The 144,179-nt window shown below is 39.9% G+C and overlaps 1 long non-coding RNA gene and 3 pseudogenes across 3 annotated transcripts; 2 read left to right on the forward strand and 2 right to left on the reverse strand.

The window, feature by feature from the left end:
• The first annotated feature begins 17,224 nt into the window (after positions 1–17,224).
• On the forward strand, positions 17,225–17,330 carry LOC115863156 (U2 spliceosomal RNA; annotated as a pseudogene).
• Positions 17,331–32,871: 15,541 nt separating this feature from the next.
• Positions 32,872–65,964, reverse strand: LOC115850467 (UDP-N-acetylglucosamine--peptide N-acetylglucosaminyltransferase 110 kDa subunit-like; annotated as a pseudogene).
• Positions 65,965–85,214: 19,250 nt separating this feature from the next.
• On the forward strand, positions 85,215–85,791 carry LOC132593718 (centrosomal protein of 78 kDa pseudogene; annotated as a pseudogene).
• A 6,350-nt stretch (positions 85,792–92,141) lies between these two features.
• Positions 92,142–131,583, reverse strand: LOC138842394 (uncharacterized). Of its 3 annotated transcripts, XR_011376860.1 has the most exons (6): positions 131,278–131,583; positions 124,611–124,701; positions 122,647–122,695; positions 122,120–122,175; positions 117,470–117,512; positions 92,142–92,507 (listed from the first exon to the last, which is right to left on the reverse strand). It is a non-coding gene; the product is annotated as an uncharacterized lncRNA (long non-coding RNA). The 3 variants fall into 3 exon arrangements; XR_011376861.1 differs by lacking the exon at positions 117,470–117,512 and having other exon boundaries at positions 122,120–122,181; positions 131,278–131,582; XR_011376862.1 differs by lacking the exon at positions 117,470–117,512 and having other exon boundaries at positions 131,278–131,580.
• Positions 131,584–144,179: the final 12,596 nt, after the last annotated feature.

The raw sequence follows: 144,179 nt of genomic DNA on the forward strand, positions 1-144,179 counted from the left end.
TCTGTTTGGGCTGCCATAATAGAATACTAGAGACTGGAGGCTTAAACAACAGAAATTTCCTTTCTCGCAGTTCTGGAATTTTGCAGTCTAAAATCAAGATGCCAGCAGAGTTGCTTTCTTCTGAGGCCTCTCTTCCTGGCTTGCAGACAGCTGCCTTCTCACTGAGTCCTCACATGGTCTTACCTGTGTGTGTGCATGGACAGAGAGAGGCCGCTGATGTCTCTATCTTCTTATAAGGACACGAGTCCAGTCTGATTAGGGCTTCACCATTATGACTTTATTTAACCTTAATTACCTCCTTAAAGACCCTATTTCCTAATACAGTCACATTAGAGGTGAGGGCTTTAACTCAGGAATTGGCAGGGGCGGGGTGTTTCTGCCCTACGTGAGAGGGGTGGGAATGGCACAGAGCACATCCCGCTGAAGGCTGTGCCTGTGCTGCCCTTCCCACTTTTTCCAGTGGTAAGATATAGGCAGAGAGGGAAGAGCGTTCTAGAACAGGCTTCATGACTTGCTTCAGTTCAAACCTATTCAAACCCAAGGACAAGCATTCACTCTTGTGGACCAGCACAGCTTACCAGATTTTCAGGGGTTGGGGGAGAGTTTAAAGCCCAAATAAAGTGTTCATTTCTTGTTGGCCGGGGACACAAGCCGCCCACACAGTGTGGGCAGGTAGCTCCCTCAGCATCCAAACTCCCTCTGTGGGGAAATGAAACCCCCGGGGTCATTTGGAGGAAAGGTGCCGTTTCAATACACCCATACAAAGGGAGTAGAGTCAAAAGATTTATTACTTTCAAAAATAGATAACTAATGAGAACCTACTGTATAGCACAGGGAACTCTACTCAATGCTCTGTGGTGACCTAAGTGAGAAAGAAATCTAAAAAGGAGGGGTATATGTATACGTGTAACTGATTCACTTTGCTGTACAGCAGAGACTAACACAACATTGTAAAGCAGCTATGCTCCAACAAAAATTAATTTAAAAAATAAAAAAATGATTTATTACTTATATATCCCAGAAGCAAAGGGACACAGTGAGCCAGGGGAAGGGCAGTCTTCCACCCCAGGTCACAAGCCAGCAGGAGATAGAGCGGGGTAGCAAGCACCTAGTCCTTACAAGGTGATTGGGGCAGAGGCTACTAACTTTTCACAGGCTTAACTCTAAGTGGTTATTTTTTTTTTAACATCTTTATTGGAGTATAATTGCTTTACAATGGTGTGTTAGTTTCTGCTTAATAACAAAGTGAATCAGTTACACATATACATATGTTCCCATATCTCTTCTCTCTTGCGTCTCCCTCCCACCCTCCCTATCCCACCCCTCTAGATGGTCACAAAGCCCCGAGCTGATCTCCCTGTGCTATGCGGCTGCTTCCCACTAGCTATTTTACGTTTGGTAGTGTATATACGTCCATGCCACTCTCTCACTTTGTCACAGCTTACCCTTCCCCCTCCCCATATCCTCAAGTCCATTCTCTAGTAGGTTTGTGTCTTTATTCCTGTCTTACCCCTACGTTCTTCATGACCTTCTTTTTTTTTTCCCTTAGATTCCATATATATGTGTTAGCATACGGTATTTGTTTTTCTCTTTCTGACTGACTTCACTCTGTATGACAGACTCTAGGTCCATCCACCTCACTACAAATAACTCAATTTCGTTTCTTTTTATGGCTGAGTAATATTCCATTGTATATATGTGCCACATCTTCTTTATCCATTCATCTGTTGATGGACACTTAGGTTGCTTCCATGTCTTGGCTATTGTAAATAGAGCTGCAATGAACATTTTGGTACATGACTCTTTTTGAATTATGGTTTTCTCAGGGTATATGCCCAGTAGTGGGATTGCTGGGTCGTATGGTAGTTCTATCTGTAGTTTTTTAAGGAACCTCCATACTGTTCTCCATAGTGGCCGTATCAATTTATATTAAAAAATTTTATTTAAAACCCGCTTAGCTCTAAATTTTTAAAAAAATTTTATTTATTTATGTTTTTTGGCCACACAGTGTGGCATGCAGAACTTCCCTGACCAGGGGTTGAACCCATGCCCGCTGCAGTGGAAGCTCAGAGTCTTAACCACTGGACCACCAGGGAAGCCCACTCAGTGGTTATATTAAAAGGTTCCACCGGGGAAGGCAAAGCAGGAACCTGTGGGGATACCCTAAACCTATCTAAAAGTCCAGACTCTGAACTTTTGGTGTTAGTAGGGTCACCATACTGTAAAATGCCTAGGCAGCCACTCAGAAAAACAAAATTTTTTCCTCAAGGTTGTTTTTCTCATCACACCTTTCTAGTTTTGACCCTCTTGCATTATTATCCTAGCTAGGACAGGAGGTGACATGATGCAGCTGCAGGAAGGGCTTGGGGGAAAAAAGCTCAGTGAGGGCAGCCTGGAGTGGAGTAAGATAGATCCTGGGTGAAATCCCAGCTTCACCACTAGCTGTGTGACCTTGGGCAAGTGACCTCACCTCTCTGAGCTTCCATTAAAAAAAAATTTCCATTATCAAAAATTTTAAACAGAAAAATAGAAAGAGAATACAATGAACACTTATACATCCGCCCAGATTCAACAAGTCTAAACTCTGCCATATTTGCTTCAACTAAGCCACTTTAAAGTAAATTACAAACGCTAAGGACCATCGTCCCTAAATACTTTAGCATTTGTGTCCAACAAAAGAGAACATTTTCCCCCATAACCACAAAACTATTACGCCTCAAAAAAACAGTTCCCTGGGACTTCCCTGGTGGTCCGGTGGTAAAGAATCCACCTTCCAATGCAGGGGACTCGGGTTCGATCCCTGGTCAGGGAACGAAGATCCCACATACTGCAGGACAACTAAGCCCACGTGCCACAACTACTGAGCTCCCACGCCTCAACTAGAGAGCCCGTGTGCCGCAAACTACAAAGCCCACACAACCTGGAACCCACGCGCCACAACTAGGGAGAGAAAACCCGCACGCCACAACTAGGGAGAGAAAACCCGCACGCCACAACTAGAGAGAAGCCCGAGCCCGCACGCTGCAACAAAAGATCCGGCATTGCCACAACTAAGACCTGACACAGCCAAGAAAATAAATAAATAAAATAAATAAATATTAAAAAAAACAATTCCCTTATATATATATATTATTTAATATTCTGGCCATATTGAAATTTCCCCAATTGGTCCCAAATTATATTTTAAAGATGGTCCATTCACACCAAGATCCAATCAGAGACCTTGCATTGCGTTTGGTCATTATGGATCTTAAATCACTGAGTTTCCATTCTGCTCATCTGTAAAATGGGAAAAGAATAATACATACCTCACAGGGTACACAAATTAGACATAATACATGTTAAGGGGTTAGGCTAGTGCATCCAAAAAAGTACACTATTATTATTAGCTTCCTTACTGGACTTGCTCTGCTCAAGGCAGCAGTGCATTGGGATGGAGTGTCTTGAGATGTCAGTAGCATGGGCTAGAGATAATGAGGCAACAGGTCCCAGCATCCTCAGGGATGTAGACCCACAAGCTGCATTTTGCCCAGCCCTGGCCTGGGGATGGAGGGAACCAGTCTCACCTTGACCACCTTCAGCACCCCCGATTCCTGGTCCAGCCCATGCTCCCCCTGGAAGCTCTGCTCCCTCAGGAACTGCTCCACAGTCTGCACAGTCTCCAACACCTCTTTTTTCCACTTCTGGCTGGGATGAAGGCAGTGAGCCATGAAGGAGTTCAGCCTGGAAGCTGGGGTGACAAAGAGCTCCGGGGGCACTGCCATCTCTGTCTTGAGAGTACCACTGGTGGCTAGATATATACCCACACACCTACCCAGCTCCTGGCACACACACTCTTCTTTAAGGGGACTCCTCCTCAGCTGACCTCCAGCACCCTGTGGAATAAAGGACCAGAGTGGAGAGGAAACAAGGGGTGTCTGGCTGACCAGGGGATCCTCTTCCTGGAGGCCATTCACTGCCGCTGGGGTACCGAGGGACACTGGGTGAAACCACCTTAACAGACGGGGCTTTTAGTCACCCTTTCTGCTGTAGGTTTCGTTTCTCACCTCTTAGTTTCCCTTTACAACTTGGAAACTGAAACTGGCTTGAGGACGGCCCTGGGAAAGGCAACTCCCCCAGGAGATGGGAGTTGGATGGTATCCACCAATCCCATCCCCACAACCTTGTCACCCAAAACAGGCTCAGTAAGAGCAGGCACTCACTGGAGGTTGGGCTGAACAGTGGGAATTCTAGGGTTCCACAGAACAAACTGAAATTCCAGTCTGCCCTTTGCCAGACTCTTAACCTCTCTGACCCTCACAGAAATAATCCTTAAAATGGGTTTAAGAATAATACCTACCCCATAGGTTGTGTGGATTAAGCAAGAGAACATTTAGCAGAGAAAACATTAAGTAAATGCAAGTATTGTTATTCGTTCACTGTACATCTATTGAGTGCTGGCTGGGTGCCAGACATTGTGCGAAGAAGACAACGTAAGACGTGGTTCCTGCCCCAGGGGCTCCCAGAGCAGTGGGGGAGACAGAGGAGACACAGAGAGTCCAGTGTCCTGTGTACTAGGAGAAAAGAGGGCACAGAAACTTGGTGGAAATTCAGGCAGAAGAGTTTCTTTGGGGTCACCTGTGGTGTCAGTGAACACCTGCTTGAGATGAGTCTTAAAAGACTGGGAATGCGGCCACAAGACAGAGGGCACAAGACAGGATAAGGCTGAGAAGTGTGAATCATCCTGCTATGTGCCAGGACTCGGCTGTCAGATCCACGTTGGCATGGAGGGCAGGGAGGGGAGAGGGGAGAGCTGTGCCTGGACAGGTGGGCAGGGATTGAAACTCGGAATGCCATTCATTCATTCATTCAACAAACATTTGTTGAGTGCCTGCTATGTGCCAGGCAGGTGTCCTGGGGATACAGCAGTGAATAGGCAAAATTCTCGGACTGCAGAGAGCTAACACTCTAATGGTGGAGACAGATAATAAACAGGATAAATAAGTAACATTATAATAATTAAGACGGTGATAAGTGCTAATCAGGAAAATAAAGCAGGGAAAGAGGTTAAAAGGTACTGAGTACGTGTGTCGGGGGGGTGAGAAGTGGCAATGTTCAGGGGTTCAGTCTCAAGAAAGGTGGCTAGGGAAGGTCTGAAAAGGAGATATTTGAACAAAGGCATGAAGGAGGTGAAGAGTGAGCGGTATGTATGTCAGAGGGAAGAATGAGAGAAAGTGGGACTTCCCTGGTGGTCCAGTGGGTAAGACTCCACTCTCCCAATGCAGGGGGCCCAGGTTCGATCCCCGATCGGGGAACTAAATTCCACATGCATGCCGCAGCTAAGAGTCTGTATGCGGCAACTAAGAAGTCCACACGCCCCAACAAAAGATCCCGTGTGCCGCGACTGAGACCCGGCTCAGCCAAAAATTTTAAAAAAATAAAATAAATAAAAACAATTAAAGAAGAATGGGAGAAGGAACAGCAAGTGCAAAGGCCCTGTGGCGGCAGTATGCCTGGTGGGATTGAGGAATAGCAGTGTGACTGAAATGGAATGATCAAAGGGGGAGAGTGGGAGGGGATGAGGTTTGAGTACAAGGGTAGGGGGCAAATTGTGTAGGATCTTGAAGACTACTAAGACTTTGGCTTTTACTCTGATTGAAATGGGGAGCCACTGGGGAGTTCCAAGCAGAAGAGGGACATGGATGGACTTTCATTTTAACGGTATCACACTGGCTGTTCGTGGGAAGATTGGATTAAAAGCAGAGGGTGGGGAGTGGAGGTGAGAGCAGAAGCAGGAATTCAGTTAAGAAGCTACTACAACAGTCCAGGCAAGAGATATGGCGCCTTGGATCAGAATGGTAGCAGTGAAAGGTAGGGAGAAGTGGTATGATTCAATTTTCTTATTATGGAAAATTTCAAACATGAACAAAAGTAGAATAATACAATGAACCTCCACGTACCATCCCCCATCTTCAACAATTATCAACCTGTAGACAGTTTTTTAAATGTTTATTCAGGTCTTCTGCCCATTTTAACTTTTATTGGCCACCCGGCATGCGGGATCTTAGTTCCCCAACCAGGGATTGAACCCATGCCCCCTGCAGTAGAAGCACAGAGTCCTAACCACTGGACTACCAGGGAAGTCCCAACCTACAGACAATCTTGTTTCAATGATATCTCCATCCACATCTCCCCTCCTGTATTATTTGGAAGTGAATCCCAGACCTCATATCATTTCACTGGCTATATTTTGAGTATAAACAGGTCTTGCTAAAGGATAGAGTGTGATGTGAGAGAAAAATTAGAGTCAAGGACCACTCTAAGGCTTTTGGCCTTAGCACTGGAAGGATAGAATTGTCCTTAACTGAGAAGGGAAAGACTGGGCCAGGGCACAGTGTAGGCATGAAGGTCGGGAGCTCGGCTTTGGAAGCAAACTTGAGTGTCTAGTGAGATCCGAGTTGGCTAGGGAGTTGCATATTTGAGTCTGGATTTCAGGGACGAAGTCTGGGGTTGAGATACAAATGACCAGCATAGATATGTTTAAAGCCATGAGGCTGGGTGGGTTCACCAAGGGAGTGAGTATAGAGCAAGGCAAGAAAAGGACCAGTGACTGGGCCCTGAAACACTTAATAGTATTAAGTGATTGGGGAGAGGCAAGCATCTGGCAAACAAGAATGCGAAGGAGTAGCCAGGGAGGTGGAAGAAAAATCAGGAGTGTGTTTTGATAGCCAAGTGGGCAACATTGTTCTAGGAAAGAGAAAGTGATCCACTGGGTCACATATCAGGTGAATCTGCGCTGACTTTGTCCTGAGGGCAGTGGCAAATCAGAGGAGCGACCAGAGGTGAAATGACCATTCTGGAAAGATTGGTCTGGCTGCTTCTGTGGGGAGGATGGATTGCAGGGGGCAGGGGTAGATATGTAGGGAGAGGTGTCAGGACACTGTACAGTGATCCAGGTGAGAGGGAAGGTGACCCAGACTTGGCTGGAGAAAGGATGGGATTCTAGGTCTACCTTGGGGGAAGGGTGAACAGGACTTTGTGACTACAGGTAGGAGGTGAGGGAAAAGACAGGATGGCTATCAGCTCTCTGGCTTGGGTACCTGGGTAATGGATGGAGGGTACTATTAACAAAGGGAGGAAGATACAAGGAGGAGTGGGAAGTGGGGAGGTCTACAAGGGTAGCTGTTTAATTAAGCCAGAGAGCTTAAAATAGTTGTCCACATTGCCTAATGCTTCCGATAAGTTTAGGAATATAGGTCTGAGAAGCACCCAAGAGGCTACTGGTGATCATTGTGGGTGAAATGTAAGGGAGAGCTGGGAGCAGAAGCCAGATCTTAGGTGCGGGGTTGAAGAGTAAGTTGGGTGAGGAGGATGGAGACCAGGAGTGTAGATAACACTTTCAAGAACTTTGTCATGAAAGGGAGGAGAAAGACCAGGTGTAAGCTGGAGGAAGTGGTGGGGTGGAGGGTGTTTGTTGTCTTAAATACCATTTGGGGGAAAAAAAAAAAACCCTCAATCATGACACGTTTCAATTTAAACTCTCCAACTGGCTAACCCCAAACGGAAAGAATCACATTTTTAATTACATAAATTCTAAAAGTCTCCATATTTTCAAAGTTTGGTAGTGCCTGGTCCTTAAACAGTCCTATATTATAACTATTTAAAGAGCAGTGGCAATTTCGCAAACCAAAGTCAACAATAAAGTGAGATTCCAAATATTTGTCCTATGTTTATAATGACAGATAATGAGCTTCAAGGCAATATAAAAGTTATTCAAACAAAAGTTATTCAAACATTGAGACCTTACATCTTAGTTTAAAACATTTTTTTGAAGTATAATTGATTTACAACACTATATCGGTTTCAGGTGTACAACATAGTTATTCAATATTTTTACAGGTTATACTCCATTTAAAGTTATTATAGGCACTTCCCTGGTGATCCAGTGGTAAAGAATCTGCCTTCCAATTCAGGGGACACAGGTCTGATCCCTGGTCGGGGAACTAAGATCCTACAGGCGGCAGGGCAACTAAGCCCGCACGCCACAACTACTGAGCCCATGTGCCCTGGAGCATGCAGGCCACAACTAGAGAGAAACCTCCACACCACAACGAAGAGCCCACGTGCTGCAATGAAAGATCCCGCACGCCTCAATGAAGATCCTGCGTCTCACAACTAAGACCCAATGCAGCCAAAAATAAATTAAATAAATAATAAACCTTTGAAAAACTAAAGTTATTATAATATATTGGCTCTATTCCCTGTGCTGTACAATATGTCCTTGTAGCTTACCTATTTTATACACAGTAGTTTGTACCTCTTAATCCCGTCCTCCTATTTTGCCTCTCCCCACTTCCTTCTCCCCACTGGTAGCCACCACTTTGCTCAATAGACCTTACATATTAGTTTTGATTCATTTCATTATTCATTTTCATGAGATATCTGGGAGTTCAGCAGCTTTCAAGATTTCAAAAGGGGGAATTCCCTGGCAGTCCAGCGGTTGGGACTCTGGGCTTTCACTGCCAGGGACCAGGGTTCAATCCCTGGTCTGGTATTTAGGAAACTGCAGGCCTCGCAGTGTGGCCAAAAAAGAAAAAAAAAAAAAAAAGATTTAAAAAGGGAACATGGGGCTTCCCTGGTGGCGCAGTGGTTGGGAGTCCACCTGCCGATGCAGGGGACATGGGTTCGTGCCCCAGTCCGGGAAGATCCCACACACCGCGGAGCGGCTAGGCCCATGAACCATGGCTGCTGAGACTGCGCGTCCGGAGCCTGTGCTCTGCAACAGGAGAGCCCACAACAGTGAGAGGCCCGCGTACCGCAAAAAAAAAAAAAAAGGGGGGGAACATGCAGTCGATTGTGTATTGGTTTTATGGTTTGTAGAAATGCCACGCAGTTGGGCACATTTCTATGGCGGTGGGGGAAGAGCTAGTAGTTAGGAAGGGTGTGGGCTGGGTTTTAGGAAGGAGGAAGATGCATAAAGATGGGTTTTCTCTTAGCTTGTGTTCCTCCAAATGCAGAGCCTGAGACAAGGATTTGCATGAGACTTGTTTTGGGAAATGATCCCAAGGGACAGGTGTGGGGGATTGAGAAGGAGGAAAAAACAGTCCAAGAAATATCATGAAATTGATCACTACTGTGGGCAGCTGAGCTTTGATCCCACTGGGGACCCTCTAAGGAGCAATGCAGAACGTGCCTCAAAATTATCCACCTGAGAGGTGGAGGAGGGGAGTATGCACTCACTGCACTCGCTGGTTCCTGTCTTTCAATGGGCCAAGGCTTACCCCCTGGGGTGTTAACTCCCTGGAACTTCCATATTTGCTCAGAATTACTTGGAAGGCTTGTTAAGACACAGATTGCTGAGTCCCACTTCCAGAGAACCTAACTCAGGTAATTCTGGGCTAGCTGCTGAGAATTTTTATTTCAAAGAGGTTCCCAGATGATGTTGATTCTGCTGGTCTGGGGTCCGTACTTTTGAGAATCAATAACTTAGAGGTTTGAACTTTGAATGGTGACAACATGGGGGAGAAGGAAAGTTGACTCAAAGTCATGGAGTTGTGAGCCAGCATTCAGTGTTCTGGAATTGCAAGTGTTTGGCCACGTCTGGTATGTTTTGAGAGTGACGAGGAGAGACTGAGAGGTCAGCAAGAGCTAAATGGTCAAGAACCCTGAATGCCAAGCAAAGGAACTTGAACTTGATTCTGTAGGTAATAGGAGCCATTGGAGAATTTTAAGCAGGGGAGGATTCTGTTTCTATTTATGCTTCAGAAAGAGCACAGTGGTCTGGGTAGAAAGGGGTGAGCTGGGGGACATGACCATAGAAGTCTACAAAATGAACAGCCTGATCTTGGCACTCGTGGGGCTGTGGGGCCTCTCTTAACGAGCATGATGGTGTCACAATCCTTGATGTGCAGTCTGAGAAGCTATTGATTCCACAGTTTCTGGCCCCGGGACCCGCCATGTAAGGTCCTCCAGCCTCTTCAATCTTCTCCTTCAAGTCGTGGGTGGAGTCATCAGGGTCAATGGCGTAAGGCTTGCCCTGGCCACTGGAGTCCTTCATGAAGACCTGGATCTCAGGAGGGAAGGTCTCCAGCACCTGGAGGCTCCTGAAAGGAGAGACAGTGGTGTCCACTGGGGCCACGTGTCCTCTTGTTTTCATAGTTTTGCCTTTCCCAGAATGTCATATGGTTGGAATCATCCAGTGTGTAGTCTTTTCAGACCGGTTTCTTTCAACTAGCAATATGCATTTAAGCTTCTTCCATGGCTTTTCATACATCACCACTCACAGTAACAAATTATTTTTTTCTTGTGATGAGAGCTTTTAAGATCTACTCTCTTAGCAACTTTCAAATACACAACAATATTGTTAGCTATAGTCACTACACTCACTATACATGACATCCCCAGGACTTATTTATCTTATAACTTGAAGTTTGTACCTTTGGACCACTTTCAGCTATTTCACCCACCTCCCACCTCTGGCAACCAGTCTATTCTATGTATCTGTGAGTTGTTTCTTCTTTTTTTTTTAAAGATTCCACATATAAGTGATCTCATACAGTATTTATGTTTCGCCCTCTGACTTAATGCACTTAGCATAATGCCCTCAAGGTCTATCTGTGTTGTCACAAATGGCAGATTTCCTTCTTTTCATGTGGCTGAATAAAATTCCATTATCTATCTATCTATCTATCTATCTATCTATCTATCTATATCTATCTATCTATCTATATCTATCTATCTATCTATATCTATATGTCACATTTTCTTTATCCATTCACCTGTTGGACACTTAGTTGTTTCCTAGTCTTGCTTTGCCTATTTTATTTTATTTTTTTACACACACTGCATGACATGCGGGCCTTAATTCCCTGACCAGGGATCAAACCCATGCCCCCTGCAGTGGAAGTGTGGAGTCTTAACCACTGGACCACCAGGGAAGTCCCCTGCTTTGCCTATTTTAGAATCAGATTATTTGTTTTTGTTTGTTTGTTTGTTTGTTTTTTGCTATGGAGTTGTTTGAATTCCTTATAGATTTTGGATATTAACCTCTTATCGTACATGTGGTTTGCAAATATTTTTTCCCATTCCTAGGTTACCTTTTCATTTTGTTGATTGTTTCTTTTGCTCTCCAGGAGCTTTTTAGTTTGATGTAGTCCCATTGGTTGCTTTTTGTTTTTGTTGCTTGTGGTTTTGTTGTCATACCCAAAAAATCATCACCAAGACCAATGTTAAGGAGCTTTCTCTTTATGTTCTCTTCTAGGAGTTTTACAGTTTCAGGTCTTACATTTAAGTCTTTAATCCATTTCAAGTTAATTTTTACAAATGGTGTAAGATAGGGGTCCACTTTCTTTGTTTTGCATGTGGTATCCAGTTTTCCCAACACTATTTACTGAAGAGACTATCTTTTCCCTGTTGAGTATTCTTGGATCCCTGTCAATTAGTTGCCTGTATGTGTGTGGATTTATTTCTCGGCTCTTGATTCTGTTGCATTGGTGTATGTGTCTGTTTTCATGCCAGTACCATACTATTTTGATTACTCTAGCTTTGTAGTATAATTTGAAATCAGGAAAAGTGTTGCCTCCAGCTTTGTTCTTCTTTCTCAGGATTGCTGTGGCTTTTGAAGTCTATTGCAGTTCCATACGAATTTTAGGATTGTTTTTCCTATTTATGTAAAAAATGTCATGGGAATTTTGATAGGGATTGCACTGGATCTGTAGATTGCTTTAGGTTGTATGGACATATACTCTCCGAGTGAGATGTGCATGTAAATGATTTGCCTAAGACCTATTAAAGCAAAACAAAAAAGTCAAAGAAACTGCTACATTAGAAAATACTAAACGTGTAGAGTATGGGCGGCTGGTGTGTGCTCGGGATGACCCAGCCCCCTCCAGGCCAGAGAGGTGGGTGGGAAGTAGCAATTACAACAGACAAGGATGACCCTCCCTGTTTACCCCTCCCTCTGGGCCCATTTTTTTCCGGGCTGCATCGTTTAAACTCAAAACACACTTTTAATATAGGGCCCTTGTAGCCATCTTGTTGTGTTACTCTTCACAACCCATGAGCAGGGTCACAGGAAACTGTAAACAGGTCTGGCTTTCCATGTTACCACTCATACAAGCCAGTGCTTTTCCACACTTGATCTACAGATCACAGACACGTGAGGATTATGCAAAAGAACAAGAACAAAGCTTTATTATAAGTTTCACATCGAAACAGGGTCCACACGAGGCCCAGCCTGGGAGGAGGTGGACACTGATGGCCTCGCCCCAAAGTTATTGGCTCAGGCCAACTTCCTCCTCTTAAACCCCAAGGTAATGAATCGAGACCTGGAGGAGAATGACTTGGTCGATGGCCCAGTGGTTTTTTGTCCAGCCAAGCCCTGGGCAGGTGATGAGGGGGCCCTAAGAGCAAGGCTGCACCTTGCTGTGCCCACTGCGGAGCTGAGGCTGATAGGAGTAGAGGCCAGAACCGACACACCCCTAAAGTCAGCCTTGGCTGGGCATGGGCTGCGCCCTCCGCTGGAAGTAGGGGGGCCCTGCCTGGGTGTGCCCCCAGGGATGTGAGTTAAGATGGGGGCAGTAGTGCCTCCAAACCCAGGCTTCTTCTTAGGTCTGGGTCCCGTGGTCACCATGGAGTGGCTCTGGTGAGGAGGGTCCCAGGAGTTCAGGCCCACGCTGCCCCCATTGCTGTGTGTGGTGCTCGGGGGCCCCCTCTTTCTTGATATAACGCTGAGCGCTGCAAACATGCAGCTCAGATCATCTAGGGCAGCCGCTCTGCTCCCAAAACCCAGCTGTGTGCTGGCATGGGTGCCCACGGTGGAATTTCTGGATGATGAACACCCAGAAGATGCTTGTGCGGGGCCGCCCGAAGCTGGGGGGCCTGGAGCAGAGGCAAAGGCTGGAGCTTTCCGTTTCCTATGTTGGGGAGAGCTGCCACAGGCGGTGGTTCCTCGCTGCTGCCAATCAGGGCCCCCAGGGATGTGCATTAAGATGGGGGCAGTAGTGCCTCCAAACCCAGGTTTCTTCTTAGGTCTGGGTCCCGTGGTCACCATGGGGTGGCTCTGGTGAGGAGGGCCCCAGGAGTTCAGGCCCACGCTGCCCCCATTGCTGTGTGTGGTGCTCGGGGGCCCCCTCTTTCTTGATATAACGCTGAGCGCTGCAAACATGCAGCTCAGATCTAGGGCAGCCGCTCTGCTCCCAAAACCCAGCTGTGTGCTGGCATGGGTGCCCACGGTGGAATTTCTGGGTGATGAACACCCAGAAGATGCTTGTGCGGGGCCGCCCGAAGCTGGGGGGCCTGGAGCAGAGGCAAAGGCTGGAGCTTTCCGTTTCCTATGCTGGGGAGAGCTGCCAAGGTCCGCGATGGCATAGGTCTCACCCCGCAGCGCTCTGTTGATGCGCCGGAACGCTGCTTCCTTCTCCGAGTCTAGGTCTTTGGCGGTGACCCGGAAACCCGGCTCAGGGGCTGGAGGCAGCCTCAGAGGCTCCCCTCGCCTGTGCGGCAGCAGAGGAATCCTGCGTTTTCGGGGCCTGGGACTGTCAGATGTGCAGGAGCCCTTCCTCCAGGGCCCTTTCTGCCCTCTTGCTGCCTCTGCATTTTTGTCAGGCTGGCTTTTCCTCTGGTAAACCACCAGAGCTGCAGAGGGCGATGGAGGGCACTCCTCGCCCCCTGTCTTTGCAGACTTCTGGGGCAGCCCTTGCGGTATGGCGGGACCCCTCCTTCTTTCCACTGGCAGGAAACCTCGGGTGGAGCTATATGAGCTCGTGATGGCGTTTCTTTGGGGACAGGAGCTCATACAAGAGGTCTGTTGTTTCCTGGCAGATCTGTCCTCTGCCCACTTGGCGTGGAGGTCTCTCTGCAGAGGTCCAGGCCTGGGCACGAAGAAAGAGCCCCCCAGGGGCCTAAATGCAGATCGTGCGACCCCGGTGTCATTGGGGCTTCTCTGGTCATCGTTCTTCCCTGTGACTGTGGGGACTTCCTCCTTCTTGGCCATCCCTTGCCCGCTCTCTCCCAGGGCCCTCAACACCGTCTTCTCTGTGCTGTAGTTCGGGACACAGCTGGGTGTCGTGGCCGGCACTGGCTGCCCCTGTGCCACACTGACAGTGACTGTGTCCACTGCGGACACTGAGCTGCGGGACGTCGTGGAGGTGCGAGCACCCATCACTGCCTTCTTCCGATGGCCTCGCCTGAAGATGGAGATAAGGATCCCCATAAGGAGTGCAGCGTCTGCGGGATGGTAGAATGGGGTCTCAGAGACTCTGTGGCAAAGCGCAGATGGCAGAGTCACTGGACACTTGTGGGCCGGCCTGCGAGTGGATAGCCGGCCATAGACAGCTGGGTTACCCGGGCCGGCCATGGGAAGTCGGTGGGCGTGGGGAGCGGGCTGGGGGCAGCCGAGCCCTCCTGGCAGGTGCTGGTCCCCCAGTGCCCGGGACGAGGGTGAGGGGCAGGGCCTACCTAAGTAACTGCTCCTAGAGAACTTGGGTGAGATCGGTCCGTGAATACAGAGCTGGGCTCCGAGCACTCTCCTTCAGCTGCCAACTCGGCCAAAAGCGGAGTGCGCGCTCTTTGGCCTGTTGCCTTTTTATACTCTGAAACCTGTGAGCGAACAATGGGCGTGCGTTGGCGGGGCGCAAAAGTTTAGGGAGGGGTGGCGCATGCGCAGAGTACACGTCAGGCCCTGGGGCGCACAGGTGAGGATGCGCGCCCCTGGACCGTCTAGCGCTTCTGAATCTCCCCGGGGGTCTGAGGGCTGGAGGTGTTTGCCTTGAGGGTGATGAGCTTCTTGGCAGGACAGCTGGTCCTTCTCCCCTGGCCGCACCCCAGTGCTGTCGGGGTAACTAACTGTACTGGATGGGATCCCCACCCAGCAAAGTGGAGCAAGGTTGCTGGCTGTGCAGCTCCCACAAGAGGCGGCAGCTTTGGCAGCAGCGCCTCTGCGTCCTCCTGCCCTTTCCCCTGGCGGCACTGGAGGGGAGTCGCTAAGAACAGAAGTGCCCACACCATCCAGATCCTGCTGGGGTGACACCTGAAGTGGTGGCCAGGGCTGGCTGAGAGGGCCATACTTACCATATGACCCAAAAACCCACTCCTAGGCAATTAACCAAGAGAAAAACTTTTCACAAAACACATATGTGAATGTTTTAGCTATCTTGTCCACAATTCCTAAATATAGGACTATTGAGGTTATCTAATTTTCTTGAGTTTGTCATTTTTTAATTGTTCTTGGAATAACACTATGTATACGTATTGTTTCACAGTCTAGAGTTAATATTTTACCAATTAAATAAAATTCAGAAGGCTTACATCCATATAGATTCTTTTACCTTCCACTCTTTGTTATAGCTGTCATATGTGTCACCTTTATATGACGTCAACGCCACCCTCTGAGACTGTGGTATCCTTTTTTCATACATATACAGGGAATTCCCTGGCGGTCCAGTGGTTAGGACTCAGCACTTTCACTGCTGGGGCCCCGGGTTCAGTCCCTGGTAGGGGAACTAAGACTCCTTAAACTTAACCCCACTCTGGGGCAATGTCCCAGCCAGGCAGAAACTGCAGGTGGAGCTGGAGACCTTGAAGAGTTTGGCTATACTTCCAGCTCAGCCCAAAGCCCAAGGATGATTCTGGACTTTCATTCTGACTCGTGCATTTCAGATCTTTCTGGGTTTGGACCTGGTATATATGTCCCTCCCAGCCCGCCCTGCCTGCCCCTTCAGTTGTCACCCCAGCAGGATCTGGTTGGCTTGGGCACTTCTGGGGTTTTTTGTTTTTGTTTTTGTTTTTGCACTTCTGTTCTTAGCGGCTCTCTCCTCCAATGTTACCAGGTGGGAGGGCAGGCGGACGCACAGGCGCTGATGACAAATCTGCCACCTCGGGCGGCTGCTGCTGAGCCAGGTACCCTGCTCTCCAGCTTTCCTGCTCTGGTGGCTGGGGACCCATCCTGTACAGTTAGAGCCGGCCGGGGGAGAAGGGGCAGCTGCCCTGCCAAGAAGCTCATCACCCTCAAGGCAAACACCTCCAGCCCTCAGACCCCCGGGGAGATTCAGAAGCGCTAGACGGTCCAGGGGCGCGCATCCTCACCTGTGCGCCCCAGGGCCTGACGTGTACTCTGCGCATGCGCCACCCCTCCCTAAACTTTTGCGCCCCGCCAACGCACGCCCATTGTTCGCTCACAGGTTTCAGAGTATAAAAAGGCAACAGGCCAAAGAGAGCGCACTCCGCTTTTGGCCGAGTTGACAGCTGAAGGAGAGTGTTCGGAGCTCAGCTCTGTATTCACGGACCGATCTCACCCAAGTTCTCTAGGGGCAGTTACTTAGGTAGGCCCTGCCCCTCACCCCCGCCCCGGGCACTGGGGGACCAGCACCTGCCAGGAGGTTTCGGCTGCCCCCAGCCCGCTCCCCGCGCCCACCGACTTCCCATGGCCGGCCCGGGTAACCCAGCTGTCTATGGCCGGCTATCCACTCGCAGAGCAGCCCACAAGTGTCCAGTGACCGGCAAGAGGAGCCTCTGAGGCTGCCCCCAGGCCCTGAGCTGGGTTTCCCTGTCGCCACTGAAGACCTAGACTCGGAGAAGGAAGCAGCGTTCCGGCGCATCAACAGTGGGCTGCAGGGTGAGACCTAGGCCATTGGGGGCCTGGGCACCATGCAGCCTTCCTGTCCCTTTCTGCTGCCTGCCGCAGGGGCTGCTTCTCCGCAGAAAATGTTTCATAGTTATTTCTATTTTAATATGATCATGGTACATTAAAATGTATTAGTGCTTGCCTGTGAACACTAAGGTCACTTGTAATTTTCTATATTGTTCTATATTTTTGTGACTAAAGGCATTACTTGGGGGAATTAAAAGAATATCTTGAAGCGATTTTGGCTTTTGATCTGCCACTAATTGCTATTTAACCTTAATTCAGGGGTCGGATTCTTTGACCCAAGGAAACAGAATAGTATAAAAAGAAAGAATGTGAGTGTCAGATGGTGGCAGTGATTAAGTATAGCAAGAGACGCCTTTGCAAAAGTTACTGTTGGTCCCAGAAGACTCTCGCTTAGCTGTGTGACCCTGGGCAAGTCACTTCACCTAAATCTCTGAATTATAGGGCTGTGCTGATGATTTAAAAGTGACTGAGCACGGTGGACACTCGGAAATCCTGGGTTCTCAATAAAGCCACTGCCCTGCTCTTTGGTCCTTTGGAATTACTATATTAGTAAAATTTATACTTGACAGTAATTTTAGCTTAAAGTTTATTTTGTCTATTTCATCTCAGCCTTTTGGCTAAGATCAAGTGTAGTATCTGTTCTTGTCAATTTAAATAGCAAGAGAAAAGAAAGGAAAATAACGGGCACGCCCCCACACTCTTCAGACAATAGGAGCCTCTTAACCTGTTCCTTTGTCCAGAGACACAGGCCATTTCTCAGTGAAGGCCTCTGCCATCACTGAGGTTGCAGGGGAGATGTGGTAACTGGGGAGAAAAAGACCAATGGGGATGACCCCCTCACTCCTCAACATCCAAGCCCCCCACTTTCTCACTTGTCTGGCTAGAAATAAAAGGTTGATCCCATGGTTTTAACTTTCAGCTGTTGCTGGACTTTGCGTGCCTTGCGTAAGCTGGGAGACAGAGGCAGGAAAAAAAACCCACCATAATCACCCTGTTACGGGCTGTTATTCAACTTTGGACTTCCAGGCCCCATCTGCCTGTTAGCGTTCACTTCTTAGAGTTTCAAGTGCATGCTGTTTGTCCTCTATCTTGCCCCATGCGGCTCTCAAGCCCTCGTAATATGACCACATTTCTCGTGCCACATGTAAACATTCTAACACTTTGCAGATACTGAATTAAAAATCTATTATTTACATTGACTTCACCATTTTCATTTTCCTGGTGTGTTCATTAGAAAATTCAAAATTACATATGTGCCTGGCATTATGTATTTTTTGGTGAGCAGTGATCCAGAGGATGGAAATGTATGCCTCCTTCGACTCCTTAAACTTAACCCCACTCTGGGGCAATGTCCCAGCCAGGCAGAAACTGCAGTGTGTCTTGGAGAAGGTCTTTTGCATTGAGATAGTAGGATGCTCTTTTAGCTTCAAGAACTTGGATGTTGTTGAGTTTAACCTGGTATAAGTTCAAATTAGAGTGTTTTAATTTTAGGATGTTAAAGGTAATCCCCATGGTAAACACAAAGAAAATAGCTATAGAATAGTCCCAAAAGGAAGTGAGAAAGTAATTTAAATATTTTATTGTAAGAAATCAGCTAAACACACACAACGAAAGATAGGAATGCAGGAAATGAGGGGCAAAAAAGCTTTGGGCAGATGGAAAAGAAACAACACAATAGCAGAAATAAGTCTTTTTTTGTCAGCAATTACTTTAAATGTAAATGGATTAAACTCTCCAATCAAAATACAGAGATTGGCGGAATAGGTAAAAACATATGATCCAACTATATGCTGTCTACAAGAGACTTACTTGAGATCAAAAGACTCAAGCAGGTTGAAAGTTAAAGGATAGAAAAAGGAATTCCAACCTCAGTGAGAAAACTCAAATAGTAACCAAAAGAGAGCAGGAGTGTCTATACCAATATCAGACAAAATAGACTTTGAATTTAAAATGGATCAAAGAGTTACATATAAGAGCTAAACTATACAAAGTTCTGAAGAAAAAAAGAGATAAATCTTCATAGTCTTGGATTTGGCAATGAACCCTTAAATATGATAGCAAAAGCACAGGCAACAAAAGGAAAAAGAAATTGGACTTTATCAAAATTAAAATCCTTTGTGTTTCAAAGAACACCATCAAGAAAGACATAATACAACCTTCAGAATGAAAGAAAATGTTTGCAAGTCATATATCTGATAAAGCCTAGTATTCAGAATATGTAAAGAACACTGGCAACTCAACAATAAAATGTCAAATAACCAAATTTTAAAAATGAGAAAAAGAATCTGCATAGATACTGCTCCAAGGAAGAGACACAAATTGCCAATAAGCACATGAAAACATGTCCAAAATTATTAGTCAAAATTATGCAAACTGAAACCACAGTGAGATACCACTTCATACCCACTATTGTGCCATATAATTTTTTTAAAAACAAGGGTTGGCAATGATGTGGGGAAATTGGCACTTTCAAGCATCGCTGGTGCAAATATGAAAAAGAAAATAGTTTGGTCGTTCCTCAAAAAGTTCAACACAGAGATACAGTATGGCCCAGGAACTCCACTCCCAGGTATATGTCCAGGAGAAATAAAAAACATATGTTCACACAAAAACTTGTACATGAGTGTTACATTGTCGTATCATTATTCATAATAGCCAAAAAGTGGAAACAACCCAACTATTTGCCAACTGAGGAATGGAAAAATTAAATGTGTTATATCCATACAATGAATATTATTCAGCCATTAAAAGGGTGAAGGACAGATACATGCTACAACCTGGATGCACCTTGAATACATTTTGCTTACTGCAAAAGTCAGACACAGAAGTCCGCACATTGTGTGGTTCTATTCATATGAAAGGTCCAGCATAGGAAAATCAATAGAGACAGAAAGACCCAGGGCTGGGGTGAAAGGGGAGGACAGAATGAGAATGACTGATACTAGGCATGAGGTTTCTCTTGGGGATGATGAAAATGTACTGGAATTAGAGATGTTCATTGCAAAACCTGAGTACACTAAAAGCAGCCGAATCACACAGTTAAAAAAAAATGTGGGGCTTCCCTGGTGTCGCAGTGGTTGAGAGTCCGCCTGCCGGTGCAGGGGACGCGGGTTCGTGCCCCGGTCCGGGAAGATCCCACATGTCGCGTAAGCGGCTGGGCCCGTGGGCCATGGCCACTGAGCCTGCGCGTCCGGAGCCTGTGCTCCGCAACGGGAGAGGCCACAGCAGTGAAAGGCCCGCATACCGCCAAAAAAAAAAAAAAAAAAAAATATATATATATATATATGAATTGATGGAATATGAATTATATCTCAATCAAAAGATAATATGACAATATTTTTATAGTCATTACTCTTGATCAGTTTCATTATGGAATTCCCACAGCGACTTCAATGGAGTGGCTTGTATGGGATGATATTTGAGGCTCAACCTTTTGGGACTAGATGTTCATTTTGAGCTGTGAATGATGGTGAGGGCCAGCCAGTATATTTTCTTCACGGAGGATCAATCCCCATATGTATCCTTGGTTTGAATCCTTGTCTTTTTCTCTTCATATTCCTGAAACAAGTTCCTAGGAAATACATTCACTATAGTGAGAGGTGTTGACATCTTCCTGGCAAAAGTCTTAACTTATTCACAGGTCAAACTTCAGATCTCCTTATTACTAGCTGCCCGGGGAGTCCCCTGAATCAAAGTAGGGTTTATGAAGATGGACCTTGCATTTTAGCGTGCACTTAAAATACCCAACAGGCTGATCACATGGGGAAAATAACTTTATTTACATGAGACAAGTACAAAGTCAGCACAACACAATGAGGGAGAGTATGGGTGCTGGTGCCTGATGGCCTGCACTCAAATCCTATTTGAACGCCACCTGTACCTGGGAAGGTTAGTTACCTAGCCCTTCTGTTTCTCAGTTCCCTGGCCAGTGATATGGAAATATTAGTAGGACCTGCTTATTCGTATTATGTCCTGAGGCTAAAAATTAGTAAATACAAAGCCTGAAGAAAAATGATGGGTACTTCATAAGTGCTACCTACATAAATGTTCAAGTATTAAATGCCTGGAAGAATAAGTAGGTTGTCTCCAGAAAGGGCACCTAGGAGGCTACAAACAGGAGGATAGAGCCTACTTTTTCACATTGATGACATGAGTAAGGAGTTTTAGAGCTCATGGAAAGAATATTATTTCTTGTGGTGCACTGTGGGGTGGGCAGAGTAGGGGCTGTGACCCATATTTTATGGTTCAGGGCACTGAAATTTAGACAGATTGAGTAACTTGCCCAGAGTCACAACACTGATGAGTGATGGGTCTGAGGCAGGGGAGGGATAGAGATTCCTGAACACATGGACATGAGATCATGCCCTGGATACACAAACCAAGAGCTCTCCTCACTCCCTTTCCCACATCCTCCTGCCCCAAGGATGCTGCAGGGAGACAGCTGGTACTCGGAGGAGGTGCCTGGCCCAAGAGAATGGCTCAAATCTGGACCCACCTCCTGGCTCTACGTTTCAATCCCTGACCCCAAATGCAATGTCTTTCCCCCAAATGCAGACCCCCTGATGGACCGGGGTATCCAAATATGTGTGCATCTTCCCTCCCTTCCCCCTCAGCACTTGATTCTAGCAGCTGATTTGCAGTGAGACTTCCTGGTGGTCAGGTGACCACCCTGAATGACCAGTAGTCTACTTGACTCCCTAACTGACTCAAAACCCAGGACATTCCAAACCAACTGCCCACATGACAGTTGCACAGAGAATTAGCATCATCTTCAACTGATCAAACCTGGATGATGAGCAGTTAATATTCATTAGCTGGGAACAGGGTCTACTGGGCTGGTGTTTTGGTGGCTTAACAGATGAAGTTTACAGGCCCCCATGGTCTCACTGACTAGAAACTGACCAATCGTCTGAGCAGCTTGGACTAAGGCCTGGCTAAGAGCGGGCAGTGGCTGCACGGGCTCTGAGTGGGCACCTTCCCTGCCCAATCCTCCCTCAGCCAGATCCAGGCTCTGCTGTACAAACTACAGCCATTGCTCCTGAATCTACTTGCTGATATTATTTCCACAGTACCTTCAATGGAGTGGTTAGTGGGGGTGCTATTTGTGTCCCTACCCTGTTGTTTGGCCAGATGCTGAGTCTGATGTGCCTGAACCACCGCTGCGGATGGCCAGCAGATTATCTTGATCGCAGATGATATTCTTGTGCATCCTGTGTTTGACTCCTTTATAATCTTCCTTTTCTTCTTGGTACCCGAGTCATGATCCAGGAAAACACAACAAAAACTGAGAGAACTATTGATATGTTGCTGGGAGAAGACCATGCAGAGGTGTCAATTCATTCCCAGGTCACACGTCTGTTCTCTTTGTTCACCAGCCTCCTAGGGGAGTCTAGGGGAGTCAAGTGAATCGAAGCTGGGCTGAGAAGAGGGTGTTGCAATGTGGTGTGCACTTAAAATAGCCAGCAGGCTGACTGCACGGAGACATGACTTTTTTTAGTGAGATAATACAGAAAGGGAGCACAGCACAGTGACCGACAGAGTGGGGGCTGGTGCCTGATGGTCTGGTTTCAAATCATACCAGAAGCCACATGAACCTGGGAAAGTTATGCAGACCCTCTGTCCCCAGTTCCTTGTTCTGTGATAATGGGAATGTTAATAGGGCCCACTTATTAGTATTACATGATGAAGCTTAATACAGCAAATCAGGTAGACCCTGATGAAAAATGATGGTTACTTCATAAGTGCTACCTAAGTGTTCAAATATTAAATGTCTGGAAGAATAAGCAAAAAATGTGGTAGTGCTGCCTCCAGAGAGGGGACCTGGATGCCACAGGGCAGGGGAGTGGGGAAGGTTATGGGTGTGATGCTTTAGAGCTTGTGAAGAATATCTGTCATCATCTCCTGTGATCCCCATATCAGCCCCATGGGGAACTCATGGCAGGTGCTGTGAACCATATTTTATGGTACATGGCACTAAAATGTTGAGATTTTAAGTGACTATCCCGGAGTCGCAAAGCTGATGACAGATGGATGTGGGACAGGAATGTAGTTGGTTCCCTGGGACAGAAATCCCTGAACCCCTGAATCCTCTAGATGGTGCACTGGACTCCTGAGCCCAGGGCTCCCCTCCCTCCATCCTCCCAATCCTCCTGCCTGCCCCATGGTTGCTCCAAGGACCGGAGGGGTCTGAGCCAACAGGAGGGCCCATGCCTGACCCACTGCCTCCCTTACATGTTGATCCCTGACCCCACAGCTCTTAAATATCCCTGAAAGAAGGTCCCTTGAAGGATCAGGGGGTCCCATCTACGTCCCTCCTCCCTCAGCGTCTTCACACACTGGGTGAGCCTCCTGGTGGTCTGACCAGTGGTCGGCTTGTCTCCACGTGGCTCAGAGCCCTGGTCTCTCCAAGCCAGTTGCCCACATGGCACGTCTCTAACAAATTAGCTTGGTCTTCAACAACCAGCCCTGGATGCACAGGTAGTGCTGATTAATGAGGACAGTGGCCTGCTGGGCTGTGCTTGGTGGTTTAGTGGGTGAAGCTGGCATGCCCCACTGTCGCCTGACTATTGATGTGAGCAACTGTCTGAGTAGCCTGGGCTACGGCCTGGCTGGGGAGGGGCCGTGGCTGCACTGGCTCTAAGGGCGCACCTTCCCTGCTTATCCTTCCTCATCAAAAACCAGCCCCTACAAACATCCCTAGACCCTGCAGTGGCACAGGAGAGAGGCCCATGCCCTTCTAGAGGGACCCCTCCATAGCCACAGCCTAGAGACCCCATCCCAGGACTGTCTCTGAGGATGACCCAGGCCCTCCTAATCTCTGTCACCAAATGTTCATTCCACTAACCCGATGGCATTGTCCCTTCTCTCCACGTTCCCAGGCAGCACCCAAACACTCAGTGATCCTGTTCACATCAACCACTGGAAATACCACCACGAAATCCCAGTTTCCTTCCTTTCTGAAAACCTCTAGATTTAGACTGCTAATATTTGCTTTTGGATTTTGACATCGACATTCAGAAGTGTTTAGCCTGTAATTTCTCCTGTCCTGTAATATCTGCTGCTGGTATGACATCAGTATTCTCCTGGTCCGATGAAAGCAGTGTGGGTGTGTTCCCTCTGTATCTGTTCTCTGGAAGAGTGTGTAGGAGACGGGCATCGTTTCTGTCTTAAATGTTTGGTAGAAATTAGAGGAAGCCACCGGGCCCTGAAGTTTGTTTTGTGGGGAAATTTTTTTGGCATCTCTTTCTAATTGAAGTTTCCTTGGTGTATTGTACAGGTCACAGACCTTAAGCGTAGAGCTTTATGGTTTCTTGTAAATATAAACACATCTGTTACCAACACCCAGTTCAATATACAGGACGTCCCCAGCACCCTGGCTGCCCCCTGTAGAAGGGGAGAAGAATAAGTGCTAACTTATTCGGTTATAAGAATGAAATCAGTTACTCCACGTATATTCCAAGTGCAGTGATTTACACACAACTCAAAATGAGTGTGGCAGCACAATCAGAAAGTAGTGGAGGGTGCTGGAGGGCTGGGAGAATCCAGTCCCTTTGGGATTTCCGCTGTGGAGGTCGGGCCAGAGTAAGGAAGCTGAGAGGAGCTTCTCAGAAGCATCTGGGCTTTTACAGAGGGAAAAACTACTGCTCCCCAGAGTGGAGTGCCCATTGTAATTCACTGAGCCCTCCCTTTGCGGAGGGTGCTTTTCTATACTTGTGTGTTATCTTACATAGAAGTGTTTTAAAAAAAAACTGAGGAGGAGATCAATTTTGCTTGATGTAACAGCCTTTCACTGTTAAAAGTAAGACCTATATCTAAAATTTACGCTAAATCTGTACAGCTCCGACAGGAAGTAACCGGCACTCACTAGCTGACTCAGGAGCGGAGGGGGAGCAGAGAGGCGTTCCTCCTTCCTTGGCCTCGTGTCTCATTTAAGCTGCCAGACGCTGCACAAGCTCCATCCCCTCTGAGTCTCAGGTTGAGGCCTCCAGGTCACAGTCTTCACAGGTGTCAGACCAGAACCTGCCATACAAAGGCAGGGACTGGAGTCAGTGGGGAGGTGGGCTTCCTGGGGTCGGTGTGTGGGACCCAGGGGGCTACTCAGACCCTGCAAGTGACTTTGGGCCCTGACATCCCCAGGGCTCACATCCCCAGGGCACTGGGGCCTGTTTGCTGCTCTTTGCCAAGTGTGTTCTGGTAGCAGAGAGACCTGTCCTACAGGGGCGATTTAACCTGGGCATTTGGCCGGGCGGCGTTCAAGTGATTGGTCCCCTGAACAGTGAAAGTGATGCAGAGGAAAGGGGAGGCTCTGGGGCTCCAGGGTGAAAAGTGTGGGTCCCTCCCACCTGGGCGCCGTGAGGAGTGGGAGGTCTGATGACACACGTGGGAGTAGTGACCCTGTCCCTCCAGCCCACATGCAACACGGCCCATCATGAGACCAGCACAGTGGAAGTGGGCAGAGAACCGCAATGTTCCCTTTTCCCCTAATAATCATTTTTCTTTCTTTAACACCCCAGCCAAACTTGCCTGTGCTTTTTAATTCAAAAATATCCTGATGCTGTGGTCATAGAATCATAAATTCTATAGCTTTGCTGTATCCCAACATGAAAAGTTTGTAGAAGACACTGCTTTTCAGCGTGTAATAAAACCAGATGTATTTGTTATCTAATTTTAAGGTCATAATTAACTTGGAATCCTGGCCCTTTAACTCATCCTAAATTAGCATTGCTTTGAATTGCCTTCATTTTGTGTGTGTGTTGTATTCAATTTTTACACATCTATGAAAAATCTATAGAACCTCAGGTTGAGAAATGGTGCCATGAGGTGACCCAGGCCCTTCAGTGGGGCTCCACAGAGGCTGCGGGGTCCCCAGGGGCTGGGCAAATCCCAGCCAGGTGTGGATCCTGCAGTGTCCCCTACCGGATGCCAGGGCTACCGCGTGCCCACAGGGATGCAGCATCGCTGGGCCAGGTGAGCTGTCTGCTTGCGTGAGAAGAAGCCCCGGTGCCTCTGTCCTCCTCACCCTTTCCCCAGGACGCCTGAACTGGGGGGTACCAGGGCCACTCCAGATATCTCACTACACCTGGTGATTAACTGGGGATGTTGCCTGCTGACCTTGGCGGGTTGGGAGGGCAAGGCTGGGTCCTGCAGAGGGAGATGTTGAACCTCACCAGGGACACTTTTTACAAAGAACACAATGTGAACAACACCTCCAGGAGTGATGTATGTGGTGACCCCACAGACACCTTCGGCCCCCCATCTAAACATAAGAGCCTGGCATCTTCAGGGGTTCTATGGAACGGGGACTGTTCCCTGGCGAGATGCACTCAGGTCATCCTCCAGTTGCCTGCGCAGATTACCACCATTCTCTTCTCTCCACCTTTTTGTTCACATGCAGTGGTGACCACCTCCGTGCTCTTCTCTGGCTTTTGGGTTTTCCTGAAGAGCAAAAAAAAAAAAAAAAAAAAAAGTCAGGGATGGCAAGGGAAGCACATACACTTATTTGCCTTCTGCTCTTCCTCCTACCCTCTCCACGCTCACATTTCCTCTTCTTGTTCTTCCTCATCCTTTTACTTCATCCCTTCTCTTGAATCCAGGACAAGAGAATTTCTTTTTTTTTTTTTAATAGGATGAGTCAGTCTTCTTTTATTTATTTATTTATTTTTAACGTCCTTATTGGAGTATAATTGCTTTACAATGGTGTGTTAGTTTCTGCTATAAAAGTGAATCAGCTATACATATACATACATCCCCATAACCCCTCCCTCTTTTGTCTCCCTCCCACCCTCCCTATCCCACCCATCCAGGTGGTCACAAAGCACCGAGCTGATCTCCCTGTGCTAAGCGGCTGCTTCCCACTAGCTATCTATTTTATGTTTGGTAGTGTATATATGTCCATGCCACTCTCTCACTTTGTCACAGCTTAACCTTCCCCCTCCCCATATCCTCAAACCCATACCGTTTTTATGCTAAGTTATATTCTACATGTACCTGGAAAAATGTTAAAAAGGTTTTTAAAGAACTGCGCATCTATTTTTGAAGCTGATTTGCCTGTTCAAGGCTTGCTAGCACGTTATCCATCTCAGTGCTATTTCACTTAGTAAACAAATGCAGTTGCCATAATTGCTGCATATGTGTCTGTGTTCCCTTCTAGGTTATATGTTTTTGAAGTTAGAAACTATATTTATATCACAGCCCCTATGTATAGCACAATATCCATTGCTAATTCAGATTGTGCTTTAAGATATGAGACAAAATTTAAGACTTTTATTATAGTCATAAACATCTAGCAAACCAACCAGAAAATAAAAACTAATTTTCAACGGGTTGGCCAAGAACAAAAAAGAGAGGAATACCTAGTGCAAAATCATATCTCTAATAACTACTGTTGGATTTAGAGCACACACATGCTAAACTTATTTTAAAATATCTTCTCATCAAAGATTTGAGGTTGGACCTGAAAAAATTATATCAGAAGTGAAAATAATTATGTGGTCTGACCAGCGTGGATCACACAAAGTAAGTGTATACTATGTATAAAGTAGATAAACTACGAGGTCCTGCTGTATAGCACAGGCAACTATATTCAATACCTTGTAATAACCTATAAAGGAAACGGATCTGAAAAAGAAATATATATATCTGAATCTCTTGGCTGTACACCTGAAACACAACATTGTCAATCAACTATACTTCAAGTAAAACAAAACAAAACAAAACAAAGTAAGTGTAAAGGGAAGTATAGTTTTATAAATTCACCTCTGATATCCAATGGACCAACTGAAAGACAACAGAAAGTACAACTTTCTAGGAGACAGGACATGGCCAGCAAACAAGGCCATTACCCTCGGTAACGGTCATACCTGCCAAAAAATATACAGACTAGCCTGCATTCATGAATACATAGGAATTCTTCATTTATCTGGCATTGTTAGGCAATGAGGTATTGTATGTTACGAGAAGTTTTTATAAATGACAAATTGAAGAGGAGTTATTTTAACCTTCACTCGGTAATTTTTTTCTAAAATTAAGAAATGTATCCACTGGTGTATCTAATGTTTCCGTGATAACTCGGGGTCATCAGTTCAATCAACGTTTGCATGAATAATGCAAATGGAAACAAGACAGGCATGCTTACTGAAACTGAAAATGACATGGCACTGGCTGGAATAACTGATGAGAGAGGAAGAAAAAAGCAAAAATGAAAACAAACCGTGATCAAGAAACAATCAGTCAAGTTCTGACTTTCTGTACTTAGTTTCAAAATGAGATACCACAAATCCCAGCGAGAGACTCCAGCATCATTAGCTGTCTTTCTCCTTTGTTTCCACCTTCCTTTCCTTTTCCTTCTATCCTAGATTGTTCCAGGCAGTGCTTATAGCTGCTTGCAAGACAAATTCTAATACTTGCTTTCTCTCACACAAACTTCACAATATGTCCATGTGATAAATAGTGTGGAGGTAAAAGACAATTCATCACAGGCACATCTCCTATGAAAATAAAATTAGAAACTAGCTTCTAAACATGCAGAGAGAAGGGCGTGGTGTCAGGCACTAATTTCCTTGCGAATTCCTCTCCATTTCTAATAGACGTTCTACTTTATCAAGATCCCTTTTTGTTGATGTCCTATTCCAGACTGCTCCACTCCGCCCATCCTTATCCTGTAAAATACATTCACACTCTTTTGTGACCCTACTTATTTGCCCATTAAATAATTAATCATAGAACTGTCGGAATTAAATACAGAGTGAAATTAAAATACTGGAGTCACTCGGAGGGTTTAAGCAGCTCCACCAGAAAATACTGGGCATGGATTTAAAAGAGGCTGCGTGGGACTTGCTCTTGTCCAAGTTCTTTCTCAAGAAGTATCTGAAATAAGCCTAAATTCAGAGTTAATCAGACTGGCCTGCTTTCTCAGGTGGACTGGAACACATTGCTCTTTCCCCTCAACTCCCTGATGTCAGTGGCACTTTCCGGAGATGAGGTGGACTTCTCTGCCTACTGCAGAAGCTCAGTTCCCCCAGGAACCACTCCCCATCTGAATCCCACACTGGAGGCCAGATGCCAGCCTTCCCAGAACATTCGTGGTCTCCTTTCAGTTTTTGACCTGCTCAGATTGAGTTCCTGTAGACTCTTTCTCAGCTTGAAACCTGATCTTCAACCCCTTTCCCTGACCTCGATGGTTACCTGCCTACTTTAGGCCTCAGGAGCTTTAGCTATAAAATGATATATTTGTCCTTAATTCTAAAGTCTTCTTTCTAAGGCTCTACAATGTGATGGCTCCTTGAAAATGTTTCTCTTTGCTGGTTTTAATTTTGTAGAGAATTAAAACCCCAGCCACTCTAAAAGACAGTAAGTTGCATTGGATAAGGAAAGTGTGTTTTTGTAGTTAGATTAACAGGGATGGAAGACGACTTAGTATGTTTTAAGATACTCATGATCCGTTCTCGTGAGAGTCGGGGGAAGAGAGTTAATAAAATACCAAATGATTGTGACAAATTAAGTTCACCAAGATGTAGCTGATTAGTTACTACTTGAATAAGCCACACAAATCCAATTCAAGTTGTCCTTTATTTTTCTAAGAAGGATCCCAGTGAACTGAGTCCCATGTTCAGTAACTCCACGTTCAATGGCTTAGTCTTTAAAAATTGTTATGTTGCTGGAAGCAGAAATATTGCCCATCAGTCCTAACTGATGTCTACCTATCACGCACATTTGAAATAAATTTATTACTTTGCCTGATCTCAGTGTAATACATTCCAAAGGGGCAAAGAGCACACGAAAATTTATGAAGTCTCCATCTTCTACACTGAAGTATGCAATAAATTACATATTATTTGGCCGTGAAATTCACAAGCCATAGAAACCACGCCATTAGCAATGTATACAGTGGTAAAGAGCAGGTAATGAGAATGATATAAAACAAAATAGACTGTGTATGTTGGCACTGCTGCCAATAAAGCAATTATTAAATGCATTCATAGGCATCTACGCTAGGTAAGCTCTTTGAGGGCAATTGCTATGAATTCTACATACCTGTCAGGATACTATATATAGCCCACTTTCTATGGCCTTTATTCAAAGACGCTGAGAAAGGGTTACTCTGGGTAAATCCAGACCTTTTCTCAATATAGAATTTGGTCAACATGCATTCTGAACAGCAAAATTTCACAGTATTTTCCTACACTAATTGCCACCTCAGCAAATGCAGGATTAAGTATAATGGATTATAAGAAGTTAGAAAGGAAAGATGGAAGAAAAGAAGGAAGGTAGAAAAAAGGTGGGTATGGAGTACTTCAACATTTATGTAAAGAGTGGACCTAAAACTACCCTGAGGTTACTGTGAATTATTAGCATATGCTATAGAAACTTAAATGAAAAAATAAAAAAACCCAGCAAGGGAAACTCAAAGATTCTTTGTTTTTTCACTTTACTGCATATACACGTCCATCTTAAACAATCTATATGCTTATATCCAATAAGAGAGCATTGTTTTGCAAGGCTATTTGGGTTCTATCAGCATGTAAAAGTCGGACAACTCAACTTTAGCAGAGTCAGCCTTCAGGTGAATAATTGCTTCTCTCAGGTTGTGAGCATTTGAATTCTCCAGAAATGTTTCCCAAAAAATGAAAACTAAAAGAGTCCTAGGACAGCGTCCTTTAGAAATTTTATAGTATCAAGGTTTTTGGAGGAAGAGTATCCTTGTCGATTATCAACACAATGATTCCAAACAGGTCAATTTATGCTGAGAATATTATATAACAGAACCCACTTCACCTCCATTATACTGACAGTGATCTTCCTTACTTCAACCTTGTGCTTCTTAGTAAAGTTGAAAATACTGAGCCAAGAACAGACAGTGACAATGCCAGAGACTCAGATGTACCTATAGGTGCCTTCAGACAACATCAGCCACCCAGGCTAAAGTCCTGGTTTAAAACATCCCAACATGAATGAATCTCAAAAACCATATGCTGAGCAAGTGAAGCCAGATCAAAAGGGCACCCACTGTATTATTCAACTTACATGAAATTGTAAACTGGGCAAAAGTCATCTCTAAAGATAAAAAACAGATCCGTGGTGGCCTTGGGGTGGGAGATGGGAATACTTTTGCAAAAGCCTAGGAGGAAACTTTCTAGGGTTTTAGGATTGTTATCTATCTTTATGGGGGTGGTAGTTACACAAATGTATACATTAATTAAAAGTCACTGAACCGTTGACTAAAAATGTCTGAATTTTATTGTATGTAAATGATACCTTAATAAGGTTGATTACAAAATGAACCAAAAATAAAACAAAGCAGAAGAGAAACCTCTCAAGACCTCAAAGGATACACTGTTTTCTTCCAGGGTACCAGATTGGAAATGAGGCATTGGTCTGTTCTACCCTCAGATTATCCCTAGGATTATCTAGTCTATTTTAAAGCACTAGAGTCCCCTATCAGGAAAACTCACCCCATGTTTAATTACTTGGATTTCTTCTCTGCCTCTTCTCCCAACACAGTGAAGCCATTCACGGAAGAAAAACCACCTTTTTCTTACTTTGCATCACCACATATTCTTTCCAAAGCTATTATGTATGGAATAAAATTTGGCTACACTTTGTAAAAATCTAGCTTTTTGAGCCTTACAAATCTTAACAGTTAACCTATTGCCTCACTGGAATTTGCAAAAAAAATTATTTTGAAAAGGAATAGCTGAGACTTGACAATTTTGTTTTTTGTGATTTTCTCTTCCCCTAAGAGAGAAGTGAGTAGGAATGAGAAACACATACATAAAGGAAAAAAAATTATCTTGCTGCCTTTGCATGGTTATAATTTATAGGAGGCCCTTTTCAAAAATAATCTATTATCAGAATCAATAAAATATAATCTCCATGAAGGCTAGGCCAGGATATTTGTCTCTTTTTCAGCAGATTGCAATACAAACCACATTCATGGATATGCTTCTTGATGATCTTTGTAATACTGTAACAGTTGACCATTTCCTCATGCCTCTTCACTTTAACTTCAATCTGGTTTTTCACTAATGACCTCACATTTCCTTCTCTAACACTTGGTGTGGGCCTCTTTTCCAACTCCAACTCACATGTCACTCTGGAACCAAAGGAAGACTCACACCTTCCTGCTTTTTAGTGATACCTCAACGTCATTACCATATTGTGATCACCCTGAAGAATAGCCATACAATTGTTATTTCAGAGCCATCTGACAGTTTGTAGCTCTAAAAATTAACTAAGGACCGCATTTGTAAAAAATATCCTAGTTTAAAATTTTGGTAATACAGCAACAGTAATTCCAAAGTCATTATGCTACAGTTCCAGATTAAATAGACTAGAAATCGGAAGGTTGCCAGATGGTGGTTTACATTATCTACAGACTGTCTCGGCTCAAGGTTAACTTCCCTGGGAGAAAACGCATAAACCCAGAAGCATCAAAAATAACCTGCACGTGCAGGGGAGAGACAGCTTTGCTTGTCAAATTTTACATTCTTTCTGATATCTGGGCCCTGGTGATTTATCTCCCATGGAATGGAATAAGGAGGGGAACAAGTAGGGACAGTCCCTTCGAGCAGCGGCCGCATGCCTGGCATGTCCGTAGCCTGCTCTCAAGGCTGAATGCTTCCCACACATATGTTGCCTTGTTTAAGCCTCAAGCCCTCGATCCTTTGCTGAAATACAATAATTTCATTCCTATGGTTTTCAATACCAAAAACTCAACCTCCAGGAGGGCTAAAGTCTAATTTGTACTCCAAACCAAGTAGCAGTGCAGTTCGCTACTACTGAGACTGAATCCATAAAGACTTCAAGACCACGTCCAGAAGACAAGTTATTATATATAATACCCTAGAAGGTCTGAGACATAATTATCATATACATAGCTGGTCCTTCAGAGCTTTTTACCTATAACATGTTTCTTTGATGAAAGTTATTTAATGTACTGGAGATAACTGTGACTTACTGATCAAATATTTGAATACTTATACTTATCTGGGATTTCATTTCTGCTGAAAGAAAAAGGAAGAATAGGACTCACTAAAAAAAAAGACAACATTAGAAATGAAAGTAAAAATCTTATCACACACTATGACTTTTGGAAGCAGCATAGAGGGGCAGTCAACGGTAAAACACTGGTGAAATAGGTCAGCACTCTAGGCCAAAAATCCATTATCGTTATCATCAGTGACAGTACCACAACTGTGCCCTTCAGAATTAATAATCACTCCTAAGAATCTTCATTTGGCACCAGATGATGCGGTTAAGAGAAACATTCTGGGAGGTTTTGAATCAGACTTGGTTTTTTGTTAGTCAAGTTACAGGAGAATTTTTAAAGTGGGGGGAAGGGAAGAAGGAAACGGACCAGGAAAAGAATTTAAGCCATCATCTATAAACCAACAAAGCACTGATAGTTCCAAACATTATGTCAGACACTAAAATGACTGATATAGGCTCAAGTGGTTTACAAAACCTATAAAAAGACTACACCAGCAAAGTCCCCATTTATCTGTAGAGTTCAGAAACTAAAACAAGGAATATTTTAGCTTAAAACCTTATCTAAAGAGAACCATATACACTTCACATGAATAAAAATACCTGAAACCAAACATTTTTAAAAGCTCCAATACCCAAAATATAAAGAAAAATATTAATTCAGAAGACTCAATCAATCCATGATAATCACAAAACGGCTGGGCAATCTCTATCTCCCTTCCACACTAACCATCCATCCCATGGAAGACCAAGGGAGATCAGACCTTCCAGACTTACCTTCCAGACCTTCCAGACACCTGGCTGCTGCAAAATTCTATGGAGACTCCTTGTGGAACAGCAGTTTCCCATCTCTTGTGTCTCTCCCTATCGTGATCATGATCATGCAGGAAGCAAGTCTGGCTGTGCTATTTCTTATTATTGTCTGTCACCCATCTGCAACATGGTATTGTACAGATAAGGAAAAAGTAGTTCCCTTTCCCCCAGAAGGTTGAGGCTCAGGTACAGGGTAATTCTCCTGTGCACACAGTCATTATTTAGGCCGACTCAGTGACTTCAACAGGCTTAATCATGTGATCAGGTTTGTTGCCAGCTGCGTAATGCTCCCACATCTGTAGATAGAGCCGCTCTAGGTCCATTGTGTATTGTTTGGTGTTGAACAGAGGGCTAGATGTTCTCTGCTTCCAGACTTTGCCACGAATTTTCTTCAGGTATTCTAGATCAGTTCCCAGTTTCACAGCTATGTCTTCATATTCTTGTCTATTTTGAGCAATAAGCTCAAGACAGCCTAAACATGTGAGCTGGGAAGCTGCAACTCGGGAAGCAAGAGTCTCTCCTGGCATAGTCACCACGGGTGTCCCTGACCAAAGGACATCCATTCCTGTGGTGTGTCCATTACAGAGTGGAGTGTCCAAGCAGACATCAGCCAGCTGGCCTCTCCAAACATGTTCCTCCTTAGGAGCAACAGGTGAAAAAATGATACGGTTCTGGGGAAGGCCCATATTTTGTGCGTACTGTTGAATATTAGGTTCTCCTACTGCTGGAAAACGCAACAGCCACAGTACACTTTTGGGAACACGCTTCAGAATATTTGCCCACATCTGCAAAGTAGATGGGTCAATTTTATATAACTGATTAAAGTTACAGTACACAATGGCATCTTCCGGTAACCAGTACTGAGAACGTGTGGTTACAATAATGGAACGGGGAACCTCCTCTCCAGTGGCAGCCTTAATGTTGATCTGGGTAATTGCCAGTCCATTGCTATACTCAATCAATTAATTGTTATCTGAATTTGTCCTCTGTTAATCATTTCAATAACTGCCTCTGCAATAGTATTCATAGGAATGACAGGCATATTAAGAGCTGTATTACTGCTGTCTGCGTTGTCTCCTCCATCAGGACATTTCATCTTGACAATTTGCACATCTGGGAGACTATCAAGAAATGCTTTGAGGTCGATGCCATTCAGCACAATCCGATTGTCATAAATGTGTCCATTGGACTTAAAATCGATGACTGCTTTCTTCTTCAGGTGAGGGAACATATTAGCATGATCACCAATAAAGAAAGTATGGGGCATATAAGCCAGTTTCTCAGAATACTGCTCAGCAACTTCAGCAGGTGAAGTTTCCTGATCAGTGATGATATAATCCATGAAAAGCACACCACTGGTCCCAGGGTAGCCCAGCCACATTGCCTGAATAGGAGCTGGCCTGAGAGCAAAGAGTTCATTTCGAGCACCCCTGGTATAACCATTCATATTTACAAGGATGTGTATACCATCTTGATGGATGCAATCAGCTGCTTTCCCATTGCATGGAATCTGAGAAAGATCAATGAAATGATGGGCTTCTGCCATCACCTTCGCTCGGAAGTTTGTGCCATCATCTGGGCCCAGGGCATAACAGAATACCTCAAATTTATCAGGATTGTGCATGCCTGGAATAGACTGCATAAGATGAGAAGTAGGATGATTCCCAAAGTCAGAACTCACGTATCCTACACGCAGTTGACCATCACTGAGCTTCAAGTCTTTTGGATGTTCATACTGTGGTTTATGAAGGACATTTATCTCATCCAAGCAGAGGTTCCCATGACTCTCAGCAATAGCCTTCCTGAAGCCATGAGAAAGAAGACAGAGCATACTATGATAAGGCTGCACAGAAGGCAACCTATTCTTCTCCAACTGGTCAGCCACAATGCTGACCAACTTCTTCATTCGCTCATCATAGTCTGTCCAATCACAGACAATCTGCAGGCAATGAGCCAAATCACAATAAGCGTCAGGAAAATCAGGTTCAAGCTTCAGAGCAGTGCGATAAGAAGCAATTGCTTCTGGAATATTCCCTGAATACTTGTGAATGGAAGCCAGATTGCTGTGGGCATCCGCAAATGCAGGGTTAATCTGAATGGCACGAGTATAACACTGCAAGGCTCCCTGAACATCCTGCATCTCCTTTAGAGTGTTTCCCATATTACAGTAGGCATCAGCAAAGGTAGGACTGATTCGAACAGCCTCCTTATAATGCATCAGAGCTTCCTGCAGTTTTCCCTGCTGCTGCAATACACTTGCTAAATTTGAATGGGCAACAGCAAACTCTGGGAAGACTTCTAATGCTTTACGATACAAGCGAACTGCCTCTTCAATGTTTCCTTGGTTTCCTTTGATATTGGCTAGGTTATTCAGAGAGTCTGCATGGGTGGGACACAGCCGCAGAGCTGTATTATAACAATCTTCTGCTTCAGCAACACTGCCCTTCTCTTCCAGAGCGTTGGCTAGGTTGCAATAAGCATCAGGGAAATGTGGTTGCAATTCAATAGCTCGCCTGTAGGTGTCTACTGCCAGATCCATCAGGCCTTGCTCATAGTATACACAAGCCAGGTTGGCAGGTACCACTGCATGATTTGGACTCAAGCTTAGGGCACAAAGGTAAGCTGCCACAGCTCTGTCAAAAATCCGTGCCTCTTGCAAGACATTTCCTAAATTGATACAAGCATCCAGAAAATTGGGGTCAAGGGTGACAGCCTTTTTAAAGTGATGAATTGCAAGCCAAATCTCCCCTTGTGCATTGAAAACACAGCCAAGATTACTCCAAGCTACTGCAAAGTTCGGTTGCGTCTTCGTTGCTTTCAAATAACATGCCTTGGTTCCTTCCAAGCGACCCAGGGCCTTGAGCAGGTTCCCCAGGTCACTGTGAACACAGTACAAATCAGAATTACACTGAAGAGCAGAGACGTAAGCTTGTACTGCCCCTTCCATGTCACCTGCTGCTACCAAAGCGGCTGCCAGGTTAATATAACCATCGATGAAATCTGGTTTGAGACGCAATGCACGCCGGTAATGCTCAATTGCTTCCTGCAACTGCCCTCTTTCCTTGTACACATTCCCCAAATTCGAATAGGCTTCTGCCAGAAGAGGGTTCTGTTTAATTGCCAGAGTACTAAAGTGGGCAGATCTGTCCAGCCTTCGACACTGGAAGTGTAGAGATGAAAGTAATAAAAGTACTCCAGTATTGTCTGGCTCTTGTCTCCACAGCTGCATGCAGTGTCTCTCAGCTGCCTCAAAATCTCCTGCCTGATATTCTCAATGTGCCAACTCAGCTAACCCTTGGAAGGAAAGCATACGTTTCGTTGGTTCTGTGCTGTCGGCCACGTTGCCCACGGAAGATGCCATCTGGAGCTTCTGCAGAGAGTGATAAAAGGGGGTAATTGAGTCCCGCTGCCGCCACTCCTGGCAAGAATGTTTCTAGAGGTAGCAAATACGAGGGCAGCAGCCGTACCACTGCTTTGACAGGCTTAAGCGGCGGCAACAGTTACATGCACCAAACCTTAGGAACTCTAGTTGGCCATCTACCTCTCACGCTCTTGAAATCTTAATTCTTAACCCTGCCCTCTTCCACCATTTTTCTCCTAATCAGGGAATAAAAATTACCTATACACTTGCCTTAGAAGAAATCAAAAGTCAGTAGTCCAAACACTTTTCAAAATTTTGTTTTCTGCCCAGTTGGAAAGGAAATACATGATTGACTTTACTTCATCATTCATATAGTCAATGTGGAAAACATTAGGGCTGTGAATTTCAATACAGTAAGTTCAGAAAATTTTAAATTGGCCTTCCCAAACCACTAATAAGTAACCGATGTTGTATATAATGCTAAAATCTTAGAGACTGAGTTTGATATTTTAAAAGTTCTGAAAGGATTAGCTAATTTCTCATCATATTTCTCATGCCTCAAACCTGAGTATTACTTTTTAAAAAATAAATTTATTTATTTTTATTTTTTTATTTTTATTTTGGCTGCGTTGGGTCTTCAATGCTGCGTGCAGACTTTCTCTAGTTGCGGCGAGCGGGGGCTACTCTTTGTTGCGGTGCCCGGGCTTCTCATCACAGCAGTTTCTATTGTTGTTCCACAACTCTATGGGTTCCTTTTTAGGTCCTATGAAGAACCCTAGAAATTAATTCACGTAATTATAGGTTTTTGCAAAATTGTCAAAAGTGAGATATTTTAACTTCCATCAGGTAAGACCAGCGTCTCTTTCTTTGCCAATTTTCCTTCTATCATATTCCGCTATGTTGGATCATATTGGAATGGCCACAGGCTTTTTTGAAATCTGGCTAAGGAGATTTTCTTTTGTTCTGTGGTACGCGGACCTCTCACTGTTGTGGCCTCTCCCGTTGTGGAGCACAGGCTCTGGACGCACAGGCTCAGCGGCCATGGCTCACGGGCCTAGCCGCTTCGCGGCATGTGGGATCTTCCCGGACCAGGGCACGAACCCGTGTCCCCTTCATCGGCAGGTGGACTCTCAACCACTGCGCCACCAGGTAAGCCCTAAGGAGATGTTTTAAGTGAGGCTATTATGTGATTTTCAGACACCGCCATATGTAATTGACTATATACCATCCCATTACAGGAATAACTTCCAGTACTCATACTGACTACTCTACTGACTTAACTAGCACAAGACACAGAAGCATAAGGACAAAAACCACCTTACAATATAGCCATGTCTTGCACTTCAGAGCTCTCAAAGCATGTGCGTTTGAAGAAGAAAAAAAGAACTGAAAAGTACAAAACCAGAAGCTATTCTGTGGAAAATTATTTCAATCATCAGGCATGTGAAAGATAAGTCAAAGATTCAGTTTTCATCAATGCTTAGTCAAAACGGAAATTTTCTTCTGTCAAGAATATACTCCAGAGGCTTCCCTGATGGCGCAGTGGTTAAGAAGCCACCTGCCAATGCAGGGGACAAGGGTTCGAGCCCTGGTCCGGGAAGATCCCATATGCCACGGAGCAACTAAGCTGTGGTGCCACAACTACACTGCCTGCGCTTTAGAGCCTGTGAGCCACAACTACTGAGCCTGCGAGCCACAACTACTGAATCCTGCGTGTCTAGCGCCCGTGCTCTGCAACAAGAGAAGCCACCGCAATGAGAAGCCTGCGCACCGCAACAAAAAGTAGCCCTCACTCTCTGCAAGTAGAGAAAGCCTGCGCACAGCAACGAAGACCCAACACAGCCAAAAATACATAAATAAATAAATAAAAGAATATACTCCATCAACAATGTGTGTAATGGAATGGTGTGAATGAGTATTTTATCAGAATCCCTGTAATGCACAAACCTATAGCAGTACTGAAATCAGTAATGCATTTATAATAGTAAATATTTATGAGGAAGTAATCCATAGAGGTTTTCTCAAAGTTAACAATGAAAATTAATGTGACATTATCAATAATAAATTGTGAAGCTGAAATAAACTTTTCTAAACTATTAATAACTAGAAGCAAATTCTAATCAACCATGGTACAAGAAATCTATGTCTATACACTACAAAGTTTATTTCTTAAAATTTTATTTCGAAAATATATAAACTGTCGTATGAGGAGGCAGTTAAAGAATATATAGCTAAAAGAGTGGGGGAAAAGTTTTATAGAGACACATCTGGCAGTAGTTCATTTTTAAATGTCATTTTTCTAGATTTTGTGACACCTATAGTATTGATAATTGAAAGCATTTAAAAAATTGTAATTTGAAGATTTGCTACTTCCAGGTAGAATAAAATATTTTGAAGCAAAACAACGTTTCCACTGAGAAAAACAAAAAAAGCCAAATAAAATAGCCAGCATTCAATCAAAAAGTTCTAGACAAACCAAGAGATAGAATCATATTACTAAACTTCTAAGAAAAGAACAGATAATACAAAAATATTTATATAAGATATTGTGTATCTTTATCACAAAAAGTCTTTATCAAGAAAAGACTTTAAAATCACCAGAATTAATATGATATTTTATTTATTTGTATATTATATTTATATATAGATATTTATATATTTATATAAAGAACTTAAAGATAAAGCCCTAGTTAAGGCAGTGACAATAGCAGTAGCAGTGGGAGTGAAAAGAAATGGTTATATTCAAGCATATTTTGTCAGGAAAAGTCCAAGATCAAATGTCTGACTGCACACATGGGATGGATAGACGGAGTGGGAAAAATCAAAGTTAACTATAGAGGTTCTAGTGAAGATGGGGTTGCCGTCAACCAACCCAGGGGTTGCGATCATCCCCAAGGTCTAAGAGACTCAAAGGGAAGGTCATGGTCAGGGGCAAAGTTAATTGGTGGGAAAATAAGACTCCCAGTCTCTCCATCTCCTTATACCAGTTTTTTTTTTAACATCTTTATTGGAGTATATTTGCTTTACAATGGTGTGTTAGTTTCTGCTTTATAACAAAGTAAATCAGTTATACATATGTCCCCATATCTCTTCCCTCTTGCATCTCCCTCCCTCCCACCCTCCCTATCCCACCCCTCTAGGTGGTCACAAAGCACCGAGCGGATCTCCCTGTGCTATGTGGCTGCTTCCCACTAGTTATCTGTTCCTTATACCAGTTTTGTTTTTCTGCTCATATACGTAGCAGCATTTCATTCAAGGGGAAAGTCATTGATCTGACTGGTCAAATTAAACAACATAGTTCAAGGCACATTTACAGTGGTTAGTTCCTCTACAATTTAGAAAGTCACATTCACAATTTCCCTCTTCCTACGCCGCAGAACACATTGGCCATTCCTCGAAAGTTTCCACTCCACAGAGTGGACCAGAGATGACATTAGCCCAGAACTGAGAGCTTGGCATGAGATGGTGTCAGCCCCACGTAGAGCTCTGGCATAAGTTATAACCCAACCCAGCTCTACAGAGAGCTCTGCATGGAATCCTGGGAGTAAACTCAGCCATAATAATGGGATTCTGTTTTTCATTTGCTTTTCTTCCTTGCTTAACTTTCCCTGGCCACTCTGACAAACAAACTTTCAGGCATTCCTGGGCCACTCACTAACTTTACTCCATTTAATCTCATCCAGATTCCCAAGAAAATTACTAACTATAAGGAGGGAAATTTGGAACATGGTGAGTTTTAGATGCCTGAAATATGCAGGTCATTGAATCCAGTTAAGTAGCAAATTATCTGGATCTCAAATATGCCAGTAGAATAGCAGACTAAGCTCAATTTAATGTACTCTTACTGGAGACACATGTAAATTCTGGGTCAATTTTGAAAAAGTTAAAAGGACATAGCTGAGATTAAAAGAAAGAAAGGAACACCTGCATGTTTCAGAAAGTAACAGAGAAATTAAATCCAGAGAAAGAAGAGCGGACTGATGTCTGTGGGTTCCGTTCCTTAGTATAGGCCTTACGTAAATAGGGGCTGGAGCTAGAAATCTAACATTACCTTGAGGCCAGGAATTTAGACTCAGGATGGAACAATATTGAGAAGTTGGTACAGATATCCTACAGAAATTTCACGAGGAACTGCTTAGTCCATTAAGAGGGCCAAGGGCGGTGGTGAGGAAGATTGATATCTCTTGAAAACCTTCAGGTACAGAAAACATCAACACCTCTGAAAAGTAGGCCTCTCCTTCCCAGCGTTGTGATGGCCAGGTTGTCACTAACCTGTAAGGCCCTGTATGAATCAGAAACTGCAAGGAGAGTAATTCAAAGAAAAACAGATGCAGGATGGGTGTGGCAATAAATCCTAGGACCCTATCAGAAACAAAATTAAAACCACTCTAAAGGGAAATTTTAACAAACCAGAGCAGATAGTATCCTAACCAGAATAGAATAATAATTCTGAGGAAGTTACTTTAGTTATTTAAGTAATATTCAACATCCAGAGCAAAATTCACTTAAGTACTGTACTGGTGGAAATTGGGCAGCACTATGGAGACAATAAAAAGGTGTTTACCATCAAAAAACATCAAGGTAAGAAAGATAATGTCTAATTTTTAATTATCCTGTGGTTTACTGAAATCTTTTGGAAACCCAAAATAGAGAAAACCTAGCAGGCAATGAAGACTTAAATATTTAGAGATTTATCAACTCATCTATAAAAGCTTTATTAATCTCTTCTTTTAATACCACTCCTGAGAGGTATAAATGTGTCCAGTGATAGGGTTGAAGAAGCCTGAGAGAATTTCAATTGTTTACTATTCTTGTTCAGCTATTAAGACCTTTCAGGAGCATCTTGATTTTCATGGCATCATCCAACAAAAAGCAGGATATTTTACAGAAAGTCCTGGTCCACTTTTTGGCTTGCTTTTGTGTTTATGTTTTTGGTTTTCTCACATTGGGCGGTACATTAGGCTACCTATTGCACACTCCCTCATTCATGCATGCATTCATTCAAACAATATTTACTGAGTTGAGATATTTAATTAACACCCAATAAATGATGTTTAGATGAATGAATGCACTTTTTATCAAAGTAAGTGTAAGAACTGAGAAAAATTACAGAATGTATGATCCCAGCCCCACAAAAGCGTATAATTGTGTTGAGGATATAACATATGCTGATGAAATAACTAATATATCATATTGGACAGTCTCTAAGTTCAAAAATGAGTTTTTATAAATAATCAGAGCCTAAGGAGGACAAAGAAGGGACAGTTCATTATGGGTTGAATCTATCAATAAATGTACATTTCAGATGAGATTTGAGATTGACCTTAAAGAAAGAAGAGGACTTAGATATATGAACAGAGAACAAGAAAGGCATGGTGATAGCATGTGCATAGATAGTGTGGCCAATATTTATGTTCTTCATTAAAGACAGTCAGAGATAACCCAAATGTAACTGTTTCCATGGGTCCATTCTCAGTATCCAAACAAAACGGCAAATCCTATCTTAGTAAAACTAATGAAAAACACAGTCTTTAACAAAGACATTGTGAAGGAAAGGGGGAGAGAAAGGCTTGCGTCCCACACCACACAACAAAACTTATTTAATTATTTGTTTCATTTTCTCCCTCTGAAAATTTCCTCTCCCTCTCTCTGTACGTCTCTCTTCTCCCACCACATCTGGCCACACTCTACCAGCCACCTTTCCAGATCTTTCCAGAACTCTCCATCCTAGTTTCATTATGCCACAAGTTAAACATCTCACAGGTCTCCAGGATGCATCCTCATCACTTATTCCACAAAGACAAACAAAGGACACTTCTCAGGATCAAGTTTCTTGGAAGGAAGAGGTCACGAGGAGTGATTATAAATAATATAAGGTGGAGAGCAGTGACTTAAAATACCGTTTTTCCTCTTAGAATGTGAATACAGGGAACTTTGGGAAACTAGAAAATCTAGAAAGGATTCATTGATAATTATTTATTTTCAATGAATAAAATAAAATGTAATAATACGGCTAAACTCTGACAGATTAACTTTTTGAAAAGTTGCTTTCACACACCTTCACTATTGGGATGTTTCATAAACACATCTTTCTTCTTTCTTTGCAGATACTGGCACCAAACTTTCAAACAATAAGAACCTTCCCATAAGTCCCTTGCCAGGCAAGATTAAGGTATAACAATCCAAACAGATTTTTGAAGAAGATAACTGGTTGAAAGCACAGGAAAAGAGCTAGGTTTCTCTTTTTCAACAGTCACATAATGAGCCATGTGGGAATTGGTTTACAAAGTCTCTCTCCATGAGGGGCTAAGGTTAAGATTAGAACTTCTGAGGCCAGAAGAGCAAAATAACTACAACAACACACATATTTTCAAGAGCCGCCCTTTGGATGTGAGGGATTGATTTTTCCCATGCTTTTTTCAGCAACCCAACTGGTGTCTTTAGTAAATGACATAAGAGAATACAGTGTGGCCAAGAAGGCTTAGATTTCCTTAGCCCCAAGTCAGATATTCTCAAGTGACTGTCCACTCAAATTAAAAAGAGAGATTTACAAGAGGAAACTGGATACAACTGAGTGTACTTTTATTTCAACCCTTTACCTGAATGTTTTGTTTTGATTTCAGTTCTCCACTGAAGTTGCCTACATTAATATATTTTTAAGAACATTTCCTTAAGTTGAAGTATTCATTCAGTATATTCATTTACTATAATTGAGAAAAGCCCAATGACTTAGGCAAATTCATTTCTATATTGCCACAGCAGTGTATTGTGAACTAAATGACACCTGGCAGTTCTTTACTCAGATACTAACTCAATTAGAAGGCAGAACAAGGATACCTACCCATTCAGGGAAGGAAAGGTCACTTAGCCTCTGTAGCTGTCTTAGGTCTCTTATCATCACAGTAACAAACTAAAGACTAAAAACCATACGATCATCTCAATAGGTGCAGAAAAAGCTTTTGAAAAAATTCAATATCCATTCATGGTAAAAACTCTCCAGAAAGTGGGCATAGAGGGAACATACCTCAACATAATAAAGGCCATATATGACAAGCCCATAGCTAACATACTCAATGGTGAAAAGCTGAAAGCATTTCCCCTAAGATCAGGAACAAGACAAGGATGCCCACTCTCACCACTTTTATTGAACAGAGTTTTGGAAGTCCTAGCCACAGCAATCAGACAAGAAAAAATAAGTAAATAAAAGGACTCCAAAATGAAAAGAAAAAAGTAAAACTGTCACTGTTTGCAGATGGCATGATACATAGAAAATCTGAAAGACACCATCAAAAACCTATTCGAGCTCAAACATGAACTTGGTAAACTTGCAGGATACAATAGATTTCTATATATAAATTTTGTATTTCTATATACTCACAGTGAACTATCAGAAAGAGAAATTAAGGAAACAATCCCATTTACAATCGCATAAAAAAAGAATAAAATACATAAGAATAAACCTGCCTAAGGAGGTAAAAGACCTGTACCCAGGAAACTATATGACACTCATAAAAGAAATGAAAGATGACACAAACAGCTGGAAAGATATACCATGGTCACGGATTGGAAGAATTAATATTGTTAAAATGAGCACCATACCCATTGAATCCCTACGGATTCAATGCAGTCTGTATCAACATATCAAGGGTATTTTCCACAGACCTAGAACAAATAATTTTAAAGTTTGTATGGAAACACAAAAAGATCCTGAATAGCTAAAACAGTCTTGAGAAAGAAGAACACAACTGGAGGAATCATGCTCCCTGGCTTCAGACTGTGCTACAAACCTACAGTAATCAAAACAGTATGGTACCGGCACAAAAACATCCATCACTGGAACAGAATAGAGAGACCAGAAAGAAACCCATGCACTTATGGTCAATGAATCTATGACAAAGGAGGCAAGAATATGCAATGGAGAAAAGTCAGGGCTTCCTTAGGGATGGTTTCATCAATTTGTTTTCCTAAATGGACCATACTTTTCCATGTCTTCATACACCTTGTGATTTTTTTGGTTGAACATTTGGCTTTCAAATATTATAATGTGGTGTCTATGGAAATCAGATTCTCTCACTTTCCCAGGGTTTTCTGGGCTTTTGATTGTTGAAGGTTGTAGTAGTCTGTTTGTTTAGGGACCTTTCCAAACTATTTTTGCAATGACCGTACTCCTTATCGTATGTAGGCACTGAAGTCTTGTTCCTTTAGTTCATGTTTAGCTAATGTTTTGACAGAGATGTCCTTGAATTCCTGCACCTAAGACAAACAAAAACAAATATACACAAGCACATCCACATGCACACTCAAAACCACACACCTCTCCCCATTGTGCAGATTGCTGGATCATTCCTTCAACATTTAGCTGACCTGCACTGAGCTCAGGGCTCAGCCCATGGTAAAAGCTTAGAGACTCCCCTGACGTTTTCAGAACATGCATCTGATCTTGAGTATGCATGTGGCTTTCTTAATTTCTCTGGACACATGTGTACTTTTTGTATGTTCTAAGTTCCCAAAGAATCTCCCCCAACGTTTGCTCCTGCATCTTATGTGGTCTATTGTATTTCAATGCACAGTCTTCTGCCCCAGCCATCTGTGCTTTGTTAGTTCACCTTGCACTTTTCTTGAGCAATGACCGCTGCTTTTCCAGACTGTGTTCCAAGTTAGCTAAGACAGAGTTAAGCATCTTCTGTCAGTCCTTCAGGTAGCTCCCAGACAGGTTAGAACAGATACACATAATAATCTGAGCGTACGGTCTCTTCTGCTCCCTCCTGAAGCAGGATTGAGGGTCCCATACTAGGAATGATCTGCTGCTACTTTAAGACTATCACTGCATCAAGACTCCACCACTTTAAGACCATCACTACACTAACAGTGGATGGGGCAAGGGCAAGTAAAAATGCCACAAAGCTTTCCTGCCATTTTCAAATTGCCTCTTCCCTGGTTCAGTATGTGTTTGCTTGCTGTAAATCTTTGCCTGATTTCAGGACTAAGAGAAACTCAAGGAACGCCACAACAAGAAACAGTGTAATCAAACTCTCAGATGCCAAAAGACAGATAAAGAATCTTTTCTCCCAAAGGAGAAAGAAAAAACAAATTTGTTACAAAGCAGGGATCCTCAAAAAGATTTATAGCTAATTTCCTATCTGAAACCACGGAAGCAAGAGGCCAGACATATTTAAAGTGCTGAAAGAAAAAACTGTCCACCAAGAATTCTATATTTGGCCAAACTGGTTTCAAAACGTAGGGAGAAATTAACACATTCCCAGATGAACAAAGGCTGAGGGCGTTTGTTTTACAACTTCCTACCACTGCCCTATGACAAATGCTAAACTGAACCTTCAGGTTGAAATGAAAGGACACTAGCCAGCAACTCGAAGCTGTATAAAGAAATAGAAATCTCCAGTAAAGATAAATACATGGGCAAACACTAAAGCCAGTATTGTGCTACTGGCTTGTAACTCTACTTTTTATTTCTTACATGATTGAAAAAAGAAATGCAGAAAATAATAATAAATCCATCTTATTGAGCTCACAAAGTATAAAGGTGTAATTTTTGACAACAATAATGTAAAGAGGAGGAATGGAACTGTAGAGGAACAGAGTTTCTGTGTGCTATTGAAGTTGGTTTCAATTCAAATGATATTGATTGAACTTTTGAAGGGTAAATGTAATCTTCTTGATAACCACAAAGAAAATATCAATAGACTTTATGCAAAAAGAAATGAAAAAGGAATCAAGAGTTCACTACAAGAAAATCGGCTAAGCACAGAAGAAGTCAGTAATGGAGTAAATGAGGGGCAAAAAATGCATAAGACATACAGAAAACAACCAGGAAACAGACAGAATCAAGTTCCTCCTCATAAGTAATTTTTGAAAAAGTAAGTGGATTAAGCTCTCCAATAAAAAGATAAATATTGGCAGAATGGACTTTAAAAACAACCATAATCCAAGTTTATGCTGTCCGCACAAAACTCACTTGATTTCAAGAGACACAAGTTGGTTGAAAGTTAAAGCACAGAATAAAATATCCCATGCAAATAGTAACAAAAAGAAAGAAAGAGAGAGAGAGGAAAAGAAAGGAAGGAAGGAAGCAAGGAAGCAAGGAAGGAAGCAAGGAAGGAAGATAGATCTGGGATGGCTACGTTAATATCACACAAAATAAACTTTAAATCAAAAACTATCACAAGAGGAAAAGGAGGCCACTATATGTTGATAACAAGTTCAATCTATCAAGAAGATATAACAACTATAAACATATATGTACCAAACAACCCCCAAATATGTGAAGCAGTCATTGACAGAATTGAAGGAAGAAATAGATAGTTCTAAAATAATGGTTGGAGATCAATACCTTGCTTTCAATAATGGATAACACATCTAGACAGAGGATCAGTACAGAGGTAGGGGGACTGAATAACTCATTTAACCAACTAAACCTAACAGCCATATATAGATCACTCCACTCAACAACAGCAGAATACACATTTTTCTCAAGTACACATGGAACATTCTCCAGGAAAGACCATATGTTACGCCACAATACAAGTACCAAAACATTTTTAAGAAACTGAAATCATACAAAGTATCTTCTTTAGCCACAGTGAAATGAAGGTAGAAATCAATAACAGAAACATTGGTAGCCATTTCCCATCATGCCTGCCACACATGATATAAAGCAATGAAGGGAAAAACATAATTGACCATTTAGAAAAGTGGGAAAGAGGACATACCATTGACACAGAGTGTGTGCTGTTTCCCGTTGTCAGGGATAGAAATAAATTAGCATCATTTATTAATTAGTGTGTTAATTTCTTGGTCAATCATTGGGCAGCCAGTGTTTCTGCCTGATGGGAAGATTTCCTATACTCAGTGTTGAGTGGAGACAACCTTGAAAGGGACATTTAAAAGGATTATACTGTGATGGCCTTAGCAGTACCCTTCCTCCTATGCCAGTATTTAGGCTGGGGTATTTCCATGGAGTGTGTACAATCGTAGGCCCCAGGTCACCAGAATTTAGTTGGATTCGTTTTGTTAATACATTCCCTCAGTACTTTGTCTTTTATTTGACTGTTGCATTTACTTCACTCTTTATTATCACTGCAAAACAACTTTGTTTCCTGTTCAGATGCCAAAAAGTGGATATCAATACCTCCTGAGTTTTACACATCACAGATCTGTTTTACATATCAGAGAGAGAGACCGCAACTATTTCCAGTGACTTTGAGACATACTTTGAACATGTGATTAACATGTGGAGTGTTGAAATGTGTGTCGAGCTCATTATACTTATTCTAAAAGGTTTCAAATTGCAAAGATTTAAAAATCTTTATCTCTGAATAGTTTTCCTGTGCTGTCCCTTTGTGTCAGACTGTTAATGTGCAGTCTGGCACCTTCAAATAACGTGGCTTTGTAACCAATTATTTACATGTTGTTTTATCCACAGAGAATCTTTTTTTTAAAAAATAAATTTATTTATCATTTATTTTTGGCTGTGTTGGGTCTTTGTTGCTGCACATGGGCTTTCTCTAGTTGGGGCAAGTGGGGGCTACTCTACATTGTGGTGTGTGGGCTCCTCATTGCTGTGGCTTCTCTCGTTGCAGAGCACGGGCTCTAGGCGCTGGGGTTTCAGTAGTTGTGGCACGTGGGCTTAAGTAGTTGTGGCTCATTGGCCCTAGAGCACAGGTTCAGTAGTTGTGGCGCACGGGCTTAGTTGCTCCGCGGTATGTGGGATCTTCCCAGACCAGGGCTCGAACCCATGTCCCCTGCACTGGCAGGCGGATTCCCAACCACTGTGCCACCAGGGAAGTTCCCACACAGAGACCCTTAATGCCAAAACATACAACTCGATTAACTACACTTCCTCCTGTTCAAATTTCCCTCATCTTTTCTTCATCTTCTGTCTACGTTTCCTTGGCCCTGTTTATATTAAGTGCTTTTGCCATTATATTTGATTGTCTGTATTTTGCTGAGTTACCACAATGCTTTATGAGACATGGTAGGATATAAATGCATTTAAGTAATATATATATATAGATAGATAGATAGGTAGATATAGATATATAGATATATATATGTAGTTTGCTTGAGTGCAGTGTTTTTTGTTTTCTGTACTGAATTCATTAGCATGGGTTGGTAAAAAATTTAGCATAGGTCAATATGTAATTTTCTAAACTAATAAAGTCTTAAAAGTGAGGAATTAAGTCTTTTGAATTTTATTATTTATTGTAAAGAGCAGAATAGCATACATAAACAGGTGCCTAAGGAAAACTTGTATTCTAATATGGAACTCTCATGAACACCTATTTTTTTTTCTTTTAATGGTATGACAGTAGGCCATTTGATTATTTCTATTTTTATGGCTTTAACTTTAGAACAATGAAATATTCGTAAATTTTAAAAAGTATTTTTCTGGGGCTTCCCTGGTGGCGCGGTGGTTGAGAGGCCGCCTGCCGATGCAGGGGGCGTGAGTTCATGCCCTGGTCCGGGAGGATCCCGCGTGCCGCGGAGCGGCTGGGCCCGTGAGCCATGGCCGCTGAGCCTGCGCGTCCGCAGCCTGTGCTCCGCAACGGGAGAGGCCACAGCAGTGGGAGGCCCACGTACCACAAAAAAAAAGAAAAAAAAAAAGTATTTTTCTTTATTTGATGCGGGTGGGATACTGGAGAAATGAAAGGTCAAACACCTATTGAGGAATCCATACTTGTCTATATATTGTGTACTTTTATTTCAATAACTGATTTAAAATTCCTAAAAGGATGCTATAATAAGTTATTATGCCATTTTACAGACTGAATTAAGTGAATTTCAGGGAGGTATGAAACTTGCCTAAGGCTATCCACCTGCCAAGCGGTAGGAGTGAGAATTAAATCCAGGTATACCTATCGCCAAAGTTTCTGCTCATCTCTTTACATCATCCACTTTTAATAGCCAATGCTTTCCTGCTTACAAATATGACTGAGGTTTCCAGACAGTCAACATTCCTTTGTAATCAGACAGAAAAATTACTGTTGATTCTCTAAAGACATATTCCTTTTCCATTAAGTGCCTTTAGTTGTTCAAATACTTCCAGACAGTAGTAATCACACAGTTGGAGACTAAGAACAGAACTCAGGGATGTGTCTAGCAGTCAGTAAAGACCAACTGGGCTCACTTATGATATTTACGGTCATTTCCTCTAGACTAACATAATCTTATTAATAAGACCCTAATAATTCACAGTACTGCCCTTGCCTGATTGTTTGTTCTTCTCCCTCTATCACTCTCTCTTTCCCCATATTATTATTATTTTTGGCAATTTTTGGTGAATTAAATTCAGGGATTAGTATTCAGGAGTATTAGTCACAAAAGCAGAGAATCTTAGCTCACCAAAGGAAGAAAATAGAGAAAAAGTATAAATTATATGAATACACACACATACACACATGTACCAACTATATGCTGCACTTCTCCAAAATCTATTCGGTATCTGCACATTTACTGTATATTAGCAGTAAGAGCAGAAATGAGCGTAACGCTCTGTTTACAAGGCACAGAAAACAGACCCAAATATGGAAATTACTAGCAATGAGAATGGGGAAGAAAGACTACAACAAGGAATGTAGATATTTTTGTTTCCTAGCTATGATGCCAAATATTGAACTTTCAACTTGAGACAAGGAGGCCATAAAAAGTTGTATTAGTTTCCTAGAGCTGCCATGACAAAGTACCAGAGACTGAGGAGGTTAAACAACAGAAATTTACTCACTCACAGGTCTAGAGGCTAGAAATCTGAGATAAGGTGTCAGCAGGATTGATTTCTTCTCAAGTATCTCTTCTTGGTTTGTAGATGCCATGTTTTCCTTTTGTCTTCACATCGTCTTCCTCTGTGCATGTCTGTGTCCTAATATTTTCTTTTTATAAGGACGCCAGTCATATTGGATTATAGCCCACCCATTTGACCTCAATTACCTATTTAGGGCCTTATCTCCAAATACAGTCATATTACGAGGTATTGGGGGTTAAGACTTCTACATATTAACGTGAGCAGGACACAATTCAGCTGATAATAGAAGATAAGAGTAATTTAAGCAAGTAACTATTGTTTACAGTGAGTTGCTTAAGGATATGAATTTACTCAAGAAAAACAAGAAGAAATTACATAACACTGTACGTTATACAAAGATATTAAATTAATCACCATAACATCCTGTGAGATGGGCATTAAATTAGACTAAGCAAGATGAAGCAACTTATCCAGAATTGTATAGTTGGTACTTTCCAGAATTTAAACCAGGTATTTTCCCAGTTCCATTCTACGTTATATATTCATTTCATTATTTGAAATGAATTTTGAGTCTTCATTTTGCTTAGTTTCTGAAGTTATATGGGGATAGAATGGAGTTGGATATTTTCAGTGACATTCACACATGGGGAAGGAAATTGAGTGCAGAAGCTTCAGCAATGTTTCCATGGAGAACACTAACAACAGAACCAGAAACACTGTTATCCTTTTGGTTCAGTGATCTTTCCAGAAGCACTACAAGAATCAATTTTAAGAAGCCCAATGTTTTCCAAACTTTCACCAATGGGCTCTGTAGGGTCCTCTAACAGTATCTAAGAGACTAACTAGTTTCACATTCCAAGTCACTTAAGACAAGGAGTTCTGATTGTTCTCTGTGAGGAAATCAAGTGACAATCATAGCAGGTAACTTAGGATAGTTCCTTCAGGGCCCAGGCAAAACCTAATACACAGTAATAATCATTGTTAACTGCATCTTTGACAAGGATTAATCAGGTGTCAAAGAGGTCTATAAATTGGGAGAAATTATGATCAAAGAGAAACATAGACCACAGATATTTAATTAATGCTCAATTATTTATGAGTTTAACTTTGGTTAACCTAATTTTCCTTCTTCTAGACAATTTCCAATTCATCTCCACAAAGAGACCAGAATAATCACCTTCCAATACAAGATTTATCGTGTTCCTTTAATTTAAAGCATACAGTGACTTCTACATTCACTCCACCAAGTTTTGCCAGGAGAGAAAAGGAGACGTGATATTTTATCTTGAATTAGATATGCCACCTTACTTGACTTAGCTCATCCTACTGGAAGCACCTTGAGGGCAGATTCTACAGTCTTGTCTTACATCCTCTACGGAATCAAGCCAAGGGAATCACACACAGTTACAGCTGGAAAAACATTTGTTCTGGGTTAATACTTTTAGCCTTTACCACCAAGACTTTATCACCAAGACCTATCTTTACAGTCTCTAAACAGGAGACCTTCTTGCCTTCCCTTTTCATATTGACTAGGAAGGTAAAGGGAAGAACTGAGAAGTACCCAAAGTCAGCTAGCAGCCAGCACAGATAAATCATCTGTGGAGATAGTGTTTCTTTCAAAAGATATAAACATAAGAGGAAGTCCTAGTGTTTGAAACAACTGTGCATAATAAAATTCCATGAAAACCTAGAAATTCCCATGCAGATCAGTAACATATTGGTTAAATAAGCTGTTATGTTCACGCAATGGACGAGTGTACATACATTAAGAAGAACGAGATACTCTTTTCTATGAGATTCTCTTTTCAGTGAATTCATCAGTGCTGCAAAAACAATGTTACATAATACTTTTTCTTTAACATTACATCAGGCATCCTCATCTTGTCCTGCATTTATTGCCAGTGTTACTAAAGTCTATCACTTACCTCTTTCTCTTTTAGACATATAATTTCTTCTTATTTTGGAAGCATTCATCAATCCCTATTTTACCCTTTCTTTTAAATTACAAATGAATATTGAATTTTATAAAATATCTTTTGGAGGATATTTCAAGTGATTGTATACTTTTGCTCTCCTTTGACCTTGTTATATGGTAAATTATATTTTGTTATTTTATATTATGTTATTTATTATATATTGTATTATGTTTACTAATTATATTTATTATATTATAATTACATTATTTTTTAGGGAGCATTTCGTTTTAGATAGACAAAACAACGGAATAGGAAGCATCTTAAAATTAGATGCGAGAGCATAAGGGAATTGAGATTAAAATAAAATTCATGTTTTGGATCAGTAGCAAAAATTATTCAACAAAAGTGGGAAAACATGGCTATCATTACTAAATTCTAGATACAGCAACTAGTTAAAAGTTAAAAAATAATGAAAGTGTAAAAGTATCAGAAACGTGGGAGACGTGAAATAAATTATTCATGAGGAATACCTTTCTAAGATACAAAGAAAAAAGGATACATTTAATTATATAAGAATTAAAATTTTCCTCATGGCAAAATGCACTACAAAGGTCAGAAAACAAGCAAAAGAAATTGGGAAATATATTTAGAAATGGATATGCCTTCTTTACAACTTTTGAGAGAAGCACATGTTTCTTTTTCCTTTAACCTGCTATGTGGGTATTAATCTATAATGTAAGTGCATGGTTCCTTTCCTTTAACCTGTAATGTGAGATTTAATCTATATGGTAAGTGCATGGTTCCTTTCCTTTCATTTGTAATGTGAGTGTCAACATGGGGCACTGCTTCCAAGCACAGACTTTGGATGTTCCTGTACTGGTCCCGTCACTGACCATCCACAAAAACTTCCAAATGTTGCTTTACTTTCCTGGGGGTTAGAGTCTTAGCTAAGAAATGGAAGCAAAATAGAACTTTCCCCCAGGGATGATAGAAGGTTTAAAGGAGTAAATATGTAAGTGACTTAGCACAGTGCCTAGTACAAGAGAGATCAATATAAGTACATAGCAATTTTTTAAAGAGACACATGAAAGAAATAAAATGTGGTGATTTCAATCTATTGATATATATTCTTGACATTAAACTACCTTTTCATTCATTGGATGACCTAACTTGCTCATGCTTTTTCTTACTCTAGTGAACTTGGGTAGCTAATAGCATAGTTTAAAATTTTTGCTTTTATATTTACAAGTAAATTTGACCTGTAATTTTCTTTTTCCTTACAGTCCTAATCTATTTTCAGTATTAGCATTACATAGACTTCATAAGATGAATAAAGGAGCATTCTTCCTTTGCTACTCTCTAGAAGTTTTTCTTTGTTAATATTGATGTTATCTGTTTAATAGAAGTTGGACAGAATTCACCTCCCAAATGATCTGGCCGGGTCTGGTATTTTCTTGGTGAAAGCTTGTAAACTATTGACTTAATTCCTTTACTGGTGCAAGAACTCCAGCTACAAATTTCCTCTTGTGTCAGTTTTGGTAAACTTTAGGAGCTAGGAAATTGTCCACTTTACAGAAATGTTCAAATTTACTGGCATTTCATATATTCTCTGTTTGTACTCTCTGCTATAACACTGTCCTGATTCTTTCTGTACAGTATTTAGTTACGTTTTTGTTTTGCTTAATCAAATTGTGTTTTTCTAAATCTTTTCAAAGAATATTCTTTTGACTTACTAAATCACCTCAATTTTATACTTTTTTCTGTTTTATTAAGTTCTGCTCATATCTTTATTGTCTATTTTTTCTATGTTCTCAGGGTTTATTGTTTTACTCTTCTGATGTTAATTAAAACACTTGGTTATTAATTTTAATAAATCTTTTTACTTATAAATAGTTGAACTTTTTGAAGGTTCCAGCTTAGGGTCAGCTCTTCCTCATAGTTGCTGGCCTAAGGTTTAGTTCACCCTATAGCAATGTATATATTGACATTTTTTCCCCTCGACTTTCTGTGTTTCGCTACTTCTCACTTTTCTTTGCAGAGAAGCCCTTTGAAATACCCTTAACTTATTTTACAGCCAATAAGTCTTTAAAATACTGTGTACTTTCTTAAGATAAATCAACTTATGTAACTAGGCAGGAAATCTGATCTGCCATATTTTAAAAAACAGCATAATTTCACTCTTCTCCACGATTAATCTGCTGTATTACACGACCTTCGAGTTTTTAGCTTTATCAATGATATGTACTTTAAAAATGTTTTAAAGGTCCTACCCAGTCTTTTAAAACATCCTTGCTCCTTGTTTCAGTTCTAGTTTTATGTATATTTTCTGCCTGGCACCTGATTATTCCAACACCTGATGATTGGCCTTGGGAATCTAATTCTGGTATTGATTGTTTTTGCTGATTCTATCCACTTGTAGCTGATTTCTTCATGATTGTGTAAATTTAGATCATGAGCTCACCTTTAGCTAAACTTTATCTGTGGGAACGCTGTAGGCCTGTGTTGAAGGTCTACCTCTCCAGAAAGGGTTTAGTTTTGTGTTTGGAATACCACCGATTTGGGAGCATTTTAAGTTAATTTCTTAGCTTCTGTTTGCAAGACCGCAAATAAATTTGCAACCCAAACACTGTGAAGACAGATTTGCGGTTCAGAATTCTCAAGATTTCCTACCTGTCTCCTACCCAGAGCAGAGGCCAAGAGAATTTGCTCTTAGTCTCCCTTTGCCAGCAGATACTTTTTTCTCCTGGCCCACCCTTTCATTAAAGGTGAAGCTAGGGATAGGTAGGTTTAGTTCTAACTTCCCATCTAGTAGGGATGGAGTCTTACCTCCTGCCTCCCATGTGGTCATGGCCATTTAAAAACAAGTCTCTATACCAGGTGTGTCATTCAACTACGGCCTGTATTCCAAATCCAGACAGCTGCCTATTTTTTATGGCCTATGAGCTATGAATAATTTTCACGTTTTAACTGGTAACATTTTAAATGGTTACCTAAGTACCTAAATAATATCCTCAATTTTGCCTCTTTGGTCTACAAAGCCTAAAATATTTGCCATTTGGCTCCATAAAAACAGGATTTCCAGCTTCTGTTCTAAGCTATCAAGATCTTCAATCCACTCTTAATAGAGCTATCACTCTCACACATGTACCACCCTTCCTTCATGGGTCCTGGAAATTTTGACGGCACACTTCCAAAATCAACCACGCACTTAAAAATAAGTTGTGTACATTTAACCTAGCATACCTAACCCTTTTCTTTTAGGAGAGTTTTTCAAGTAATCTTGCACACAGTATTCTTCAGAACTTCATTAATAATGGCAAAAAATTGGGCTTACCTGGTGGCGCAGTGGTTGAGAGTCCGCCTGCCGATACAGGGGACACGGGTTTGTGCCCCGGTCCAGGAAGATCCCACATGCCGCGGAGCGGCTGGGCCCGTGAGCCATGGCCGCTGAGCCTGCACGTCTGGAGCCTGTGCTCCGCAATGGGAGAGGCCACAACAGTGAGAGGCCCGCGTACCATAAAAAAAAAAAAGGCAAAATATTAAAACATTCAACAAAAATGGAAATTGTTTATAACAATTGTAGAAGCACATACAGTAGAAAACTATAAACTGTTATTGAAACAGTGAGACATACATTTTTATTCTTAGAGAACTATGTTTATTTAGGTCCCTTTTGTTTAAATAAGTGTATTTCTGTGTATGTATGTATACAGTCATGTATTTATATACACATACATTATTTGTATGATATATTTATATAAACATGAAATACATACCTATACACATATTTTTGATTTATATTTGTATACATACACAGGAATATCATTATACATTTTATATACATTGAACTGAAAAGTGGTAGTATACATATATATCGTGTATAAATGTGTGTCTACGTGCATGTGTAGAAAAGCAGGTTGAGAGATATGGAAGCATGAGTTAGACAGGGTTCAAGATTTTAAAAGTAGTCGTGTGTAGGTAGTGAGGTTAAGGCCCATTTGATTGAAAATATTGCATAGTTTTACATCAATTGTTATGATGACCAGATTCCTATGTAAATAAAATTATAAATAGCTATACATACTCGTATCTGTAATGTATAACTAAAAGATATATAGTTTTATATATGTATTATATTTATATTATATAATACAATTATCTTATACTAATACATTATATATTGTGTTATATAGAATATATTAACTATAGTGTATTATATCAGATAATAATTATATATTTATATATTATGATATAATTGTTTTATAATCAATATTACAGGATATATCATATTAATATTACGAACATATTAACCATATAAATACATTTCATTACTCATGTATGTTGTATATAATATATGCTAGGCAAAAATATATATTAATATACATAATTGTTATACATTAATATAAATATTAGTATATTACATTTATACATCAATATAATATTTAATATTGGTATATTTATATTATTTTTAATATATACATAGCTAATGCTCTTTAAAGCCATCTGCTACAAGTAGAATAAGAGCAGGAGTATGGCCAAAGCAAATTGTAAAAATATTAGATTACTTATATTCATTTATATGTTATTTTCCTGGAATCTGCCTCTGGCTATTAGATAGGACACACAGCAAAATCAACAAAAAGTGCCCAGGACATAGGATCCTTTATTCATTGGAACCTCAAAGGAAACACAGTGCTATTCAGTCCCCCTTCAAAGAGCCAAGAGCAAACCTTGAAGCACCCAGTAAAAGCCAATTCAAACAAAAAAGCTTTTCCACTTAAACTGGAAAAAGTTAAGTTCCCAAGAGACCCCCTACATCAACCACTGAAGCTCATTTGGCAGTAAAAACAATAATGTTCACCGAACAACAAGAAACGCAAAACAATAGGTGTTTTACCAAAAACACAAAAAAGCAGCTAATTAGTGTCTTTCCTGTTTGAGAGAAGGGGGTGGGAAGTGGGCAGGAGACCTGATAGGAAAGATTAAAAGAAAAGGAAAAGGAAAATAACAGTTTCCAGTTTGACACTCAAGCTGTCTTCTGCATCCATTTCGTCAAGGCCACCAAGTCAATGTGGAGGCTTTTTCCTCCTTCCTTTTCTTTTCATGAGACTGATCACAACCAGCACTGCAGATTCCATCAAATTAAGGAATGCTGTTGCCTACATGTGTGAATGAGCTGTGAGTAAAGTACTGAAGTAGAGGACACCTAAAGTAAAACGTCTTCATGAATGTCCACGTGGCTGAGCAGCAAGTTAACCTTTCATAGATGTGCTAAAGAAGAGTTGGGTTTTATTTTATTTACTTTTCCCTGGACTGTGTTGAATGACTATCATCGACAAGTTCAGGCTACTTTTTGCTGAGGATCAATGCACTGGGAGAGCTGAGAGAACACTGAACAGTAGAGCTGTCTTTTTCTTGACCAGTTCACCTTAGTTTCCCATACTCTAAGTCTTTCCCTAATTCTTTCTCCTTTTTATTGTAGTAAAATGAACATAATACAAAATCCACCATTTTGATCATTTTACAATTCACTGTACCATTCAGTGGAATTTACTACTGTCAGAATGTTGTGCAACTATCACCACTGTCCAACTACAAAATATTTTCATCACCCCAAGAGGAAACATACACCCATTTTGAGGAGTCATTCCCTATTTCCCTCTCTTCCAAACCCCTGGCAACAACTAATGTATAATATTTTCCGTGTGTATGGATTTGGCACTGCTGGACATTTCATATAAATGGAACCATACAATATAGAGCCTTTCGCGCCTGACTTCTTTCACTTAGTTGCATCCATGATGTAGCATGTATCAGTAATCCATTCACTTTTATGGCTGAATTCCCTGATCCTGTTTTCTTCATACTGTTTGAATACAAAACTTAAAATATGTTGAGAGTGAAGCTCTGTTTTAAGGGCACATCTACGAGGGCAATTCTTTAAAAAGGTGAAAATGGAGATATTGTTGTGAAATGATAATTGTTGAGAAGCCTCAGCCAATTTGATAATGAAAAGTTTGGGAAATGTTGCAAAAAATTATCTGCTTTATATTAAAAGCCTTTTAAGCAAGGATTCAGGAGATTGTCTTTTTCTTGCAGGTAACTTAAATGAGTCAGAAGGAAATAACTGCGCTTTAAAACAGATTTTGAAAGGATTCTATTTATTCTTAATAGACGAATGGGAGTACAGGTAGTTCACATCCAATATGGACTCCCTGTGCAAACACTGTTTATCGTTTTACCACCACAATCGAATTATATTTCTTGAGAGTAAGGCAGCTCAATTCCTGCATATTACTTTTCTTTTCCTGCATATTACTTTTTAAAAATCATCTATCAAATCCATTAATACAGTATAAACAAGAGATGTTCATGTTTCAGTGCAGTTCAAATATCAGGTATAAAGAACCACCAGTAAGAAAAAGAATCCTATATCTCCTGCCAGAATGTGTTCAGCTGTAGGGTGCTTTGCTAGCTGAAACACACCTTCATTGTCAAGAGGATAGAGGTTGTTGAAGAGGGATGAGAGCCAAAAAATGTTAACTACGTGTATGTGTTAAGAACAGTGCTAGGTTATCTCATATTCTGTATCAGCCACGGCTCACCATTTTACATATGTGAAAAGTGAAGTTAAAAGTGTTTTCGTAGGGCTTCCCTGGTGGCGCAGAGGTTAAGAATCTGCCCGCCAGTGCAGGGGACGCGGGTTTGAGCCCTGGTCCGGGAAGCTCCCACATGCCACGGAGCAACTAAGATCATGCGCCACAACTACTGAGCCTGCACTCTAGAGCCCGTGAACCACAACTACTGAAGACCACACACCTAGACCCCACGCTCAGCAACAAAGGGAAGCCACCACAATGAGAAGCCCACGCACCGTAAGAAAGAGTAGCACCCGCTCACCGCAACTAGAGAAAGCCCGCGCATGGCAAGGAAGAGCCAACGCAGCCAAAAATAAATAAATAAATCTACTTTAAAAAAAAAAAAAGGGTTTTAGTAACTTACTAAAAGGCACGCAATCAGTAAAGCTGAGCAAGAATTCAATCCCAAATCTGTCACACTGAAGTTTAAGCTAATACATGAGATTAATAAAAACAGCACGAAATTAAAAGTTCAGAGATATTTTTAATTTCATACTCTTTCACTAACGCTCTTTGGAGATAAATCATTTCTTTTATATGGGCCTTAGTTTTCACAACTATAATAGTTGGAAGCTTGACTAGATGATCTGTATGTAGTCTTCCAATTCTAAAATGTTCTACTCATTTGGATTCCTACAATAATTGCCCTGGCAATACATGCATGCTGCCACCAAGTAGCCGTACAGACTATTAGTTCCTTTTATATCCCTAGTGGGGAGTGCATTTTGACATCAGACTTACCGGACAGTAGTACAATCTGTTAATGTAACTATAAAATAACAAAATAATCTGGTATTATTTCCTGTAAAGCAGAAGCTTTACATTGTCTGTGAATCATATCAGAATCACCTGTAGGTTTGTTTGGTTGTGTTTTAACATCTTTATTGGAGTATAATTGCTTTACAATGGTGTGTTAGTTTCTGCTTTATAACACCTGTAGGTTTTTAAACATAGAGGAAATCCATAACCCATTGAATGAGAATCTTCAGAGACAGGACATGGGCATCTGGATTTTTGGGCTCCCATCATCCGTATATTTTATTTTATTTTATTTTTTGCCTATATACAATATTTGTCACATCCTCTTGAATCTTTAAATGCTTCTTTTTGTTTTAAAATTTTAGAATATTCCATAATCTTCACCTACTTTTCATAAGCTGTTATCTTTTATGTTTATTCGATCTTGTGCTTCTCCTGGTTAAGTCTTCTTTTTTTCCTTTTTTTTGGGCGGGGGGGCCCTGCCTCATGGCTTGCAGGATCTTAGTTCCCTGACCGGGAATTGGACCCCAGGGCCCCAGCAGTGAAAGCGCCAAGTTCTAACCACTGGACCACCAGGGAAGTCCCAAGACTTCTGTTTTAAATGACTGTTTTCCCACTCTAATTCATTCCTGGGATCAGTTTCATGTTTGAACATTAAACCAACCTTGCATTACTAGAATAAAGCTACTTTGATTGTTATATATGATTGTTTTACATACCATAGATACGGTTTGTGCTTCCGTTTACACATTTTGCATGCATGTTCAAAAGAGAAACTGGCCTGTGATTCTACTCTTGTAATATTCTTTTTAGTTTTGATCTGAAGCTTATGTGGGCCTTATAAATATTTTGAGCAATATATACTTTTCTGTCTCCTGGAAGATTTTTATGTAAGATTACCAATATTTATTCCCTAAATATTTGGAAGAATTTACTTGGAAAGCCATTTATCCCTGGAAATCATTTTCTGTAAAGGTACTTAATTATACAAACAACTTTTGCAGTAGATATAGGTTTTTGAGATATTTTTTCTTTCTTGGGTTAGTCTTGTTAGCTTGCATTTTTAAAGAATTTTCAATGAATTTTCAAATTTATAAATATAAAATTATCATAATTTTAATAGCTTTATTGGGATGGAATTTACATACCATAATTTCAACACTTTAATGTATACAATTCAGTGGTTCTCAGTGTAACCACTAAAAGACTTGTGTAACCATCACAACAATCCAATTTTAGATTTCTGTCCCCCCACAAAAAACCCATTACACATTAACAAGCTTTTTTTCAATCTCCTCAAACCACTCAGCCCTAGGCAACCACTCATCTACTTCCTGTCTCTACAGATTTGCTATTCTGGGCATTTCATATAAATGGGACCGTACAATATGTGATCTTTTGTGAGTGGCTGCTTTTACTTTACATAATGCTTTCATGGTTCATCCATGTTGTAACATGGATCAGTAGATCATTCCTTTCTATAGCTGAATGCTATTCTATTGTATGGATATTCCACATTTTGGTTATTCATTTATCCGGTTGTCATTTGAATTATTTCCACCTTTTGTTGTTAGAAATATATTTCTATGAACATTCACGTACAAGCTTTTGTGCAGACATAAGTTTTTATTTCTCTTAGGTATATATTTAGTAGTGGAACTGCTGGGTCATAGGGTAACTCTATGTTTAACACTTGCAGGAACTCTCAAGCTGTTTTGTAAAATGGCCGCACCATTTTACATTCCCACCAGCAATGTATATGGGTTTCAATCTCTTCTCTTACAGCCTAGCATGTCATCTATGCTGGAAAACGTTTCACATGTAGTTGAGCAGGATGAGTATTTTACTGTTTGGTTGAGTGTTCTGTAAACATTTATTAGGTCTTGTTAATTCATAGTCTTGTCCAAGTCTTCTATATCATTGTTGATCTTCTGCCTAACTGTTCTATCCATTATTGACTGTGGAGTATTGAAGCCTCTACCTAATGTTGTGCAATTATCTATTTCTTCCTTCAATTCTTCATGGATTTTGGTATTTTCTTCTTCATGTATTTTGGTTTTACCCTATTCAGGGCAAATATGTTAAAGATTTTTGTATCTCTCCTTTCTTTATCATAAAATGTCCCTTTTCATATCTAGTAACTTTTTTGTTTGTTTTAAAGTCTATTTTTTCTGGTATTAGTATAGCCACTTCAACAATGCTTATGGTTGCTATTTGCATGATGTATATTTTTTCATCCTTTTACTTTGTACACATTAGACTTTTGAATCCAAGCAGTGTTTCCTATAGAAAACCTTTTTTAATACCCAGTTCGACAATATCTGCCTTTTGATTGTACTGTTTAATTCATTTACATTTAGTTTTTATTATTGATATGGTAGGATTTATTTATGTCTATCGTTTTACCTTTGGTTTTCTACATGTCTCATGTTTTTGTTTTTTTGTTATTGTTCTTGTTCCTCCATTTTCCTTTTACAGTAAGTAGATATTTTCTACTGTAACATGTAATTCCTTTAATGATTTTTAACCACATTGTTTGACTAATGGCTGCACTAGGGCTTATGAAATACATCTCAGAATCTCTTCAGATTTTTACTAGGTTCATTCCAGATAGAAACAGAAACTGTACTTTTATAGAGCTGTATGCCTTCCCCTCTTTTTTGTTTTTATTACATTTATATATGTTACATACTTAACAACATATTATTATAATTATTACTTCTCACAAGCTTATTTTTTCAAGGAGCTTAGAGAAGAAAGTTGAGCAAATAAATATTTTTGAGTTTGTCGGGTTAATCTATTTACCATTTCTGGTTCTCTTCCTTTCTTCCTGCGGATTCAGCTTATGATCTACTGTCATTTTTATTCTAACACAGCTTTGTTCTCACTGCCTTCGTTGTGCCATATCATCAAATATATGATATTTCTTTATGTTATATAGAGAACAGTCCAAACATAGTCATATTGTTTAGGCAGTTACTTTTTAAATTAGTTAAGAGAAGAAAGGAGAAGAAATTTGAAATTACAGTATCTTTTATAATTCCCTACACAACTGCTCTAGTCAGCATTCTTTGTTTTGTTTGTATGGCTTGAGTTACTGTCTGCTATCATTTGAAGAACTTCCACTAGTATTGCTTGTGAAGCCCGTCTGCTAACAATGAACTCACTCAGTTTCTGTTTCTGTTTCTGAGTTATGGTGAAGTATTGATGATAAGTTGTGGAGTGGTAGGAAAAACTAAAATGCGATGTGCTGTATGATGTATGCTTCACTGAAGTGTCTTGGTCAAATTCTAATGATTTATGATAGAAATCACATAAAGCAAGCATCACAATTCTCCAGGAATGTTCTGTAGAATGCTAATGTTAATGATGAATATGTGATCCCAAATCTTTCACTTGTATTGACCTTATCTCAATAATTCTTCTCCCAACAATGCCATAACTAGAGTTGAGTTCTAAAGTGTACCTTCCTCTTTTCCAATAGAAATGGTCCCACAATTTCAGAAAGTTCTCAAAGGTTAAAAAGTGCACACGGCGTTTATCACGTTTGCAAATGCCAATGAAAATGCTAAGGTAACACTGTCCAAAATGCAATATTCTTCTGTGAGGGCACCCAACTTTAAACAAATACACATATTCTAAATACAGCTTAGATCTGTGACATGTTTTGGCCAATGAAGTGTGAGCAGACATGATGGCCTTCAATGAGCAGCAGAGGCCTTAAATGGGCTTGTGCAGTTGGGCTCACCTCTTATGTTTCAGTGAACTTTGTGAGAAGACAGGGCCTGGGAGCTGCGGCCTCACAGTTGGGCTCCGGAGGAAGATGTGTGTTACAGACCTCAAACTGACCCAAAACACGGGGCAAAACCAGCCATCTAGAGGTCTAAAAGAGAGCCACTGCAGCTAGCCAATAGGTCCAAGAAAAATAAATTCTTGTTTATGGAACTGAGTTTTGGGTCGATTTGTTCCAAAGCATTATCACAGCAAGAGCTGACTAACACAACATCCTCCAAATCATTGTTATGTAAATGGATGCCACCATGCCTACAAGTAAGGCAATTGTGTACTCAAATTGTGAGAGTCCTTGAACTCTTGGTGCCTCTCCAACACAATGTACATGGCTAAATTTCCACAAATAAGTTCACTAATATACCACAAAGATCTCCCTAAGCTTTTATTAAATGTAATGCAAAGTTCTTTCTTTTCATTTTCTGCTTCTACATAGTTAAAATGCTTTTATCAATGTAAAATGGCTCTTACCTTTTGGCTTCTGTCGTGAGAGTCTTTTGAATTCTGAAACACTGTAGGATATCACCTATATATGGAATCTAAAACATACAACAATTGAACGAATATAACAAAAAAGAAGGAGAGTCACCGATATAGAGAACAAACTAATGGTTGCCAGTGCGGAGGGGGAGGAGGGGGCAATACAGGGGTGGGGAAGTGAGAGATGTAAACTACTGGGTGTACGACAGGCTCAAGGATGTATTGTACAACACAGGGAATATAGCCAATATTTTGTAATAACTGTAAATGTAAAGTAACCTTTAAAAAGTATATAAAATTTTTTTTAAAAAGAAATCATACTTAAAATTCGAAACAATTTAAATGTCCATCCACAGGAAAATGCACATATAAATTATTGTATTTCCCTACATGGGAATCCTACGTAGCGAGGAAAGTACATGAACTAGACAGAACTTTACGTGTCAGCATGGATGAACCTAGCAAAGATAACACTAAATAAAGCAAGTAACAAGAGAAAACAAAATAGAGTATGATATGCAGCTTAAAAATACTTAAAAATGTAGCCTACATAGAAAGACATCCATGCCAGTGATGGAGACCAAGTTCAGAAGAGTGGTTACCCAGGGTCAGCTGGGGAGTGGCTGTGTCTGGGAAAGTGGTCACACCAGAGACTCTTCAACAGGAATGGTAATGTTTCACTTCACACGCTGGCTAGAGGACGGAGGAGTGTCTGCGATGTTATAATGTGAGCACGCTGCATATAAAAGCCATTGCTGACCACATCTAGGGGATCTGATGCGCGGGAGCTGGTAGTACGGGTGGAGGCATCCAGAAGGTGGTGGTAGAAGAGGAACGTTGTACACGGAACGCCTAAGGCCTGACCAGAGGACGACCACTGCTCTAGAAACTGGACACAAATCCAACTTCTACGGCCAATCTTACAAGACAAACTGAGGCATATTTAAAATTTTAACATTTTATGTGCGCAAAAATAGATTCAATTCAGGCAGCACAAAGCGGAAGAGGTGAGGAGCACTCCAGCCACAGGAGCTGCAGAGATGTTTATTTTAAAAGGGCAGAAGCAAAGCAAGGAAACGAGTGATTTGCTATGGCTTTAACGCCTAGTTGGTGGTTTGTGACTGGGTGTCCTCAGCGGTGTTCGTCACCCTGAGGCGCTGACAGGCTTAGATTTTGGTTGGTTTAAGTGGGCGCCCGCATCACTAGAGCCACCGCAGGCTAACGGCCTCCTTGCAGGGTTAATTTACTAACACCAATTGTCTGAGTCCTTCCTCTTACTCAGTCACTTCACTTCCTACGCCTCAGTTTCTCTTCTCTAAAGTGGATATTCAGTAGTAAATTCTCTGTGGAGATGTCAGGACAAAACAAAGTGATTATTAGGAACCACGATCATGTCCTGAATGCACGGAATATGTCACCGCTTGCCAACCACCGTGTCAAGTCAGCAGAAACGACAGAAATTAAGAGCTCTCCGCAGAAATTCACACACCCGTGCACCAGGTAAGGGACCACAGGCAGACGTTCACTCAGCCTTTCCTGTGTCCCTCAGGGAGTTCAAGCTCTCTCCTGGGCGGGGCGAGCACAGACACTTAGCGGGAGTTTAACTACTTTTAAAATGCGCTGATACAACCATGTCTCACTTTTGTTTGGATCAGTCAGCAAACGTACCCCAAACCCTCCACACCGCCTACCTTTCGCGTTGCCGTAGTCTCGAAGCTGCCGCCACGCTCCTCAGGCCGCATCATCATGGAGGCGGGTCTCCGTGCTGCTCCTCAGGCCGCGTCGTCTTGGGAGGCGGGTCTGCGTGCGGACGCACGGGGAACGCGCGGAAGTCCTCGAGCCCCGCCCCCACGGGCCCCGCCCGGAGGCTTAAACCGCAACCCCGCGGCTCGGGAGGGCGTTGATGCCCGCGCCAACACCAGGTCGCGCGTGGGCTCCGGAGCGCGGCATGGAGGGCCCGGCCTAGCTGGGGCCCATGGCCCTATGTCTTCTGGCTGCGACTCCGGTCCTGCGCACGGTGCGGGGCCGCAGCCCTCGGGCGGTGGGCGCCCGAGGGGCCGGGAGGCGAGCCGGGGCCCCCAGGCGAATGTGGGCATCCTGTCTGCAGCCAGAGTCCCCGAGGCCGCGCTCAGGCCCTGATCACTCGGTGAAGCTGCGCCCGGACAGCGCGGCCGACTCCTTCTCGCGCTCTGAGGACTTGTGCGCGCTGCAGGACTCGGTGCCTCTGCCCTCCGTGCGGCCTTCCCTGAGGGAGGGCCTGCTGGACTTAATGCCGACCGCCTCCGCGGGGTAGACTGGGCGCCGCTCCTGAGCACCCTCTGCCCCTGATATGTATCCAGAGCTTCTTCCAGCCACGGCTTGTCGAGACAGGTTTGTACTTCCCGCTTCCAGGGGCCCTCGTGTGGGCGCTGAGAAGCGGGGTATTAAATGGTTAAAGGTGGAGGGTGGGCACTAGAACCGGTGCGCAGTGCCCGGGTGTGCGTGCACTAGATGTGGCGTGCGGCCTAGGACTCCTGCCAGCTCGGTGACCCCGGCCGAGTGCCTTAAGGCTTCAAGGTCTCAGTGTTCTCATCTGTAGCATGGGCTTAACAGGACCCAGCCTCCGTGGTGGTTACAAGGATGCACTGTGTTAATGCTTCTAGACTCTACAAAGTAGAACACTTAGCACAGTTTGGAGCATCGTTAATTGTTGCACGGATGTTACCTGGTCTGTTGAATGACTTTGCCTGGTACACACCAAAGCGATTAGGAAATGGATATATCGCAGCTTCATTTCCTTTCCATTCCAACAGGGCTCAGGAAAAAAAAATTTTTTTTCAATAGGTGTATCATATATAGTGGAAAGAGCACCGGTGTCAAGGCAGCTTAGGGTTTGAATTACAGGGCTGATGCTCTCTGTGGCCTGGACAGGTTTCTTTTGCACTACAACCCCCACACTTGTAAAATGACATTAAAAACCACTCTTTCTGTGGGTTCTTAGAATTAATTAAGCAGGTTATGTGTGTAAAGTATCCTGGCACATGAATGAGTTGTCAGAACCAAGGGCTGCTGGAGACGATGCTTCTGCCCTAGGTAATCTTCCCTTCTACTGGGCAGCAAGTAAACACAAGCACAGGAGTCAGTGCTCTGGAAGAAGTGAGTTCTGCTGCTACAGAGCACAGAATCTCTCTTTTTCTTTAATTTAATTTTTATTCTATATTGGAGGATAGTTGATTTACAATATTGTGTTAGTTTCAGGTGTACAGTAAAGTGATTCAGTTATACATATATCCATTCCTTTTCAGATTCTTTTCCCGTACAGTTTGTAACAGTGTGTGGAGTAGAGGTCCCTGTGCTATGCAGTAGGTCCTTGTTGATTATTTTATATATAGTCGTGTGTATATGTTAATGCCAAACTCCTAATGTATCCCTCCCCACCATCCTTCCCCTTTGCAGAGCACAGAAACTTGGAAGGGAAAGTTCAGGGTAGGATTCTTGGAGGAAGTGCCATCCTTTCTAAGGATATGTAGAAGCTCCTGGGGTGGCAGGAGAAAGCAGTGTGTGTTGAAGTTTGAGAAATGTAAGAAAATATAGCAAAACTAATATACAGGACTGGAACTCAGGGTTTGGGAGAGAAATGAGAGTTGATACTGAAAACTTAGTGGGGCCCAACAGAAAGGCGCCTTGTTTGTCCTGTCAGAAGTTTGGATGTTTATCCTGAAGGCTGCGGGAAACACCAAAGAACAGTGAAATGGAATTCTGGTTTAGAGGCTCACTTGGACCTCCATGTGGAAGGCAGTTGATTGGGTGCAGGGTGAATTGTAATCTAAGGGTCCCACTTAAGTTATAAAAGGTGGGACCGGGTTTTGCAGATCTGAGAGAGAATGGGTGAGGCCTGGTGACCAGTTAGAAAAGGGAGGGCAGCAAGCGTGGGTGACAGTTTACAGCTGCATCTTTTTGAGAGATACAGAGCACAGTAGAAAGGGATTGGGGGTGGCGAGAGGATCTTCCTTCATCTTCAGTGCTTTAGAGGGGCCTGGTAGACAGGTCTGGGCCCAAGGTACAGATGTGGGCTTTTGGGAGGACAGGTGTTTGAAGGCAGGGTAGAGACTTAGGTTATCCACAAGAATATCCAAAGAATCATAGGTCTGAGAGTTTTTTAAGTGGGTATATTTGAGGATGTTTATAAGCTGAGAGAAAGTAGCCAGCAGAGGAAGGGTGTGAAGATCTAGGAGAGGAAATGATTGTTCATTTGTTTTCGAAAAACTGAATACTTATCATGTGCCTGGCCCGTTTCTAGGATCTGGGGTTCACACCATCTGTTATCTCTTCTGCAACGACAGTTCAGCTCATCCCCTGGTGAAGAGAAGTCAGATTATTCTTTGCATCCCATTCAGGTATAAGAAGTGTTCTGTACCTCTGAAGGGACTTTACTTAACCAGAGTAGTAAGTTAGAAATCAAAAGAAATTAGAGCTGGAAGGGACCGGAAAGGCCACGGTACTTAATTTTGCCTAATATTTTACATTGAATGTAAGAAAAATTTATTGTAGAGCCCATTCTCTTCAGAGTTCCTTCACTGAACTTGCTTTATGTCTTCCATCCAATGGGTCCAGCTTGTAGATTTTGGCCTTCTCCTAAATTTGCTTCTTCATCCATATTACATTTTGCCCAGACTGTGGCAGAAACTCCTGGGTGGTTTTGTAGCCCCTGGTTCAGTTCCTCTAAGTTCATCTGCCTACTCGTGTTGAGTGATCTTCTACCATAAAAAGATGTGCTTAAAATAATGCTGCTAATGGCTTGCCCACACAGAGTTAGTGCATACTAGCCGCCCAGCGTGTGCTCTGCACAGAGGCGTGTAGTCTGAACTGTGTTTGGCCAAGCCTCATAGGGCTCTTTGCCCTGAAGAAGGGGAGCTTTTTGTGATCACTCCCTTAATCTAATTGGTCCTTCAGCAGCGGGGTGCCTTTTCCTAATCAGCGGAGGCACCCTTACTCAGCCAGTGGTAGCCCCAGGCCTCATCACCTGTGGGGTACAAGCCATGCTCTCTCCCAGGCTTGCTTCGGCCAACATCTCTATTTTCATTTCTGTCTCTACTTGTACTTGGACCCCTGGCCCATCGTCATCCCCACCTGCAGCATTTACAGTGCCCAGCAGGAGTCAGGCTTGAGTATGTTTTCACAGATGTTCCTTCTGCAGTTAATGCACCTCCTACTCCAACTCTGCATAGCCTCATCTTTCTAGATTGTACTTCAGGGTTACCATGAAGCCATCACTTAGACATAACTTTTTGCCTCCATAGGAACCTCTGCGTATAAAGGTTACGTTTATTTATCTCATGTGATTGAAATTTTGAGTTTATACATGTCCCTCCTTAATGAAGGCTTTAAGGGCAGGAGTCCTTTCTAATCCTTAGCACAGAGCAGATGCTTTTGTTTTTATTTAGATACTTTTAAATGATGATAAAATGTATGGTTTAAATCACTCATTTTACAATAATTTTGCTTTAGGTTGTGACAGAAATATAGTTTACAGAAGTCGTGTTCCTGCGATATGGAATAAAGATGTGACCTTCCAGTTGTGTAAAGCTCATAAATGCTGTGTAAGTGCGTCGGGTGCGCTAAGGAACGTGGAGCTAAGTGGGCTAGTTGTGAGAGAGAGAGACTTAACTATGTTAACAAAGGTAAGCCTTCATTGTGTCCTCCCAACATTTGATAGTTGCTTTTGGGGTGCTTTTGGGGCAAACGAAACCAAAAAAAGTTTAAACTGTTCCTCCCCATTAAAGGGATTGAATAATTGGCTTCTTTGGTGCACCTGTGTCCTGTGAATTCTCCAGTTGGAGATGGAGGTTTAGAAAGTGAGTTTCAGTCTTGTTTAAGTCTCTTCCCATCGGACTGGTCTCGTGATTTCCTACTCACCATGTCTGTCTACCTTTTCCCGTCTACCTTTTCTTGGTGTTGTTCATGCCTGGATTGTCTCCTGTACCTGCTCAAACCTTGGTCCATTCTCATTTGTACCATGGAAGTTTGTCATGCTGGATACTGTCAGAATTAATCTTATTTAAGTTTGTGTTAAGCCACAAACCACATGTTTTGTATATTTTCTGTTTTTTGTGTTTGTTTATATTTTTATGGTTTCTCTTCAAGAAATATTATGGGAAGGGAAATAGCAAGATGTAAAGAGCAAAAAAGTTGAGCTTCCCTGGTGGCGCAGTGGTTGGGAGTCTGCCTTCCAATGCAGGGGACGCGGGTTCGTGCCCTGGTCCAGGAGGATCCCGCATGCTGCAGGGTGGCTGGGCCCGTGAGCCGTGGCTGCTGGGCCTGTGCGTCCGGAGCCTGTGCTCTGCAACGGGAGGGGACACAACGGTGAGAGGCCCACGTACTGCAAAAAAAAAAAAAAAAAAAAAAAAAAGCAAAAAAGTCATCTATCTGCAATCATAATTATAATGCACTGTGGTATGTGTTTAAATAGGAAATACACGTAACGTCCCATAGGAGCAGCAAATTTAGTGGTGTCGGTGAGGGTGTGTCATGGAAGTAATCACAAAGCAGGTGACTCTTGATTAGGGTCCTGAAACATTAGTGTGCCTTCCCTGTGTCCAGTAGTGGTCTGAAGGGGTAAGGAAGCCTGCCTTTCAATTTGAGGGAACAGAGGGTTTGAGGTCCTCCCTCTTCTATTGCTCTAGTGTACTGCATAGCAGCTAATAAAATACTGGGTTTATAGTTGACATTTACATCGCTGATTGATCATCAAGATTGGCATGTATCATTGGAAATGAAAATCGGAAGTCTTACGCTCTTTAGGTTTTTCTTTTTTTTCCTTTGTCTCAAAAGTATGTAGTACTTTACTGAGTGGTTGGGAAGAAAGTTTGCAGTATCCAGTGTATTCAGTTTTAGTACTGAATAGAATTAAACTGTTGCTGTAAACTGGAATAACACTTTGTTACTGACAAGTTTTAGAATGCATCAGTTCATCAGTTACCTGTTTGGGAAGATTGTAGTTAATGATTTTAAGAATGTGGCTGTAAACCTCCAATTGACTCAAGAAAAGCAAATAAGTGAAGATTGACAAATGTATAGGCTCTTCATCTTATTGTGTGTGTCTTTTTTTTTTTTTCCTTTTAGTTACTTGTCAAGGTATAAAGAACTCTATCACTCTTAAGACAGTAAACTTCACGGGGTATAATTTGACATGGCAGGGAGCAGATTACATGGCCAAGATCTTAAAGGTGATTTTATGTTTAAACTTTCATGAAAACATATGTGATTGAAGCACATTAACATATTGATACAGATGGCAGTTAATTTTTGTCTTTTAATACATGTGAGTGCATCTTTTGTTTTGTAGAAAGAATATGACCAAATGGGGATGTGAATTGCTGTTGCATAAACTATAGTGTTGAATCCCCAGTCTTTGCACTTTAACAACTCTGTGGTTTCCTATCTTCTTCCTGAGACACTTAATCTCAGGTCCATCCTCCTCATACAGGGTGGTAAATTAGAGAATGATTAATATCACCATTTAAAGAAGTGAGACTGAAATCTCAAGCATCCTGAACATAGGAACTGAAGGGGCCTCTCAGCAGTTCAGAGAGTTATTACCAAGCCAGCCGGCTGAATTATGTTCAGTTTTCTCCATAGCAGAGCCCTCCAGGTCCTTGCTTTGAGCTTATTTATTTTTATACACAATTCTATATGGATACTGTACATAATACTAAATAGTTGTATTAACTGGGTTTAACTGGTGATGTATTTACATCAAGATCTAACTTTGTTTTGTTGATTTCTTTTTAGGGGCTTTCCATTCATCAAAGCTCGTGATGTATGTAATCAGTTGCTGGTGTTTAGCTATCATATTTATGATATATAGGGCTTGAACTGGGAAAGGTAGATGGTCATTCTTGCTTTTTAAACGGACAGAGTCTTACAAGAAGCATTTCCCTCTCTGAAATAAATCATGTAAAACATGTTTGGTCGCTCTCCCAGTGCAACGGTGTAGTTGTGTGGATTTGGCACACAACTGGCAGCCTTGTGGTTGTCTGTAAACAAGGAAGCCTGTTGTCCAGTCTGCAAATCAGCTGTTACCCGTGAAACGAACTTGACTGCCATTTCTGACCCCTCACATGGAGCTCTCATACTCAAGAACGTTCACATGTTTGCAAGAAACGTTGTTTGCAGGCTATGTGTACAAACTCCTGATCTGAAAGCCAATATAAAGCAACATCTCCCAAACCTCTGCTCTCTCACCAAGGCCACACACACTCCCTAGCTTATGGCCTCATGGCAAGCTAATACTGTCAGTATCAGATTCTTCTTCCCAGTGGTTCTGGGAGACTGCATAGTTGCTCTGTGAAAGGCACCACTGCTGAGGTTGAGAGAAGAGCATCTTGGGTGTCAGTCCTGCCCTTGCATGCCCAGAGAGAGGGGTGTGTACTGCGTTCTCCTGTTAGGGTTTTCCTATGCTGCAGGGTTTGCTGCTTGTTGTCAAAATGATGTCCTAGTGACTTGTCTTCTGCGTGGTTATATAATCCCAGCACACTTCTTTATGATCTGTAGACTTTTATGGGGTTGTGGCCAGGTCAGGTTTTAAATGTTTGGAAATGTCCAGTTGAACAGCATTGCAGTGGCAGTGAATCTTGATGGGAGAATTGTATTACTGTTACCCTAGTTTTGGCTTAAGGGTGATGAGAAGATGAAATTTCTGATGGGTCAGTTTTAGTTATATATGTGTATGTGATTTACTTTTATAAATTCTAACATCTATTATTCCCAGCTTAGATATGTTGACTTTCTGATTATTCTTCTGATTCTTTATCAGTCCCTTTACTGATGTATTTTCCTCTGTAAAACTACATTTTCTTCCAGACTGTTTGTGTCTGATGGTGAAGAATAAATTTTTCATTTGCAGTATAAAGTTGATCTGAGAAAAAATGTTTACCTTGGATCTTCACTTGGCTTCTGTGAAAGAAACTTAATAAAATAATATGGGCAATTCCCATTACTAATCCTAACCATGTACAACAGAGGTCTGTACAGTAACATAGCAAAGATAAGTTCCTGTAATTTTACTTAGTCATTGCCTCTTTTAGACCATGGAGCAGTGAGAGACGTTTATAAATAATGATACCTCAGATCACTTTTGTTAAATGTCCTCTAATATTTGGATATTTGGTATCTGGCTTGTGTTGTCTTTTATACAATCTTGTCTTCTTTCTTTGCACTTTAGTTTAACAACTCTGTGGTTTCCTATCTTCTTCTTGTGACACTCAGGTCCATCAGAATTTCCTGTGACTGTGACAGTAGGGAGTCCTTCCTCCTCAGAAATCGAAGAGGTTGATGATTCCTCAGAAAGTGTTCAGGAAGAGCCAGAGAAAATCAGTTTGAAACAAGAAGCATTGCAGGTACAAAGTTATCACTTTAAAGCTATAGAGAAGATTATTTTTCAAACAGCAGCCTGATTGCAACACGCCACAGCTGGTGTGAGGGTTCTGTTTTCTCCTCCCATCTTCATTGTATCCCCTTGAATGGTTCCTTAAGCTTAGACCAAGGTGAATGGTGGACATTTGAACTCTAAGAAATAAAAATCAAAACATGTCGTTAGTAATATATTTTCCTTTCCTTAGAACCTTAGTATATTAGATTTAGGGAGAACCGTAGTGATCATAAGATAAAGAAATTGAGTTCTGAATGAATCTAGTCAGCTGATTCAGGGTTCTTGTTTTACAGATGAGAAAATTGACAGTTCTAGTTGAACTCTGTTTTAATAAGAGGAAAATATGGCCTCATTTTAAATAAAAGTAAAGTTGAAAAAAGTTTTGATTTTGATATTCTCCTTTCCTAAAATAAAAAATATCAAGAAGCTACATTATATTCGCAAACAAACCTGACCTCTAATGTCATTCCATACTTTTGTTTGTATGGACAGAAAAGAAAAATTGATTTTCATAAGAAATTTTTGCACCTCAAAAATAATATATTTATTTTATTTCAACTTTAATGCAGAGCTGAACATTTCTAGTAAATAAAGGAACACCATTTGGGGGGGACCTTGTCTTTGTGCTACAAAGTCCATGTTTAATTTTTTAAAATTATTTAATATGATTTTCTTTTCGTATGAAACTTGACCGGTTTCACAACTAATTATCCCATTATTGTAGGACTATGGGAATTAACTCTTTGATTTTCAAAAGAGAAAGTTAGATTTTTATTTTTTTAATTAAAATTAATGATAATATAGAGAAATTTTAAGAAAAGAACTTAGAAAATTATGAAATGTTAGAGTAGGAGAAATCTATAGTTCATGTAGAGTTACCCCCTTTCGTTTTATAAATGAGCACTACAATTTGTACCACGTAGTGGTTTATTAGTAAATGGCAGAGTATGAGAAGACCCTAGAGCATCTACCCGCATTCCTTGTCATTTTAGATGTGTTGTATTCATTTCCTTCACGAGTAGACCAGGAGATTGTATTTCTAAAAGCAATGATAGACACTGGGGAAGACCAAGAAGTTTAAACACTGGGACCACAGAATAGCAGATTCAGAAGGCACTGAGAACCCTTTTAGCTCTTCTCCATTTTGACGAGACACTACAATGATGGTATCAAAGTGTTTAAGTATATAAGCCCACAACAATCAAGAGATTTCAACATAGTTTTGAAAGACGGAAGACAAGTGGAAGAGTGTGAAACTGAAGCAGTAGAACAGAGGAAAAGCATCACCTAGAATATGCACAGCGACCACCTGCAACTGAGGAGGATTCTGACCCCACCTGCAGAAGTAGCCCCATGCTCAGATGGGCATGTAGGAGAGAGGGTGGAGTTAGTTAAAAGTGTGACTGAAATAGGGGAGCTCATTGAAGGGTTGTGTTTGGAGGAGTGGACTCCCAGCCCCACCCTCACACTCCTGAAATGAGATAATTTCATTTTGAAAACAGTGAAACTGGCGAGAACTAGGGCAGCTAGTGTGAGTTTTTACACCCTAGAAAATTGTGTTTGGGGGAGATCCTATTACAGTTACTCCCCGCTTTTTCCTGCACAAGAAACCAATCAGTCATTGACTTCAGGGAGCTTTCTGCACTCATTCTTCAATAGAAAATAACTGTCATTTGCCTGATAGTTGACTAAAGCTTACAACATGAGAGAGGGGGAAAAAAGAGTGAAAACATATCCTGGTAGGACCAGGGACAATTTAGGGAACAAAATAATTTAAGAAAAATCCCTAATTAGTATCCTGAGAGAGGTTTAAAAAGAGCTACCAAATATAAAATAAGACTAGGGTGTTAATTAAAAAGAGAATGGTCAGAAAGCAAGAGAGGTCTCTTGAAAATGAAAATACGGTTGCTGAAATAAATTCAGGAGCAATTTTAAAAATTTCTCAGTATATGAAAAAGAAAGACACAGTGGAAAATGTGATAGCAATATGTTAGAGAGGCTGCATCTGGGAGATCCCACATGTTACTATTGGAAACTCCAGACCCAGAAAAAAAACGGAGGGAAGCTATCAAAGGGCAACAAAATTCCCCACAGCTGAAAGTAGACATCAGGCCTCAGATTGAAAATAGTTACTCAATTTTTGAGCAAGATAAACAGGAATAGACTCATACCTAGGCATCCTTCACTGTGAAACATTAAAATACTGAAAAAATAAATTAACATACAATAAAATACTGAGAGGATACATCCATTCCAGAGAGAAAAGTACTGGTCACCTAAAAAAAAAAGTTAAAATCTGACTTTATCATACTTGTCATCAGCACCATGGATCCTGGAAGGCATTAGAAAGATACCTCCAAAGTTTTTCAGGCACATAATTTTCACCCTAGGGGTTTGTATCCAGCCAAACTATCAGTCATAAGTGGAGGCTGAAGAAGATATTTTGTACACAAAGATATTTGAAAAATTGACCTCCTGTGCTACACCTTAAGCTATTTATAGAAATAATCCAGCAATATGAGGCAATAAACCAAGAAGTAGGGTAATAGGGGATTCAGTGCAGAGAGCAGATAGTCTAGATTGGAGACACTTCTATTGATTGTGTGATTGAGAGCTTAGAAACACCTTGAGGCATATTGTACTTACTAGCTATTAGGCACTGTTGGAAGGGAGGAGGGAGAGGAAGAGGAGAAGGAACTTGAACTCCAGAGGAGAAAAGGCTATACGGACATAAACCTGAAGCAAACTAAGCTATGGTTGATTTTTAACCACTTAAACTTGACACTATAGATGAATCCACTTAAACTTGACACTATAGATGTCCCCCTTTTCAGTGACACACAGGGGTAATGACCACCTATCTAATTTGTTGTCCACACCAGAACACTTCAATAGTGTAAGGAGGTGCTCTAATTCTGTAACATCAGGACAACAGGTATAAACTGGAACAGCCCAAGGCGGCTTGGGGTATGTGGTCACCCTGCACAAGGGCAGTGACACTGACACAGTATGGAACGAGGTGTAGTCTATACACAGAGAGAGTACATCTGCAGTGGGCAATATTAATGTAATTGTAATAATGGCAATACTGTCTCCGTTTGCCGGTTTTATTGTCAACTTGCATGTAATAACAAATAACTAACCTATACTTAGTATGTATTTGTATTAACTTGGTATGTACTGAAATGTATTGTGTACTAGTATGTACTTAGTATATATTAGGCTCTAAGTGTTTTTGCATATATTAACTCATTTAATCCTCTGAATAGCCTTATGAGGTTGGTGCTAATATCATTCCCACTTTTTTTTTTTCTTCCTGTACGCGGCCCTCTCACTGTTGTGGCCTCTCCCGTTGTGGAGCACAGGCTCCGGACGTGCAGGCTCAGCGGCCATGGCTCATGGGCCTAGCCGCTCCGCGGGAGGTAGCATCTTCCCGGACCGGGGCACGAACCCGTGTCCCCTGCATCGGCAGGCGGACTCTCAACCACCGCGCCACCAGGGAAGCCGCATTCCCACTTTTGTGAAAAGGAAGCTAAAACAGGGAAGGAACTTGCCCAGGCTGTACCTAATTTAGGGTTGGATCGAGGCTTTGAGTTTAGGCTCTCTGCCTGTTCTCTTAAACCTTACTCCCTACTGACTCTCAAATAACAGAAGACTTAACTGCACATAGAACAGAATATAAATTTCAACTTTGACAATGTAAAAGCTAGGTCTGGAAGGTAGACAGGAGGTAGAAAGAAGGAAAGATGGTATGAATGTCCTCATTTTACAAAGCGTGACGTTGAGAGAATTTATAGTTGATCAACAATTTAGGTTTTTAAGTATATCACTACAAGTCAAAGAGATCCTGAGCAGTGGAAAACTAATGATGACATAACTTTACTAAGCAGTGTGGAAACAGTGTAAAGGAACTAAACCCTTACTTAGTAAAATAGGAAATGAACAGATAATGCCTCCAATTTAGTGAGAAAATAGTCATGTAAGAGTGTTACTTGGAAATGGAGAAGAATTCAAAATAACAATAGTTGGACCTCGCTGGTGGCGCAGTGGTTAAGAATCTGCCTGCCAAGGCAGGGGACACGGGTTCGAGCCCTGGTCCGGGAAGGTGCCACGTGCCGCGGAGCAACGAAGCCTGTGCGCCACAACTACAGATCCTGTGCTCTAGAGCCTGCAAGCCACAACTACCGAGCCCATGTGCCACAACTACTGAAGCCTGCGTGCCTAGATCCTGTGCTCCACGACAAGAGAAGCCACTGCAATGAAGAGTAGCCTCTGCTCGCCGCAACTAGAGAAAACCTGCACGCAGCAACAAAGACCCAACACAGCCAAAAATAAATAATAATTTAAAAATAATAAAAAATAACAATAGTTGACGTAAACGTCATACAAAAGGAAATCCAAACAGCCAGTAAACAGAGAAAAGTGTACGACTTCATTAAGTAATAAGAGAAAAGTGAGTCAAAACCAATGAAACTACATGCCAATCAGTTTGACAAATACATAAATAAAGTGTGGTAGTATCAGGTATTGTAGACCTGGAGTACTATGGGAATCTTCTACCCTGTTTATACTGGAGTATAAATCGACACAACTACTTTGGAAAGCATTTAGCACTCTCCATCAACTGAAGGTATATAAATAGCCTGTGAGCCAGCAGCCCTCACCCCCGCCCTGTGTAAATGCATCAGAATAACCAGTACAGCAGGATTCCTGTCCATGATTTGCATTAGCACAAACTGAAAACAAACCAAATGTCTATTAAGAGTCAAAAATTAAATAAATTTTGTGTATTCGTACAGTGGGAAAACTATCCAGCAATAAAATTGAATGCACTAGAGCTACAGGCAGCAATGTGGGTGAATTTTTTAAACCAATGTTGAGAGAAAGAAATAAGATAGAAAAGACTTCATATACTATGATCCTCTACATAAAGGTAGATGTTGACAAAACTAAACTCTTTTGTTAGGGATGAATGCAGGTTAAAGGAAATGATTGTCAAGAAGTGAGGATGGTGTTTAACCTGAAAGAGGAAAGGAGATTGTGATGAGAAAAGGATATGGGGGGGCGGTTTTGAGATGCTGACAAGTATCAATACTTTCAGATTCGAGTAGTGGTTATGTAAGTATTCTTTTTTTATTTGTCACATTGACAGTTTTGTCCTGAGCACTTCTCAGTACACATTATCGTATTTTACAATTAAAAACCTGAGTAAAGAATCGGTCGCTTCTTGACTGCTGGATGTGGGAGTGGGATGAGACTATTTCATTTTAAGCCCTTCACTACTGCTTGCGTTCACATGTTCATTCATTCAGCCTTAACTGAACATATGCTGTGTACCAAGCACTCTTCTAATTTTATATGTGTTTTAACTCATGTAATCCTCACAAGAGCTCTGTGATGTGGGAGCTTATCTCCATTTTATAGATGAGGAAGTTGAGGCCTAGAGTTATAGAACTTGTCCAAGGTTATATAGCTAATGGGTAGTGCCAGGCCCATTTGCCTCAGAGTCTGAATTTTTACAATACAATCTAAAAGAGAAATTTAATTACTAATTATAAGCAAAAAAATTGCACATTAAAGAAGATGACAAGTTTTCATCTGTCCAGTTAGAGAAAAGCACACAGTCTGTCTTTCACACACGTACATCTTGTATTGGCAGGGATTTTCCTTATTAAGCAATTATTTATTGACCGTCTACGTTGTGCTAGGCACAGGTGCTGGGAATAAACACTTAATAAAATACACCCCCTATCTTCAGATAACTTGTACTCTAAGTGAGGAAATAAGCCAACAGTTATAGTAGAGGTTATATACCAAGTGATACATCGCTGATGGGTGGCAGTATAAAATCTCAGACATCTTTTGGAAAGAAGTTTGGAGATAGGTATCTCAGAGCCTTAAAAATGTTCATTTGCTTTGACGTGAAACTCATTTTTATGGATTTATTGCAAGAACGTTATTCTCAATATGGAAAAAAGCCTTCATGCATAAAAACGGTTATTTTGTCTGATAATATTGAAAAGTTGGAAAGAATTTAAATGTGTAAAATGGTTAACCAGTAAACCCACTCAGTGGAATATTTTGTAGCCCACACAAAAAAATCAAGGTTATGAATCCCCTGATTATATGAGAAATGATTGATTTCAATGTTAAATGGAGAAAAGGTGAACATAAAATTTGATATCCAATACGATGGGAGCTTTGTCCCAGAAAAATCACCCTAGCCGGTGTACAGAAGGGAGGAAGGAGAGCAGATGACAGGAAGGAAAATTATTCCAAAGCCTTATCATTAGTCTTACTTAAGTAATAGAATATCAAGCAATTTTACTTTCTAACTTTTGGTTCCATATTTCCATGTAAGGGACATGAATTATGAATACTTTGTAGTAAGAGGACACAGTTTTTCACAAAAATTTAATACTGTGTACTAATTCCCTCCATTAGAGGGAGAAACTATTCCATGTAATTGCACTTTGATGTGCTATTTAGAACCAGTCAGGATGTTTTACTCTACTTTCCTCTGACTGTGGTGAGGGTTTTTTTGTTTGTTTGATTATTTGTTTAGAATTTCTTTAAAATCGGTTTTAGAAGATTTATTGAACCATTATATTGAAAGTAGAGGAATTTTGCAATTTTTTCCCCTTTTTCCCCATTGAAAACTTGGCTGGCTTTAGTAATGAAACATTAAAGAATTTGAAGTTCTTAGACTGTCAGTTTTTTAAACATGATCTGAATATAAAAATATATGTTCGTTGAGCAAATTTTTGAAAACAATGAACAACTCATTGAAGGAAATAAAAGCCACCTCTGCATGTACACACACCTAATCTGCTCTTTTGTCTTAAAGAAGTATCAAAAATATTTTGCCATGTCACTAAATACTCTTCTACATCAGAGAATTTGATTAAGCTTATGCACCGTCTCCCAGGAAAAACGCACAGATACATTATGAATGTAGAAGAACTCCTGAAGCCCATTCATTAACTCTGGTTGACACCTGTTGTCATTCTTTTCTTAGTGGCTTCATAGCGCATTCCTTCAGACGGTGAGCTGTTTTTGTTTAAACCAGTCCCAATTTGGAGGCTTTTAGCTTTCTTCTAGGGTTTGGTTATAAACAATCTTATGACATCATGTTGGTAGATAAATCTTTGCCCACATCTTTGATTTCCTTAGGGTAAACTCCTGATGTAGGATTGTTGTTAGGTACCAAGAGCTACTCTCCAGAAAGTGATACCAGTTCCTCTCCCAATGATGGCATATAATAGAGTTCCTCATTCTTTAAGTGATTGTTCAGAGCAGTTAAAAGGTATAAATATACCGTACTGTTTTCATAAGTATAGGTATTCTGATTGTTTATCGCTGCATAAGAAACCACCCCGAAACAGTGGCCTAAAACAATGACAGTCATTTATTTTGTTCACGAACCTGGAGGTTGAGTAGAATATTAATTCTTTTACTACACTCTTACTGACTGAAAACAGTACCTATTTGACTAGCTCACAGTTCTGCAGGTCAGAAGTCCAGGCACAGCGTGACTGGGTTTCCTGCTCAGATACACACGGGAACATGTGGGTTCCCTCCTGAGAGTGTTAAAGCACGTGAAATTTAAGTGTAAGACATTGAGCCCCAAACGTTGGATGTTCACCATAGTTTGTGTGGGTCACAGAGCTGAAATCAAGATGTCAGTCAGGCTGTGTTAGCATCCAGAGGCTCTGGGAAAGAATGCCTCCAGGCTTCTTCGGCTTGTTGGCATAATTCAGATTCTGCAGTTGCAGGACAGAGGTCCCCATTTCCTTGCTGGCTGTCAGTCGGGGGACAGTCTCAGCTCCTAGAGGCCTCTCGCTTGCCTTCCCTGCTGCAGCATTTGACTTCTTCAGAGCCAGCAATGGAGAGTCTCCCTCTTGTCCCTTTTGTACTTCAATTCAGGAAGAGTTCAGGTCCTTTTCATGGGGTGCCTGAGTAGGCCATATCCACCTAGAATAATCTCCCTATCTTAAAAAAATCAACTGATTTTGAACCTTAATTCCATCTGCAAAATCCCTTCACTACAGCACCTAGATTTAGAGTTTGATTGGTTAAGTGGAAGGTTTGTGTACTTCAGTAAGTAGGAGTCTTAGGGGCTCTGTTAGAATTCTGCCTATTGCAAGCAGTGTCCCCACTTCACGGACCAAAGTGTCTTAGTTCCTAAAACTCCTAGTAGAGTTTATCAGTGTTCATTTTATTTCAGTGACCTTGGTGAATGGGAAGACTACCACCTCTGTGAGCAGGAATGGCACCCAGCTTCCTGAGTCCACGGTGTGGCTCTGCTACTTAGTGGTGTGACCTTGGCTGTGCTGCTCTACTTACTCTACTTCTCTGCCTCTGTTTCCCTCATCTGTAAAATAACATGGAGTTAGTGATCGTAGGGTTTTTTGTTTTATAAATTTATTTTATTTATTTATTTTGGGCCGCGTTGGGTCTTCGTTGCTGCTCGGGGGCTTTCTCCAGTTGCGTCGAGCCGGGGGCTACTCTTCGTTGCGGCATGATGGCTTCCCTTATTGTGGAGCACAGGCTCTAGCGCGCAGGCTTCAGTAGTTGTGGCACGTGGGTTCTAGAGCATAGGCTCAGTAGTCGTGGCACACGGGCTTAGTTGCTCCGCGGCATGTGGGTTCTTCCCGGCCTAGGGCTCGAACCTGTGTCCCCTGCACTGGCAGGCGGATTCTTAACCACTGTGCCAGCAGGGAAGCCCCCTCTTAGTGTTTTGATGATTAGATTATTTGATACCCAGGGAACTCCAGGAACAGTGCTTGACTGTAAATTGCTTTAAAAGTGATTACTTTTTAAAAACATGCTTTTGAATCTGCAGTTATGCAATTCAGGTATGTTAAGCATGTTCATTAATAGGACTTCCTGCTATAAAGAGACCCACAAATAAAAATAGAATTTTTCTTTCTTGGTCTTCTTATTTCTGACTTGCTATGTTATACGCATATGCCTTTTATGATGGGCTGCCACAAATTTATGTTGGAAAAAGTGGAATTTAAATAAATCTTTACTATGCTAATTTGATAGATTTTGATAATTCATTTCACGAGCATGGTATGATATTACCAGTAGCAGACTAAAATCTGAGTTCACTTCTGGCTCTGCCCCTAAATCCTGATGAGACCAATAGCTGGAAAGGCTTTTGGATATTATACTACGAATTACTTATAACATTTACTCTGTTTGTTTAGGAAAACCTGGAGGAGTGCCTAAAGCAGTTAAAGGAGGAAAGAGTAATAAGACTGAAGGCTGATAAATGAGTCAATGAAGTAAACAATTTCTTATACTTTTGGGAGTGTTTTGGTTTTATTTTGATTTGATTTTAATCCATATACACATAGCTTGTAAACTTTAAAACTGTAATATGTTGCAAATTGGTTGTATCATATGGACTTTTGCATTTACTGGTATTTAGTGATCATATGATCTATATTCCAGAAAGCATGTTTTTAAAAATGTGAAAATCTCGTTGTGTGTGTGTGTGTGTGTGTGTGTGTGTGTGTGCGCGCGCGTGCGTGCTTTATGACATTAGCTTATGTTCTGTTCATGATCCTTTGATTCAAGAAAGCATTTTTTGTGCATATACTATATATACAGTAGCATAAAAGACATGATGAGACTCTCCTGGCAATGAATTAGGAAAGTGAATCATTTAAATAAATTTAAGATATTGGAAAACTTCTAAGAATGCAATGAAAGATAAAAATATATACTATAAGAATTACATTAGGTAATGTGCATGAAAGCAGGGCATAATCTAAAAAGTTGTATCTAAATATACTTTATCAGAGGTTGAGTGTAGGCAGGAATTTTTCAAAGTGCATCCACTGGATTGGCGGACACTCATTCAATAAATGGTGAGCACCTGCTTATATAAGGCAAAAGGGGCATCATGAACGTAACAGCCTTTCTGAGAAATACTGGAGTTGAGCTTATAGGGGGTTTTAAGTGCATAGGTGATGAGCGGAAGGGGAAGAGTGCACGGGAGTGAATATTTTGAAGGAGCCAAAGAAAACATTGGTGATCGTACATTTAATAAATTGGGTTGGGTATAATTTAGGACTTTTAAACGTAAGCATTAGATATTTTGCTCACTAAAGTTAATTCTTAACATTCAGCAGGGTTGTAATATGTTTTGTTCAGATCAGATTCTATAACTCACTTTCTAATTTAAGGGAAACTTAAAGCAGGCAATTTTCTAATGTGGAATGAGGCTCCATTATGAATTTAACCAGTTAGAAATGTGATCTTTTGTGAAAGAGACTGGAGAAGAAAGAAATGTGAAGAAATGTGAAAGAACCTGGAGGAAAGGTGGTAAAGAAGTGTGGGAATGGAGGTGTGACTGGCAGTGGACGGGGTGCGTGGTACATGTTGAAGCTGCTAGTGAGACAGTGGGATGTTTCCTAGAGGATGAATCTGGAAAGGGCTGAGAATTTGGGGGAGAGAGAGGCTTATAGTGTGGAGTAGGATGTTGGCTTTTAAAATTTTATAAGTATTTCATGATTGTAGGTCTGGGGAAATCTAAACTGCTCTTCTGTGATTATAATAACCTTTGTCTTTTCTCCTTTCCTCCTCTGGTCCAGGCTTGGGCAGCTAGCCACAATGGCTGGTATAGATCAGTCAGATTTTCATTTACTAGGTCGTCCCCAGATGAATTCTACTGTTAGTAGTCCACCTAAAGAAAAAAAGAAGGCACTTGAAGAAGAAAAATCAGAATCAAAGCAGAGTGCCCCAGGACCAACGCAAAATCTCCAAGTAAGTGGAGAGGACAGCACTTAAGGATTCTAAGAGTGATTAGCAAAAAGGAAATGACCAAGTCAGAGAGAAAATAATAATGGTCAGTCTCTAATAGTTCACATGCTCGGGAGCTAGAAGATTCTGGAGTCCTCTCCAAATCTGAGATTAGTAAATGTGGGCCCGTTTCATGATACTGTATTGTTGTACATAAGAAAACTGGAAGTTCTTTAGAAAATGTATGAGTTAAAGCAAACTCTCCTTACTGAAGAAAGAAAACATTACAGAAAATATTCCAAATTTTAAATTGTATAAATGTCTGTTCTATTCATATTTTATCTAGGTTTCTATTTGTATGCAGTCAGCTTAATAATGAAGGAACACTAATGGAGGTACACGTACTAATATAATTTTTAAAATAAGTAATCTTGACATAGCTGATACGTAAGATATTATAGTGACTCACCTGGTCATGGGAATGGGAGGGGAAACCTGTCAGCTTTTCCTCCAGCCTCACTTGGAGCCCCCTTCGCCCAGCTCAGCCAATCTCAGACTGGTCTTGGGAACTGACAGCTTGAGAACACAGTCTGGTCACAAACTATATTATATACTGTTTACATGTGCCTGGAGGATAGCAAAGAAATTAATTTTCTTACAGAGTAGGGTTTTATTTTTAGTGAGGGAAAGGAAATGGGTAATAACTACCCCAGTCACCAAAGTCTGAAAATGTAGCGGACACAGCCTTGGATATAGCTAGGTTAAGCTGAGAATCACTTGGCAGGATATAATTAGAGAAAAACTGGCTCTGAAATCTTCTGAAGAATCAATTGACTGTGTTAATAATAAGATCACAGAGTAACATTGAAGTTTTGAACTCTACTTTTTAATGGTTGGCTTTGTTCATCACTGAATTTTTGTCTTGTCTTTTGTCTTTCCCTCCAGTTTCAGAAAATTACAGGTGATGCTGGGATTCCTTTGCCTCTCGACTCCTTCCATGTTCCAGTCTCTACTCAGGAGGCCTTAGAAACTTCCAAAGACAACCTGGGGGTCGCAGTCACAGAGCAGCGGCAGGAGTCTTTTGAAGATTTCATTGCTAGAACATGTTCTCCTTCAGCAGACGTCATTTCTGGAACTGGAAGTCAAAGAAAAGAAGAGGAATTACCTAGAAATAGCAGGTCTTCTTCAGAGAAAATGACCAGAGCATAATATACCAAAAACTACTCTGCTAAGAAACAACCTGGGAAGGACCTGCATTCCTGCTCTGACTCACCTGTAAAGCAGAAAAGCAAAGGAATTGGGCAAAATAATTCTTTGCTTAATGAACCAATTAGAAGTGAGTCTTCGAAAAAACACATTTCTGTTAAGAAAGAGTACAATAGAGACTGTTTCTTCAAAGACAACTAAAAGTAAACTCAGTCTACTAGAACATTCTGAAAGTGATACTCTTGGATCTGATTGTGAATTTCCAGAAAGCATCCATATTCCATCACACCTAACATAGGTCTAAATCTTTTAAAATCTTTTAAAATTATGTTTTTGCATTCAAATTTTAATAAATTACTTATGTTTTTATTATAGCATATGGTGTTTTAAAGTACTTGACTGGAAGCCATTAGAGAAAGATTTATCTATACTTTTTTATTATAATGAAAGTTTTGGTGTATTTTTCCTTGTGACAGTTTGCACCATTCATTCAGCTAGTGTTTACTAAGGGCTTCATATGTACAGTACTTTTCTGGGTGCTATTGCTTTCAGCAGTGAACAAAATAAAGCTTTTACTCTCCTGGAACTAACACTCTGTGGTGGGAGAAAACATAAACAACAAAACAGGGTAAGGGGTAAAAAAGAGATGGGAATAATAAATAGAATAGTTTTACCATTTGGTTAACTGTCAAACTATTATAAATCGTATGGCCAGAAGCCATTGACATATTTTAATTCACAATAACCAGAGAGCATCAAACAATTTACCAAGGCACTTAACCGTGTTTATGGATTACGGCAACACTATGAGGTAGGGAACTATTACCATCCCCATTTATAGATGAGGAGACATTATGTGAGTTGCCCAGAATTACACAGCTGTAAGTGAGTGAGAAGCTGAGATGTGACCAGAACCCATGCTCTTTATTTTTAATGTATGGACTTTATTATGTTTCATTTGTTTCTGATTTATGTGATTTTTTTAAAGATTTTTTTTGATGTCGACTATTTTTAAAGTCTTTACGGAATTTGTTACAGTATTGCTTCTGTTTTATGTTTTGGTTTTTTGGCCGCAAGGCATGTGGGATCTTAGCTCCCCATCCAGGGATCGAACCCTCACCCCCTCCATTGGAAGGCGAAGTCTTAACCACCGGACCACTAGGGAAGTCCCCCTTCTGTAGTGATTTTTATGGCAGTTTTTTAAAATTTATTTTTTATTGACGTATAGTAGAATTACAGTGTTGTGTTAATTACTGCTGCACAGAAAAGTGACTCAGTTATACATTTATATACATTCTTTTTCACATTCTTTTCCATTACGGCTTACCACAGGATATTGAATATAGTTCCCTGTGCTATACAGTAGGACCTTTTTGGGTTTTTTTAAATACATCCATTTTTTAAAAAATGTATTTATTTTATTTTTGGCTGTGTTGGGTCTTCATTGCTACACGCAGGCTTTCTGTAGTTGCGGTGAGCGGGGGCTACTCTTCTATGCGCTGTGCAGGCTTCTCATTGTGGTGGCTTCTCTTGTTGCAGAGCACGGGCTCTAGGTGCATGGAGTTCAGTAGTTGTGGCACACAGGCTTCAGTAGTTGTGACTCGCAGGCTCTAGAGCGCAGGCTCAGTAGTTGTGGCAAAATAGTCAATAATTTAATACTGAATGGAGAATTAAGGACTCTAGAGCTAACCTTTGGAGAAAAGTAAGAACACAAAAGATAAGATTTGGAACACTCATTATTCCTGTTTTCATATAACAGGGTTTCTTGTCATCCAACTATTCGTTACCTACATCCTAATTTTAAGGTGTCTATAGATTCCAGCCCTTCTAAGTCAGCAAACTGCTCATCCTGTTTCAGAAAATTACTCACAGATGGATTCATAACATAAACATAATACCGTATAATAGAAATAAAATTCAAATCAACTTTAAAGTGAAATTCTGAATTTTAAAGATATAATATCATGAAGCCATTGTAAATAATACCAGAGATCTGCTGGGTTAAACATACAAAGCCACTGATAAATGAGGATGTGCAGTTAACAATTTAAAGACGAGATACAATAGAAGTAAAAGAAAAAACAATTGAGTATCAAATAATTAAGAGAAGGCCTTGGAAAACTGTTGAATTTTTACCAGAATTAGCCTGTTTGAGCTGCTAACATTGAACATGCAGTGAAGGACAGTTTACTGTCCCATAAACCAGTTTTGCTGAAATAATCACTCGAAACAGAATGTAATTCTTTTTTTTAATTGTAGCACTTGTGCTTAATTAAAATTTAACCTAAATTTTACTGGCTATAAGAGAAAATATACTGGATTCGTTTATATAATAACACATTTTGACAAATGAAAATTATTTTCAAATGCATTTTCAACTACTCTTCAGTCACTATTTACAGATGATTTTAAGTATATGGATTTTTTTTTTCATGTACAAATCATCCTTGAAAAATAAGGATTCTTTTACTTGAGTAGGACTTATCTTAATCCAGAGATCAGATCTAGGTCCAATAGACAAAATTTTAAAACTTAAAATTTTCTAAGAGTAAAAGGCACTTAAAAAGTTAAAACCTCCTAACAGACCAGCATTCCGACTACAGAATCAGCTGATTTATGGGTAGTGAGCATTTTGTTATCAAAATACTCATTCACAGCTAGTGAGCCTATAGCATGGATACATGGTAGATTTCTGTACCAGAAATTGGATGAGCTTGTGTGTGGATCTCCTTCCAAATGCTAAGATTTCAAGGGCTTAACTGACACCAGAACAGCATTTTCCAAAGTTGCTAGAAACAAAGAGTCCTTTAAAATGTTCCACTGACAAAGGGTTGTAGAGCCAAATAAAGTTTAAAAACACTTCAGACCAAACTACTTAACAGTGAAATTCACAGAGCACATTATAGCTCATTCCACATCTCAAAAGTCCTCCAGTCACGAAACATGTTTAAATTTCCTGAACCCAGGATTTCTCAAGTTTATTTTACTACAAAATCCTTTTTCTTACTTTTTTTTCTTTTTTGTTGACTTCACATTCACTAATGTCCCATGGGAGCATAGGTGATATTCAAAATATTTAACAAACTTCAAGTGAAGGCACTAAACAATCAGAAGGCTGTCTGACTAATTAGAATGACCGTAAAACTAGTGTTCTTTGGATCACTATTTAGAGGAAAAATCTGGTTTAAAACTGAGATCTTAATTGATAATCTAATGCCATCAATCTGCAAAGTTGCCTTAATTAGTAGGGTTTTTTTTTTCTTGTTTTTGGTTACAGTTGCTGGACTTAAAATGTAGCTGATATAATGTAAATCATTTCAAAAAGGTCAAATGTATGATGTCACATGTTCTCTAGCATCATATCCATTTCACTAAGTCTAAAATAATCTCTCTCAAGAGACGCAATATTTTTTTAACCCTGGAAGGTTCGGTTCTAACCTTAAAATAACTTAAAGACACTTTTCAAAACTAAACTAAAAATTGAAAAAATAATAAGTAGAAAAAGGGAAGAGCTAAAGTAAGAGACATTTTCACTGGCCATTCAAAAAATTCTCTTCTTAAATCTGATTTTTAAAAATTAATAGAAAAGACTGGCAATTAACTTATTTTCCCTGGTGACTACTGCCTGTTTGGGGTGATACAAACATTTACCTAGATAACTGTGCTTTAGGAGTAATAAGAATTATATTTTTGGTCTCTGTCCCAGTTTCTGCCACAGAGTTTCTAAAACCCTTGGGATTTCCTAAGTGATGAGATGATAATGGTGCCTTTTGTTATGTTAACAAGGTGATCTTTGCAAAGCACCTAAGGATGGGAGCAGGCAGCCTGTGGAGCCAACCTTGTGATTAGAGGTTGGAACTTTCAGTCCCACCCCCTTGACCTCAGGGCACGGAAGAGCCAGTCAAGACTGAGCTCAATCGCCTATGGCCAATGAGTTATTCAGTCACGCCTGTGTACTGAAGCCTCCATAAACCCCCAAGGACAGGGTTCAGGGAGCTTCCCAGTTGGTGAGCACATGGAGATTTGGGGAGAGTGGGCTCCATGCTTTCTCCCCATACCTCGTCCTATACATGTTTTCTATCTGGCTGTTGCTGAGTTTTATCATTTTATAATACACCGGTTAATCTAGTTAATAGAATATTTCTGTGAGTTCTATGAGTCACTTGAGCAAATTAATTAAAGCTAAGAAGGGGGTCGTTGGAACCTCTGACCTGTGGTACAAGTGTCAGAAGCACAGGTGTAACATATACTTGGTGACTGACACCTGAAGTGTGTGTGTGCATTCCTGCTGGACTGAGCCCTTAACATGTGAGATCTGATGCTATCTACAGGTAGATAGTGCCAGAATTGAGTTGAATTATAGGACACCCAGCCGTTTGAGCACTGCTACGCTCTCTCAGTGGAAATGGGGTGCTCAGGACCACTTAATGCTTTCCAGGCTCTGGCTTCTGTGAATTCATGACAACAGTAACCTCTGAAACATACACATGTACCTCTGCCACAAAAAACTTCTGATAGACACATAAGAAATTAATAAAAGTTGCTAAGAAAGGGCGAAAGGGACCTAACATTGGTTGGATGAGGGGCAAAAATATTCCAGAAGGAATTACTACTACTATTTATCTTTTGATAGTGTGTGATTTTTAAATATGTGATCTCATTAGATTTTCCAAATACAAATAAACAAGATAATTATCATTTGTTGAAAAAAAGGCTGAAGAAAATGTAGTTTTATATACTTCAGAAAAAAGAAAATTGAGGGAGGATTTGATTATAGTGTTCAGTAGGCCAAGAAATGTGAAAAAAGAAAGAATGACTATAAAGGGGCCAGAAAAATGATTTAGGATACAAGACCTTAGGAGACACTTTCTGATAAGCAGAGCAGTAACTCTTGCCCATTTCCTTTGTTTTTGGCCAGGAATGGTTAAAGGCTCCTGTGAGACGGCTACAAGGGGACTAGTGTCCACATCAAGTGGATAGCTTAGATTCTGATACCAACTACTGGAAATTATCCAGGGCCCAGGAAGGAAGTACTGGTAAGCTGCAGTTGCCAGCACGGTGCTTGGTAGATGTAAATATTTGTGGGTCTGCTAAATTAACGGTAAGACTATAATTCATAATATCTTGCACACAAACTAGATTGGTAAGTTTTCAGTGGATGACTTTATTACCATTCCGAACTCAGTTAGATGGAACAGTACTCCTCAATGATTGAGAACTCAATCTTCCTCAATCTTCATGTATCACCATCTGCAAACATTGCTCTCTCTCACAGATTACCTGCCTTTAGCTATGGATGAGACAGTGAGATGCATTCCATTCTCCTCTTCCTGGACACACAGAACAATGACCTTTTCTAACCTCCCTTGGAGCCAGGCAGAGGTCAAGTTTTTGCATTCTTGTTGAAAGGGTATGGGTCTACCACTTTCAGGCCTGGCCAGGAGATATTATGCATGATTGCCCATGTTCCCTTCTGCTGTAGTTTAGGTAGTCATGCATTTAAGACAACACCTCAAGGTGGAGGGGGCATGGGTTCCTGATTCACTACTTGAAAGCAATCTGCTAAGAATGAACCACCTAATTCACACTGGTCTCTGACAAGAGAAATAAACATTTATTAAGTTAAGACACTTGGCTTTCAGGAGTGTTTGTTAGACTACCTAGCATCAATTACCTTGAGTAATTCATTGCTAAATTGGTACACCGGTAATAACCACGGACTAGTGATGAGTCTACTTAATTCCAATCCTCTCCATTTCCCATTGCTGATTTACTCTATACTCACCAGAAATTATTTTTCATAGGACTTCCTGATGACCATGTCAGTCTAGAATTATCCATAGTACCTCTATGTCTATCTCTTCCTCCAATTCAACTTCCCAGTAAGGGACCTGGCATTACCCCTCTGTGTAGATACAACCATGGAGGATCAGGTCCTAACGAGATCGTATCTAGAAGGGCCCTGTTCTGCAAGGTTTATGGTTTATTTTGCTATACCTTGGATTCATATGTTGGTTTAAAATAAAGTGACATGATTTTTGAAGGTTGAAGCTGAGTGGCTGAACCAAATTTCTATAATCAAGGTAACATATATTTTCCCACTGAGTCTGTACTAGGTCATTTCTTAAAAATTATTTTTTCTATCCTATGAATCTATATGTTTACATAAGCATTAGCTATTATTCCAACGTCTATGTTATGGACGGAAAATAGGATTCTTCTCGTGTCCCAACTCAAATCAAACAGTAAAGCATTGTTTACATTATACAAGGTTTACATTGCACAGGACTGTTTATATTCTACAAGGATCCTGAGGTCACATCTAGACCCAATGGGAAAAAATGTCATAATAGATTAGTAAGGACTGTAATGAAGATGGAAGGGGAAAGTGGTGGCTTATGTGCTAGGCATTTATTTCCCCAACTGAGGTCATTTCCTTGTCATGTATCACAACGCTACTGTAGTTGCTCATGTGCTGCAATCCACTGCCCACCCATCCACCCATCTAACATTTTTGAGGACTTAATCTGTGCCAAGGACTCTACTCTCTGCCTGAAAGGCAAGTGAAAAAATACAACCCAGGTCTTTCCTGAAAGAGCACATAAAGGAAGACTGATCTCTGAATAGTAAGTGACACAAGATAATGGCTGAATGGGTGGTTTCTTTTATTGCGCACTTGCAGGATAGAAAGCAGAGAGAAAAATAGCTCCAAAGAGTTGGACAGTTATATTATCATTGATTTTCGAGTGACCACCAATTAAAGGGCATGCTTAGCAGCTAGAAACGAGGACCTCATTAGATGACTACAAGAGCCAGACACTTTCAAAACTTTCCCGTAAACTCGCAGTTCCATTTTCATTTCATGAAGAGACAGCTTGGGAAGTCGGAGGTCACGCTCTTGTATGTCCACAACAGGGATGATTTAAGGCCCCGGTAAGCTCCTGCTGAGCTGCCACCTAAGGTCATACGACTGTGAATCATGGCGGGATATAATGACTTGGGCAACATTCTTTCCTGCAAATACGTACAAGATGGATGGTGATTAGTATTGAAGTATATAACATATGGTGCCGATCATGAATTTAAATTCCCTCAGTAATGGAGGAGAAACAATTAGCAAAGGGCATTCTTGACTTCGTTGAGCAGCAATGCCTCTCTGACTCCTGAGACACTCATTTTCAGCAGTCAGGCCACAAGATGTGTCTTCAATTTCTGCAAAATCTAGTTCTAGCTAGATTTTGGGAACTAATGGGAACATGATCTTAATGGATGTCTCATGTTTCTCATGCAGTGTGGCTGTGGAAGTTTATGGGATGGAGTCAACAAAAAAGACAGGTCCTTTTTAACAGCATTCTTTATATCTGTTCAATCTTGTCACTACCATCGTGTCCTACTAAAAGGACGTTTCAGGGACTGTGTGAGGCCTGGTACAGTGCGTTTTTATAGTCAGAGTGGGTCAGCGGATGGAGAATCACATGAGAGAAAACAAGAGGATGAGGTGCTATTCCTGGCTCCGGCTTCACCTCAGAGAATGACCTTGGCAGAAGCTCTTAACCTCACTTTGAATCTTTGAACCTCAGTTTTCTCATCTGTGAAATGAGGAAAGAACATCTGCCCCTTTGCTCCCTCTCAGGATTCTTGGAGGATTAAACAGATCAGGGCTATAACCTGAAGTACAGTGAACTCATGAGGAAAAAAATTAGACATCACTTAACTATATAATATTCTTTTTAATCATTACTAATTTCCAAAGGTGAAGAAAACCTTGTTAAAAAAATATGTAAGCTGATTGTTTTTCTGGAAACAAAATAAAGGCTCAACTAGGAACCCTGCATTAAAAAAGAGAACCTGAAATGCACATTCCAAATCTACTTCGAGACAGAAAGACCCCCAAATTCCTTCCAGTTTCCTAAGATTTTTCCACTATAATTTTTTTTCGTTATTGTCTTCTTCATAAAATGTTAGTTATATTTTGGGGTTTTGCTATTGCATAGTTTAGCATATATAAGGAAATCGTCTTTCCAATTCACTAATAAAAAAGGGAGTACAGGAGAGAAGAAGGAAGAGAGGGAAGGAGGAAGGAATAAATAGAGAGCAAACCCACGTGGCTAAAAGAAACTGACCTGAGAAGACAAAACAGTTCATAATTTAAAATACTATATAATACAAATGAAGTTAAAGATGTGTTTCCCCAGAAGAGGACTGACTTGAAGTAAACTGATATGATTTGCTGGATAACACCCTGTATTTCCCTGCTTTAGTGAAACAGTCAGTCATAGAAGAGCTCTATCTACAGGGAAATTATGAAAGAAATAATCTTCATTTCTCCATGATTCTTTAAAACCAAATTGGACTTTATTCCTTCTTATTTCTCTCTCAAACTCCACTCCTCGACATAGAAAATAGCATTCTGGAATGACTTAGAATTAGAGATCAGTCAATATTTCATGATTTTAAGGTTCTTCATTAGGAACAATGTGAATTTGGGCCTAATAATCCTAATCCTAGCTTTTTCTTTAGTTCTATAGTTCTATTAGGCCATGTTGTTAGAGCACTGTTTACACTTATTGCCAATAGTCTCTGGATTGGAGGTCAAACTGTTCCTTACCTTCTTCAGCATACCCTTCAATGATTAAATGCCCCCAGGGACTTTTAAGAATCATTTTCATCTGTAAATATTTTTAAATTGACATCTTAACTTTATAGTTGCTTCCCCTGTGAGGGAAAGAGACTAGGGTGATGGAGGGTTTTTGGTTCTTACTTTGTATTTTTTCAAGTACTTATTACTTTTTAAATTAAAATCAAGGAACCAGCACAAGAATGCTAGTAAGGTATAAGTGAGATGTAATGCTTGGTGTGCATAAGGGTTCAACAGTCCACTGTGAGAGTGCAGCCTTTTGAACAACCTCAGTGATAAGTGGGAACCACTTGTCCAAGACTATTTTATTTAAGATGCAATACTCATTTCTATCCCCTTCAATACATTTTAAGTACCCCAAGCTAGAATAATGGGGCTAGAGTTGCAAGAAGAATATCATACCAAACAGGGGCAATATAAAAAAACATCACAATCAAATTTTCCTTATTAAAAATAAGTCAAAAACCTAAATACAATATTATTCCACAGAGTTTTAAGGTATATTAAAAACATTGTGATAGGATGTTTCAAAAATTATGGTACAATCCCCTTCTGACACCCTCATTCCTGAGTCACCACTTCAGTAGGACTGGGTTTGGCATACTCAACCCACATGATGAGACAATAGCAAAAGAGCTTAATGGCTCAGTTGCCGAGAACTAGCCCACTAGGTTCTGAAGACAAGTGGACCAGGTGCTCCCACTGTCCAAGCCAACCACCAAACCTGTGAGTGAGGCTGTCTCAGACCAGCTCTCACTCAGCTGATCCATCAGTTGACTAAAACTGCATGAAGGAGCCCAGATAAAACCAAAAGTAAAACACTACCCAGATGAATCCAGTCCCAAATGGCCAAGTAATTGCTATTTTAAGCCACTAAGGTTTTGTTGTTGTTGTTTTGTTTTTCTTATCTTTACGGGAGTATAATTTCTTTACAATGGTGTGTTAGTTTCTGCTTTATAACAAAGTGAATCAGTTATACATATACATATGTTCCCATATCTCTTCCCTCTTGTGTCTCCCTCCCTCCCACCCTCCCTACCCACCCCTCTAGGTGGTCCCAAAGCACCAAGCTGATCTCCCTAAGCCACTAAGTTTTGAGGTGGTTTGTAATACAGCAAAAGCTAATCTATACTATAATACAATTTGGTCAAGTGGGTTTATCCTTGAGAATGCAAGGTTGGTTCAGTATCAGCCAATCAATTCATGTGATTCACTGTATTAGTTAAATAAAAGGAGAAAATCATATCATTCTTTTAAGATAGAGGACATAAAAAGCATCCCATGAGGTTCAAAATCTATTGGGTGGGGTAACTTTTATAAAACTAGATCCAAATAATAACTATCTTTCCTTGATAAAGGCTATATACCAAAAATACATGGCACATGTATACACTAACAAAAATTATTATACTACTATTTTTTTTTAAAAAATTAGCATTTCCTTTAAGGAGAGAATTGAGATAAAGATTTCTAACATTACTGATCTATTGGAACTGACCTTTTTGGAGCTGTGTATTGAGAGAAATAGAAAGAGAGAGAAGGTTTAGAAGAATATAGATAAAAATGTCATATTTATAGATTGTTTTGATTATGTATTTAATTGGAAACACAGGAAAATCAATAAGCTATTAAATCTAAGAGAAGAGCTCAACATAGGGGCTGGAAAAAATTAATACACCAAAATCAATTGTGTTCCTCCATAGCATCAATATCTAGATACAATACAAGACGAATTTACCATAGTAACAAAACCTAGAGAGTATGGGGTTTCACCTAATAAATTATGCAGAAAATCTTCATAATGAAAACTTTATTAGAGGACACATGAGTAAAAGAAATATATATCACAGGTATGGATGAGATGACTTACTATAATAATATAAATGTCCTTATATTAATCTATAAAATTAAATGCGACTGTAATAAAAGGCCACGCTTTTTTTTTTTTTTGAGGGACAGCATAAAAAAGTGATTCTAAAATGTCTCTGGGGGACTTCCCTGGTGGCGCAGTGGTTGAGAATCCGCCTGCCAATGGAGGGAACATGGGTTCAATCCCTGGTCCAGGAAGATCCCACATGCCACAGAGCAACTAAGCTGGTGCACCACAACTGCTGAGCCTGCACTCTAGAGCCCACGAGCCACAACTACTGAAGCCTACGAGACTGGAGCCTGTGCTACGCAACAAGGGAAGCCACTGCAATGAGAAGCCTGTGCACCACAACAAAGAGTAGCCTCCTGCCACACCACTCGCTGCAACTAGACAAAGCTCACACGTAGCAATGAAGACCCAATACAGCCAAAAAGAAAAAAAGAAAAAAAAAAGAGCAGATTGCTCTATCTCCTATAAGAACATTAAAATAAAATAAAATGTAACTGGAAGAATAAAGTTCTCCATACAGCTAAGGTAGTTTTGAAAAATAAGCTCAAAATGGAAAATGTGCCCTATACATTAAGATATAGTGGGAAGTCATGATAGATAAGAACTGTGTGATGCCCTTGGAAGAAACGGCAAACAAGAAAACAAATCAAACAGGTGGCCTAGAAATAGAGCTATATACAGATAGGAAGTTGGCACATGAAAGAGATGGAATCATAGTCCAATGGAGGAAGTTGAATTACAGCTTTTGGGGAAACAGTCTCATTTTCAAAAGAGATATGAGACTGGATCTTAACCTAGTGATATCACTTATGTTGTACCCAGTCCTATATAGCTCACCTAATCTTCACAAAAAATTCCATAAGGCATAAACTATTATCCTCATTTTACAGGTGGAAAAACTGAAGTATGAGAGATAAAATGACTAGCCTAAGAAGTACATGGTGGAGCTGGAACTTAAACCCCACAGAAATCATTCTATTAACCATTATGTTATATAATTCCACCTAATGTACAAAACTAAAATACAATAGTTTTAATATCTAAATGTGAAAAATAAAATCTAGAGAGAATAAAAGAAATTGCAAGGTAATATATTTGTGATTTCAGGGTAAGAGATGAAATAGATCTTTGAAAAATAAAGAAGCATACATTGTATGAAGCAAAAGTGATGAATTTAACTATATTAAAATTATAAATTTATTAATATAAAAAATCTTATTTAAAATATGGGCAGAAGAGCTGAATAGACATTTTTCCAAAGAAAACATACAGATGGCCAACAGGCACATGAAAAGATGCTCAACATCACTAGCCATCAGGGAAATGCAAATCAAAACAACAATGAGAGATCACCTCACACATGTCAGAATGGCTATCATAAAAAAGAACAAAACTAACAAGCCTTGGCGAGGATGTGGAGAAAAGGGAACCCTGGTACTCTGTTGGTGGGAATGTTAACTGATGTAGCCACTAGAGGGGTGGGATAGGGAGGGTGGGAGGGAGACACAAGAGGAAGAAGATATGGGGACATACGTATATGTATAGCTGACTCACTTTGTTATAAAGCAGAAACTAACACACCAATGTAAAGCAACTATACTCCAATAAAGATGTTAATAAAAAAAACAAAACAGAGCAACCAGATAATCCAGTAATTCCACTCCTGGGTATATATCTGAAGAAAACAGAAACAGTGATTTGAAAAGATGCATGCACCCACATCCAGTGTTTATAACAGCATTGTTTACAATAGCCAAGATATGGAAGCAACCTAAGTGTCCGTCAACAGATGAATGAATAAAGAATACGTGCCATATGTACACAATGGAACACTGCTCAGCCATAAAAAATGTTAAATTTTGCCATTTGCAACAACATAGATGGACCTGGAGGGTATTATGCTTAGTGAAATAAGTCAGACAAAGACAAATACTGTAATGATATCACTTATAAGTAGAATCTAAAAAATAAGACAAATGAATGAATACAACAAAACAGAAACAAATTCACAGATATAGAAAACAATCTAGTAGTTACCAGTGGGGAGAGGGAAGCGAGAGGGGCAAGATACAGACTGGTAATTAGGAAGTGCATATAACTATGTATAAAATAAACGAGATACAAGGATATATTGTAGGGCATGGGGAATATAGCCAATATTTTATAGTAACTTTCAATGGAGCATAATCTATAAAAATATTGAATCACCATGTTGTACACCTGAAATTAACATAATATTGTAAATCAATTATACTTTAATAAAAAATTAGAATTTTATGTACAATAAAGGATACCAAAGTCAGACTGAAAAACAGTTGATGGGTAGAAGACATATACATTATCTAAAACCCAATAAAGGACTCAACATCTGAATACAAAAACTTCTACATCTCTAAAGACACAGAATACTCAATAGAAAAATGAGTGAAGGTCATGATAGGTAATTCACAGAATGGAAAACATGAATAGCAAGAAAGTATATGAAGACCTAACTTTTCTAGAATCAGAGCAATGCAGAATTAAAACACCTTACTTCATATGAATCCACACATGCCAAATTTCCAGAAGTTAAAATGCAAATTATGCCGTGGAGCAACTACGCCTGCGCACCACAACTACTGAGCCTGCGCTCTAGAGCCTGGGAGCCACAGCTACTGAGCCCGCGCGCCTAGAGCCTGTGCTCTGCAACAAGAGAAGCCACTGCAATGAGAAGCCTGCGCACCGCAACGAAGAGTAGACCCCACTCGCTGCAACTAGAGAGAGCCTGAGTGTAGCAACGAAGACCCAATGCAGCCAAAAATAAATAAATTGATTAATTTTAAAAAATGCAGATTAACAGCATGTGGTGACAAAGGATATGGCAAGAGAGAAATTCCAAGTATTGCTGGTGAGGGGAAAATGGTACAGCTATTCTGGGGAGGAATCTGTGAAATAAGGCATATATATGACTTCTACCTCAGCCATTCCACGGCTGCACTGTTACTCTGCACTGTTACTCAAGGGGACATATGGAAAGAGTGTATTAATGCTTTATGGTGGACATAAAGTGTTGAAAATAGCCTAAGTATGTATCACCAGGGTAATGGATAAGCAAAACATGGTATTAACGTAGTGGAATATTAGACAGTGGCCAGAAGCAATAATTTCTATGGAGCAACACAGACAAATTTTAAAACAATAATTTTGTGTAGAAAAAAGAATAGGATGTGATTTTTAGTCGATACTACTTTTGCAAAAAGTAGAAAATACAAAACAATTCGGTATTTCAAATATATACATATGTTTAAAATAACTATGAAAGGTGAGTTGGTAAATTACATATTAAATGGCCCAAATGGTGCTATATAGGGGAAAATAAAGGAAATAAATCTGGCAGAGGAACGTCGGGGCCAAAACCAATCTTAAAAGTATTAGAAAATAGAGTGACCATACACACTGATGATAGAGTAACATGAACTGAGGCATATGGTCCCTTTTGAGTAAATGCCTTAAATACAAACTAAAAAAATAATGTCATTAGATTTACAAGCACTATAAAAATATTTAGCAGTATTGCAGTAGATAGTAGAAATATATAACCTTTCAACTTAAATAAAAACAAGACTGATGAAATATCATCTTTGTTCCCATGTCATCCATGCTAAGGAAGAAATAATAAATCAGCTTTTAAGACAGAATTTTTTACAATGAGAGATAAAAAACAAACAAAAAGAAACCCTAACTGTTTATCCCATGAAGGGAGAAAAAAACAATTTGAAAAGTCAGAGTAGAACTCTCTGAGGACAATATTTAACATCAATTTTTGTAAAACAGAATTTTAAGAAGCTGGTTTTGAATTGTTTATAGAGTTTCTAATTAGCATGCTGAGGAAATACAGGCTCCAATCTTAATCCAGAAGCAAATAAAAAGTTCTGACTCTTAAAATTCTAAGCTCTAGAGTAGGTGCGTGCTGGTGTGCTGGTGTGTATGTGTGTGTGTGTGCACATTTGCTGTGTGTTTTCGATAAACTCAAGAGTACATAAGGGTGTATGTTATTACATTGTAACAATTCTTGAGCAAGTCTAACTGAAGGTCAGTAGCAAACAGGTAGATGCCGCTTGGGTGGCCCCCCAAACTCTCAGGTAATGCGCAGATCTGGCTTGGCAATCATGTTCTGCTTTTAGACATAATGCATTTTTATGTTCTTGTTAGCATTGAAAGACTAACTTGAATATTCTGCAACTGATGAAATGGACAACAGAGCAGTAACCTAGAGTTTACACGTATTTGGGGCAGTAAAACTTTAGTTCTAGATTTAACTTGGATTTTAGTCCTAATTTAACTTGGATTTTCTACAACGCATTTTTTTCCTATAAACTGGAGGTATATACCACCATAATCCTAAAAAACCTGTGACTTTGGGCTTCAGGGGTCTAAGCCTTCTCTCTAAGTGACTGAAAGGTACAACTAGATATTAGACCTGTCTAAAAATTGTCCTTTTCGGTCCTCACATACAAGGGTTCAGCTTGATTTTTGGATAGCTGTCAGTAAAAAAAAAAAAAAAAAAAAACTGTGCAAAGAGCTAATGCCTTTTGCTACAAGACAAAACAATTTCTCCTGGACATGCAGTAATAGGAGGCAATGCCATGTGTTGGAAGCATGCACATATTTTATGATAGATATTAATCTGGAGGTTAACAGCTAGGTGCTCTGGTTGAAGTAGTTTATTCCAAACATACATATAATGTTAACCCACTTTGTAACAAAGCCTTCAACATTTCATATGCAAATTCATTTTTCTTTCTAGTTTAAGCCCAAGGAAATCCCTATAAATCTTGTCTCCAAAGAGAAAATATAAAGAATTCATAAGATTAAGGAGTTCTTATCAATTGTATAAAAATCTAGAAATGTACTAACTAGACAAAAATGTAGACGTCTAAGAGAACGTCCAACAAATAGAAAAGTAGAGGACTGCACTGAGATTGTAATCCTGAGAAAAATACATTATTTCTAAATGAAAAAGTAAAAGGAGATAGTATAAATTAAAGCCAGAAGAAAAATTTAAAACCTACAAAAATACGAGTCAATACAAAGTTAAAAACCCATGAATTTTACTATATACCCAAAGGCTTCACAAAAGATCTCATGAATATCACAAATTAAAATAAAACAAACAAAAGCCAGAAATATTGTTTTCCCCAAATTGTACTACTACCTGCTTATTGCTTCAGTGGTAAGAAGAAAAATTATCTTCAAATAGTTAAATTGTATACCTACTTATATTTTAACTCTTAGATGGATCTTGTTATATAATATATATGATCTCTAAAGAAAACTTGTTGGTTGTTTATTTTGGCATCTGTTAGGAAATTCCTATTTAATTAGATAAATCTCTTTAGATAACTCTTAAATAAAAATAGATGCAAATATAGTATGTTTCATATCATTCATTTTAGACCTCTAAGAGTTGGAAAAGCTCAACCTGGAGAAGAAACTAGTTTTATTGAGGGAAGAAACTACTTTCCAGTTTAGAAGAGGAGGGATTATCCCATTTCTGTAGAGGAAGCAATCAGGAAGATACAGAAAGAATGATCCTTGCCTAGTGCTAAGACCAGAACTACTGTGAATATTGTACCAGATCTTGTAAAAACAGTCACTGTGCTGGCACTCACAGGCCTGGGTCATGGTGTGTTCAACAATAAAACTTTGTTCCAAAGGATGGAACTCCTTCAGGCCAAAAAGCTTTCACCTGCATTATTCCATTAACCTCACTGTTTTGTTATGGGAAATGTGTTTATTTTTTGAAATGACATTGAAATATATCCTTAAAAGAACACTTTAGGTCTCAACAAGATTCTCTTCTCTTTCAGCCAACACATTACCTTTTAGAAATCAACAGTCTACTTCTTTCTTTAAATCATCACATTTCAAAGCTGTAGCAGCTAATAAATGTTAATATAATTTTTCCAAAACTGCAATCTCCCTAAATTTCTATGCTGTCTTCTTTATCCTGTCTTTTCAAGGTAACGGTATCTTTCCAGTTTTCTTAGCATTATCAGGATTACGGATTTTGTTCATTGTTAAAGTTCATTATTTATGGACATAAGTTAATGTAAATGCAAAAATATCTCGTATTATTCACAAGCTGGCTGACTTAAATAACTTGCTCTTAAAACAACTTTACTGCTCTCCAGTCTGTTCAAATGCACGGAAATATAAATTCAGGATGATGTGGCTTTTCTGCAATGCTTTCTTTTCAGGCTGCAGTCTACATGACAGCATTATATCTTATCCTTGCTGCTGTTGTTGTTCAATCTATAAAATCTCTCTTGAAGACCCCCAAAACAGCTTGTAATTTAAACTTTTACTTTTGGTGACTCACTGTTTTCAAATTGCCATCTCTGACCATATCCCCCTTCCAGGGGAATTTATGCAGACTCTTAACCCATAATTGCTTTACTCTTTACCTCTATTTCTGGGTTCTTAAATTAACTCTTACATCAGTGTTCTTCATTAATCAAATTATTTTTTCTTAGGAACTTTCCCTGGAAGTAAGTTCATGCTATTTTTGACAAGCAAACATTTGACCTCTGAAAGAATTCTTATGGAAATGGGTTTATATCCCAAATGCACCACCAAAAATCTTTGTGACCTTGCATAAACGTCCCTTACCATTTCAGGTGCTATCTTTGCTTGACTCCAAAGTGAACTGATTAAAACTATAAGCATCTAGCTGTTATGCACTTTTGTCTCAGTTTGGTCAATGAAACTCTCAAAAATCCATCAGATTTTCATTATTTTTTATCATTAGCCTGTTTGTGTAAAATAAGTTACCATTTATGGAGCCAGTGTTCTCCTTTATTCCGGCATCCAATCATTGTAAATATTTCTCATGGACACATTCTTAGAAGGCCTATGAATAACCTGGCCTCTTACTGATTCTCCCTTTTGGAGTCTTACTAGCCAGACTTCCCCAATAACTTTCAGAGAGAGTTTTCCCCCTTTCCAGGTCTTCTTTTTGACTTCTATACGCCACAGAACTTTCAAAAGTCAACACACCAATACTAATGTTACCACATACCCTCCAAAAAGCTCCAAGCTGTTTATGCCTATTCATTACATTAATACTTTATCAAAACTTGTCCAATTGAGTAGTTTTAGCACAGATATTTTACACAGTTTAGCACAGACATGCTCTGTTTAAGGTTGACAGATCCATTAGGAATTAACTTTCTGGTACATTTTCCCTCTGACATTTTCCTCACAACTGGGTTTCCTCATAACTGAGCCATCAGTTATCTCTTGCCTATAGAAAGGCAGATAAGAGAAAAGAAAGCTAAGTGAGAAAAGATATGTAAATAGAACAGCACAATATTGGACACATAATAAGTATTCAATAAATGATAGCAAGTATTCTTACCCTTATCCTCACATTAGTTTATATGTATTAAAAACTGTTTACTGGACTCAACTCTTACTTCCATTTCTCATTAGATCCTCACAGAAACCTTGGAGGAAGCGAGGTTTTATCCCCATTTTACAGGTTGGGAGACTGCAGCCTAGAGGGCTTAAGTACCTTAACTGAAGTCATATAGTCAAGAAATAAGCCTATATTTGTCACAATCACTTGCCCATGCTTTGACGTGACACCACCACCCATCATTTACCCAGCTTCACCAAGGTACTACTAAATTTTTTACTCTTATTCTCCTCTCTTTGCTTCATACTGCCATTGTCACCAGCCCAGTCAAATTCACTTTTAATTTTCCAATGTTAATGAAGGAAGTAGAAGGTGGAAATTGAGGTTAAAGGAGGAAACTTTAATGTTATTCAAGGATGACTTCATCTTAACTTCCAGCCTTCGTCTACCCATTCTCTGCTCCAGTCACATGCAGAGTATTTGCTATCTCTTCCGTAAGTCTTGACTTTTCTTGTCTTTATGCCACTTTTCTTTTCTCCATTTGCAATGAATCTCCCTTTCCCTTGGTTCTTCACCACTTCTTACTCCATACTCTCCATTAAAATTCAAATCTACCTTTAAAGTCCAACTCATATACCAGTTCTGTCCTGCAGTCCCCTGGATCTGCCAAGTCAGAACTAACCACTTGCTCCTCCGTGCTCCTGCAATGGCAATGATGTTAGAAGGGCGAGTGATTTTACAGCTTGCTCACCACCTGTGGGAAATATGTCCTCTTTGCCCTTCCACATCTTTTCTCCACCCAACTCTATATGGATGGCTTGCATGGCTTATCTTAGTAAGTGTCCTTGCTCTGGCTTCTGTTTGGCTCAGAAATGAAGAGTACCAATAGAAGATTGTAGGGAATGAAGGAGGGGACTCAAGTTAGGGTAATAATTCTTGCCAAATTGCTGGGAGTTGGCTGCATCCCCCAACTAACGTATAGTGCTTCTCTGTGGGGCGTCACAGCATCTTTGGGGAGGACTCTCTCTCCAGCAAGGCTTTCTTTCTCTTTCATCTCCTATAAAGTAGCCACACTTTTACTGAACCCAGGGCACTACACTATCTCTTGATTCTCTACATTGGGCTCAATTTATCCTTATTGATGTACCCCTGATTTCCTGCTGAGACCCTGTCTGATGAACTTCGTAATAATGCTCTTCTAAGCTGTTAATTTTACAAACCACATTATTACACTTATTAGAAGAATGTCTTCAGGATGTGTCAGTAAGCTCTGATTGATAATGGTAAACAGCTAGAATTTATGGAACATAAAGTATGCTTTGTTTACTCTCTTGAGTACACCATGTGCATTCTTCTAATTAATTAAAATCACTATTAGCTAAGCAAGACACACAGATGCTAAGAGGTTCCCAGAAGTAACTTGCTCATGGTCACCCCAGTGTCTCAGTAGTGTTTAGGACTCAGATCTGTCCAAAGCCTAAACCTTAAGTTCTAGGTCTAAGCAGTGGGTCTCAAACTTGAGTATGCATCAGCATCACCAAGAGAGCTTGCTGAAACAGGTAGTGGGCCCCACCCCCAGAGTGTCCGAGTCTGTAGGTCTGGAGCAGGGCCCAAGACTTTTTATTTCTAAAAATTCCTACGTGCAGCTGATGTGCTGGTCTGGGTACCAGACTTTGAGAACCACTAGTCCAGGCATTTTAGGTCCAGAATTTCAGGTGTTAGAATAATTTTCTGGTGATAAATTGTCAGAAAAAAAAAAAAAGCACTGCATTTTCCTGTTTGTAAGGAGCTAATACATTCAATCTTAAAGAGTCAATAATGGGGCTAAGTATTTAAGAAAGAAGAGTTATTCTCCAGGAAGATGGGAGGAGATGGACATTCTAAGGACAGGAATGCCCTTTCAGGAAACTTGCAAAGGGAACAGAAAAATAACATAGTAAGGTTCTGCTATCCAGTGTTCACAGAACATGAGTGGGATACTCTTGACTGTAAAATGGGAAGCCAACTTTTGCTCACCATATACATACCTTATTCAGTACAAATGTTTATTAAGAATCTCCAAAAGCTAGACACTAGGCATCAGGGCTACACTGATAGAGCAGATAAAGTGCCTGGCCTCAGGGAGCTTGTGCTTCAGATGATGTACATCAGCTAGATAGACTGAATGATGGATACTATATTGGGTTCACACTTCGTCTCAAGAAAAAAATATATCCATAGACGTGATCCAGGAGTCAAATGGCAAAAGACCTAGCTTCAAAGTGAGTGTTAATTTCATTAAATGGTAGGTAAAAATTATTTTATATGCCGAGATAGGCTCTGCTTAAAAGACACACTATTCCTCCAAACGTATTATACAAGCCAGCTTATAAACCTGTGACTTTTTCTAGGAGAAATGTTGCCTTCTTTCCCAAGAAGGGAGCAGTAGGGGTCAGGGTGGAAATAGTTTCATCATCAGAGGCACAGTCTCACTACTACTGCTCAGCTCCAATTCGCAACCTTCTGAATGCTTTCCAGACTAAGTAATTTAGCAAAGTGATGAAGAAAACATGGCCCATTAATCTTATGATGCGTGTTATAACTTCACTCTGGGTTTAGCATAGGAAAAACATTATTTGCATTGATTAGAAATATGCTTTATGGCTGCATATATTATTCACTCTGAAGATTCTAAAATTATTAGCTGGGTTGACATGATGAACTGCACAGGAGTACTTCTAGATGGCATCTCAATGTCATCTGTTACTCACATCATATAGGTCTAGGAATCAATATGTATTTTACTCAATATGAGATCTTATTCCAAACATCAAAATATACTTGTTTTTATTCGATGGTTATCATCATGAAATTAGCAGCTAAACGTCATTTAGAAAATTCAAAGCAAGTAAATTACTGTATTAACTGTCCAACTATGATTATGACTTTCCTCCACTTATAGCTGAACCTAATATAATGATCTGGTCAGTCTGACTAGGAGGATTTATTCATTAATTTACTCAAATGTTCTGAGGTATATTTTGAAGGACTTAAATTATGGTCTGGTTTGTAGGATCCAACAGTAAGGCTGCAGGTTTATCTCCTACAAGCTCTGTGACCTTGCCCAAGTGACTTAGCATCTCTGAGCCTCACCTTCCTAATCTGTAAAATGGAAACAATAATAGAACCCAAGTTGTAAAGCTGAAGGAAAAAAAGTAATATGGTAATGTATTTTGGCACAAAAGAGCAGTTACGCTGATGGTCATTATTTGTGAATATTGTTGCTAAGATTATTGAAAACCTGTTTTGTGTTAGGTGCTGTTCAAGGACTAGAATTTTAAGACTGTTCTTCACCTTTATCCCAGTTTTACCTGCAAAGTTCTGCCATGCACTGGAAAAACATACTGGTATTTCTAGGGAAGGGGACCACTCAGGTGACATTTTTGTTTCACCAGGTAGATAAAGTATACAAAGGTTATAGTGTATCTTTTGAGTCCTTTGGATGTCTAGTTACCTTTCACTAGAATGATTCTAGTAGATCCTGATAGATACCTGAGACAAGGTCAGGTCAGTGATGTTGGTACCTTTTCTGGCTTAAGAGCATAGGGCAGAAACACAGGAAGAGAGGTCTTCTTTTTCCACTCCTGTTACTAAGAACCCTCTCGAATAATGACAATCTGAAACAGATCACTACATTGTTGCATGCTGTAGAATCAAAGCAGTGTACAAAGCAAAGAGCACTGGCCTCCATTATACGTGCATTTCACTTGAGATTCACTTTTCTAGACCGTGGTGAAAGCAGATGTTTCAACACTTTCCAGGTACTGGAATATTACAATCTGGCCATCACCAGCACTGCATGTTTGATCACACTATTCCCTGCAAATGGAATGCTGTTCCATCAAGGTCAGATTGACCAGTGCAAATACCTCATTTTATCGTACGGTCAGAACCAAATTAACTTACTGAAATTCTGCCCAGCTCAGGGTCTACCTTCTCTGTGAAACCTCCTGTGAGATCCCAAGTTACAAACAACTCTATCTTCTTCAGAAGACATTGTATACTATATAAATAGTAATTGACATATAAATATATGTATATGTGTGTGTATTTCTTTGTTACATTAAGTTATAACTCCTGTGGTTTCTCTTCTTAACTAAACTGGACCCCTTATCATCACAGTGGCCATGTACATCATTGTATCCTCCAAAACATCCAGAATAATATCATGGATTCAGTATAAAGTTGTTTAATAGAAAACAATTAACTAACCACTGCAGAATACTAGTGTCTCTCAAGGTGTGTTCAGTGGATCATAAATCCTGTGAGACAGTCCATGAAGGAAAAGATTTCAAATAAATTTGGGATCTGTTGTCCACTACATCCCCTTATCAGAGACTCATAATTCACAAGACTCGTGAAAAGCCCTGTAGCAAAGAAACTGTTGACTTAGTTTGACCCAGTATTTCTCTTACAAGCGTATCAGTTCTGGAGGTCAAGGACATTTTCCACCTCTAATACAACATCTCTACTGCCTAGTAGAGTGCCTGGCACTTAGTAGACACCTAATAAATATTTGAATAAGTTTCAACATACATTCCCCTTTTAAGCTATAGAAGAAAAACATAGTATATAGTAGATTTTGATTTACTTGGGGAGAATAATAATATGAATAGATAAATTTACACAAATCATTTTAAAGTATATATATTTGATAATACTTTTTTCCACAAATCTACACAACTGCACATTTAGTGGTGATAGTAAACGAACTACACTTGCTTCTGAAAACTTGCTAAGAAGGATGGCTACTAAAAACTACAACTTGAACCCAAAACAATTGATTTAGTTCATTGGTCCCCACTCCTTAGCAGTTTTAATATAGAAGAAAATAGACGCATATATTTCTTTTCTGCCATAATATGACATCATATAAGGAATGCTATGTTATTAGCTAGAAATAAGATTTGCTTTTGTTATTTTAGTACATTTGATCACACAAGAATAATTCTAGATTTTTTCCCCTCCTGTGACTCTCACAGCATCCCCATCTAAAATAGACTTTGGTGATTTAGATCAAATGTCATATCAATTGTCCTAGACTGCTTACTATGTGCTTTCATTATAGATTTTAATGTCAATAGAGAAAGGAGAAGGAAAAGTCAGAGGGAAATGAAACAGGTGTAGGCAACACCTCTTTCTACTACCGACATTTCTCAGAATTCTGGGGGAAGTTGCATCTATAAGTGGAAAGTTTTTCACCATGGAACTCACGGTGGTTGAACGTCTCATGAATTTTTTTTTCACTACTGAAGAAAACTATGTTTGATTTTACCATAACTGAAAAGTTCTCCTGTTTCTACTTCTGAGGTTTGCCCTCAAGACTACTGTTTACCTAATGGAAGTGACTCCTATGCATGGAGGAAAAAGTGCACCATTTGAAGGAAAAGCTAAAGGAGTGATATTCAGGTAGCTCCTCATTCCACCAATGAAAATGTACACATAGATTTTCCACTTTACACCTCATTTTCCCCCTTATTTTCATGATTTTGAAATTAATATGTAGGGTCTGATGAGTTTGTCAATAGTCTATAATTATTAGTGTTATTAAAATAGAATACAAATGATAAGCCATATGTAAACTTGCTGTGCGAATAAACTGCTATACCCCAAATAATACAAATGAGTGAATGGCAGTAAATACTAAGAGGGATTAACAACATAAAGGATATTAAAAACACACATAAAGGATATTAAAAAAATGATGACTGTATTTCATATTTATGTGTCTTTTTCTCTCTCACTCTTTTTTTTTTTTGCGGTACGCAGGCCTCTCACTGTTGTGGCCTCTCCCGTTGCGGAGCACAGGCTCCGGACGCGCAGGCTCAGCGGCCATGGCTCACGGGCCCAGCCACTCCGTGCCATGTGGGATCTTCCCGGACCGGGGCACGAACCCCCGTCCCCTGCCTCGGCAGGCAGACACTCAACCACTGCACCACCAGGGAAGCCCTTCTCTCTCACTCTTACTCAACTCCTAAATAACTACGAGAATATGCTCACAAATGGTAAGCATGTTTTGGATGTTCGATGTGTGTTTGTGGGGAAGAACAAAAAAAAAACTGCCTCAATTAGGTCAAATATCATACAAGAGATGAATGAGATTAGAGATGGGATTGGGATTTGTGTTAGTTACTCAATAGCTAACCAATCACAGATATGACAGTGTAGTGCAATATGCAAATATACTTTTAAACAACTTCTCTTAAGTTATCTACTGTCTGTAAAGACAATCACACTCAACTGCTCTGCACTTAACCCCAGAGCTTCTGAGTTAGAATCTCTTAGAAATAGGTACACGTTTCATTGCTTTGGCAACATTTACATGGCTCTGCATCAGGCAATACAACTGCTAAGATCACACCCTGGGAATTCAGGAAAGGCTAGTGTCCAGTTCTGATCGTTCTACCACCCAACTGTGATCTAGGGTAAATTCCTGATTTAAAAAAAAAACAAAAAACCCTGAAGATGCTGAAACAGTATTTCCTACTTCACAGGGTCGTCATGGGGATAAAAGGTCATTAGGATAAAGTGCCTCTCACCCAGGAAACACTGATAAATGCTACTGATGCTACCATCATCATCATGACCGATCAAGGACATATTGCCACATGGAAATTCAACATTGCCTGGGCCATTCACAACTTTCCTTTGAAGGACTCATATTCTATGTGGGGTCTTAACACCTTCAAATAACAGAAAATACAAGTCTTTACGCCTTTTTTTCTGTAGCTAATTTTGGCATCTTTCAACTCTGTCCACTTAAGTGTCGGTTTAGCATATTCTTGTCACACAAAGAAGCTACTTCCCAAAGAGAGGAACAATGTGTCAAGTGACAAAGACATTGAGTGAATTCTTTCACATCCTAGATTGTCCAGTGTACAGCTCAGCTGGTCTCTGGGTTGGAAGGCCTGGGTCTACTTTGCTCGTCTAGTCCTTAGCACGTGGTCTGTGAAACAGAGGTAGCTGCTGGTAGAATTATAACACAAGCAGAACTGGCTTCAATTCTTCCTTCTTAGGTCTTTTTCTTCTTGTTCAGCTGTTCAAGGAACTTGCCTGCCCTCTGTTCCTGCCAGGACGATGTTACATCTACCTGGATAAGTAGGTCACCATTGTATATCAGGAAAGGTCTTATTTGTAATCATCAGGAACCAGATATGGCTAATTTGAGCAGAAAAGGAAACTTTTGGAAGTTTATGGTTAGGTCTCAGTAACTAGAAGCAGACTAAACAACCGAAAGCCAAGCCTATGCTATTGCAATTATAGGATCAGGCCAAAGTAATGTTGTAAGTCCTAGCTGGCCTTGCTACCAAGCAGGAACAGGAAACAGAAGATTGACCCAACACTGCTGGCCTTGCTTCTTTACATCATTTATTTGTAATTCAAAATCCAAGAGAGGGGCTTCCCTGGTGGCGCAGTGGTTGAGAGTCCGCCTGCTGATGCAGGGGACACGGGTTCGTGCCCCAGTCCAGGAAGATCCCACATGCCGCGGAGCGGCTAGGCCCATGTGCCATGGCTGCTGAGCCTGCGCGTCCGGAGCCTGTGCTCCGCAACGGGAGACGCCGCAACAGTGAGGCCCGTGTACCACAAAAAAAAAAAAAAAAAAAAAACCAAGAGGGGGTGCAGTTGGCCAACCCGAGGTCGCCCGACTGTTTTCCATCTGTAAGGGAGACTGAGCATGTGAGTAAACAGTGTATCTGACATGTTCAGCTTGTATAACGAGAGGAAGGCTCTGTTTCTCACCAAGACCCACAAAGTGGAAAATTCCCCAAAGAGAAAGGAATTTCAGATCAGATGCTTGGAAAGTTAAAAACAACAACAACAAACAAATGCAGATGTGGAATTAAAGACATGAAATTATTAAGAACCTATATGTGGAGTGATTCAGACCTGAGTTCACATCTGGAGCAAGCTACTCAATCTTGCTGAGCTTCAATTTTCTCTAAAGGAAACAACATGGAAGATGATGTCCACATGTAACTTGTGGTACAAATGAAGGAGGGTAGTACAGGATATGATGCCTGGCACATCCTATGCATTTTCTAAAACTACTACTAGTACCATTATTATTGTTACTTATTATACAATTTATTGTAGAAATTAACAGGGAGAGTATTCATAAATGTTAATACAGTGCTAAGTGTCACATTTATGATCAACTAATTATTTGTTGATTCAACAAACATTCCACGTATCAGAAAATAACCTGTTAGTATATATATATATTTTTTTTTTTACAGAAGAAAAGAAACCATGAGGCTTAGAAAGTGTAAACAATGTACCAAAAGTCACTCATTTAAGAGGTAATGGAATATTATTCAGCCTTAAAAAATGAAGGAGATCCTTTCATTTGTGACAATATAGATGAAACAGGAGTGCATTATGCTAATGGAATAAGCCAGACAAGATAAATACAAATGATATCATTTATATATGGAATCTAAAAAGAAAAAAAGCCACACTCATAGAAACAGAGAGTAGAAAACTGGTTGCCAGGGGCTGGGGTATGGGTGGGGAAAAGAGGGGAAGACTGGTAAAAGGGTACAAACTTTCAGCTGCAGGATGAATAAGGTCTGAGGATCTACTGTGTAACATAGTTACTACAGTCAATAACACTGTATTGTATAACATTTTCTGAGAGAATAGAACTTAAGTGTTCTCACCAAAAAAAGAAAAAAAGGAAAAAGGTGTCATGAGCTGTTAGATGTATTAATTAACGTGATGGGAAGGATCCTTCTGCAACGCATATGTATATTAAATCATCATGATATACTCTTTGACTATCTTACAATTTTGTCAATTATACCTCGATAAAACAGGAAAAAAAGAGGTAATAAAGATGAGATTCCAATCCAGGATTATCTAGCTCAAAAAACTACACTCTTAACCATTACAATATAGTATCCATTCATATGTTGTAACTGTAAAATGCTTAACACAAAGGAAACGTTAAATAATGGTATTTATTCTAACTCTAATGCTTACTAGATATTACTTATGTGGTATGCTTTACTTCTAATTACAAGGGTATAAGGTGCAAATTCTTGCTACAGAACATAAAAGCCCCTGTGGTACCCTGTAGGATAAACACAGTACCTGTAAATCTCTCATCTCTCAACCCAGAGTCTCCTCAAGTTGGAGGTTTTTACCCCATTTATAATGTGGGAATAATGCCTTTCCCACATTTGCACTGGGCATGAAAATCCATATTTCCAGGTGTATAGTGAACCTCCACTTAGCTCCTCGTCACCTTGGAATCACCAGACCAAAGATCATTTATTCCATTAATATAAATGATGTAGGGATAGAAGTACAGAATATACAGAGTGTGTTGGAGGAATCCAAACAAGTCCTCCACTCTCAAAACAAATTTTAGAGTTCCAAAAGTAAAGAGCAATGTTTGGAAATAAAACTAAAAATGAAACATCTACAATTAGCCAAGTATTTATTATGGGTCAGGCTACTTACTAGGCACTTGATAAACATTACAGCTCATCTTCCTGCAGTCCTTCAAAGCATATAATATTGTTTCTATTTCATAGAGAAGAAAATTGTATCTAAGCAGGTTAGTGATTAGCCCAAGACCACAGGGCTAGGCTGTAAGAAAAGAAGGCCAAGTTTCAGTGGTCAAAATGGTGATGGATGCTATAACTAGAAGATTATGGCTAATCAAATAAAAATATTCAAAACGGTCCTAATGTATTATGAGGATTTCTTTAGAATAACTTGGGTGCCTTAGTGAATACAGTAGTGGTAGGCACTATAGTCTCTTTAATTTGCTAATCATACAAATCTACTTTAATATTCTTGGTGACAAGGAGCTAACTACTGATAAGACAGCTTCTTCAGTTTTGGGGCTACTCCAGGGTGAAATGCCGGAACATCTTACTGCCTGCAATGTTACCTAGATCTACCAGGGAGAATAAAGCAGAACAAGTAGCCACTGTTCTTGACAAATGGATACAGTTTCAGTTTTCAAAATGTGAGTGTCAGATTCATTCACTGTATCAGATAGATCTGTCAAATGGCTTTGCCCATTTACTAATGGATGGCACACTGCAGACACATGTTGGGTCAAAGGACTCAATGTCACCTCATTGATACTGTCATCAATATAATTTGTATTGGCACTTTGTCTCACCCTGACTTTAAGGACTATGTGGGGAGATCCAAGTCTCCAGACCATGGACTGATCACCTCTGCTTGACACAGTATTCTCTGCTCATTTCCAGAGGGGACCAAGGATGAGCTCTTGTACTTCTGAGTCTATTCACCCTACCTGGCAACACACACTAGCTGGGCTGACTGGATCAAGCAGGAGCCCCAGAGGTTAAATTTCCAGCTGCATTGGAGGAAACAGAGGCTATGCCCCAATCCCATAACCCCTCACTTCTTACTGCTAGCCTATCCTAGGCTGTTCTTGCTGATAGGAGTACTTCATGCTAAAAATTAATTTTGCTTACCTGATGGCAGTCACGCAACCTCAAGTGCCATTTTTATAAATAAGGCAACCACCAATGGAGTGTGATTTAGGGTTTTTTCTTCTGTAGACCCTGCCTACCCTATAAAATCTCCCATTACTGCATCATGGAGACTATAATCCCTTTCCGAGGGAATAGATTCTTTCCAACCATAAGATGAAATAAGAACCTACATTTCCATACTGCCCAAAAGGAAATACATTGATTAGAAAATGCAGGAGAATGACTGATTTTCCACATTTCTTGTGTTCATTAAAGGGTTTTTGAATAGACTTGACAGTATTAAAGAAGTTCAACACACACAAAATAAAAATTAATAAATGAAGAGAAAAAAATTGCATTTACAACAAACAACAAAATAAACACATTGATATATAAAAGGTTGTTATACATCGATGAAAAATGGATGCCATAAAGTCACAAACTAAAAAGTATTAACAGCCAATAAAGATATGAAAATATGTTTAACCTTGCTATTATTAATCAAAGAAATACAAATAAAATAATTCAGGTGTCATATTTTACTGAGCTAGAATGACAAAGTTTTAAAAAACTTGATAATACTGGTATTGATATTGATAATACTGGTACTGATGAGTGTGTGTAAGAAACCACACTGGATGTTAAATTCTTGGTAGAAATAAAAAGCACGGTAACCTTTCTGGAAGAAAATATGTCAGTATGTACCAGAACTGACAAACAGCCATTCAATTTCTAGAAGTCCATTCTAAGGAAATAAACAAATGCTCAAAGACATATGAACAAGGATGCTTGTCTCATTGTTTAGCAGAGCAAAACAGGAATAATCTAAATGTTGAACAGTAGGGACTGGTTAAATAAATAACAGAATGCTGTTCAACCATTAAAAATGATGCTGCAGATTTTTATTAGGTGATGAGTAATCATACTTATATTACTAAATAAAAATGTTATAGAACTGTTTTGTAGTTTGATATAATAATTAAAGGTATTTTATACTTGCATTGTATTTATATGCACCCCGTCACAAAAAAGTTTCAAAAGATACCCTCAAAAATGTTACAGAGATGATTTATCAGAAATGGGATTTTGAGTTATTTTTCCTTTGTTCTTTAAATCCTTTCAATTTTGGAGTTTCTGCAATGAGCCTGTATTATTTTTACAATTAAAAATATTTAAATTTACAACAAAAGGATCTAAATTCCTCCAGTTTTCCATTTATTTTCTACCCTGGCTCAGGGTATTTGTGTAAAAGGAAAAAAATCAGCTTATTTTCTCTTTTGTATCAATCTAAATTTACTTTTCATAAGTTAACTATTTTAGTCTGGCAAAAGTTTCACACAGGAAAATTGTTAAGGTCTGAGTATTCTATTACCTTTAAAAGCACTGGAAACTTTGAAATTATTTCTTTCAGAATTTTCATATAATACTGAAAGGCGGGGGGGAGGTAGCAAAATGAAGGGAAATAGATAGTAGTAGTAAACTTCAATTAAGAAAAAGCAACAAGAGGCAGTTTGTACTCTTTTGATACGGCAGAAGCTCCATGTGTCAACTCATGCTAAAAAATGTATATATACACACACATATATTAATCCACACATAATTAATCCAGTCTTAGGCTAATCACTCATTGTGGCAGAAACAACGAGCTGTTGACTACACTTTAATTAGCTCCTCCAGCCTGTAGAGGCATCACTAGGATCAAGATAGGAACAACATTCTCCATCTCCGCTTGCATCTGGGTATGGTTCTATCCCAAAGAATGTGACCAGAGGTGACCTGAAGAGTTTATGTCTGAAGGATAACGAGTTGATAATTGTAGCTTGCAGCTTCCTCTCTCCTTTCCTTTTTAGGACAAACGTAGAGCCACTTGATGAAGGTGGTGAGTCCCTGAATAACTGAGCAGAAAACTGACCCACAGACCACCAAAGTCCATACTACACTCCTGAGTGAGTGAGAAATGAACTGTCCATGTGTTGCTCCACTGAGGTTTAAGGTTTATTATTTAGTGTTTAACTAACGCATTTTTTCTTTAAACCTCAGTTGCCTTCTCTGTAAAATAAAGTCTTTGAAAAGGATCCACTGTAAGTTTTTTCCATTGCTTATGTTTTTATCTTAGTTTTTAATTCTCAGAAACACTGTGCGCATTTTACCTTTTACGTTAGTAAGTCTACTTTTTTTCCCACAAAGACGGGTTCTTCAAGTTATGGAGAAGTCATAGCAGACTGTTGCTTCAGTTTAAGATACGCATTCACGTATGAGATGAGAAGGGTGAGGACCCAGAGAAACGCCTTTGACAGAGGGGAGTGAGAGCATACTGAAGAATGTTTAGTAATAAAGAATTCAGATGGGAGAAACGGATGGGTTACATCTAACAGATTTGCTCAAAGGAATTCTGGAAAGGCAAATATGTGAAAATGTATAGCAAAGACATGAAATGCCTTTTGGTCCCTAAATGGATTTCATTTCAAAGACGTGCATATTGCAAATACATGTACCATAACACTTCTCTGTCCACTTCTAGATTCTTCTAAAGCCTGACAGAACATCTGCAGAGAGAGGATGTCATTCCAAGATAATCGACTGCAAGTGACTAAATTAAGATAAAAATGTCCTTAACCTTGAACAGTTTTTAAAGAGATTTTAGAAGAAAGGAGCCCTCCAGGGGGTTGTATAACTATATAATTGTACCCTTTCTAAAAGGCTATTTACAGATACATAATGTTTCCCCTCCATTCTTTAAAGTAAAATATAGGATTAAAAAAATAGTTTGGGGATAATATTTGTTTGGGACTGCAGGCACTGCTAATCAGTACCACTCTCTCCTTATTCCTTACTATCAGAGCCCTGGTTTAGGAGACCCCATTATCCTTAAGGCTAAGGTGGCCAGTTTAAAATCCGAGCTGATGAGATCTAAGTGCAAGTCGGCTGACCACCTGTGGTAAAAAATTTGCTCTCTGAGTTAGACACTGCCTTTTTTTTCTTACTTAATTTCTTTTTTTTTTTTCCTTTTCTTTCTTCCTGCCCAAATTGTTGGAACACTATTGGAGATTCTGGGGTCACTTTGAAGCTATGTGGACGTGCTAGAGATGTGGAAGCTGGAAGAGGGAAGCAACCCAGTCCCCTGGTGATGCCCTTCAGCAGCTGGACTAACGCTAGAGGGACTATCTCCAAACTTCCTGCTACCCGTGGAAAGTAAGGTAAATCATTCATTCACTTTCTGTTACCTACTAACTGATCCAGAACTCTAACCTCAGGGTTCTAGAACCCTTCTCAGTATCCCATAGTCATACTCATGTTCCGGACTCCTGATCATCAGACTTGCTTACAGCAGATGTATGGGGAGGGCGGGCTCTTCTGGAAGCCCTCATACTTCCTCCCCTACCCCCACCACACACAAATAATGATCTTTATGTCCACTCATCCTTCTATCTACACTCAGAGGCCAGGGCCCCCAGGAAGGCTTCACTGACAACCCTTTACTCCTCTCTACAAGCAGAAAGGGCAGAGGTGTGGGCTCTGGAATCAGACTTCCTAGACTTGAATTCTTAATCTGTTACTTACCAGTTTAGGACGTGGGCAAAGTAGTTACCTTCTCTGGACACCCCTGTAAAAGAGGAACACTAAGTAGCACCTACGTACCTTACTGAAAGGATTAAATGAGCAAATGCAGGTAAAGTTCTTACAATTTTTTCTTGGGTCAATCAATTGTAGCTGCTATTGTTACCTTTGGCTAATTTAGGGCAGAGTCCCTTTGCCCTCCTTTGGTTCTCTGGGCCCGTCTCATTCACAACACACACAACCGCATACTGCATTCACAACACACACAACCGCATACTGCAGAGTTTTGAAAGGTGGTTCTCAAAATGTGGTCCCTGGGCCAGCAATATCAGCCACACCTGGGAACTGGTTAGAACTCTGGCACTGGAGCCCAGCAATCTGTGTTTTAACAATATTCTCAGGCATATCTGATGCACACTAAAGGTTGACGACAACTGAGAACATCTGTCTCACACTCTCCTGGAGGCATTCACCAAAAATAGAGTTACAGGACCTTACACCTTACCAGTTGGAGAAGGGGTCTAGTAATTGCCCTGGTTATTATGCTTGTCATGATTTTTTAGCACATAAATGTTTGAGAATCACTGCCATTTTGAATGTGTGTTTCACTTGTCTGTTTTTCCAGTGGACTTTACTTCCTTGCAAGGAAGGTTTGTGAAGATTTGTTGCTGTTGTTTGCATTATTAGTTTTACTATGCTAATTCTAGAATCTCTGGTGCATAGTGCAATCTCAGGCAGGAAGTAGTGGCTCATTAAAACAGGTATCCCAAAAGTCTTAGTAGAACTTCAAGATTAATTCCTTCAGGAAGAGGTAAAATTGTCATTAGATGCAGATGATATGATACTATATATAGAAAACCCTAGAGACTCTACATGAAAACTACTACAACTGATAAACGAATTCAGCAAGGTAGCAGAATACAAGATTAACATAGAGAAATTGGTTGCATTTCTTTATACCAACAATGAAATATCGGAAAGGGAATGTAAAAAAACAATGCCTTTTAAAATCACAACCCTCAAAATAAAATACTTAGGAATAAACTTCACCAAGAAGGCAAAAGACTTATACACTGAGAACTGTAAGACATTAATAAAGGAAAGTGAAGATGATTCAAAGAAATGGAAAGACATCTCATGTTCTTGGGTTGGAGGAATTAATATTGTTAAAATGCTCATACTACCCAAAGCAATCTACAGATTTAATGCAATCCCTATCAAATTACCCATGACATTTTTCACGCAATTAGAACAAATAATCCTAAAATTCATACAGAGCCATAAAAGACCCAGAATTGCCAAAGCAATCCTGAAGAAAAAGAACAACGTTGGAGGCGTAGCCACCCCAGACTCAGACAGTACTCCAAAGTCACAGTAATCAAAACAGCGTGGTATTGGCACAAAAACAGACATATGGATCAATGGAACAGAATACAGAGCCGAGAAATAAACCCACACATCTCAGTTAATCTTTGACAATTAATCTTTGACAAAGGAGGCAAGAATATATAATGGGAAAGAGACAGGCTCTTCCGCAAGTGGTGTTGGTAAAGTTGGACAGCCTTATATAAACCAGTGAAGTTAGAACACGTCCTTTTACCATACACGAAAATAAACTCAAAATGTCTTAAAGACTTAAACATAAGACATGACACCATAAAACTTCTAGAAGAGAACACAGGCAAAATATTCTCTGACATAAATCATACCAATGTTTTCTTAGGTCAGTCTCCCAAGACAATAGAAATAAAAATGAAAATAAACAAAGGGGACCGAATCAAACTTACAAGCTTTTGCACAGCAAAGGAAACCATAAACAAAATGAAAAGACAACCTACAGAATGGGAGAAAATATTTGCAAATGATGCGACCAGCAAGGGCTTAATTTTCAAAATATACAAACAGCTCATATAACTTGATGACAATAAAAGCAAACAACCCAATCAAAAAAAATAGGCAGAAGACTTAAAAAGACATTTCTCCAAAAAAGAAATACAGATGGCCAATAGGCACATGAAAAGAGGCTCAACACTGCCAATTATTAAAGAAATGCAAATCAAAACTACCATGAGGTACCACCTCACACCAGTCAGAATGACCATCATTAAAAAGTCTACAAATAACATATGCTGGAGAGGGTGTGGAGAAAAGGGAACCCTCCTACAACACTGTTGGTGGAAATGTAAGTTGGTGCTGCCACTGTGGAAAACAGTATGGAGGTTCCTCAGAAAACTAAAAATAGACCTACCATATGATCCAGCAATCCCACTCCTGGGCGTATATCCAGACCAAACTATAATTCAAAAAGACACATTCACCCTGATCTTCACAGCAGCAATATTCACAACAGCCAAGACATGGAAACAACCTAAATGTCCATCAACAGATGAATGGATAAAGACGATGTGGTACATATATACAATGAAATACTACTCAGCCATAAAAAAACAATGAAATAATGCCATTTGCAGCAGCAACATGGATGCAACTAGAGATTATCATACTAAGCAAAGTAAGTCAGAAAGAGAAAGACAAATATCATGATACCACTTATATGTGGAATCTAAAATATGACACAAATGAACCTATCTATGAAACAGAATCAGAGACATAGAGAATATACTGGTGGCTGCCAAGGGGGAAGCAGGTGGGAGAGGGATGAACTGGGAGTTTGGGATTAGCAGATGCAAACTGGTATATATAGATTGGCTAAACAACAAGGTCCTACTGTATAGCACAGGGGACTATATTCAATATCCTGTGATAAACCATAATGGAAAAGAATATGAAAAAGAATGTATATACATATGTATAACAGAGTCACTTTGCTGTACAGCAGTAATTAACACAATGCTGTAAACCAAGTATACTTCAATAAAAAATAAGTTAATTAAATTTTTAAAAAGATTAATTCCTTCAGAAGAACAAGTACTACACATTCACAGAAAAAGCACCCTTTGAAAGTTTAAATTTTTGAATTTCTTTGCCACTTCCTTAGTTTTGATCATCTTGGACAATATAGTTTTAATATTGACTTTTAAAAAGAATTGTGTTTCAGTGTTTGCTATCCTTAGAGAGACAGAAACAGATAAGTACAACTAAATACTTATTTTTCAAAAGTCTGAAAAGTATAAGGGAAATGAAAGTAATGGTATCTTCAAATGATTTTGGGGTATGTTTCTAATTTCATACTTCTGATGCGATTCAAAATTAAAACTGTATTAAGACATTTGAGACATGCCGCATTGGTATTAAATGAATTTAATTTTGTGTAAAGTGGTAGAAATATTTTCTTCAGCAAACATACCTGCAGATATAAAATCACAACCATAAATCTACAAAAAAGCAAGCTATTGAATGAAATCTGATTGGTTATTTCCCTGCAGTATGGATCTGCTAATAATTTAATTTACTACTTGCTAACAGAAGCCAAAATTTAAATATACATATATATATGTGTGTGTATATATGTATCTCTCTTCAATTTTAAATCATTCATATATATGAACAAGTATACATACACATATATAACAATTGTTCATATATATATATATATATATACACAATTTAAATTAAAGAAAGTACATCTGGTGGCCTATTTTTTCCCCCCGATTTCTAAAGAACAGCATATTCTATTCTAGGCAGTGGAATGTCAATCCACCTTAAGGGTTGTTCAATGAGCATATCTGAGAAACCACTGGTTTAGCCAATGATGTACTTATTGAGGGAGGCCCTAGTGCCACTGTCAAGAGCTTATCCACAGGAGAGATAAGAAGGTACCTGTTTGGTTTGTGAAAAGAAGGAGTAGTGAGGAATGGCAGGTAGCTGCAGGCTGATGACACGTGATGTCCGTATATATGTAGAACCAACACACCCATAATTGCACCCATTTTCCATACCCAAATCCAAAGCCTTTATATCATTAATCCCAGGCAAAAATGGTAAGATTCATGTGTGTTACTACTCCACGGCTTCAAGATGCCTCTAAACTCATATGAGTATGTCTTAGTTTTATCAGTGGAGGACAAACCAGGCTTCTATCACCAAGCCCCATTCCATAACAGGCAAACCAGTCCAAGACTTCTCTGAGTGCTGCAGGAGAGTCTATGGAAGGGGCGCTCACTCCACTGTGATGCCTAAAATGCCTTTGCACAGAGCAAACATTCAATACATGCTGAGTGGATGAATGAGTGAACTGGTGTCATAAAACAGGCTTATTTCAGGGAAATTCCATTCAAAAGCCTGGCATTCCTTCCTACCCATCTTAACTGTTAAGCTTGCCATCAGACAAAAATTTAATTATAAAATGTTAGAGCTGAGGAAATTTTAGAAACTATCTACTCTCCAGAGGTGTACAACTTTAATTCAGTGGTAAAAATCACTAGGAGTGATTTAGGAGTCTATCAGACCTGAGTCCAAATTCTACATCTACCATATTTTGGTGAGCAAATAACTACTTCTGAGGCTCTGTTCCATGTATGCATTATGGGATATCATAATAATACATACATTAATTGTATGACTATCAGGGGATGAAATGACACAACCCATTTGCCATGGTCAGCTAAGTAATTTGCACCAAGTAAGCACTCAAGACATTAGCCAATATTAATAGCGGAGAGACGAAAACAAAACTCTGGGACTGATGCCTACCCTAGTGGCCCCAGTGGTCATAATGACTTTCTTCCATTCAGCCTGCTCTCTTCTCACTAAGACTAAGGAAGAGAAGATGAACAAATTAGGAATAACAATTTGAAAATGGTTTTATACTCCCTGAATGAATGGAATTATAATAAAATGATTCATGAGTTCTGCAGAAATATGATGAGACTTTAGATCTTTATGTTAGTTCTCTACAAAACCAATTGATGGCCCTAAGATGTACCTTCCCACCCAGCCCCATCCTTACCAGGATCAAACATCATTGTAAATGGAAAAGTCAATAACACATAATCAACACGCTAAGTTACAAGCCAGTGAAGTCTCGGAGCTTTGATAGAGAAAATTCAGATTTATCATTATATGTAAAAATAAGATGATATGAAGAACTCAATCTAAAAAATATTACCTGGAGATCTATAATCTCTACAATAGTGCTATAAAAAGTAAAGAGCTAGAAATCTATTTAGATGGTTTTCCTTATAAGAAAGCACTTTCTGTATAACTTTTAATGTACTTACTATTGATGAGAACAATTCAACAAAATTCAAATAAATATCTGCAGATGTCCTACAAGAAGAAAAGAACAGAGTTAGATGTGACAGGGGATAACTGGACTTCAGGATGAGTAAGACCCTATACTTGACCTCAATAAATTAACATGAAATACAGTGGATGAGTCATGTACAGAATGTCAGAATTCTAAAAGGCCAAGCTAAGTACCAAAAGGAACATGTGGGGACTCTTAAGAAGGAAATAAAATATTGGTTAGTTGATTACGAAAAGGCAGAAGGGAGTAGGTTCCCTTTGGCTGCTCTTTGAAGAGATCACTTCCTTTCCCACCTGGTCCTGAGGCTAGGGTGGCATGGGCAATAGAGGAATGTGGGGACTGAGAATCATTTCTACTCTCACCAGAGTGGCTAGAAGCAGATTTTCTTACCAGGATGTAGTAGTATGCTAATATTTAAGGGTTCTTGAGGTCAGAGAGAAGGGTTTGAATACTCCGGCTCCATCTCTTGCTGTGGGTCAAGTTTCTTACCTTTCCAACACCTCAGTGTCTTTATCTGAAAATTGGGGATGATGATAATGTCTCCCACCTGAGTGTGAGAACTACATGATATAGTGCATACGCAGGGCTAAATTTGGTGCCTGGCAAACAGAAAGTGCTCAGTACGGCAGGCGAGTGTAGTGACAATAAAGGCAAAGATGACGGGGGTAGTGCCGGTGTTGCTTCTGCCCCCAGAACAGGCTCTGACTGGGAGAGAGTTAAAGCACCTTTGGGTTCATGGGGGTTTTTATATAAGCAACGGTTGATCAATGTGAGCTGGTTGTCCAAATGATTATGTGCAATATAAGAAAAAAATGGGCCTCGGATCTGCTCAGCTACTTAATAATATTAGCAGCGGTAGTAGTCAAAGAAGCTAAATTTTATTACGTGTTTATATGCCAAACAACGTGCTGAACGTTTTAAAAGGATTTACTCACTTATTACAAGGAGGCTATACGCTAGGTCTTGATAACGTTATTCGTCTCTTTCAGATGTTGACTGAGCCTCAGAGGGGTTACAAAAGCACCTAAGATCCCGTTGTCAGTACATGACGGAAATGAGTTCAAATCCAGCCTGCCTGACTTGTTCTTAATCACTAAGGTATGAGATTAAGCATGTTGCCCTTTGCCTGATTCTCCTTCTGAGGCCTGAATATTTCACTTAGCTGAGTGCAGAAGAGAGAAAATTCTCTCTCCTTGACCCAACTTGGCATCAATATCCAACTCCCCTTCTCAAAATGGGTTGCTTCAACGAGCAGCAATGAATGCCGGGTTGTGGACCAGTCACCTTGATGACTAAGAGTCAGACACTAGGGAAAGAAAATGCTCTGTGACAAACCTACCCTTGTACAGAAACAAGACAGAAATGGGGGGACAAGCCAGAAGATAATGGAATAAGGCATAGGAAAAATAGCAACTGGCATCGTGACAGTAATAATAATAGTAGTAGTAGTAGTAGTAGTAGTAGTAGTAGTAATAATAGACTTTACTGTGCTCTAGGCATTGTATTAAGTGCTTGGTGTAAGTGACTTCATTTTAACATTGAAAACAAGTCTACGGGGATGAAATATTATTAACATCATTTTATAGGCAGGAGTATTGAGGTTCAGGTAATCAGGTAAATTGCCCAAGCTCATATGGTTAGCAATTGGAAAACAGAGATTTGAACCAGCACCTACACTCCTAACCATTATGCTATAACCATTATGCTGAAGACATAAGAATTCCAATGGTCTTTCCCCATAACCCACTCCTGCACTCCAGACTTAAATAGTCCAAGATCAAGAGAGAGCAAGCTTGGAGTTGCCACTCTTCAGTGAGTGTCAATCATTTCAAAACAGTGTGTTTGCTAACAAGATGCAGTTCCTGTGATAATCTTCTCAACCAGCTATCAAGAAACAGGAAGCAAAGATTCAAGTAACAGTAGATTCCTACTTACGAGGAAGGTGGGACAGCATAGTTGACACTGGGCTTAACTGTTCTGGAAAACGTGGTCCCAGTAGGCATACACGCTGGTACATTTTCCCCACCTACCAAATACAAAAGAAGTATTTCATTTCCATGTTGCTCTTCAAAGTTCCACCTCATTCGTGCCTGTCATTCATCCTCTGGCCTCTTCCTGTCTCCATTTCTGTACAGAAAGGTGCTGAGTCTCTGCTCTCGGATACGAAAAGGGTGTGTTAGGAGAGGGAGCCATGGTACCTCAATGTCTTTTTTTTTTTTCATCTTAATTCTATTATGCCAACTCCACTGAACTTAATTAGAATGAATACAGAATTACACAATTACCCTCTGTTCTAGTCTTCAGATGTTATATTTTGATAAAATTTACGACATGCTGCTCTCCCCTTCAACACCAGATGAACACTAGAAATGGATGTGTGTTGACATAAAATCTGTTATAATTACAATTCAAGTGTAGCTTACATAATGATAGTGTTAACATAAAATTAGAGATGTGTAGAGACAACGTGGTCATGCATTTCTTAGTATAAGTACATGCTTAGACCAATATCTGTTAGCGGAATGAAGATGGAAGAGAATTTTGGTTAAGCCACAAAGGCTGTTTAAGGACTTGCAGATAGCTAAGGGGAACTCAAAGACCAGTAAGATAATATTTCCCCTGCCATGTTTGCAATTGCAAAGTGAAGGGGAGATGTGAAAGTAAGTACCCCTATGGAAATTACAAGACAAGTACATTTTTTTCCTTGAATACCTGGGTAAATGCTTAAATTCTAATGTATATCAGTGATGCAAATTTTCAACTGAGTTTGATAAATCATAAAATAATAATTATACATATATGTATATAAAACTGCATGGAACTAGACAGTTCAGAATTACTTCTAATTAAAGAGGTACCCTATGACAACTAACTTAAACCTTACAAAATATGGTTCCAAGTACCCTATCAGAGTGAAAAGCAGGAGACTGAAAGGTTTAGTGTAAATGTTTGTAGTCATGGTGTCTTAACTAAAACTACTGTGTCACAAATACTATTAAAATAATTGTGACATTTTATTCACTTTTACTGCAAACAACAAAACAAACTATAGGTATTTTTTCATTTCAGGTAATTATTTTAGCTAACAGTTATTAAATGTTTTGAGAAGACAGAGTGCTAATTGCATTACTTCATTTTATCTTTAAAATAGCGCTTCCATGTAATTATTCTTAATATCTCCATTGTATTAAAGTGTATCTCTAGTTTAGACCTTTCTTCAGAACTGCAGACTTGTGTATCCAACTGTGTACTCAGCATCTCTACTTGGACGTCACGAAAACATCTCAAATCTTATACCTCCAAAACTGGTCTTTAATCCCCCAAACATGCTCTACCCCAAACTTTTCCCATCTTAGGTGACAGTAACCACACCTTTCCAGTTCCCCAGGCCCTACATCTCGAATTCACCCTTGACCCCCTCTTCCTTTCCATTCTTGCATTCAATCTACCACGAAATGCTGTCACAACCTTCCCAATGTGCCACTTCTGAGAATTACCAGCCACTAGCAGCCTGGTGCAGGCCAACAACATAGACCTGGAGGATCCTGTAGTCGCCTCCTGAGATTCTCCCTGACTCCACTCTCTCCCCACATCCTCAAGACCACAGATAGAGTTATGCTTTTCAAACAAGAGACAGTTCATGCCACACCTCGGCTAAAATCCTGTCCCTGGCTGCCTACATTTAGAGTAAAAGACACAATGCATGTGATGGCCTCCCAGGACTTACCCAATCCATCCCATCACATATCCGACCTCCAGCCCTCCTGCTGTCTCTTCCTCCCCACTGACTAAGTCAGCCAGGGTGGCCTCCTTGATAGTCCTCCAAGCTGCTCGGCATATTTCTGCCTTAGAGTGTTGGGACTGGTTATTCTTGCTCCCAGGGAGTGGTCTCCCCATCATACATTCTGACAACTCCCTCACTTCAAGTCTTTGCTCAAATGTCAACTTATAAAATCCACCCTGACTACCCTATTTAAAAACAGAACCTACCTGTACACTCCTCCAGCACTCCCAACCCAAGCCTCTTCAGTGAGCTTCACATCCTTTTCCTTATCCCGTAGCACCCATCAACTTGTGACAAAGCACAGAATTTATTTATAACATCCGTTTCCACACGAGAGTGTAAGGAGGGAGAGAGCATGCAAGAAGGAGCACGCAGGCAAAGGCTCTTGTCTAATTTATTCATTGATACATCCAAGCATAGAGAACAGGAAGATGCTTGATAAATAGTCCTGAAAAAGATACAGATGAGGAAACTAGTAGTAAAGCTCAGAAAGTTTAAGTAACTTCCTCAAGGTTTTAGAGCTAGAAGAGGGTCACAGTAGAATTCACACTTGGGGATGTCTAACTTCAAATCTCTTAGCCTCTCTGCTATCTTTTTTTTTTTTTTTTCTTTGCGGTACGCAGGCCTCTCACTGTTGCGGCCTCTTCCGTTGCGGAGCACAGGCTCCGGAGGCGCAGGCTCAGCAGCCATGGCTCACGGACCCAGCCGCTCCGCGGCATGTGGGATCTTCCCGGACCGGGGCACGAACCCGTGTCCCCTGCATCGGCCGGTGGACTCTCAACCACTGCGCCACCGGGGAAGCCCCTCTCTGCTATCTTAAGTCCATGCAATTCAGGATTTGTTTTAATCAGTGCCATGGAAATTCTCACTCCACTGAATAGGATCACTAAAGTGTTCTCTGTCTAGATTTATATATATATTTTCCATTTAAACAAAGGAAACAGAAGAGGGGAATTCATCATGGGTTATTGCGGTAGTTTTACAGCAATTTTAGCAATAATGACATTTAAGTAATAGTGATATTTAATGATAGCATAATAATAATAAAATAATAGCTCTTAAATGTATTGAAGACGAATCGCATGCTAAACTCGGTGCTAAAATATTTCCATGTATATTTTGTGCAAAATCCTTATGAATATTCTATCAGATGAGCTTGATGTGTAACTCCACCAGGCATACTTCTCTTATTCTGCTTTCAAAGATAAGGAAATTGATGAGAAGTGTGGTAACCGTTTGATCAAGATGAGACTGGTAATAAGTTGTGAGTATGAATTTATATTCAGGTCTAACTCCAGAATTTGATTCTCAATCCATACATGAAAACTCTGATAATTCCTTTGATAAGGGTATGTTCTCTCCTGGAAAACACCCCCATTATGTCTGCCTGTGCTCATACCTTCAGAACACAGTCAAGTTTAAAACATGATAAAAATGTTTAAATAGTGTGCTTTAATAAATGGAAATATCTTCATCTAAACAATAACACAAAAAGGCAGGCTGAGCCCTTTGAAGTGGCTTCGTTGCTCTCTTCCATCCAGAACAAGAGAAGGAATCAACAGCTGCAGAGTAAAGAAAGCATGAAACCCAGAGATGGAGGATTCTGTAAATGACCAATTACAAGACTATTAAGCCACACTTTCATAGCAAGAGGCAAAATATTCCATTAAACTGAAAATTCTTCTACCCCTCACTCCAAGGCCCACACAAACATTAATGTTGCATTTATTAGGATGTATTTCCTGTGCTCTATCAACTTGACTTTCAGCAACTGTATTAATACAGTCCTTTCGCTTTGCACGTATATCTGAATGATGGATTCCGTTACTGGAGTTTTGTAGAAAGAGTGGAGTGAATGAAGTAAAGTTTGGGAAGAGCCATCATAATCCATAATGATGGGCACTGAATCAGGACAAGAAGGAACCTCTCTTCTCATTTATTTGAATGAAAATTCTACTATATATTTATTGCCTCTGTACAGGGCCATGTGTTGAATAATGGAAAACAAGCATCTTTCATTTGGAGGTAGGATTTGTGTCCTCAAGTTTCTATGGGCCTGCAGAATTAATCTTGTTTTAGAAATGAAATAAAATGTAATTTCTTACTGTAAGTAGATGTTAAGCAACTGGCAACTTTGATGTCTTTAAATCACTGCAGTTTCGGGGTAGGCAAATCTATAATTATTTCAAGCACTTCTTTATTGGTGCAACAATTGAGCAGTGTACATAGTGGTCAACAACCTGGGCATTGTCAGACGACTCTAAGTTTGAATCTAGACTTTGCCACTCACCAGCTATGTGACTTTCAGCTATGAGAATCACTTTCTTCAGCTTTACACTGTGGATTATTATATGCCCTTTGCAGAACTACTGTAAGAACTAAATGTATATGGGCACAGTGGCTCATAGTAAGGGCTCAAATTAGTACTGTGGTCACGACTAGTAGTACTGAAAAGAAATTAGAACTTCTATTCTCATAAAGTGGGATATGTGTCCCTTTATCATTGTAATTTCATATCATTTTACTTTTGACCTTATAATTTAATAGCTTGATCCAAGAAACATTTAGCAGTAAATATAATTGAAAGAAGGTTACTTGTCAAGCATGAAATACTGTAGTATCAAGTGTGCTGGCACAATACTCTTCTCAGATAATTAACCTGTAAAAATATGTTATTGTCTTCTTTTTAATTAAGCACACTGAACATATATATTTACTGTGCCAATTGGCGAAAGGTCCATTAATTAATCAGTCTAACTATATGTTGCATAAATGTCTTCTAAACATAATCGTATATGTATTTTATTTGTTGGGAAAATGTGTTTGAGATTGTTCTTTTCTGCCTATTTAAAGTAAAAGAGGGTGAGAAGTAGAGTTAGGCTTAATGTACTTTGTACTCCATTATGCCATGAAAATGCTTCTGTGCCCTGGAGGACAACAACAAAAGATTTGCTTTAATGACAAGAATCAAGTATGTTCTAAAGCTTCCAGGTAGGAGGCGTATAGGTTGCAGTTTATGTCAGAAGTCTTTGCTCTCTCTCTCAACTGCATCTAGATGGGAAAGATGTGGTCACAAATGCTTCAAGGTGATACAGTAAATGTTGGAAAAAGGGGGGTAGGAGGCAGAGTTTTGAATATCTCAAACCTGAGCTAGAAGGATTTTATTTAAAGAAAATAGCGGATATGATTTTTCACTTAAGGAATGCCAGTCAGCAAACCTGACATTAATGTAGGAAATTAGCTCTTTTAGCTATGATGCTTTCAAATGCACATGGCTGAAAACAAATTCAAAATAGTCAAAGGAAATTTAAAAACAAAAACCAAACAACAACAACAACCTCAACAAACAAGTACTAGAAATTCAAGGATGCAGCCATATTCAGATACAGTTGGATCTGGACGTTCCAGAGTATCAGCAGGGTTCCAGCTCTCTCTCCATCCCTCAGCCCTGCTTACCTCTGCAAGACTTTATTTTACAGAAAGTCTCTCCTTGTGCTGGATGGTTACTGGGAGTCCCAGAGTCATATCTCCCCAGCTTAGAAATTCCAGAGAGAAAAGACAATTCTTCCATTTTGCTCTGAGACAAAAGTCCTGGGGAGCAGTCTGATAGACTTAGCCGAGGTCAGATGCCTACCCATGAGCCAATCACCTGCTTTACTGGAGTTCAGTCCCTGGGCGACTCATCCCCGGGGCCCGTCAGGAGGCAGGATGGCATTATCTGGCAGTTCTCCAAGAAAAGCCTGCTGTTTTTTTGGTAACAGGAAAGGGGAGAGGACATGGATAATGAAACCTGTATCTGCTTCTGTAAAATCCACTGAATCTTACTCCCTGCCCTGTGTCGATGACCATGCAGTAAGCTGACCCAGGAGGTCATTTTCCCCACAACAGTCTTTATATATATGACTAAGGAACACACTGGTAAAAGAATATGGGAGAAAGTCTGAGTATGACAAGTCAGCTAGACTGATATTAACTAAAAAAGCTGTGTGAAAATATCCTTAAAAAGTTGCCCCCAACTCACTCAAAGTCCAAAGTTGGAGCTGGAAATACAATGTCATGGAGTTTGGATAAGAACAGGTTTTCTCCAAGCTGAACTATGACACAGAGATTAGCGACTTCTAGAAACTATACTTTTCCAAAGAAAAAACATCACGTGAGAAAAATGAGGCCTAGAAAAATTAAATGACTTAAGGTAACATAGCTAATTAATGGCAGGACTGAGACTAGAGTATATACTTTGTGTAACTGGCTATGGTTTTTTTGTTTGTTTTGTTATCACTTCAAAACGAGACAAACTTAAAGACAGGAAACACAACCAAAACTCAGTGGTTGGAAAAGAGATGGATGTGAACGCCCACTTGTTTCTTACGTATAAAGTTACCCCGCGCAGTGTTTTGGAGGCGAAAACGCTGGCTCTTCCCAACGTTGGTTACATACACAAAAATTCCAAAGACAAGACAAGTGCTTTGCAAACAAAGTAACTAGAACAAGCTCAGGCTTCCCCGCGCCGGGTCCTACGTTCCACGGTCAGAACCACCAACTGTATCCCCCCGGGGAACAAGGTGATTCAGAAAAGCTGGCGTCTTCAGAGAAGGGAGAAAACTTAGCCGGGAAGAGAGGAGAAAACTTGCTCAGCTTCTTGCTGGGGTCTGAAACGATCCCAATAGAGTCCTTAAACCCCTCAGGTTTCCCCAATCAAGCACCCTCGCCTCCAACCTGGGCCACCCCAGATTTGACTATCAGACGACAGAAGTCTGCGGACGCACGAAGAACTGACCACCCCACGAGAGGGACCTACGCGCGGCCGCGCCCACTCACCCGCCGCTCCCCGGGAGACGGGAGACCAGCCCGGGGTCCAAGTCCTGGGCGTGGCTGACTGACCCCTCTCCGGGCCCAGCTCCAGCTCACCTCAGCGCGGCCCGCCTGGGCGCCGCCATCTTGACCACAAAGGGGGCCTCGCGCCGGAGGCCCCTGAGCGGGCGCCCTGAGCGGAGCCGGAGCGCCGGGGAGCCCCAGGTCGGCGCCTTACGTCCCCTGCGCGCTCGCGCAGCGTCCACTCACGACGAGAGTCCCGCACGCAGCGCCCGACCCAGGCTTCCGTGGACCCGGGGCCCGAGCAGCCCGCACCGCGGCTCAGGCGGCGCCGAGGGCGGCCCGGGCGGAAGAGCAGGCGCGGGGCACGCGCTCGGTAACCTGGCAACGCGGAGCAACCCGGCGTCTCTGGCGAACCCCAGCCTTCCACCTCGAGGAAACACGAAGCCCCGCACCCGCCGCCCAGCCCTCGCCGCCGCTCGGTCGCTCCGCCCGCCGCTGCCCGCTGGCTATGGTCTTTTAAATCCATGATACAACGTCTATATGTAACAAATCTGTTAAACCCTAAATGTTTATGATATTCAAGTAATCCAGTATCTGAATTATTCTTGAAGATAAAACATCCAAAGACTTCTTAATTGTATGGGTATACATACATAAAATACACGTGGAGGTAACTTCAAATATAGTATGTGCCTGTCTCTATTCCTTCCCTCTCCGCTCTTTTAAAAAATGCCCCTTTAAAAATTGCCCACTCACCATCTGTTAGGTAAATTTGCTGAAACACAGTAAATGTGGAGACAGAAATTGTTATAGAGACTATTCCAAATGGCACTGACATCTGTATTTATGAGTTACTATTTTTATTATTATCGTAATTGTAGACAAGAAATTATTGTAATTGCTAACACTTATCTGGAACTTACTATGCCCCAGGTACTGCTTGAATGGTTTACACATGTTGATTTATTTAATCCTCATAATAAACTAAGGATTTATCTCATCCCCAACATATAAAAGGCAGGTATTATTATTCATCACCCCTATTTTTCAGATGAAGAAATTGAGGTACAGTGTTCTTAAGAGACTTGCCAAGGACATAAAGCTAGGAAGCACAGAGCTCAATTTGAAGTCAGGAACTCTATCTTCAAAATCTCTGTTTCAACCCCTCTGCCACCTAGCTCTTGGGTGCAGAAACAGAGCTCATACCCATGTTTAATCTCAGCAACAACACTTTTAACTATTGTACTCTGTTGTCTGTCTATGTATTAGACACTAATCCCTATCAGCAGTGTTTCCAGAACTATTCCTCTTGGATGAATCACGTTCTGGGTATGTCCAGTGAACAACTGAACATAAAATGTTTAAATTATTGGAAAGTTCTCTCTGGGGAATGTCTTACGAGACCATCTACCATGCTTAATTCCACTAATCGAATTAAATGGAATTTTAGACCATCTATCATTTTTTAATATTCACATCTCATTTAATATTCAAACAATATTCCTTAGGGTAATTACGTATATTCTTTGCATATCTTGATTCTTTGTGATGTGGGCCCATTTCTCATGATCGTATCTGCTTTGAAATTATTTAACGTAAGTTGATACTAGTATCTTCCCCATGCAAGTTATTTATCTTACAATGATTAAAAAAATTTTTTTATCATTGTGTTGTGAATTCACAGCATTTTAAAAATTATTTTTTATTTTATTTATTTTTGACTGTGTTGGGTCTTCGTTGCTGTGTGCAGGCTTTCTCTAGTTACGGCAAGCAGGGGCTACTCTCCATTGCAGTGTGCTGGCTTCTCACTGCGGTGGCTTCTTTTGTTGTGGAGCACGGGCTCTACGTGTGCGGGCTTCAGTAGTTGCGGCTCACGGGCTCTAGAGCACAGGCTCAGTAGTTGCGGCGCACGGGCTTAGTTGCTCCAGGGCATGTGGGATCTTCCTGGACCAGGGATCGAACCAGTGTCCCCTGCATTGGCAGGTGGATTCTTAACCACTGCGCCACCAGGGAAATCCCTATCCTATAATGATTTTGATTCTTCAGTTCCTCAACCCTCCACCCCATTAAAATAAAATCAGAAGTGGGATCAAGTCTCATTTCTGTGGGGAGAAGGTAGCAGGTAAGCGCTTGTAGACATTCATTCAGTCAATCAATCTCAGTTGAGGAGTCCTGCTTCTAGCCATTATGGAGTAATTGGCCCCAGAATTTTCCTCTCAAAGCTAATCATTAGAAAATTAGAATAACTTAAACAACACTTTTAAGACACTGGGCAGCTAAGAGCTCAGGACTGTGTTCCCCAAAGGAGGGGCAACAAATGAGGCAAGACCTATGAATGTTCCTGCCTGGTGCCACTTTTCAGACCCAAGCTGAGCATGGTCAATGGGCTAATTTGAGAAAACAGAGATCAGAGTTCAGAGAGACTCAGGAAGCTGCAACTTGCAGGCAAGAGTACAAGATAGACAGGAGGCACACAGAGAAAGAGGGCTAGAAATATGTATGGTAGTCCCTCGAATTTTGGCTCAACACTAAACTGGGAAAACATAGGATGAGGATATGGGACCCTAGGAAAATAACAACTATTAGGGAACTGTAACAGCTCACACAGCACTGGGAGACACTGAAGTGCTAACCCTCTGGAGGGGAGAAATCTTTCTGAAGACTCGGACAAATTAGTAGAGACCCAGAAAGGTTACACTTTAATAGCAGGGCTAAATACCCACTGGAAAAAGTCTTAAAAACCAACCTGGAAAGGATCTAGCTGACCTGCAAGTAACCTAACATCTGCTAAAAGAAGATTCAATGCTTTTTAAAGGAAGAGAGTGAAATGAAGACACAACCACATTATTTTTACACTGTATAGAATCCAATAAAAATTATAAGGCATGTGAAAAGGCAGGAGGAAAAACTAGTCGATAAAAACAGATCTAGAAATGACAGATTTTAGAATCAGCACAAATACAAAAAAAAAACCAGTGTGACAGAATTCTAAAATAGCCCCCATAATTATATAGTGAATGGGATTTTGCAGGTGTAGTTGAGGTTATTAATCGGTTGGCTTTGAGAGAGATTCTCCAGGTGAGCCTAACCTAATCATGTAAGTCCTTAAAATAAGACTTTTCTTTGGCTGGTCACAAAAGAGTATGTCAGAGAGATCCTAAGTGTGAGAAGGATTCAACATGAAGGAGGTTCTCTATTGCTGAGAGGGAAGGAGCCATCTGGAAGGGTCTGAAAGTGGCCCTAGAAGCTGTCTGGCCCCTGGATAACGGCAAGAGAAGACAAGGACGTCGTCCCTACAGTTGTAAGTAACTGAATTCTACTGACAAGGTAAATAACCTTGGACATGGATTTTTCCCAGAGCTTCCAGATAACAGCTCAGCCTGGCTGACACTCTGACTTCAGTTCTGTAAGAAGAGCCTCAGGAGAGATCCCAGCCAAGCCGCCCATACTTGAGTACCTAAAGATCTGTGAGATAAATGAGTATTGTTTTAAGTCACTAAATGTGTGGTAGTTGTGTCACAGCAATAGGAAATAAATATAAACAGCTAGTGTAAATATGTTCAAGAATTTGAGGGAAACATGAACCCAATGAGGAGAGAAGTGAAAAATATAAAAATAAATGGAATGTGTAGGGCTGAAAAATACATTGTTTGAAATTCACTGTATCTGTGTAACAGCAGTCGCATACTGCAGAAGACAAATTTGAACATTGTTCAAGATAGACCACATATTGTTCCATAAACAAGTTTCAATACACTTAAAATTATTGAACTCATTTTGATAACAATGGTATTAACTTGAAAATCAATAACAAAATATCTAGAAAATCCCCTAATATTTGATATTTAAACACACTTAACTCACAATTTTTAAAAAAATCCAGGTAGGGGCTTCCCTGGTGGCGCGGTGGTTGAGAGTCCACCTGCCAATGCAGGGGACACAGGTTCATGCCCCGGTCCAGGGAGATCCCACATGCCACGGAGTGGCTAGACCCATGAGCCATGGCCCCTGAGCCTGCGCGTCCGGAGCCCGTGCTCCGCAACGGGAGAGGCCACAACAGGGAGAGGCCCGCGTACCGCAAAAAAAAAAAAAAAAAAAAAAAAAAAATCCAGATAAATTAGAATATATTTTTAATGACTGATAACAATAACAGCCTGTCAAAATCTGTTGACTCTATCTAAAGCAGTTCTTAGGGAGAGATTTATAGCTTAAAGCCATATAGTAGAAAAGAAAATATACATTTAATTCAATCATCTAAACTTTGCATTCGAAACTAAAAAAGTAAAATACATTAAACTCAAAGTAAAAAGAAAGAATAAAAAGTATAAATCAATAAAATAGAAAAGAGCAAAAAGAGATAAAACCCAATAATACCAAAAGCTGTTCCTTGTAAAGACCAGTAAAACTGAAAATGTCTAAGCTGGACAGATTAAGAAAAAAAGAAAGAAGAGAGAAATGACCAATATAAAAAGAAAAAGCATCACTCTAGACCCTAGACTCATGGAAAGGAAAATAAGGAAATGTCATGAAAATTTTATATCAAAAAATTGATAACTAAGTGAAATGGACAAATTCATTGAAAGGCACAACTTACCAAAATTGACTCAAAAAGAAAGAAAAAAATCTAAAAGCTTTATGTTTGTTACATTTCCTTTACAGTGAAAAACCTTCCCATGCCTGGGGCTGGTGGTGGGAATGGGGATAAACTGGAAATGGGCATGAGAGATCTTATTAGGGTAATAAAAATGTTCTAAAACTGATTCATGTTGATGGTTGTATAATTTGGTAGTTACTAAAAATGACTAAATTGTATCCTTGAAATTAGTGGATTTTATAAGTAAAATTCATCTCAACAAAGCTGTTTGAATAAGATAAACAAAGTAACTATAAAAAAATCCTTCCCACAAAGAAAATTCTAGGTCCAGATGGCATTCCTTGGTGAATGTGATCAACAATCTAAGGAAAAATGTCAATCTTACAGAGACTCGTTCAGAAAATAGGGGAGAAGGAAGCAGAAATGGTGAAAATTTCACAAAACATATATTTTACAAAGAACTTGTACATAAGGAAGGTTATATACTACACACACATACAGAAAAAGTATATGTTCACTAAAGAAGATACACAAAAGGCAGTAGGCACGTGAAGAGATGTTCAGCACCATTAGTTTTCAGGGATAAGCAAATTAAAACCAAAATGAGATCCCACTACCTATTACAAAGGTTAAAATGAAAAAGACTGACCATTGTGAGTGTTAGAAAGGATACAGCAGAACTAGTACTTTTATACACTGCTGGTCAGAATGCAAAATGGTGCAACCACTTTAGAAAAGTCTTTCTCAATCTCTCATAAAGGTAAACATACACTTACCATTCAACCCAACATTTCCACTTCTACCCAAGGAAATAACAATCCACAGGTATTTCTGTATAAATGTTTATAGTGGTGTTATTCAAAATAACTATAAAATGGAAACAACCCAAATGCCCATCAAAAGGATAAATACAAGTGGTATATCCATACAATGGAATACAACTCAGCTATAAAAGGGAACAACTAATATACACTAAACAGATATATCTCAAAAATGTTACAGGAAGTAAAGGAAGAAAGACAAAAGACAGTGTATGCAATATGACATCTTTTATATGAAATTCTAGAAAAGTCAAAGTTAATATGTAGTGAGAGCAGATCAGCCTGGGTCTGAGAATAGGGGATGGATTGAGTAAACAGGGGTATAAGGTACCTTTCCAGGGTGATGAAAATGTTATATATCTAATTTGTGGTGGTTTTTAGTATATAAAGTTTTATGCTTAGTTTATATTTTATAAGCTCATCAATCATATATTTAATATGCATATACTTTTGTTTATGTAAACTATACCACAATAAAGTTTATATATAAGGTTAAGATCCAATTATCTGGGCAAATTTTTCAACTCATCCATTTTTATTATCTATAAACTGAAGAGTTTTTTTTTTTTGTGGCTCTCTGAGATTTAACATTTCTTTCAGCTCTAATTATATGCCATGATTTTTATATAAGTTTTGATAAAATAACTTGCATGATGCCGCCTCATGAACTTTTACACTTATATTTATGTTGCTTCTTGTAAAACATTATTTCCCTATAAATCCAACAGTGATTAATATTATAACTAATACTTTAAAAAAGGAATTGATAAAAGTGCTTTAGAAACCTCTTTCGAATACTGATAATGTCTTACTTAGGATGTTAAGACCATACCTGTCTTGCTCCTACTTCAGGTCCACTCTTAGAAATCTCTGAATATAAAATGCGGCGGTATCCCATGATATTATCCACAATAGTCTTCTTTAAGCCAGATTTGTCACAGTCATGTCAGCCTTCTTCACATCCTGTCACACTTTAGCAGTTATAAAGATTGGTTCCTTGTGATTTTTCGTTAAGTCTCCCTTTCTGAGGCTTGTTCATCCTGGTGTTCTTACCTATAGGACAAGGTTTCAAGTCCATGGGATGGTAAGTCTGCATTACCTAGTTATTCCAGTCAGGAAAGATATATGGAGAGATGGCCAGTCTATAAAAGGTAACCTGATAGAGTCAAACATAGTTAAGAATCTGGTTATTTATTTTGAGAGCAGCTCAAAATTGTGATATGTCTGCTAAGAGTTGGGGCACTTCTGACTCAATCATAACTGAAAGGATTCTTTAGGGACTCTATGAAATCAAAAGATTAAATTAAGACAAGTTAAAACAACTTTAGAAGGCCGACAGAAATGTTCTACATCTTGAAAGAGATAGTGGTTACACGGGTAAATATATCTGTCAAAAGTCATGGATTCACACACTTAAAATGTGTGCATGTTCTCCATATAAACATAATTTGAAAAGGTTAACAACCATTTTACAAGAGTAACTTTACAATGGAGAAACACGTCAAACACTACCTCAGCCAGGAGATCCAGGTTAATATCAACAATGATAAGCCACATTGATAGTATATACCCTTGATGTTATGTGATAAAATTGGCACTTTACCTCTGTGATCTCCTCCCCCAAATCCATAACCCCATTATAATTGTGAGGAAAACATCAGAGAAATCCCAGTTGGGAGACATTCTACAAAACACCTGGCCAGTACTTTGCAAAAGGGCCAATGTCATCAAAAACAAGGAAAGCCTGAGAAACTGTCACAGTTAAGAGGAGCCTAAGGAGACATGATGACGAAACATAATGTGATATCCTGGAAGGGATCCTGTAACAGAAAAAATACACTAAGTGAAAACTAAGGAAATATGAATAAAGTATGAACTTTAGTTAATAATAATGTATCAATATTGTCATTAATTGTGACAAATTAATATAAGGTGCTAATAATAAGGGAAAGTGGGTGTGGGGATATCAGAACTCTCTGTACTATCTTTGCACCTTCTTTGTAAATATGAAGCTCTTCTCCTAAAATAAAAGATTATTAAAATCATTCTGAATGAAAGACAAGTATATAAAATACATGGGAGTTCAAACATATCCATGAAGGAGGCAGTGTTCATGTTATATAATTTATTGTCAAAATCTGAACATGTTTTGAAGTAGAAGGGGATGCAATTAACAATTGTATCAGGACAAGAGGCATAAACTGAGATGTATGGTCCCCCTAAGTACAAAGTCGTATTAAATATCCAAGCTCTTGTTTCACACTTCCTGTGTTTCAATCCAAACTCTACCACTTGCTAATTAAGTAAATTATTTCACCTCGCTGAGCATTATTTGCAATTTGAGAAAGAGAGTAATATTCACCTTGTAAAATTTGGGAGAATTAAATGAGATGATCAAATTAAAGAGCTTACTTAGCAAATGCCTGGCACATAATCAGTACTCAATAAATGGTAGATGACAATTTGTGTATATTTGGACATTAGTGAATTTTGCTAAAGCATGCCTGCATAATTACACTGAATCCTCTACACTAATGCATCCTCTTGTTTTTCATCCTAACCAACAGTAGTCATACAAATACTTACTCTTTAATAGTTAGCTCAGATGTGACATGACAACTTCTAGGTCCCACCCAGGATGTGTTAGGAGACTGAATGTCGTCTAGAATAATGATGATGATGGTTATCATCATAACCATCATCATCATAAATGATACTGACTACATAGCTTCTTTTCCTTTCAGTAACTCTCACTTCACCTTATCTTGGTGGGTCTGTCAGTATCATGGTCCCAGCACCCAGCTGCAGAAGTGGTACATGGACAAGGCTGAGGCACATCCTCTTAGATACAGAGATTGCTCCAGAAATGGGCCTAAGACTAAAGTAGAGTCAATAAATGTCATGTGAGGAAAAGAGGTAACTTTACCTTTGGAGTCATGACCTCTAATGACATTAACCCAGATCTGCTAATTGTCTTCTTTGCAACAATGTGGAAAGACAACTCAGAAGCAAACAAAATTAAGAGGTAGAGAAGGAGATAGAATTCAGGTGCCATGGTTTGAACTCCTGAGTCCAGCTGTGCATGGACTCAGGAGTTCAACCCTGAATGCAACCTCATGCAAATTTTTTTTCCTACTTAAGCTAGTTTGAATTCCTTTTTCTGTCACTTACAATTGAAGAAGCCATAAGTAATAGAGTGAATTGTCTGTCTCACTCTGCACTTGCCTACAATAGCTTTTATACTATTCATGGTTTCTTGAATTTTTTTTCCCCTCCCTAGACTTACATCTCGGATAAAGACTGAAGTTCAGAGACTTGGTGTTTAACAACTTGGAATCCTTCCCTCTTGGTTGATAATTTGTAAATGTTGGCTGAATAAATGAATTATACAGTTCTTACACAGGTGAGCTCAATTACTGGTCCTCCATCATTAGAATTTGCAAACAGTATGTGAATAGAAGGACACACTCTCTGGTTTGATGCTGGACATTTTCTTCCTCCATTATCATCTCTATTTCAATCTGTTATGAGGTCATTTTTCTCTGATGCCTTGCTTCTCCTTGAAGAACAGGTTTTTGTGAGATAGCTCACACATACTCTTTATTTGTTCATTATTCCTGCATTAAAGTTCAAGGGGCTTTTCTTGTTGTTTCGTGTTAGTCTTTCATCTGTATAGCTGTCATTTTATTTCTATGCATTTGCAATTCCTTGCTCACATTTGCTCAATGGGAATATTCTCCATACTCAGCAGACCTCTTTCAACTGTAAGTGATGGAAACCTAACACAAACTAGATGAAGCCAAAAAAAAAAAAAAAAGTTACTTTGTTGACTCATGTAGCTCGATGTCCAAGGGGCAACTGAGCTTCAGATACGGCTGGATCCAGGTGATTAAAGAAGTCTTGAGGTGCTTTATCGTTCAGGGTCTGTTTGCCTTTGTATCTTTTTGCTTGGTGGCTTAGTTCTCTCCTGTTGTGGCTAGGCTCTTTGCATTGACAGGCAAGATAATCACTGTCCCAGCTACTTTATAAAATCATTACAGGTCAAAATGCTAAAGTAATAGTTACCTCTATGCCAATGACCATAGAACAAGTACAGAAAATAGCATGAAAGTAATCTAGTTGGGCAAAGTTGAGTCATGCTTTACACCAGGAAGTGATCAGACACTGTGCTGAGAGACTCAAGAGAACTATGTGGGTGATAGAGGAACAATTCCACACTGGGATTAATAGCTGTTCACTAATACAAAGTAAAAAAAACAACAAAAAAACAAAAAATAATTCCCTTGTATTGTAACTAGGGAAAGCTAGTCCTCAAGATAGCCCTTTCTTCATGACTTTTTCCATCTTCCATTCTAAGACACATCTGGACATCAAAGTGGCAAGCTTAAAATCCCCATCACCATCACCATACTCTACTCTAGAGTCTGACTGCCTTGTCCAGCCATCAAAGACAAATATTTAACTCTTTTTGCCTATTACATGTAGGGTCACATAATACAAAAAGTTAACAAGAACTGAGTTCAATTATATTAGAATATTAAATATTTTTGTGGACTCTCCACACCCACCAAGCACATAGTCAAAGCTCATGCAGCCCACTTCACCTGCTTGCATTAAGGCTTGACTCCCACACCTGCCTCACTTCTTACAGCCATGATTGTTTTCCTTAGAATTTCTAAAATATCACAATGGACTGCTTAAAATCTTGGAACAAATGTCTACTCACAATAGCTAACATATGGTAAGATTATCTTCAGTTTGGTGTCTCAGTTTGGATCTAGACTGTACATTATTTAGATCAATCGTTCTCAACCAGGGGTAGTATTGTCTCTGGTGGATATTTGGCATTCTCTGAGACATTTCTGATTATCATGACTGAGTAAAAGACTGTCATATCTCCAGGTATCTGGTGGGTTGAGGCCAAGGATGCTGCTAAACATTATACGATGCATAGGACAGCAAACAACAAAAAAATGTGTCACTCCAAAATTTTAGTGCTGAGGTTGAGAAACCCTGATCGAGATGAATACATTTTGGGGAAATTTTTATTTTATTATCTAAATTCTTTATCACATACAGTATGAAGAATATAAACAGGTGAAGAAATAATTATTTGAAGGAAAAATGCAGTAGGCAAGAATAATTATCGATGATTTTAATTCTCTTTATAACTCTTTTCTTTCATTCTTTCTATTTTTTTTAAGCCATCATGTCCTATTATGGAATTCCAATTGGGTTCTTAGATCTTTAATAGAACAAAAACATGAAATAAAAATCAAAAAGCACTAAAACACAAGAAACCATGGTCCTAGTTCCCATTGTATCTTTTAGTAGAGTTATGACCTGGGAAAATCATTTAATCCCTTAAAAACTAATTTTCCAACTTTTCAATATGAAATATTTATATTAAATTATTGTTTTAAAATAAAATGTTAATCTACTAAAGAAGAACACAATGTAAAAAGAAACTCAAAGAAATGCTATGAGGGGAGAAAACCAAGGAACCAAAAACCCTAATTTAGCTTACCTTCTTTCTCCACAATGGTACTGAAACAGAAATTCTTCTAGAGTCATCTCACTAATCACTGAATTCAATGAACTCTATTTTCCTTTCCAGCTCTAATGTTTAATCACTAAATCAAACTTTATCTGTCCTAGGCTCCGTTTTTAAAATATTTTGCTCTCTATCAAGGATTAAAGTTTGACCTAATAAAATAACCAAATCTATCCTCTTAGAAACCATCAGGGAGTAATATTTCTGAGATAAACAGAGAGGAATCTTAGAGCATTATTCGAATACTTATAATCTCAAGAATAATGCCAATCTAGAGCAGGTGACATTTTACATGAGGATGCCATTTTGCTTCTGCCAAATTATGTGAGAAGATGGTTTATTCAAGACTTGTCTAAAAGGGACAGCTCCAAAATGCCAAGCCACAGAGCAAGCCACGTTCCAGAAACAGGAACAAGTGATGGAAGATCACTCCCGACAGCATTCACTTGGTATAAGAAAACAATATGTCTCACATACAGAAAACCAGTTATGAATTGAAAAGAAAATTTTAAGTATGAAACAAAATTTTCTTTGTTAACCAGTGGATTCTTCTAAGAATGTTTATGTCCAAAATTTCAAATAAGATTTTGGAATGCCAGAAAATGAGCAGGAATGTAAGACCAGTAGAAGTACTTACTAAGAATGTGTTCATCTCTTCTAGTTTGTCCATTTGTTGGTGCATAATTGTTCATAGTAGTTTCTCATATTCCTTTCCATTTGTGTGGTATCTAGGTGTAATGTACCCTCTTTCATTTATAATTTTGTTTACTTGAATCCTCTTTTATTTTCTTGATAAGTCTAGCTAAAGGTCTGTGTGTTTTGTTTATCTTTTCAAAAAAACTCAAGTTTCAGGGATCTTTTCTATTTTCTTTTTAGTCTCTCATTCATTCATTTCTGCTCTGATCTTTATTTCTTTCCTCCCACTAACTTTGGTCATAGTTTGTTCTTCTTTTTCTAGTTCTTTGAGTTGTAAAATTAGGTTGTTTATTTGAGATCTTTCTTTTTTCTTCATGTAGGTATTTATCACGAAAAACTTCCCTCTTAGAACTGCTTTAGATGCATTTGATAAGTTTTGGTATATTGTATGTTCATTTTTATTTGTCTCAAGAAATGGTTTTGATTTCTCTTTTGATTTCTTCCTTGACCCACTGGTTGTTCAGTAGCATGCTGTTTAATCTCCACATATATTGGTTAATTTTTCAGTTTTCTCCTGGTAAACTAGGAGAAACTAGGAAACTAGGAAAACTTTTAGTTTTATGCAACTGTGGTGCGAAAAGGCTTTTGATATGATTTCAATCTTCTTTATTTTTTTCAAAGAAGACAGTCAAACAGGTACCTGAAAAAGTCCTCAACATCAGTAATCACCAGAAAAATGCAAAACCACAATGAGATACCATCTCATACCTGTCAAAATGACTATTATCAGAAAGACGAGAAACAACAAGTGTTGGCGAAGATGTAGAGAAAAGGAACTCTCCTGCACCATTGGTGAGAATGTAACTTGGTGCAGCCACTATGGAAAATTAAGAGGGTTCCTCAAAACATTAAAAATAAAACTACTACACGATCCAGCAATCCCATTTCTGGCTATACATACAAAGGAAATGAGAACAGGATCGTGGGAGAGATATCTGCACTCTCATGTTCATTGCAGCATTATTCATAATAACCAAGATATGGAAACAACCTAAGTGTTCCTCAGCAGATGAATGAATAAAGATGAGGTGGGGGGGTGTATATACATACGTACATATTATTCAGCCATGAGAAAGACACCTTGCCATTTGTGACAACATGGATAGAACTTGAGGGCACTATGCTAAATGAAATAAGCCTGACACTGAAAGACAAATATTGTATGATCTCATTTACATATGGAATCTAAAAAAAACCAAACAAACAAAACCCAAAATTCATAAAACTTGTAGAAACAGAG

This window comes from Globicephala melas, chromosome 17, assembly GCF_963455315.2.
Source record: "Globicephala melas chromosome 17, mGloMel1.2, whole genome shotgun sequence".
NCBI lineage: Eukaryota > Metazoa > Chordata > Mammalia > Artiodactyla > Delphinidae > Globicephala > Globicephala melas.